General features: G+C 41.6%; 1 pseudogene; it reads left to right on the top strand.

Moving 5' to 3' along the window:
• Positions 1–16,232: 16,232 nt before the first annotated feature.
• On the top strand, positions 16,233–16,586 carry LOC131924974 (large ribosomal subunit protein eL34-like; annotated as a pseudogene).
• The last annotated feature ends 127,593 nt before the right edge of the window (positions 16,587–144,179 follow it).

Below are 144,179 nucleotides of genomic sequence, written 5' to 3'. Positions count from 1 at the left end.
ACATCTGAGACTTTGAACCCTTTGACCAGCAACTCCCTGTCCTTCTTCTTTTTCCTGTTCAGCCTATGGTAACTGCAAGGTAGACAGAAAGAAAAAACTGACAATGAAGCAAGTACTGAGTGGGTGGCAGGCTTTTATTTAGGAGAAAAGCCTATGGATGGAATGCCTTATTATCAGTTTTCTCATGAATTTCTATTCCTTTTCTAAAGTGTCAATCCTAATTTATCTTTACACCGATAAGTGACTACATGTTCCCTTTTCTCTGTATCCACAACAATGGCTACCTTTACCTTGTTGATAGTTGCCATTATGATTGTTCAAGGTTATATCTCACTATGATTCTTTTTAAGAATTTATTTTTATGTATTTGTATATGAACATGTCTGTGTGCCTGTGTGAGTGTATGTCATGTGAACGTGGGTGTGACTAAACACAGAAGTTAGTAGGAGCCTTTGCATCCCCTGGACCTGGAGGCAGAGGCAGTGGTGAGAGGCCCAGCTTGTGTGCTGGGAACTGAACTCCAGTCGTGTGGAAGAGCAGCAAATGCTCTTAACCTCTGAGTCATCTTTCTAGTCCCTCTTTATGATTTTTCTTTGTATTTCTCCAGTATAATTTTTACTTATCTTTTTCTGGTCATTTGGCAGGTTTTCAGTCGATGCATTATCTTCTTGGAGTTGAGCTGAATTTCCCCCATGTCTTGGCTGTCAAATTCTTGTCAGATTCATGGCTTGGGTGGTCTTCTCCCACTCTAACAGCTGCCACAACAGTGCAGAAACTTCTTAGTCATCATGGTCATTTTGATTGTAGTTATATATAAAAAGCCTCAGCCTGAACAATTTTGCAAAAAATTTCCTGATTCTTTCTTAATGGTTTCACGGTCAGGTCTTATATTTCAGTTTTCACCAATTTAACTTGATATATATATACTATCAGATAAAGGTCAAATTTCCCTCTTCTGCTGCTGACACGCAATTCTTTCAACACCACTTTGAGCCTACACCACCCCTTCATGTGTTCTTAGCATCTTCATCTAAAGTCAGCTGAATAAAAATGGGTTATTTTGCATACTCCAGTTTATTCCATTGATCAACAGGATTGTTTTATTATTAATTTCTTCAGAATTTCATACAACATACAATATGTTTTGATTGCATTAAGCCCAAGAATTTTCCCATTTCTGTGAGAAATTATATGTAATAATTATATCCACGTGATCCTGTGAATTTTTGCTGTACTCTTTACTTGGGAAGACGTAGAATATGTACAGAAGTGAAAGACAGAAAGGTTTCTAAGGTAAGGGGCACAGGCAGTAATGATAACGCCCATGTAAACCTGTACATATGGTAGAAACTATGTTCAGTTATTCTAATTAACTCTGTTTTTAAAATAGTTTCAGGATCACAGAAAAGCTAAGCAGACAGTAGGACTCTTCCACACACATACACAATGTGGAGCACCATCCCCTATATCACCAAAACATCCAGGCCAATGCAGATGAGAACTCACAAAGGCCACATCCCTGGAGCTCCCTCCACAAGTTGCAGACAGCTCCACTGAAGAGTCTCCTCTCTCAGTAATTGTTTGCGATTTGTAAAACTTCAGGGAAGGCCTGCAGGTCTGGGAGCTTTGGAGCTTCTGAGCCTGGTAAGCTTTGTTGGTTTCCCAAGTCGTCAGAACCTCCTCCTACCTCCAGGAGAAAACGTTTCTTTTAGGGGGAAACAGCCACACAAGAACAAAACTATGGACTGTTATTGTTAGATTTTTTTTATATTTTGACATTAAATATAGTCATTTCATTTTGATTTCTTCACCTCTAGTAGTGGCTACATGCCCTGAAATGCATGGCTGCATTCAGCATATTACCATTTTCTTAAGCTAATGATTAGCTCATATGTTAAATAAGAGAATTGGATAGGACTCAAGCATAAGTTAATTGTACCTGGAGGAATTTTAATACCTGTATCTCCTTTGTCTGAAATGCATCACAAGGTCATCCATTTCAAAAAGCAATATTCACAAAATTAAGCATAAACAGTTCATCAGAATTAGATAATTAGTTAGAGTATGCTCTGGGTGTAAATACTGTTTGAGCCAAACCTGCAGGCATGACACTTGGTGCCTTCAGAAGCACAGTGGTGACTGGAGGCAGGCTGGGTCCTGCTGACTAACCAGCAGAAGGCCTGAGCCCATTAGCTTGTTGTTTTAATCAGTCTCAGGTGAGCTCTGCCTGTAGGCTGCTCATCTACAATTCCACAATTAGAAATGAGGTTGAAATTGAAGATTCAAACATTTTCTCCTGTTAAAATATAGGAACACTTGGATGAGTGGGGTACATGAAACTTTATCTGCCATTAGAACTGGGTGGATTTCTGTTTATGTATAGTATTTCATTTGAAATACAGGCCGAAACCCGGGAAGATAGTTAAGTGGGAAAGGAATTTGCCACACAAATGTGAAGACCTGAGTTTGAATTCCTGAGAACACAGGTAAATACAGACGCATAAATCCTATAGTGAGATGGTAAGCTGAGGCAGGAGAATGCTTGGAATCTTGTGACTCAATTTGTCTGGCATACACAGTGGCCAACAAGAAGAGACTGAGTCTCAAACATGATAGAAGATGAGGGCCAGCACCTTAGGTTACCTTCTGGCTACCACATGTATGCCATATCAAATGCACACACCCGAACTCACACACACAAATGCAAGAATAGAAAAGGAGAGACAGAATTTGATAGTTTGAAAAGCAAAAGAAAATGTAGGGGAGAGAAAACTTCTACATGAGGGGGTTCCAAAGAGAATCTCTTCAGCTTTGTGATTTTGCTTTTGGAACGTGACATACAAACAAGCATTTGAGGGGGGGACATCTAAACACTTGGCCTTCTTATCCCCAAAGTAAAATTTAGGGCAATATGACTGGTACATTTTGCTTATGCTTTGGGGTAAAAACCATCAGAACCACATATTTCCAACATTCAGAGGAATTTTATATTTTTAAGATTCCAAAGAATGCTTCTCATTAAAGTGATTCACTCTCTGCTAAGTCTTGACTCAATACCCTCTAGAATAACATGAAGGTCAAATAAAAGCTATTTTTAATTAAAGTGAATGACTTGATTTCATAAAATTATAATGTTGTTTAATGACTGTGGGAGATTGTGTTCAAGGCAGAAAACTGACATTTTGCCTTAATCAATGCACATTTTATTAAAATCAATGTGGTCTATTTTGTAAGGTCTATTGAACGTACATTAATAAAGTCTGTTGTATAAAAAGTAAGCAACTCTAATTTAATTGAGATTTAACCTGATGGTAGCTACAGAGTTCTTTCAACACACATTTGCTAAGCACTCACAATGTCCTAGGCACTGGGCAGGAATCAATGGAAATCCCTCTCTCTTCCCTTCCAGTGTTTAGTGTGAAATAACTAGCTTGAGATTGTACCCTGGACTCAGGTGCCCTTGATTGTACAGTATTTCACCAGCTTTTTAAAGAATCGTTTCTACTACATCTTAAATGAGAATTCAGCCTGAGGAAGCATTAGAGGCTGATAGCCTTCCCAATTGACATAAATGAGTACTTAATGAAAAGTAGAACAACTTCAGATTCATGGTCTCAAGTTTTTTGTTTTTTTTTTGTGTGTGTGTGTGTATGTGTGAGTGTGTGGGTGCACATGCCTTCATGCAGAGGCCAGAGGACATGGGGTGTCTCTATCATTGGGTGGGGGTGGGGGGAGTGGTGATCCAAGCTAGGGATCCAGGCACTGCTCCTTGTGCTTACACAGCAGGTGTTCTCAGCCATGGAGCCATGTCCCCAGGCCCCAATTATGGGTATCTATACTTTACAAAGTGGATAGCTTTGATTCTTCTGGAGTTTGTTCTCTTGTTACAAAAGACAGGCTTCTAGACTGTCTTTGCACATTGGCTTCAAAGAAGGCTAAGGTGTTCAACTGGTGGAACCAGATGAGATGCCACAGCTAAGGTCAGTCCTTTGTTCTCTTCTTATTCAATCTTCTATTAAATTAAATTTTCTATTTCTCAGATCCTGAATCTGCATTCTTGTTAACATTGAATTTTATTCTACTATAGCTGTTTTTTAATGGATGATAGTTCAAAGTCTAGGGTTTAGTATTTTAAGGAATGAACTGAACAAGTAAGCTAAAAGTGGATAAAGAAAAAAAAAAGAAAGAGATATTTGAGCTAGGGAGAGGCTGGTATGGTAAAGTGTTTGCATTTTAAGCACTTTGACCTGATTTCAGTCCCCAAAACTGATGTAAAACATTAACAACAAAACAAAGCCGGGCAGTGGTGGCACACACCTTTAATCCCAACACTTGGGATGAAGAGACAGCTGGACCTCTGTGAGTTCGAGGCCAGCCTGGTTTACAGAGCAAGTTCCAGGACAGCAAAGGCTACACAAAGGAACCCTGTCTTGAATAAATAAATAAATAAATAAATAAATAAATAAATAAATAAACCCTGAACATGATGGTACATACTTGTAATACCAGAGCTAGAGAGGTAGAAACAGGGAGGCTGAGAGGCTTGCAGTCCAGCTAGCTTAACTCACTTGGTGAGTTCCAGGACAGTGAAGACCCTGTCTCAAATACTAAGACAGTGCCTGAGGAATAACTCTGAGATTGTCAACTACCCTACATGTGCACATGCAGACACACACACACACACACACACACACACACACACACACACCACAAATTTGAGCATGCACACAGAGAGAGAGGAATAAACAAATTAAAATTTTAAAAATAAGTACATTATACCTTGTAGTGCTGCAGAGGACTTGTGATGGCAAACCAGTGCAGAACTATCTTTATCAGATTGGCTGGTACACATGTCTGTGGGGCGTTTTCTTGATTGCTAATTGTCTTAGCTTGTTCCTCTATTGCTGTGATAAAAATGTCATGACCAAAAGTAAAATGGGGAGGAAAGCACTTATTTTAGCTCACAGTTTATAGTCCATCATGGAGGAAAGTTGAGGTAGGAACTCAAGGCAGGAATCTGGAGGCAGGAACTGAAACAGAGGCTGTGGATGTTAATATACAGCACGTGGGAGGTCTTGGCAGGCTGCAGCATGGAGTGGTGGATAATTACTCAAGCTATGTAGACATATGTCCATGTAAAAAGTTTATTTTGGGAGGAGGGGAGAAGGAATGGAGGGAGGGAGAAAAGAGAGACAGAGAGGGAGAAGGAGAGAGAGAGAGAGAGAGAGAGAGAGAGAGAGAGAGAGAGAGAGAGACTAGAAAGGGGCTTTATATAAGATGAAGATGATCTCAGGACACTGGGCAGGCCAGGAGAAGATCTGCTTATTGGCCAGGATTCCAAGAAGTGAATTTGAAGGCTAATAGTGGGGAAATACTGCTTGCTGGCTTACTCCTCATAGCTTGTTCAGCCTGCATTCTCATGACACCCAGGACCACCTGCCCAGAGGTGACACTGCCTCCAATGTGTTGGGCCCTCACACATCAATTGTTAATCAAGAAAATGCTGTACAGACTTACCTCCAGACAATATAATGGAGGCATTGTCTCAGTTGAAGTTCCTTTTCCAGAGAACTCTAGCTTGTGTCAAGTTGACAAAAACTAACCTGGGACACTAAGTGCTGTGGGATGGTCTGTATGTCAAATTTATTGCTGATTGGTCAATAAATAAAATGCTGATTGGCCAGTAGCCAGACAGGAAGTATAGGTGGGACTAACAGAGAGGAAAACTGAGAGAACAGGAAGGCAGAGGGAGACACTGCCAGCTGCTGCCATGACAAGCAGCATGTGAAGATGCCAGTAAGCCACGAGCCACGTGGCAAGGTATAGATTTATAGAAATGAATTAATTTAAGATATAAGAACAGTTAGCAAGAAGCCTGCCATGGCCATACAGTACAAGTCTCTGTGTTTACTTGGTTGGGTCTGAGCAGCTGTGAGACTGGCAGGTGACAGAGATTTGTGCTGATTGTGGGCCAGGAAGGAAAACTCTAGCTACAATTAAGTGTTAGTTTTATGCAGCACTTTTACCCTTCGAAGAAAAGTAACAAAGCACAACAAAACCCACTATGAGAGTTTTATTAGAAAAAGGGAGGAACAAGAAAGAATGTGATCAGGCCTGTTTGACAGATATGTGCAGAAAAGGGGCGAGTACATGGGATCCACCTTTTATGGACTACCCCCATGCATGCACATATCGGCCCCTGTGGTTATGCCATGTATGCACATAGATTACATGAACATGCTGCGCGTAAATTATGTGACCACATAGCACATGAATTATGTAGGATGTACGCCCCAGAAATGACTAGGTATCTCAACAGGACATGTTCCGTCATTGGAGCATGGTTAGAATTCTGATCACTAAGGAATATATAAAGGAGTAGCTCACTGTGGGTGGTACTATCCCTAGGTGTGAGGGGCTCAGAACAGCTTGAGCACATGGTTAGGGGCCTAGACACAGCTGCCATGACAGGCTTACTGCCAGGTACCACCCAGTCTCCAGAAAAAGCCATAAGCTGACCCCACCTAGGGAGGGCCAGCATCTAAGGGGAAATACCTGACATTCCAAACATATTCCTAGCATACTCATAAAACCCTAGAAAAATGTCAGTCAATCAAGGTCCTGACCCCTGGAAATTCCCTCGTCTTCAACCTCTACTATGATAAAAACAGCAACAAAAAAAACAAGAACAAACAAACAAACAAAAAAAAAAACACCCCGCCCAGGCTTGGGACTCTGTTCTTACCATTATGTTGGATAGTTGGGGAGTCCAAGCTCGAGCTTGAATAAAGGCTCTTTATTTTTACATATGAGATTCTGTCTCCGTGGTGTTCTTTTTGGGAGTCCCCGAGATCTGGATATAACATAGGCAGGTTGGCCTGGGTGTGTAACAAAAGGAGCTGAGAGGGTAAAGAGCTCAGCAGTAAAGAGCATTCACTGCTCTAGCAGAGGACCAGTTTTCCAGTTGGTCTGATGCCTCTGGCCTCCACAGACATTCACAATCACATTCACTTACCAACATGTGAACACAAAAGCATATACATTAATTAAAAATAAAATTTTATTAAACAAGAAAATTAGCTGAACATGTGCCTGGGAGCAAGCCATAGCAGTGTTTGTCCATGATTTTTGCTTCATATTTTTCTGTGAATTCCTGACCTGAGTTTCCTCAATGCTGAACTGTGACCTGGAAGTATAAGGTAAAATGCACTCTGTCCTCCCCAAGTATTTTTTGTTCATGATGTTTATCACAGCAACAGAAGACAAACTATTGCAAAAACTGGGTACCAGGAAAGTGGACTACTATTGTGGGAGACATGACCACACCATTTTGGGAGAGGCTTGTGGAATAATTTGAAATGCTGAGCTGGAAAAGCCGTTGAGTGCTCAAAGCTGGATGGACTTCTGATGTTAGAAGACAGGAATTTGGAAAGAAATGTGGAAGATGAGGGCCTAGCTGATGAAGTTTCAGAAGGAAGTTTGAGAGTACCTAGAAATATCTATTGAAGCCATTTGTGTAATGTATTTAAATTAAGAATCTGTAGAAGTGTAACCATCTGTGCTTCATTGGATCAATGGATGCTGGTTATCTGGAGCTTAAGAATCAATTGTGATTAGTGAGAGAGAAACATCACTGAGGAGAGACTGGGGTGGAGTTCCTCAGGGTCAGTGCATTCAAGAACCACACAAGTGGGATTCTGCAATCATTTTAGATCATGACACAATCATTTTAGATCATGACAGAGTCTTATATATATATGACATTGAGCTGTTTATACTGCTACATTTGAGGTTTGCCCAAAGAGTAACTTTTTGTTAATGCCATAGGTTTTCTCTGTTAGAATTAGAAAATATTGAACATGTTATTTGCTTTAGAGAATCCAGTTAAGAGACTTTGGACTTCTCAAAAGACATAGAACTTTCGAAGTCTTAAACACTTTAAAGACTGTGGGACTCTTAAGTTGGGCTGTATTTTATATTCTAATATTAACATGAGTTTATGGGACAAGGAAAGGTTAAGGTTTAATAGTGATGTGTATGTTTGTCAAATTGACAAGTGGTAGACTTGTGATGGCTAAGCTTCATTGTCAACTTGACACAGATGGGAAGAGGGACCTATGTTGAAGGAATTGCCTCCATCAGATGTAACTGTGGGAATGTCTGTGGTCTGGTTTTGATTTCTAATTGATGTAGAAGAGCCCAGACTACTATGGGCAATGCCATCCCCACAGAGGGAAGACTGGGCTTTGTATAAAAAGGCTGTTAAATATGAGCTTGGGAGTAATCCACTGAGCATGTTCCTCCATGGTTTCTGCTTCGATTCCTGCTTGAGCTCCTGCCCTGACTTTCCCAAGTGATGGACTGTGACCTGGAAGTATAAGGAGAAATAAACCCTTTCCTCAAGTTGCTTTTCTCTTGGTTTTTATCTCCACAACAGAAGTTGGACTATAACAGTACCTAAACAAAAACTGAAGGGTGGTATTTTATGAATCTTGATTTTGCTAGGTTTAGTTCTCTGGTTTCCTATTGCCCTAAGGGTGAAAATACTCTTCTTACAAATGTCTTCAACCCAGTCTGCATGATCATTACTTACCATAAATAAGACATGGAGGTCTTCCATTAAAGCTTTATTCAGGGTACTCCATCAGAGGAAGTCAAGGCAAACCTCACCATTAAGCATTGGAGGACAGAGAAAACCAACAAGAAGGCAGGTTGTGGGACTATAGCTCTCTAGAGGTCTAGCCTTGTGTGGAGGCCCACAGAGGCTATCCAGTGAGACCTTGCACAGGGTCAGAGAGCTTGCTTCACCCATCAGGGCTACATAATAGGATCAATTTGCCACAGGTGTGTTTACCAAGTGTTTGGAAGGGTCTACGCTTGGCTGTATGGTGTGTTTTGATCTTGCAAGGGTAAGTCTTTTGCCTTTCCCCTTAGCATATTATAAAAAGCCTTTTGAATAAATGACTGGGTGACTGGGTATTGACCCAGGGCCCTCCCAAAGCTATTCTGTCTCTGTGTCTTTCTTACTGTCTCTTTTTATCTTTCTATCTAATATTTCCTCATTGCTCTCTCCTCAATCAAAGAACCCTTTGAAAAGTGGGAGCAGGTCAGAGCTGAACTCCTATAGATTCCCACAGCCTTGGACAAGTTGTGAGTCTCATGAAGATTTGTTTGTGTGTCTATCTGTGCATATCTGTGTGTGTAATAGTTGTGTGCATTTGTATATATGTGTGTGTTTGTGGATATAATGTGTGCATATGTGTGTGTGTTTGTGGATGTGATAAGTGTGTGCATGTCTACATGTGATGTATGCATGTGTGTGTTTATATGATGTGTGTGTTTATGTGTGTTTGTGGGTGTGTACATGAGTGTGATGTGTTTGTGTATGTATGTATAATGCATGTATGTGTGTGATGCACATCTGTATATGTGTGATGTGTTAGTGTGTATATATGATGTGTTCATGTGCATGTGTATGATGGATGTATGCGTGTACATGTGGTCTCTTTCTTTGTGTATGTGTTCATGTTTTTGTGAATGTGTCTCTGTGATGTGTCATGTGCATGTGTGCAAGTGTCATGGTGAGTGTGTGGTTGGTTAGAGGACCAACCTGAAAGTCATTCCTCACCACATGTTTCAATTGATAAAAGATCTTTTTGTTCACTGTGGTGTACACCAGATTAGTGAGCTGCTAGTTTCCTGCAATTCTTGTGTCTCAGCCTCCATACCCTGAGAAGAGTTCCAGATTATTGACACTTGCTCCATATGGGTTCTGGGAATCTGAACTTAAGTGGTTAGGTTTACAAGCAAATGCCTTACACACTTGAGCTTTCTCTCCAAATTGTAAGATGATTGTATTCATAAAATTTGAGGATGGACAGTTGAAGTGTCCAATTATTCTGAGTTATCAGAGTGCCTGCAAGCATACACAAAGCCCCAAGTCTGATTACTAACTCTGTAAAAACATGGCATGACGCTGCAGGCTTATAAACCTGGCACATGGGTGGTACAAGTAGAAGGATCAGAAATTCAAAGTTATCTTTGATTATATATCCAGTCGGAGGCCTATCTAGGGTACGTGATTCCTCCTCAAAAATGGGGAGCCAAAGAAAAAACATGTTCCTGAAGATTAGCAGGATAGGAAAGGGGTAGGACAGACTTGGGTATACTGGTGAATCACAAGGTCTGAGACAAGGTAGAAATGTCACCTCACTATACTTGGTAAGGTAATGATGCTAATAAGTGACTCTGCCACCAAAATGTTGTCAACTCACAGCCAAATACATTGAGCAAAGTTCCAAAGGCACATCCTGCTTATTTATGGTAAATTACATAAGAGGCTCAAAATACTTTGCTTCCTCAATTCTAAAATATAAAACTGAGTTTTTATATTAATCTATCTAAAATGTGCATACATTTTGCAATTTAAAAGATTATTCTCCCTCTGTGTATGCCTCTGTCTCTGTCTCTCTTTCTCTCTCTCCAGAGCTGGGGGTGGAGGTGTATACAGGTCACAGCATGCATATGGATATCAGAGGGAGGAGGATATTGGTTCTCTCCTTCCACATGTGAAGTTATTTTTCAATTAATTGAATATTATTTGTTCCCCAAGCTCCTTCATCATAAATGTAATGTGTCAGTTTCCTATCAAAGGCATTTTGGAAAGGGATGAATATAATATTTATCTTGCAAGGCAAAGCAAACCACTCATCATTTATTTTCACAACATTTTAGAATTTAGAATATCTCAAGCTCACATGGTTTCCTCATCTTTCATAGCAGGTGAGCAAAATTAGAATGCTCTTGGGCTAGGAGCTAACTCCTTCATAAACAGCTTGCCATGCAAGCATGAAGGCCTGTGTTCAATCTCCAGAACCCATGTTAAAAAGTCAGGTTCTAACTATAAGCCTAACAACGGGATGCACTAACAGGAGATTCCTTGGTCTAGTTGGAGAGCAGCAGGCCAATGACAAAACATGTCTCAAAACACAAAGTGGATGGTGCCTGAGGAACTACATCTTAAGTTGACCTCTGACCTCCACACATGCAAACATAACACTTAAATGAGTCCCAAATTGATGCTAATTTTTCACTTATGGGCTGTGCAGTCCCATGCCTTTGTTCACATGTTGCTCTTTCCCCGGGCATGCCTCTCCCATTTTGTGTTATGAGGTACCTGTTAACACTTCAAGTCATCACAGCCTCTCTCTCTCTCTCTCTCTCTCTCTCTCTCTCTCTCTCTCTCTCTCTCTCTCACCTTTTCAGATGATGACACAGTCTTTACCCACAAGTGCAATGAAAACTTCCTGTCCTCTTTGCCATATGTTCAAGTTTCCTTTCTATTGTCTTAAAGCACTCTGACCAGAAGCAACTTAGGGTGGAGAACAGAGTTGATTTCAGATCATGCACTTTAGTCTGCCACTGGGGGAAGCTAGGGCAGGAATTTGAAGAAGAAACCATGAAAACAACACTGTGTGCTGCCACTCAAGCTCATGCTTAGCTTGCTTTCTTATATGGCCCAAGAGTACCTGACCAGGGAACAGTGCCACCCACATATACAGTTAACTATTAAGCTAATTCCCCAAAGATGTGTCCATGGGTCAGTCCAATCTGGGCAATCTCTCAGTTGAGACTCTCTTCTCAAAAGACTCTAGGCTATGTCCTATGTCAAGTTGACAGTTAAAGCTAACTAGGACAAAGTGTGGCGGCATACACCATAGTCAGAAGTTTTTCTGGTCCCACCTGGTCAATAGGTCCCCTGTTTCTCCAGTCCCACCCAGCCTGTAGAACCACAGCCAATTATAAAATAATAACTCAGAGGCTTGATATTAATTATGGATTATATGGCCTATGGCTCAGGCTTCTTACTAGCTAGCTCTTACAACTTAACTCCACCCATATGTAGCTAGAGTTTTCCTGCCTGGCCCAAAGTCAGGACAAATCTCTCTCACCCACCAGTCCACAGCTGCTCAGACCCAACCAAGTAAACACACAGAGACTTATTATATCTTACAAACTGTATGGCTGTGATAGGCTTCTTGCTAACTGTTCTTATATCTTAAATTAACCCATTTCTATTAATCTATAAGTTGCCACGTGACTCGTGGCTTACCAGTATCTTAACATCTTCCCATGGCAGCAGCTGGCAGCCTCTCCTCTGCCCCAGCCTTCCTGTTCCCAGAATTCTCCTCTCTGCTAGTCCTGCCTATACTTTCTGCCTGGCTACTGGCCAATCAGTGTTTTATTTATCAATCAATCATCCACAGCACTTCCCCTTTTTCTTTTTTTTTCAAAAAGTTTTTTTTTCAAAAAGTTTTAACTTTAATATAGTAAAATTACATATAACAAAACAATTATCAAGCAAGAATTACAGTTACAATATTAAAGAAGATATCCTATCTATCTTATATTTGTGAGTCTAATGTTTTATATCTAACTTATCTTTTATCATAACTGAGGAAATTATAACTCTAGTCTTCAACTACATCAAAGAGCCCAGAAGGATATACTATTACCTGAGAAATGGGAGAAGGATGCAAGCAACTTTCGGGAGTCTTGCAGGGTAGACAGAGACAGCTGAGCCTGGACAGTCACCTAATATTTTTTTGTAAAGTTGGGGCATCTGTCTTCAGCCCACAGGCCTAGAGTCTCTCAATCATTTCTCTCTGTGTCTTGTAGACTGTCTGGCAGTTTCCTCTGTGAAGCAGGAATCTGAGTGACTATTTCGTCAATCGAAGTTCAGTGGTCAGCTTTCTATGAGTCCTGCATGTCCAGTTAATTAAGCAGTCCAGGCAAGAACAGTTTCTTGCCCAAATGGCTATTTTTGCCAAAGTGAAGATAAACTCCATATGGCGTGTCTTTGATGCCCATCCTCCTCTCTGAAGTAAATCAGTGCTGCCAGGAGCAGACATGTCTCACTGTCCAGAAAGTCTAAATTTTTAAAAACATTTTAAATGCCATATTCTGTAGGTCTTTGAAGTGTTTGAAGATTACCTATCTATCTGAAATACATCTATGTATACCTAGAAAACTTAACTAACATGGCTACAAGTATGATTATCATAGATGACTAATTATTAATCTATTTCTTAATTATCCATTACAATTTTAAATGAGCTGTACAAACATAATACCTCAAACAAGAGTAGAAATATATTTTTCTCAGTTACCATTATATTCCTTCTCAGGTCTTTGATGGGATTGAAGACTAGCAGTTACAGTTGCAACTTAGTATATATATACACATTATCTTAGATAGAACATATTAAGTATTAGATTCAGGTTCTTTAGGATAGGACACCTTTTGGAATGATATTTGTAACATGCCATTTACCTATGCTCTACACTTCTCTGGAACTTAGTATGTGTTTCTTGCTTGATATTGTTTGCATTGGTTGTAATTCCATTTTATCTAGGTCATTATCCCTCATTACTCCTGAACAATATTTGATAACCATTTCTTTGTATATAGTCTTGTATTAGGTTAGAAGCTTCTTATTTAGACAAAAGGGGGAGATGTAGTGGGTAGCCATTCCAGCTTTGATCTGGAAGTTCGAACCTCCATTGAGGCTTCGGTAACTGTCATGCCTACAAGGCGGGGCCAAGGGAGGACCCTGAAGACCCGAGATCCAGATGCGCTGGTTCTCTTGGTTCCTGAACCCTGGACGCTGGAGGTGGACCCAGCAGAGTTCTTTAGAAAACACCGCCAGACTGTACTACACCTTTCTCAGACCCTGTTACTTATCCCTTCACTTGTAAGTTACCCCACAAAATAAACCTCCTTTTTAAGTACGTGGAGTTGCCTTAATTTCACCAATACCCATAACTATTAATCTATGTATTGGCACATGTTTTATGGCTTTACTTGTGTCCCATTATATGTTGCTCCTTGGACGACAGTTTGGTGACTCCCCTCTCTCTCCTTTCTCCTTTCACTATCTCTTTGGATTTTCTGCCTGGCTCCATCCTGCCCTGCCATAGGCAAATGCAGCTTTACTTATTAGCCAATGGGAGCAACACATATTCACAACATACAGAAGGACATCCCGCAGCAACACACCCTTAATCCCAGCACTTGGGAGACAGAAGCAGACAGATGTCTGTGAGTTCCAGGCCAGCTAGGTCTCTATAGTGAGACAATGTCTAAAAACAACATTAAAAACTAAGCTAAGTAGGACACCACCAATCCCATAAACTATTACTTCCAGGGTGTTTCCAGCATTTATCTGCACCCTGGGAACAAATACCGTATACAGATCATTCTTTTCACCCCCACTAGTGTTATGTAGAACAGAGGAGTGGGTGTTATTCAATGTCCTATTGGGTTGGGAAGATAAATCATTTGGTAGAGGACCTGCATTCTATTTTCCAGAGGCCGTGTAAAAAGAGCAGGCATAGCAACACACCTGTGATCCCAGCTGTGAGGGCACAGAAAGATGATCTTTGGACCTCGCTGGCCAGCCAGTCTAGAGAAAACTGTGAGCTCTATGTCCAAAGATACCTTTTCAAAACACAAAGTGGTGCGCAACAGAAGAAAGTCACCTGACACTGAACTTCGGCCTCCACTGTGCATGGGTACACATATGCACACACATCTAAACATGTACATACACCTAAATACATATACACATGCATGTTCACACCCTCAAAGATCTTTTTGACAAATGAATATACACTATGCTAGGCATTGTCTGCATATAAAGTCTAGGAAGACTCATGCTTTCAAATAATTTATAATCTATAACACTCAAGTTCTTTAGTGGTACACATTCAAAGCTGGAGGCTCTCTGAAATGCAGGCCACTATCCGAAGGCCGAAGGCAAGAGTGACATTTCCCTTCCTCCCATCAGCTCTCTGGCTGTGCGGTTTATTTGGATTTCCTTATTAACCTGTATTTTTCTCACTCACCAGGCTGAAGTCCAATCTCCACAGAGTCTTTCCGTTCTTCCCGTATGAATCAAGCCTCGCATTCTCATCTTGTTGTCAAATTCGCCTGACAGATAGATTTGCTACAACAAATGAAAACACTAAATAAGCAGCCCCCATCTATTTTTTATGGCTGACATTCGTTCCTAGCAAACAGCAAATGTTATCCCAAGATGAAAGCATCTATAATTCCTGAAGGTTTCATTTGGCTGTAAATCATGAGGAATATTTCTATTGTAAGTCTTTTTTTAATGTAAAGCCAGACCTAAAATACATATATTCTTTAAATTCCTTAGGAAGGAGTGCAGCAAAGTTTGATTCTAACAAGAACTGTGGGGAAGATGGCTGTGGTCAGTATCATAGAAGGGTTAAAAGCTATCAGCAGAAACATTTAATGGGATTATACTTTATAAATAAATGTGTATATTAACATACATAAACTAAGGCAATCAAGAGTTCACAGATGCTCCTCTTTCCCATCACCTCAAACTTTCACGTTTGCCATGCTCCAAGGTCATCATCACTCAGCTGGCAGAGCTCCTGAACCTGAGACAATCCAGCAGCAGCTGTCAGCAACTAACAATCTTGCTTGCTGTTCAAGAATCCTTCTCTGGGAAAACAACCACAAGAGCCAGAGCAGAGAGAAAGAACTCTGTGGGGAAAGTAAAAATAAATAAATAAAGAAAGAAAGAACATTTTCAGGGAAACAGATGAATCTGGAAAGTATTGTGTTAAGTGACATAACCCAGACACGAGAAGACGGAAATCGAATGTTCTCCCATATGTAGATCCTAACTTCTAATGTTTGTATGTATGTCAGTAAGGGGCTGAGGAGTGGATATAGTCTAGGAAACCAGAGGAAAGCAAAAAGAGGTGAATAAGAGGTGTTATGGAAAGGGAATAGAAAGGAGGCTAGAACGGGGGATGGTGTAAGTCGGGTGGGAGATGGGGCTGAGGTGAGAAGAGGGACAAGAACAAAATTTCCTTAAAATGTCGTGATGAAACCTAATTCCTTGTGTGTTAATGAAAATAAACAGTTTAAAAGAAAGAGATAGAGGAGATGACTCAGTGGGTAAGAGCGCTTGCTGCACAATCATGAGGACACAAGTTCAAATCCCCATTCCCATGCAAAATTCCAGGCATGGTCATGTAACTCTAGCCCTGTTGAGGCAGAGCAGGGGTGGAGACAGGAGGTTCACTGGGACTTGATGATTAAAACCTAGCTCCAGGTTCAGTGAGAGATCCTGACATGAGGGGACAAGAATGAGAGAGTGCTTTTCCAGGGACGGTGCTTAGAAGCACTCAGAATGATCCAGTGTTTCAAAAACCATCATAGGCTTTCCTACAATACAGCCTCTAGCAAAAGTAGGCTGTCTTGGACCCCTGGCAACAGGATTGTTTACCTTTATACCAAGAAGGTTGGGAAAGCACCTAAATCTGCATGCGGTGTGTGCCCAGGCAGGCTGTGAGGGGTTCGTGCTGTGAGACTGAAAGTCCTTATGAGATTGTGTAAGACAAAGAAGCATGTCAGCAGGGTCCACAGTGGGTCCATGTGTGCCAACTATGTCTGTGACAGGATCAAGCGGGCTTTCCTTATTGAGGAGCAGAAATTTGTTATGTAAATGTTGAAGGCACAAGCACAGAGTCAGAAAGCAAAATAAATATGAATATGCAGCTTTTTTAACTAATAAAGATCAAGGCTTTGTCTGTGGGAAAAAAAAAGAATGAGAGAGCAGGACACCTGATATCCATTTCTGGCCTCCACACACATATGCAAAGGTGCACAGACCAGTACACACCAATTGCATATACACCACAGAGAAGGAGAGAGACTGAGACAGAGAGGAACATACTAATAGTGATGGAGTATCCTCATGTATCACCTCCTTCAGTCTTTATGCTTGAATACAGGAGCAGACATTCTGCTTAGTACTACGTAGTACATGAAAGAACATGGGCTTAGAAAGTTTAAGTAGGTTGCTCCAAGTCACACAATTTAAAACAAGAGATCAAAAATGGTTGACTTCCTGCTGAGATGGAGGGCCAGAACAGAAAAGGAAACTGAAAAGCCCTTCGAAGTATTTCCTTCCTCACCATTCCACTGGAATTAAGAGAAAGAGGAAAACAGAGAGGGGGACTTTAATTGGGGAAGGAGAAAGGAAGTTAATATGGAAATACGGAAAGAGGAGGGACAAATAACACTAAGGATCTTTGTAAAATCCCAGGTAATCATATGTGGTGGTATTGTGTTCCCCAAAATATTGTGCACCCTAATAAACTTCTCTGAAGTCAGAGACAGAACAGCCACTAGATACAAAGGCTAGAAAACAGTGACACTCACATCTTTAATCCTAGCATTCCAGAGGTAGAAATCCCTCTGGATCTCTGTGAGTTCAAGGCCACACTGGAAACAGCCAGGCATGGTGATCACACACCTTTAATCCCAAGAAGTGAGGTTTTAATCCCAGGGAGTGATGGCAAAAACAGAAAGACATATAAGGCATGAAGACCAGAAACTAGAAGCTTTTAGCTGGTTAAGCTTTTACGCTTTGAGCAGCACAGTTCAGCTGAGATCCATTTGGATGAAGACACAGAAGCTTCCAGTCTGAGGATCAGCTGAGGAACTGGCAAGGTGAGGTGGCTGTGGCTTGTTATGTTTCTCTGATCATCCAGTATTCACCCCAATACCTGGCTCCAGGTTTGATTTTATTAATAAGAACTTTTAAAACTCATGCTACAATCATATTGTTTTATAATTACATAAATTATGTAATTTATATATATATATATATATATATATATTATACATATATAAACAGCTTAAATGAAGCTATACCACTTGGGCTGACAATGTTCCCCACAAAAGCCGTAAACTACCTAACAAAACCCAAGTACCAGGCATGGGAAACCTCAGAGCTGTTGGTCAGGGTCGTCTGGGTGATTCCCAAAACTACACAAGCTATTGCTTTGCTCTTGACTGCCTGTCAGAGGTTGAATAAGTCCTTGTTGCAGAAGAAACCACATTCTTCAGACAGGATTCTGAATATCTGAGCTGGATCTAACACGAAAATCTCTGTCCCATGGTCTAGTTTTCAGTGTATCAGAAGGTACTGTGCAAGCTGCCAATGTTGGGAAGCAAACAGTAGTCCTATCCAGGTGGGAAGCCTATGAACCACAATGACCAGCATGGCAAGATGTCCCTGAGGGTGCAACAGTGGCACTCAGAACTTGGTGGTAACCAATGGCTGTCTATGAATTAAAGGCAAACTCAGCAGGAGGAAAATTGTGTGTGGTGCTGGAAACATGACCGATTTCCCAGGGCTAGTGAGGTCACAGATCTAAGAGGAGAGCCTGCTACTACCATTTTACCAGACCAACATAACTTCCAGCTGAATTCTAAAGCTTATCCTTAAGCCCACAGGCAAATATAGCTCTCGTCCCACATCAGAGAAGCATCTCTCCACAGCAAACAGAGACCATTACAGAAAACTGGTCTCAAGGCTTAGATCAACAGATTGTGGGAAGCACAGCCCCAAACAGATACATTTACAACAGAATTCCTGAACCTAAGATTGAGGGAACATCTTGAAAGAGGGAGGAGAAAGATTTTAAGAGTCAGAGGACCAGGAAATCTGCTGTGAGATTCTGTCTCTTATAAATGATAGGGAAGCTACACCCATGACACTTCAACAATATGGCTGCCTAAATAAGAGACGAACAATGACAATGTCAACAGACAGGTTAATGTGGAAGGAGGAACCTCATGGGGTCCCAATGCTAGACAAAAAAACAAAATAAAACAAAACAAATATATATATGCAGCTAATGACTGCCGAGAATGGGGGCGTGGAGAATTAATCCTTCCCAAAGATGACACCTAACTGGGTATCTGATACAAAGATGTTCCTGAAATCACGTACACAAAAGCAATGAAACGGGACTCAGCAGGTTGTATTTATACATTTATGCTTGTGTTTGTGTGTATGTGTTTGTGTATGTGTGTGTTTTTGTGTGTATGTGTGTGTGTGTGTGTGTGTGTGTGTGTGTGTGTGTGTGTGTGTATGTGTGTGTTGTGTATACCAACTCTGGCCATTCTATCCTTGATATTTGCTTCAAGCAGCCTCAGTACCCACAAAGCAGTATCAATGTTCACGTGAGCTGCTTTTGTCTTAAAAACTTCTGTAAGTCTGATTTCTCTCTGCCTCTCTTAATTCTAAAAAAAAAGCCTCAAAACTGCTAAAATATCAAAAATTTCAGTTTTTAATTCTCACATCAACTGCATATTACATTCACCAGAGAAAATATTGCACACAGTATGTTACTTGCCAGTTACCTGGACAAGGATAGCTCTGTACACTCTTTTACTTCATCTTTGCAAAGTTAATATTTTCTCATTTTCATATACAAAAAAACCCTACAACTAAAGGTTCAATAAAGCACCTGATGTCACAGAAACATCAAATATAAGTTTCAGCACAGATCCCCGATTAACTATGCAATTCCAGATGGTGTTACTTTCTGCTCTCCAAAGGAGAGTACTGAAAAATATTCAACAAATGATTTGGAATTGTACTTTCAGCACTTTCTGATTTTGTGCTTTATTTGAAAGGAACTCATACAAAAGCATCCCCTCATTTTATTTTTTCCCAGAGAGGAGCTGAATGAACAGTTTTTGTGATGTGTGGCCGCTGTGGCAAACTTGTCAGAATGCAATTATTAATCTGATATTTAGGTATTTATTGCTGTCATAAGACTCTACACAATGTTTTTGAAAAATTGCCCTGACTTGTGGTTCATATCCTAGGCTTTATCAAATGCACATTTTTTTAATATAAGGCAGGTGCCATGAGGTTACAGGCACATTGCGTTCATATCCAATAACACTCTATAATCCTGAAAATAAAATCCAGGGTTACTTTTATGGAAAATTTCTTCCTGCTTATATTTCTTACTCCAAAACTATAAGTCATCTGTGAAAAGAGAGTGGCATTTTCTAAATAGGAGAGGCCATAAAGGAGCTTTGAGAAAATGGAAAAATGGTCAGGATTGGTGGGGCATACCCAGAATCTCAGCACTTGAGAGACCTAGGGAGAAAATGTTAATTTCAAGGTCATCCTCAGCTTTGCAACAAGTTCAAGACATCCTGGGCTACATGAGGCCTTATTCCCTAAAGAAAAAAATAAGACATGGGTCAGTCAAACATCAGAATAGGATTAAGACTGAACCATGTCTCATACAGATACAAAACGTCCTCTGAAGAACCTCCATACTGATGTACAAAGCAGGTGAACTGCTTTACAGTCCCACCAGCAGTTTATAAGGGTTCTCTTTTGACCACATTCTCACCAGCAGTGTTGTTACTTGCTTTTGTAATGATTGCCATGCAGACTAGTGTGAGATGGAATCTCAATTGAGTTTTAACACTGGGTTTCTATGATAACTGGCTATTTTGAACATTTTTTCATGTTCATTGGTCATCTATATCTCTTTTACTTTAATGACTTATTTTTATTATTTTTTATTTGCATGTGTGTATGCTTGTGTATCTGCACACATGCATGTAAGTGCACACAGAGACCAGAAGAGGGCATTGTATCCTTTGATGCTGCAGATACAAGTGTTTGTGAATCGCTGATGTGAGTACTTGGGATGAAATCTGTGTCCTCTAGAAGACCAGCAAGTGCTCTTATCCACCAAGCCACCTCTTCAACCCCTGTGTTTCCTTTTTAAAAGAACTATCTGCTCATTCAATTAAAGAACCATTCATTTAGCAACTCTTTCTGAAAGTTTTTCTGAAAGATCCAAGTCAACATGCCATTTGTGCACCCATGTTTACCGCAATATTCAAAATAGCTAAATCGTGGAACCAACCTAGGTTTCCAACAGTAGAGAAATGGATAAGGTAAAACATGACCTACAATAGAATTGTTTTCAGCCATTAGGAAAATAAAGTTATTCCATTTGCAGAAAAAAAAATGGTTGCAACTGGAGATGATCACAGTCAGCAAATTCAGTCAGTCTCAGCAAGACTAAGATTGTGTTTTCTCTCTTTTGTGGTTCCCTTATTTTCTATAGCCACAAAATCATTCATGAATATTAAACATGAAACTGTCCAGAAACAAAGGAGGCTAGGAGGAGCAAAGTAGGTTTGAGGAGAGGGTAGTGGGGTATGGAGCAATTATATGAAGATATGTTATGCACTTGTTCAAAAATGCCCCTGTGACCTAGCTCTAGGTGCAATGGAAAGGGGGTCTGTGGTTCTGGGTCATTCTCCTGGAGCTGAGAAGACTGGGTAATTCCATAATTTCTTCTATGTATTTCTCTTTTGTGTAGCAACATAAAGTATATAGATTCCAGAAGCTTTAGGGGATACTTATGTGGAGTCAAAACTACTGCCATAATAATTCAGATACATTATTTTTCTTGTAACAACAAAGCAGCTTGCTGCTGTGGCAGCTTTCCCAGGTAGATCTCAGAGTCCCAAGATGATCCTCCATATGTCCCTCATTGCCTTCCTCCCACTCACGAAACCGAGCACCTCCATCTGCTGGGGTCTTGGCTAAGGAGAAAAGAGAGACAAGTAGCACACCTCCTTACCATCAGCCAAAGACTCTGCCCTTTTCAGAATTTTCACTCAACACCCAGCAAGTCATTATTTGCAGGGCCAGTGCCTTAGTGAACTGAGAAGCTTAGAAATAGGCACAGTGGGACCTGAGGAGACAGCCCCATCAATAAAGCACTGACTATGAAAGTGTGAGGAACTAAGTTCCAATTCCATTCCCAGAACCCAGGTGAAAAAAGGCTCAGCATGGTGGCATGAGTTTGTAATCTCAGTGCTGGGGAGGCAGACACAGGAGGGTCCTTGGGGTTCATTGGCCAGCTAGTCTAGACTGTTTAGAGTTCCACTGAGAAATTCTGCCTCAAAAATAAAGTGGATAGTTTTAAGAAACAGCACTCAACATTGACCTCTAATGTGATGATGGAGGAAGACTTCCTGGGGATAGGGAGAAACCCAGTGCTATCGAAGTTCCCAGGAATCTGAAATGATGACCCCAGCTTAGACTACTAGCAATAGTGGAGAGGGTACCTGAGCTGGCCTACCCTTGTAATCAGATTGATGAATACCCTAACTGTCATCGTAAAGCCTTCATCCAGAAACTGATGGAAGCAGATGTAGAGATCCACAGCCAAGCTCCAGAAGTCCAATCAAAGAGAGGGAAGAGGGATTCTATGAGCAAAGGGCATCAAGATCATGATGGGGAAACCTACAGAGACAACCAAACCAAACCAGTAGGAACTCATGAACTTCAGACCAACAGCTGTGTAGCATACACGGGACTGGACTAGGCCCTCTGCATAAATGAGACAGTTGTATAACTTGGTCTGTTTAAGGGGCCCCTGGCAGTGGGAGCAGGATCTATCCCTGGTGCATGAGCTACCTTTTTGGAGCCCAATACCTATGGGGGGACACACCTTGCTCACCCTTGAAGCAGGAGAAGGAGCTTGGACCTGCCTCAACCGAACTATCAGACTTTGCTGACTGTCCATGAGAGGCCTTACCTTTTTGGAGAAGGGGATGAGGAGTGGGTTGGAGGGAAGGCTGAGGGGGTGGGAGGAAGGAAGAGAGGGGGATTCATGGTTGGTATGTAAAATGAATAAAAAAATTTTAATAAAGGAAAAATAAGATAAACAAAAAGCAAATTTTACAGAAAAAATTATATATATGATAAATATATATCATACAGAGAAAAAGAAAGCAAGAAAGAAAGAAAACAAAGACTCAATGGTTCTTCAAAGGTTATTGAAGCGAAATTTTGAATCTCAAATAGGATCTGGCTCTCAGTCACCTCTTTCTGGCATCTCTGGACAGAGCTTTAAAAGAAAACCACTAGAAACACTGTCACTTGAAGGTGTGGTTCACTATTGCAGCATCCCAGAAGCATCCCAGCAGCTGCTATTGAAGGAAACATCAGAGAATGAGAGGGCCTGAAGCAGGGGCCATTGACTAAGTACACACTGAAGAAGAAAGAATCTAGCCCGTGCTATAGACTGAGAGCACAGGCAGAGAAAAGCTCCTTCACACACCCTTTGGGCTGATCTCCAAGCCTAGACCAACCTGACGGTGCTATTCTGGGAACTACGCTGGGACTTCTTCAGCAGTGTCCCAGGGAAGGGCAACCCCATTTCCAGAGCCAGATTCCCAGAGTGCTCAAACAGCACAGGGCAGTCTAGTGTTGTCATGAACATTACACACAGCCGTCTCCCAAAGCAGAGCACAAGTATGTGTTATGAAGTGGAGAATGGTGTCACACTCTCAGGTCTAACTCTGATACACCTACTGCTACTGAGGAAGAAAAGCCTCTTTTACTTGAAAACCACACTATTATATACTCTGGAGGAATCCCAGATCACAGGCAAGAAGGTTTCAGGAAGCTGTGAGCATCCCAGGAAATGCTAGAGAGCACATAATATGGGTTTCTTATCCATATTTAGCCTAAGACTTCCCTTCTCCCTGTAAGAGAAGATGCCAGCTTTGTCTTGTGGGCCTGAACACTCTTTAGAACTGCCCCCACCAGGATGCTGTATGTCTAAGGTATCAATAACTCTTCTAACATACATCTCACCCTAAGGAACAGTCCACATCAATATACCTCTTGAACCCTAAATCAAACCTTACAAAACCCAGGTTCAAATCCTGGCTTCACTGTGTATTATTTCAAGACTTGGAATAACATCTCAGTGTGCCTATGAGGTAACCTAAGACCACATTAATAGTCAGGGGATAGAATTTTGCTACAAAGAGGAAGATGGGGGTTGAGGTTTTAGCTCAATGATAGAGCATTTGCCTAGCAAGCACAAGGCCCTGGGTTCAGGAAGAAAGAGGAGGAGTAAGAGGAAGAGGAGAAGGAGGAGGAGGAGGAGGAGAAGAGGGAGGGGGAAGAGGAAGAGGGATGAGGGTTTAATTGATAGGAGGGCTTGCTAGGGTTCCATCTCACAGTGTCACTCTTCATCAGGAAAGACAGAGCGGAAGATGAGTCCACTGTGCTGGGCTCAGTGCCATCTTCTCTGTGGTCTGAAAGAAGAAAGCCTATTGATTCTGATTTGAAAGATTGAAACCCCATTTCAGGAAAACTAGCCTTCCTTCCTTTTGCTACATAGAAAAATGCTTTCAAAAGAGTAAAAGCAGTGCATGGATTCAAATGGGCTGAGACAGAAAGAGAGCTGTCCCCGGATTCGATTTTCTCCCAGGGGCATCAATATTAATACAGTCACACTTTTCAGGAGGGTGAATCGCTAAATCTGCAGAGCCCCCAGGGACAGCTTAACTGCAAGCCATCATCTCCAGGATTGCACAGTGATGCATAGCCCTCCTGGGCACAATGATGCATAGCCCTCAATGGCACAAATCCTAACACGTGCAGCTCTACATCCCAGTGGAGGGCAGGGGCAGCTGAGGAGGGTCAAGAAGCAGGGACGCATGGAAAGACAGAGGGAAGGCTGCCTGCCCTCACCAACTCTGAGAGTCCATCCATCTTAAATTCCTTCTTCATCTCATTTTCTTTGTCCACCACAAGCACTAACTTTGCTTCATTGAGGGTGAGGAAGTGTCTGGTGGTGATTCTGCAGTTGAGATTCTGCAGATTGTTACAGGCACAGATCTGAGTCACTGCTGACCTATGGCAGATAATTAGACCAGGAACATGTGGTTAGAAATAGAAATAGATACTTGATTACAGGGGAAACGTTCCTGAGAATTAAGACTGAACAAATGAACTGGGAGAAAATTCCTCGAAACACTGGGCCACTAAGTTCAAGACCTTCTTTGGACATCCACATAGCACCCACCTTCTCTGTGCGTGCGTAGCACGGGCTTTTGTCACACACTCTGTTACATGAAGCCCAGGTGAGGAAGGACTTCCAGTCTTTCTCTGCCCACTGGCCTCTTTCATGTGAATCTTGATGCTGCAGTCCCCAGTTCCCACTCTCCTGCTGCAATATGGCAGACATTTAGCTGACTCCTATTCCAACTGTAACTGTCCTTCCAGGAATATAGTATTCTGAAGAAACTTGTGTCCCTCCCTTTGGCTGTCATACAGTTACAATGGACCCCAAGAAGTTGGATTTTCACTAGGAATCTCATGCTTGGAGAAGGAAAAGCCCGAGGCTCCGTGGTCAGCCAGAGAGGGCTTACCTCTATTTAAAACTTGTCAGAAGACCTTGAAGGAGGCACTGGAGATAAGGCAACAATGGATTGGAACACCCCTGGACCAGGACTCTTTAATTGTGGATGCCTCTGGCCCTCTATTTAAACCTACATTTCATGTTAATGCCCCAAAGATAGACTTGATGACCCCAAGGAGACAATGGACTTTTTGTTCATCTTCCCAATGTGGAAGCATATAATAACCCCCTTTCTCCTCTGTTCACTATTACTATGTCTCTTATTGGCTTTTTGAGGATGGGTGGCTGAGCCTGACTTATGAGAGTCACCAGGGCCCAGGCTGTGGCCATAGAACTCCAGTGTGAACAGATTCACCTTCTAACCTCCGTCCTTGTCTGTGCCTACCCTTCCGACTCTCACCACACTTCCAGTAACCTGCTGCTTCTGATTTTCTCCCTGATAGCTCAAAGACCATCTAGCTGCTTGCTCAGATTGTCCCCCTACTCTTCAAGGTCATGCTATGGCTGGGACTGTCACCATGGTGCTCTATCTACCCTGATATTTTAGGAAAACAAAGGATGTGGTCTTTTCAGACCCCCCTCTCCCCATCACTCTGTCCATAGCTGCTATACCTCCTAATGAACCTCCTCTTTGGACCTGGAGGCCTGCACTTCTTCAGGCCCCATCAGAGGGCATGCTCCTGCCAGCCACTTTCCACAGACCTGCCACTCTCTTTTTTAAGTTGTTACAAGCCCCATCTCCTTTCTTCTAGAAATTTTTCACTGTGAAGCAAAAAATAGCCATCTAGTTTGAATTGAGAAATCCAGTCTTTTCCAAGAAGAAAAAGGTAACAGTGAGTAAAATGAACAAGGCTTTAATACTAAACAGAGTAACCTAACAAGCAGCATACTGTAAGATAAGAGTTAGCAGCTAGGGCCTGGAGAGATTGCTCAGAGGTTAAGGGTACTGGTTGCTCTTTCTGAGGACCCAGGTTCAATTCCCAGCACCCACATGGCAACTCATAACTGTCTAACTGTCTGTGGCTCCATTTCAGGGAATCTGATACCCTCACACCAATGCACATAAAAGTAAAATTAAATTAATTAGTTTAAAAAAAGTTAGCAGCTAAATGTTGCTACATTCTGCTGTGGCTTTTTCCTCTTCTCTCATGCTCTGAGTCACATCTAAATTTAATCTCACTGGATTCCTAGACACTGAATTAGCTTTTGTAATCCATTACCTCTTACACGTCCAAAATGCCAAGATATGATCCCAGGTTATCTTCAATACTCCCTGCAGAGATGCCGGCTGTGGGCCTTTCAGGAGTTGTTCCAGCGATGCTCAAGCTGAGAGCTGGACCAAAAGGCTGATGCTCTCTATTCAATCTTCCAGGTGAGGGGAAAAAGAGGAACCAATACCTGCCTAACAACCTAGGAAGACCAGAAATGACTTCCAATCAGAAAAACCTTTTCTACTTTGCAATCTACACCTAAGCGGGGATCTGACTACTTGGGTAGAACCTAGTTCACAATATACCTCTTCACAGAAAGTTTGGACAGAAGCAAACCAGGTTCTTTTGGTATTCAGGTACATTTCAAGCTTCTAGTCAACCAGGACTTAGAAAACTACCTTTTCTTTGTCCTCTTCTTAAAGAACGGGTCTTAAGTGCTACAGGCTGTAATTATTGTTACATAATGCAGAATAACCTGGAACTCCTGATTCTCCTTTCTCTACCTCCCAAGCCTGTGCCACCATACACAGTTTTACGTGGCATTAGGAATCTATTTCTTGGCCTTGGGCAAGTCAGGCAGGCACAAACAACTAAGACACATCCCCTGACCCCTAGAAGCAACTTTAAAAAAGGGTTTGATTGATTTTTCTTTGGCTATGCCAAGACTGAAAATATCACGTTTCCCCTGACTTATCCTTATTCATGGTATAATGGAAAATGGGAACCACCAGTGTGCAAGATGTCACTTTCACCAAGTACAGTGAATTCTCATTTACTGAAATTTGTTGAGGGCCTACTACATGTCAACCTCTGTCTTAGTTAGGGTTTCTATTGCTGCGAAGAGACACAATGACCACGGCAACTCTTATAAAGGAAAACATTTCATTTAGGCTGGTTTACAGTTTTAGAGGTTTAGTCCATTATCTTCATGGCAGTGCACAGGCAGACATGATGCTGGAGAAGGAGCTGAGAGTTCTACATCTTGATCCGAAGGCAGCAGAAGCAACTGCATGCTTGAGCATAGGAGACTCAAAGGCTGCCCACCCTCCACAGTGACACACTTCCTCCAACAAGGCCACACCTATTCCAACAAGGCCACACCTTCTAATAGTGTCACTCCCTTTGTGGGCCATTTTCTTTCAAACCATCACAAGCTCTACGACTGGAGAAGAAAACATCCGTCAACATGACAGGCAGATAGATATCTCCTCTCCTTGTAGAATCAACTGGAACCACAGGCGCATGCCTCCATGTGCAGCTGCTTACAGGTGTGGTAGGGATGATCCACACTCATCTCCTTATGCTTTCATTGCAAGCACTTTGCTGGTTGAGACAGCTCCTTAGCCCTGAGGAGTCCTGAAGCATAAATCTAATTAATCTTATCAATAAAAACCAGGAGTCAGATATTGGGATAAAAACCTGAAATATCAGAGAATCAGGGGAACAGCCACCAGTGACTTCCTACCTCTTCCATTCCTCTAGTCCAAAAGGGCTGAGATCTTGTCTCAGCCCTGCCTTACCCCTTCCTATTCCCCTCTCTACAGTCCTCCAAGCCTCTATGGTTAACTAGTGGCTAGCTCCATCCTCTGACTCCAAACAAGCTTTATTTGTCAGAACACAAACACAATATTACATAACAGAGTCCTCTTGAATAGATATTCAAGGATTTCTCAGCCTTCTCAAGTTAGATCCCACCCTTTTCAGAAAAGAATTTCCCTTGCTTTACAAACTATAGAAGTGTTGGCCATGTGCATCTGAGTAGAGCATTTACCAAAAAGTCTGAGAAGAAACATGTAGGGCTGGAGGAACAAAAAAAAAGATGAAGGATTTCATAGTTTCATTCCCTGTTGTAATAAAACACTATGATTAAAAAAAAAAGCTTAATAGACCAAGGGCTTATTTGGCTCTCGGTTCCAGGTTATGGCCCATCACTGCAGAAAAGTCATGATGGAAGGAACTTGAGGTAGCTAGTAACATCAAATCTGCAGTCAAGAGAAGAGAGCAATGAATTAATATATGCATGTTAGCACTCAGCTCAAGCTCCCCTCTTCCTTTCTCCTTTTCATTCAGTCCAGGGTTCAACTCATGAAACAGTGCTGTTCACACTCAGGATAGTTCTTCCCTCTTCAGCTACCCCACTAAGAAAACCCCTCCATGGCATGCCCTAACCCCAACCTAAGTCAGACAATTCCTCATTGAGACAACATTCTCAGGTGATTCTACCTTGAGTCAAGTTGACAGTCTAAACTAACCATCACATAGGACTATTCCAAGGCACTCTAGTAAAACCCAGGGAGACAGAAGAGGTCACTGAGTTTCCTTCAAGGTACTCATTTTATGGCCTTCGGGTCACTTTGATGGTCAGCCTTTAATCTACCTTCAAAAGCATTCTACCATGATGGGCCTGTTTATCTCCACAACCTTGTTCGCTGTGGGAAACTAAATATGCCTTTAATATTTATCTGTGCTATGAAAACTGCCTCTACATGCATCCCTATGAGAGAACTAGCCAAGATCAATGGAGGACTGACATATAGCAAAGTGAAAGAACAAACAGCAATATTTATTTCTCTGTCTGCAGACACAGAGCCTCCTGAGGGTGACAGCCAAGTGGTAGTCACAATACAGTGCTCAGAATAGGCAGCTTGTCTCTAGAAAGGCTGGGCTGCACAACTCTTCATTATTTTATGTATTAAATAGATACATGCTACAATACAATGTGATGAGTATAATATTTTAAATGTGTAATGTTTGGGGTAAAGATGTCTCCAATCTTACTCTGTTTGAATTTTTAATAAGCAAGTGTTTTACATATTTTAACCCAGTGAATTTCAACTCCTCCAATTTGTCATTACTGTCACTTCACACATTATGAAACAAGCAACAGAGAGGGGCAGGACTTGCCCCAGTGTCCTATGTAGTAGGATTTCCATGTGCATTTTAGTTAAGATCCATCTGGATTCAGCAAACAGCACTCCCCATGAATTTTGATTGTGTTTGGTTATATAAATATGTAATACATAAGCATGAATACTGTATGTTTTAGGTGAGTTTCCCCAAAGCCATTCATGAGACCAGAAAATCAAATGAAGGAGAGAAAGAGACAGGAGAAATGTTGGTGATTTCAATGACCCACTAGGAGCAGCTTCAGCCAGTCGTAATACAGTCCATTAAGGAGCTCAGGTATCTGTGCACAGTGTCACCTAGGCCAGGGATCAAGACACCTAACATCACATGTCAGGCTCCAGGAAGTTATCTTAGAATAAATGAGGACTCTTGGCACTCACTATTTCTGCAATAATCACTCCACTGTTCTGAATAAATCTTTAAATAAGCTAAGAACTTTATGTTTCTGGGAGAATGGGATAGAATGCTAGAGTAGACCCGAGAGGTGGATATATAGAAACAACTAGGGTCTACTAGATTATTTCAAGGCATATTCTTTATAACTCCAAGTAGGAACCCAGGCCCCATCTGCAGCAAGTACATCCACGCTCCCAGGCCTCCCCCATCTTACCTGCAAACATGTTTACATCAACAACTACTCTTGATGCCCTAAGCTCCCATGGCCATTGCATCAATTCTGTACAATGTGATCATTTGTCCTTCAGCTCTGCTGGCAGCTGTTGGATACAAAACAGAGGATGCTTTCTTAAATTGTGTCCTCAAAGTATAGAGTGTACACCCCTGGACACTCCTTTACCATCTACCTGAGTTGTAGTTCACATCATGATTGTCCAGTTTTCTTAATACTTTGACAGTTCTAGAATCTCCATTTGGTCTCTGACCTTCTCTCTCTCAAAGAAATAAAAACCAGACGAAAGAAGGCTTCATAGTTCAAGGTCACCAAGGATGTAGAGCCATTAGTTTGGAACTTGTCTTTGTCACTTACTGTGACTGAGTCCTGCACAAGTCATGCAGCTCTTCAAGACTCCTCACTTGCACTGTAGGTGTGGAACACTGTCCTCCTAGCATGACATAACCACTGCCCTCCTGAGCTATCATTTGCTGTGATGAACCAAGGAAACCTGAACAAGATTATGTCCATTAGCTTTTCATCAAGGAGTAGAGGAAGGGCTCAGACCATATTGCTGCTCAAGGATTTATAGACAGTTGAGAGTTGCTAGGGAGGGAAAGACTCACAGAGCCTTGCATCTTATTGAAGACATGCAGACTGGAGCATGCAAGAGAGAGAGACAGAAAGAGAGAGACAGACAGACAGACAGACACAGACAGAGACACACAGAGAGATACAGAGACAGAGAGACAGAGAGAGGGAAGAATTTTCTTCAGTGATATAATCACTCATGACTTGCCCATGTTCATTAGCTGCCATTGTCCATTACTGTCATTTTGAGGTTTTGTTTTGTTTTGTTCTGTTCTCTGTTGGAACTAGGACTTTCTGGGATGTCACTGGCAGCTAGATCATGAGCCTCTGCAAAGAGGTCCTAGAATTGGACCAACTAGATCACCAGTATCCTTCCTTCTTTTCTTAATCGAGGCTAGAGAGATGATTCAATTTGTAAAACCCTTGCTATACAAGCATGGGTACCTAAGTTTGAATCCACAAAACCAACATGAAAGTCAAACAGTAGTGTGAACCTGCAGTGTAGAACTCCTGAGGAGCAATGGGAGGTGAAGATAGGAGAATCCCCAGAAGATTGAAGGCCAGCTAGTTTTGTGCACACAGTGAACACCAGAGACCCTATCTCAAACAAGGTGCAAGACGAGACCCCGCACCCAACACTGTCGTCTGACCTCGACAAGTACCTCATGGCACAGCTGCACTTACACACACATACACACACACACACACACACACACACACACACACACACACACACACAGCTACTCTAAATTCATGGTTTATTGATAGCTTTGCCAAGTAAGTGTACAGGACATAAATACTTAGACTGATCATCAGTGGATATGGCAAAGATAAAAGCAGGAAAGTCCTTTCCTGAATCAGCCCCAGTGAAATTGTGCAGACCCCTCCTTTGTAAGACATCTTCAAACAGTACCTTTTAGCCTCTCTCCATTTACCCCACCAGAGGAAGAGAGATGGGAGACAGCAAACAGAAAGACAGACACAGACAATACCCTGGAATGAGGTCTGCCACAGACCTATGATACATCACATACAGTAAGGCCATTATGAAGACACAAGACAATCACGTGTTCTAGCTAACAACGAAGCCACTCAGGAAGTACTAACAATCAACTCCTCACTTCATGAGGATAATTGTCTGCTTTAGTGTTTCTATTGCTGTAATAAACATTGTAACAAAAGGCAACTTAGGGAGGAAAGGGTTTATTTCAGCTTACAACTCTCAGATCACATTCCATCACTGAGAGAAGTCAGGGCAGGAACTCAAGGCCAAAACCTGGAGGCAGGAGCTGTGCTTACTGGCTGCACCCCATGATTTGCTCAGTCTGCTTTCTTACAGTATCTTGGACCAACTGCCCAGAAATGGTCCTGCCCACAGTGATCTGGGCCTTCCTAGATCACTCATCTCTCAAGAAAAGATACCACAAGCTTACCCACAGACCAATCTGGTGGGCCTACTTTCTGAATTGAGGTTCCCTCTTCCAAAACAAATCCATTTGTATTAATTTGACATAAAACTAGCCAGCACACTCTTCAAGTAGTTTGGACTAAGAGTGAGCCCAGATTTGAATTCTCCATTTTTCCCTGTTTCTCCTTGCTGTCTATAATTTGTGGTCTGTAGCTGCCTGTTGTCTGTCTGTTATGTGTGTTTGATCTACCTCTAACTCCTGTCTGTGATTCCTGCTCCTAAGGGGGCTTTGCTCTATATTTGTTGAACTGCACAGAAAACATGGCATGGAAAAGCAAAGAGAGATGCATGTCTACAGATGTCTTTAACAGAGTTTTACAAGGGAAGAAGTTATTTACCGATCCAGAAATAGCACTCAAAATCTCACCCAGATGTTATCAACCTATATCCACATGTTGTTTACAAAGTTGATGGAACATTTGTTGTTTAGAGTTGCTCTTTACCTGTTGGCTGCATTCATCAAGTGATCTCCACAACACACACGCATACATATGGACATTATTGCAGGCCAGGGACAAAAAAGTACATAACTTAACATTAAAGTGATGAATTAGCATAGGTTGTAAAAGCTGGTTGCATGGCAGATCCAAGGTAGAAGGTTAGTTACACAGCTCTCTAAAGGCAGGCTAAGCATACAATGGGACAGCAAAGTGAGTAATTGCCTTAAATGATTGCAAGCTACATTATTAACTTGGCTGCAAGGTCTGGCTAAAGTTCAGTCTCTTCCAAGGCTAGAAGGATTTTCTGAAAAATATATAACCCAGAAAAGGATGATAAATTATAGAAAAGAATCTAGACAATAGACTAACAAATAAGAGGGAACTTTCGGCTTTTGTGGGTGGAAAACTGTGCAAAGGTGTCTGCTCTAGCTTCCTTTCTGTAGCTGTGCCAAAGACCATGACCAAAAGCAGCCTATGGAGGAAAGGGCTGATTTTATCTTACAGGTCACAGTCCATCATTGAGGGAAGTCAGGACAGGAACTCAAGCATGCACCTGAAGCCAGGCCTGCTTGCTGTTACCTCTAACCAGGAAACTCAGAGCCAAGGAAGTTCAACTGAATCTGTGGAGGAATGCTGCACACTGACTTACTCTGGAGAATCTCAGCTAACTCAGCTACCTTTACAGTTCAGAACCACCTGCTTGAGGATGGGACTGAGAAAGTGGGTTGAGCCCTCCTACATCAACTAATAATGAAGACAATCCTCCACAGACATGCCCATAAGCCACTCTGATCTGAGCAATCCCTCAATTGAGACTCCATTCTCAGGGGACTCTGGGCTATGTCAGGTTGATAGTAAAGCTAACTAGGATCATTGATATATGAGGAAAAACTAATGTAGATAAAATTTATTCAGTGAAGCTTATTTATGCTATTCCTTTTAGTGCCATCTCTTCCTCTTCAGAAGCTTCATGCTCATCTTCTGTGTATTAGTAGAAGGGGAAATGTCTTAACATGGAGAACTTATGTTCAGGGTTTAGGGAAGGGAAAGACCGGAGCTCCTTTTGTATATGCTTTTACTTAGCTGGCTTCAATTCAAAATATTCAATATGATAAAGTGTCAAAGTTTGATGGGTCACATTCTGGACCACTTCAATCCATCTAATAAAAGCTACTTCTAAGAGTTAAGTATGGTAGATTCTAACGGTTGGTCTAACCCTTGAGACGTACACTGAGAGTGAGTCAATTTATTGATTCTTTTCAGTGTTTTGACCTTGAAAAACACAACAACATACATTTATTAACTATTTGAGCTGTACACATTTCATGTTGACATATCAAAAACAATTATCTTGGTGACTTTTGTATAGCACCCAGGACAATGTAGCATATAGAATATTTGATTGTCTCATCTTGGAAGGTGTTTGAATAATCTACATGGTTTCATATTGAAATAGGACTCAAGCTGGAAGGTTTATATGATAAATAAGTCTTGTGTGTCAATTGATTAAAAACACAATTGTCTGTAAGTTTTACTCAAGTAATTGAATCAATGAAACAGTCACTTGGGTAACTTAAAACCATAAACAAATACTATTATTATACACTAGATTTGCAAAAGAACCAGGAAGTGGATGTCTATGAAACCTCTCAGTTTTTCAATGCTAGGAAGCATGATGTACACCAATGGAAATTTGCCTATGGGTTGGAGTTGGCTAGAGGGTTAGATCTCAATGATCATCTGAGTGAAAAATTCAAAAATTGTATGGCAATTCATAAAATTATAGAAGTGAACAATGTGAGTAAAACTGAAAATTTCTCTGTTCATTAGGGTTTTTTTTTAACCTTTGTTACACCCCCAGGCACTTAGTCAAGGTTTCTGCAAACAATGCATATTTTAGACACAGATTTTACCTGGTGGAAGATTACAGTTTTGAAGGAGGCAAGTTAAAAATAAGCTGGCCACATAGAAAGCACAACAGCCATTGTTATTTTTGTAACCAGATTATACATACTTTTCCAGAACAACCCCAGCAATTCTCAGTTTTATGCTCCTAGCATTTATGAGTTTGCCTTTTGCATTTTCAAAATAAAATTGTCAGAACCTGAAAATCAATGGCATACAGAGAAGTGTCTGTATGCTACAACATAAACTGTAAAATACAAATGTATGGTTAATGTAACTAGTGAGACAACCCTGCCCACATCTCAATGCAAACTTATCTTTGTTTTATACTCTATCAATTATACATGAGCTGTGGCTTTGATATTTGTATCTCTCAAAACTCTCTGTTGAAATTTAATCAGCAATGAAGATATTAAAGGAGGGGCCCTGGGAGATGATGAAGCTTGGAGTGTGGGGCTTTCATAAATGACATAGTACATTCTAGAAGAATTACAACAGGGATGTATACCCCATCTGTCACCTAATAAGTGATCAGGAGGCACCATCTATGAAGTAAGGGGTAACCCTTGCAGACACTAAACCTACTGATACCTTGATTTTGCACCATTCAGCCTGCAAATTGTAAAATTGAAAGTTTTATTATTTCTAAATGACTCACTCTGAAGTATTTCCTAAACAGACTAAGACAATATTTACCATATTCATGAAAATCTAAAAACATTGATTCTTCAAAAATGGAATGAAAGACGGGCACCTTTGCCTCAGACCACAGAGAAATGGGAAAACTGACTTTGGGGTTATAAAGGTAGAAACAGAAGGTGACATCTTCTCTGGAGTCCAACACTCTCCAGTGTGTGTAGCTGGAAGATCAGCTCCTTGAAGCATTTTTTTCTGACGTGTTCCCAGCCCTCTTTCTCTGAACCATGCTCTTGACTTACTGCCCATGTCATCTTGGTCACATTTTCAGATTCATATTCTTCTCTACTTGGACACTCTGGGGTGGCCAGAGCTTAGCCATCCCTCCTCTCCTTGTCTATTCTTACTCCCTAAGTAATCCCAAGACAGCCTACAGCTGCAATGACTACAGCACATGAAGGACTCTCAGATCCTGACCCCTTGCCCCACCCATGTCAAATATTGAACGTTCCCCTGGGCTCTTGTTTCCTATTGTAAAAGTCTAAGCCTACTGCTCATTCCCCTCTAATACTGACTCCTAGCATACCCTGCCCTTTGTCTGCACTTGATGTTTCTCCAGAAAGCTCTGGCTCACTTCATCTCTAGTCAAAGGACACCTTATCAATGAAACTTCCCTGAAAGTAATGCTAGAACTAGAGAGATAGGTCAGTGGATAGGAGAACTTGTTGCCCAAGTTTTAGTACCCAAGTTATAACCCTCAGGTCTCCCATAAAAATCAAGGTGTAAAAAATAAATAAATAAAAATAAATCAAGATGTGGCTGCACAAATATCTATAACCCCAACATTGTGTGGGCAGTGGAGAAAATGACTGAGGATTGCTGTCTGTCAGCCTAGCTCCAGATTCAATGAGAGATCCTGTCTCAAGAGAACAAGGTAAAACATGATAGAGCAGACACTCCATATCCTCCTCTGGCCTCCACACCCATGCACACAGACACAGATACAGATACAGACAGACAGACAGACACACAAATACACACAAATACACACACACACACACACACACACACACACACGCACAAGAAGCTCTAATCCTCACCTCTGCCCAATCTATTCCCTTTACCCACTTCTTCCTTCACTGACTTCTCACTATCTGGCTTAAATGTAAGCTCCATAAGAGTTCCTGGCACTTATCAGATATTCAATTAATATTTATTGAATTAACTGCTTGATTGTTCATAATTGAACAATCTGATATTGGGTTAGAGTCACTTTTCTGTTTGATGTATTATATGCTTTGAAAAGAATAATGGGTTACAAAGTCAGTATCAAAACTCCGGGCGGTGGTGGCACATACCTTTAATCCCAGGAGGCAGAGGCAGGCAGATCTTTGTGAGTTCAAGGCCAGCCTGGTCTACAGAGCGAGATCCAGGAGAGGTGCAAAGCTACATAGAGAAACCCTGTCTCAAAAAAAAACAAACAAACAAACAAACAAACAAATAAAAACTCTAGTATGGCTTTCCTGCTTGTGTGCCTGGACTGGGGACCCCTGTGCATTGTTCCTGTTGTGCCATTCAAACAAGAGTCCAGCTACCATGATTTAATTCACCTTTATGTCCCATATGAAATGTCATTTTGTCCTCCAAAGAAGCAATTTGAGGGCCTGGGAAGATGGCTGAGTCAATAGAGTACCTCCACATAAACATGGGGACATGAGTTTAGAGTCACAACACCTGTGTGAAAAACTGGGACAATCCCCCCCCCTTCAAGAGGCAGGGTGTGGAGGTGGGGGAGGGTAGATTCTTTTTATTCATTGATCAGCCAGTTTAGCTGAAACAGAGAAAGAGAGAGACACACACAGACAGAGACACAGTGGCACAGAGAGAGACAGACAGAGACAGAGATGGGGGCACAGTAGAGAGACATTAGTGATAAGAAGGGGGCATACTCTTCGACTACGTTCATTATTTTTCCAGGACATGATTTCTCTCAAAAGCCAGATGGGCATGCTGTAGTTAGAAAACTCCAATTCTAAACAGCCAGTGAGCTTTCTCTGGAACCCCCGCCCCTCCAGTTTTCACAGCTAGCACAGATGACTGTGTGTATGATGGAAGCTGCATGGCTTGATTTCCATGGAGCAAAACAGAGACTTGTAGGTAAATGGAAATTACCCTCCACTGGACAGGCCTCTCGTGCAGCTATGATTGTTCATTCCCTACAGAATCTGGTACCTTGATTCTCAACAAACTTGCTTTACTCAGGTCCCACTCATACCCCCTGCCCTCCTTCCCTCAGGAGGTTAATTGTGGATCTTAAAATGTTGCCTAGATTGGAATTGTGAGCAGCCAAGAAAAATGGAAAATGTTCAGTTGATATCAATGGGAAGGAAAATGTACTCAGCAGGCATTTGATTTATCCAACACAGTGTTAGCTTTTCTTTAGATACAGGTAAGTAGCCCTTTCTACCATGGTGACTGTTCCTGCTGGGGCACACGCCTCCACAGAGCACAGTCAAGGTACCTATGGTCGTCTCAGGTCCTACTGGTTCCTAAAGCAAAGAGCAGGGGTGCTGGGGAGACATCTAGCAGTAAAGAGTTTGCTTGGGGACCTGAGCTCAGATCTTCTGCACCCGTGAAAAAGCTGGGTGTTGGCCATGTGACTATAACCCAAGCACTGGAAAGAGAGACAGGCAGACACCTGGAGCTCACTGGTTAGCCATCATCAGTTGGTGAGCTGTGTGTTCAGCAAGAGATCTGTCTCAAAACAGAAGGTGAAGATGGCTCTGATGTTAAGAGCACTTTCTGGTCTTCCAAAGTAATGGAGTTCAGTTCCCAGCACCCACTCAGGAAGCTCACAGACACCTGTATCTCCAGATCCAGAAGACTTAATGCCCACTCTGGCCTCTGAGGACACTTTTACACATGTGGCTGACATGAACATGCACACAAATATACACATGAACAAAAGCAAAATAAATAAGGTGAAAAGAAAAAAGGAAAACATCCTAATGTGAACCTGATCTCCGCAAGCATGTGCGTATACACTCACTTGCATGCATACATAAATATGCACACGGACACATACACACACACACTCACACATATGCACAGAGGAAAAACACAAATAAAACATAAACTATAACATTGTATGTAATGTTAGCAAACAAAAACTGTTTCTACAGCAGGGATGTTCATTAGTGCAGAACAGAATTTCTGGAAAAGGACCTGGATTTCAAAGGGCATTGGTCTTTGCAGTCAGCCCAGATCCAGGCATCTACATTCTCTGTGTGGGGCTGGTGGAGTGAGCTTTCTTGAATACGTGGCCTTTCTAATGCTGATTCCAGATGCTGCCTGTCATCTACTCAGCACTTGTAGGGAAAAGCCAGTATCCCCAAAGGGAAATACAAAGCTACTGGGTAAGACCATGGGCCACATTGAAAGTATACATTAGCCACCACTATTGCAGTGGTCCTATCTGGGTCCTTTGTACAGCATGTCTGCCCCAAATTCATGTTGATAAAAGCATAGGAAGGACTAGCAGGTATGTCCTGTGTTCATGCCAATCACAACCACTCCATAGATTGTTGCTGGAGTGGATTTCATAAAAATGGCTTTCCCAAATACTTTACTGTTCCATCTTCAAACATCTATTAAGTTTGATGAGTACAAAGAGGAAAAGTCTTGGCTAGCCCTTTGGCATGTACCTGGATCAAAACAGCAACATTTCCTCACTCTCCATGGAGTCCCTGTTCTTGGACATACCTGGCCTTCTGCCCTGCTCTTTGCATGTTGGGTTCCATTGGCACACCCCTCCTTTCCTCTATAAAATACCTATGAGAAGAAATCATTTTTTCCCTTTACATTTCCTGGTAAAGGTGGGCAAGGGGGTAGTATTATTACAAATATCTATTTATTATTATACATATAGTATTATTACAAATATTAAAAATTATATTACAATTACAAATATCTGGCATCTCTCTTTGGAAAGATGGTCAACCTCGACCTTCTCACATAGGCTTAGTGAAAATATTATTAGTATAGAAGAACTGAAGGTTTGGAAAAGAACTCAACTCTTCCAAAGGCAATGGTGTGTAAGGGTAATCTTGTCCCATGTCCCCAACATCCCTGAGCAACCAATGTGACAAAAGCCAGATCAGGGAGTCTTCTGAAATTGCATCAGCACCTCCTGGAAAATTTTTAAAAATTGTTTTCATTTGAGAAGCCCAGGGAAAAACAAATTATTTTCACGTATTCACATGAACACACAGAAACACGTTTGGTTCCAGCTGCAGTGCCTGGCCAAGCTCCGTGAGAAGCATCAAGTCACATCCAATCTACAATTTTTCACTGATGCTGACAACAGCAACTCTCTTGAGGCTGGAAAGAAAATACTGTATTTACTTACCTAATTCCCTGGTCTTTCCAAGATACTGCTTGCTCCAGAAAGCAGGTTGGAAGGAGATGTCATGGTCTGCAGGCTCACATTCCTCCAGCCCTTGAAGCTGGGAACAAGGGAGAGAAGTGGAGGAATGAATGGTAGTAATTGTGGTGGTTTGAATGAGAATGGCTCTCACATTGGAATGTTTGGTTCCCAGATGGTGGACTGATATAGAAGAGTTAGGGGATGTGGTCTTGTTGGAATATGTGTGATTTTGTTAGAGTATGTGAGGCCTTGGTGGGGGAAGCGTGTCACTAGGAGTGGACTTTGGGGCTTCAAATGCACAGGCCGGGTCTAGTCTCATTCTATTTCTGCTTTCATCTCTTAGAAAAGATGTAAGCTCTCAGCTACTGCTTGAGAGCTATGCCTGCCTGACTGCCACCATGCTTCCCACCACAATGATGATGGACCACCCCTCTGAAACTGTAAGCAAATCCCCAGTTAAATGCTTCCTTCTGTAAGTTGCCTTGGGAATACTATCTCTTCAGCATTAGAAACATAACTAAGACAGCTTTCATCATGCCTAACTGCCAACCACCTGAGTGTTGAGAATCTGTGATGACTATGATGGTTAATCAGATCCCAAAAGAAAACCATTGTGAATTGGTACTGGGTGACCCCTAGTGGTCCCCAACTTTTCTAACAGCAGAAGGAAAGAGGTTGAGAACCTTGTCTTCTTAACCACATAGCTAACAAGAAGACCTAGGACATTTAGACCCCATTTCCATTCCTGCAGCATTTTTAACTCTCTTGTTAAGTAGAAATTTAAAGATGTGGACTTGAGTTAGACAGAGGGCACAGGAAGTAAAGACCCCCAACACCCATGTAAATGCTAAGTGGGTGTGGTGGCCCATGAGCAATCAAAGACTCTTCAGGAAGCATAGCCAGGAACTATCCCAGCGCATGTTCCTAGATAGACTGGCTGAAACAGTGAGCTCTGGACTCAACTGGGAGACCTTGACTAAGTAAATAAAGTGGAGAAAAATGGAGGAAGACATCAGACAGCAATCTGACACCCTCATGCATATACAAATGTGTGCAAATGCATACATACATATATGTGCCTACACATATGCAAACACTACATGCACACACACATATACTCATCACATGAGCACACAAGTTTAGAATCAGGTATGTTCAACCCTTTGACACTGCAATACGATGTTGTCATCTGAAATATTTATACTCAATAACTCCAAATTCAAGTCACAAAATAAAATTGCAAAGAAAGTCTCCGAGTGTTGAAAGTAAATTGACAGTTTTGTGCTAGGTCATATTCATAACAATCTTCAACCATATTCAGCCACATGACGTCCAGAGGACCTCGGGGCAGACATAGTCCTTGGTTCTGTTTAATAATGTGCCAACCCATGATCACAAAACCAAGTAAGTAAAAGGTCAGAATCAGTCGATCTGCCACTGGATATGAACCATATTTCCAGGGCACCAAATAATTGATGTAAGAAAATTTCTTATCATAGAAAAATGGTAACTACCATAGTCCCTTAGAAGCAATGTTTCTGTTTTCCATAGTGTCAGTAGCCTGCAGTAAAACATACTAAAATACATTAAACATGAAGTTCCAGAAATAAGTAATTCAGAGGTTTTAAATCATACTGTTAAGAGTAGCATGGTAAAATTATGCCTCATGCCAATGGCATTGGTGCCTGTTAGTTACCTGGTAGCCATCTCAGTTTCTGGTGGATTATACAGAGTTCAGAACTGCCTAATTGTCTTGAAACATAAACTCATGGAATGGATGGGAGTACCATAGTGTCCATGTCAGGAATGATGGAAATACAGAAATGTACAGTTTGATAGCTAACGAAATAATTGACTGGACAGTGATTACCATTGCCTTAGAAACCACAGCAAATGTCACAGAGACTTTGTCAAGCACAGCTCAGATGTCAACAGCATCTGACCCCAGTAACAAAGCACCACCAATACAGAAGAATACTATCAAAGACTCAGTTGGTGACATGTTTGCCACATCAGCATGAGGACTAGATCCTGAGAACCCATGTGAAATGCTGTGTACAGAAGCACTTGTATTTGGGAGGCAGAGAGAAGCAGGTGCTTGGGACACACTGGCCAGCCCTGGATTCAGTGAGAGATTCCTGTCTCCATAAAACCAGATAGACAGCATTTGAGGAATGACCCCAAGGTTGTTCTCTGGTCTTCAAACATATGCACTCAACTGGATGTGTACATCCATACATATAGACACTTCCTTTTAAAAGTTGTTCATTTTGAAAAATGTTTATTTTTATTGTATGTATATGTAAATATGTATGTGTGTGCCTGGTGCCTGTGACAGGCAAAAGAAGTTGTCAAATCACCTGAACTGAGTTATAGACTGTTGTGAGATTCCAATGAAGTGCTAGGAATTGAACCCGTTCCACTGAAAGAGCAGAAAATGCTCTTAACCACTGAGCTTCCTTTTCACACACACCCTACACTCCTACTGCTTTTCTAAGGGCTGGAGAAAAGGCTTCCAACGCATGAGATCCTGAGTTTGGATCTCCAGTACACATAAAAAAGTGAGAAACGGCCGTGCATGATCCCGAAAACCCACAGAGAGGGAGGCACAGCATGATGGCCAAAGGGGCTTAAGGGCTATCAGGCTAGCTGAAAATCAGTGAGCCCCAGGTTCAATGAGACACCCTGTCTCAAAAGGACAATAACCTTGAGAGCAACAGCAGAAGACACACACACACACACACACACACACACACACACACACAGAGAGAGAGAGAGAGAGAGAGAGAGAGAGAGAGAGAGAGAGAGAGAGAGAGAGAAACATGCACACACGTACACGCAGGCCACATACAAAGACAACATGTTCACCTGAATGCCATTGTATTAAACTTCTGATTGATATAAATTTGGGGGATGAAAGGAACATGTCAAACAATATCAAACAGAAATAATAAACTGACTCCAGAAAGTGGGAGAATGTATACAGGAGACAACCATGTGCACTGGACTACTAACTGGCAGAGAAGAGAGGGAGAAGGAAGACACTGTTAAAGATGAGATGTGCCATTATGGTTACATAAACCACACACAGCCCATGGCCTACTTTTAGATCTTAGTCAAAAAGAAAAGATTCAAATAAAGGAAGCATAAGCCACTTTATCTATGGAAAGCTACTCACTCTGCACATTGTTTTAATACCATTCAGTTTATGCTTCACTTGAGCTCATGTGGATAGAAGACACATACTGAAATGAATCCAGTAAATGGACATAGCATCCTGGATTTGCTTAAAATAGTTCCCTGCCCCCAAAAGGAATGGCAAGTGATGGGTAAAAGAATACCTGGTGTTGATAATTAATGTGAATGAGTGAGAGGTACTGTTTCTGTTTAAAACTACTCATAATAAAAGTTAAAAATACATACTTGATACTTAATAATTAACGGTGTGATGTTAGACAAGTTCTAATTTTTTCTGAATTCTGATTTCTCATCATGAAAACAGTGATAACAATATTTTACCTCCCACGATTACTTTGGAGAATAATGAGTGTTACAGATCTAAGTGATGCCAGGCTTCTAGAAGGTATATAGTAATGCAAAATTCCTTTGTAGGTACCCAGAGACTTGTAACACTGATACAAGTCCTTTAGCAACTTCCATCCCCACAGTTCCAGGGAGTGCTCCCATTGAGCTCAGTTTAAGTGTGTGTGTGTGTGTGTGTGTGTGTATGTGTGTGTGTGTGTGTGGGTGTGTGTGTGTGTGTGTGTATAAGGGAGAAAGAAAGGGGTGCATTTATGCCATGGCACATGCTTGGAGGTCAGAGAACCACCTTGAGTTCCAGTCCCTGTCTTCCACCTTGTTCACGTCACGGTCTCTTGCCTGCTGCTGCTTAGGGCAGGCTAGCTGGCCACAAGCTTCCAGTCGTTCTCCTTACTCTATCTTCCAACTTTTAGGAATTCTGGGATTACAAATCCACTACCTCCAGTTGATATTGATTCATGGGATCTGAACTCAGGTCCTCACACTTGTTGAACAAGTTCTTTACCCATTGAGCAACATCTCCAGTCCCTTGAACATGTCATTTCTTCACAGACATTCCTTGGTGTTCTATCTGTTTCATATCTGAATCCCTAGTAAATAACACAGGGCATGTGCATAGCGAGGACACAGCCCATGTGAGTTGTCTGGCTGCCAATGAATGAAGGTGTGAATGGTGCCTAGCAATCCTCATCCCGTGGGCAGGCTGGCCACACACAGGTATATGAAAATACATAGACTACAGGCTTTCAGAAGTGGGAAGCATTTTTAAGAGATCTGATGGTGAAAACGAACAGTTGAGAGGAATAAACGTAAGGTATAGATCCAGATGCAGTGGAGAGGTACAAGTGTCAGCCTTCCTAGAAACACAGATCAAGAGGGATGGGAGACAAGGCAGAGATGGCCTAAAAGAAACAAGAGAGAAAGCAAGAGCAAGAACAACAGAAGACAGAGTAAGAGCAGAGAGAGTGAGAGTGAAGGAGAGAGAAGGAGAGAGAGATGGAACAAGGTTGGTTCTGCTCCCAGATAAAGAAGCACCTTCTCCCCAGGCCTGAGACCTTGGGACATTCAGTCAGTCAGTCCTGAGGCCATGGAGCATTCATTCATTTGAATATTTACACTTTAAATATTGAAACTTTACACTTTACAGACTCAACAGTTAGAACTTTTGAAAACTGCAAAGTCTTCGTGAAAGTTGACTCCGGGGCTGAGATGACAAGTGAGTCAATAAAATGCTAGTCTTGCTGGCATGTGGACCTAGTTTGATTCCCCAAAGCCCATGTGAAAAATCTAGGGATGGTGACACAGACTTTTAATCTCAACCCTGGGGAAGTAGAGACAGACAGGTCCCTGGAGCTTGATGTCCAGCCATCCTAGCTTACTTGATGAGTTACAGGCCAGTGAGGGACCCTGTCTTAAAACAAGGAGGACAGTGCCTGGGAAATAACACCCAAGATTGTTCTCTGGCTTGTACACTCACACACACAGACTCAAACATGCACACACTGTACATGCACAAACATATGCACACATTCATACAAATTTTTGCAGAAGTTAGTTTTAGGTACTTACATCTCATAAATTGAGAATCACATATTTAAGTAAAGATTGTCATTGACTAGATATATGAGAAGCTTGAAAAGGAGAACAGTGGCAGGGCATGAGGGTTGGGTCTGTGAAGAGGATGTTCAGATCCAATCACAAACAGGAAGAAGGACCAGAGGTCAAAAGGCCCATTAAGAGCTCACTTAGGGTTCTGAAGAGCTCCAGCTAGCACAACAGGGTTCAGGAAAAGAATCTCATTTCACTCTAAGCTAGAAATGAATACTTCAAGTTGAGTTCCATTAAAGGAAAATGGCAATATAACAGGAAATGGGCTCTAGAAATGTATCTCATTAGAGAGAAGGGAAAGTCTTTTATGAAAGCAATATTGGAATCAGAAATGGGGTGATAAGAAATGAATGGAATTGAAAAGTGATCTATTGTAGCTTCCAAGTTCATGAACACTGTAGTTTAAGGTTGCGATTGATAAACAATAAACTGCTAATAAAGTGAAGCTTAAAGCAATCAGTTTATCTTGAATAACAGGGAACCTGTGTGTATGTTGGGAGGGGGAATACATGCACATGTGTGTACAGGCACCCCTGTGCACATGGAGGTCAGATGAGGACATCAGGTGTCCTGCTTCACCACTATCTTATTCCTGTAAGTAGAATCTCTCCCAGAACCTGCCAAAGGCTGGCAGCCAGCAAGCTCCAGATCCTCCTGTCTCTGATCTCTGCAGCCCTGGGTTACAGCCATGCGCAGAACCACAACCTGCTTTGTATGAGTGCAAAGGAGTCAAACTCAGATCCACGTGATTATACAGCAAGCTCCCTACCCACTGAGCCATCTCCCCAGGCCCAGGGAAATAATCCTTAACCTGTTGGATACCCTCTTGCCCCAAGAATAATACTGGACTTAAAGACAGACAAATACAACTGCCCCTCCCTTCACGTATTGTCAAAACTAGTGTTGATATACGTGGATGCAATCCTGAACTGTCTGAGGCTTTCGGAAGTTGGAAGCCTTTTAAGAAACCTGATTAATTTAACATGTCAAACCTAATGGTGAATGAGTTCAATTTCACCACAGAACAATTAATCAAGGGGATGAATGAACACGAGATGTTGTCATATACAAAACACATACTCGTTTTTTAAAGATTAAAAACAACTGTGAGTGCCGCTGCAGAGTTTGCTTCTCTCTTCTTCAAAGGCTTCCCTGACATCATCCCCTCACTGACCCAAATGCCAGAGAGTACACCGCTGTCATTTCTCAGGCGGACAGAGCAAAAGCCTTCTAATTTGGTTTTTAGCCACACTCATCCACATCATGTTTGGCCTTTTTATACTATCTATATAACATTTCAAAGCCACCAAACTCTCTTTTAGGAACAACCTCTTAACGTTCAGCCCTAAATTGGACTTCTGTATCACATACACACCCACATCACCCAAGGCTCGCAGAGCATTTCTGAAAGGCAGGTGCTAAGATTGTAAAAGCCAGCGGTCAAGGAGGACTTCTAAGAAATGCTATCTGCTGGGATGATGTCGTCATTGCACTCATGAACTCACAGCAAGTGTGTTTGTCTGCACAAGGCCTGCACAGGATCAAGCCAGTCAAGGCTAGAGGCAGTGCTTTGGAGACTCTGCTCCTAGTTGAGGAGCATTGGTGGCTTTTAGAGGAGAGAGAGTCAGTTTTCTTCAGGGATGTGGACCATGGTGGGTAGACTATACTTCAGCCAATAGCACTATACCCATGTGCATTTGAGCAGAATATAAAACGGAGATGGAAAATGGGGAAATCCAGAAGAGGTTGGAACAGAAGGATGGGGGAGGTGCATATATGACCTATGATCTAAATATTGTACACATGTATGAAATTTCCAAATAATAAAATTTAAAAATAAAAAAGAAAGCTTTTCAATAGCATCCCTTTGCATCTAAGGTAGAAAATTGTGAGTCTTGTAAACTCAAGCTTCTGGGTGTCCCTCAGCTCTGCCAGCCTGCCTCACACTACTTATCCATCATTCCCTTGTCACTTTTTCTTCGGTTAAACTTCCATTCGCACACCAAATTGTGAGGTTCCCCCCACCATGTTCCTTATTTCTTAAAAACAGCCCCCTCTCCACATTCTTGATTAGCTAACCCACCTTCATCCTTCAGACATCTGGACTGATTTTAGAGCCACGTCCCTGGGAGGATCCTCCTGACTCCTCTGATGACGCTATGTTCCCTGCACAGTGTACTCCCACTACCTGCTGTGGTGGGATCTGGAATCTGCCACAACCTCTGTCCCCGAAGTCATACTTCAGGCCCTTTCTATTACGCTCTTGCATAGTTTTCTCCAAACTGAAACATTCCCCTCCAGAAGGAGCTGGAAGCTCATGAGGCTCAGGAAGTAAACAACCACGGAAGTCTGGGGAAGCTAAACCTTACAAGAGTCTCAAGGGTCTCTTCCCAGGGTTACAGAAATAGTAAACGCCTGCTGGGGAGACTCTGAGCAGCTGATAAACCTTCTGTCCATCTGCCACCTGAGCAGAGAGAAGACTCTAGAACCTGTGTCAAGCTGACAGCTGAAGCAGACTATGACAATATTGCGTTTAAATTTGCTTTCAGATAGGGTCTCACATTGATCAAGAAGTAACCTATTTTTCAACACTAGCTGGCAACAACCTCAGGGACCCTCCTGACCCCTCTCTCCAGCACTAGGATTTACAGCTCACACCACCACACTCAGCTTTATTTTTTCACATTTTATTTTTTTTATTTCTTTTATTTTTGAGATTAAAATATGTTCATACCATTTCCCTCTTTCCCTCAAAACTCTCCCATATACCCCTTCTTGCTCACTTTATAATTCACAATCTTTTTGTTAATTAATTATTGTTACATATATACACATATATCTATGTGGCACGCACACAAACACACACACACACACACACACACACGCATGCACGCACACACAAACACACACATACATATAAATACTCAACTTTTTGAACATCGGTCCTGGAGATTCTACTTAGGTCCTCCTGTTTGTAAAGTTAGCACTTTACCAATTGGATTATCTCCCCAACATCCCAAAATTCATTTTACCTGAGACAATTTAAGAGGACTATTGACATCTAAGAGAAAGTGTGGAATAGATGACTGGACACATTATGAAGGGTCCTAGTGTAGTGGCCTGTGTCTAGATAACACTGATAGGAGCCATTGGCATGGATATGACTGGCTGAGATGATTCAATATGTGACCAGGTAGAGAAGGATGTGGAAAGAAATGTTCAGCTTAGAATCTAAGGGATCTAGCTAATAAAAGAAAATTAAAACCAATATCAGTGGCTAATGAGGTAGAAGGAACACTTCTACATTTAAGGTTGTGACAGCTTTAATCCCAGGACAAACGAATGCTTTTAACAAGAAGGAACTTAAACAATTCTTCACATTGCTGATGGAATGTCAACCAGCAGAGAAGAAACAATTGCATTTGATAGCATGAATTGTGGTATTGTTGTCAGGGTAAGTTTCACAGAATGGTGGCTTACAGAGCATGTGTCGTGCAAGAATTTTCCTGAGGAGACAACACATGCACATTTAGTCTCTCTAGATAGAGAACACATAACTGATCTCCAAAATATATAAAGAGCTCAAGAAACTAGACATCAAAATAACTTACAGTCCAATTAAAAAATGGGCTACAGTGCTAAACAGAGAATTCTCAAAGGAAGAATCTCAAATGGCCAAAAGACATTTAAGGAATTGCTCAACACCCTTAGTCATTAGGGAAATGCAAATCAAAATGACTCTGAGATACCGTCTTACACCTGTCAGAATGGCTAAGATCAAAAACACTACAGACAGCTTATGTTGGAGAGGATGTGGAGCAAGGGGAACACTTCTCCACTGTTGGTGGGAGTGCAAACTTGTACAGCCACTCTGGAAATCAGTATGGTGGTTTCTCAGAAAACTGGGAATCAATCTTCCTCAAAACCCAGCTATACCACTCTTGGGCATATATCCAAAGAATGTTCAATCATACTACCAGGACACATGCTCAACTATGTTCATAGCAGCATTATTCATAATAGTCAGAACCTGGAAACAACCTAGGTGCCTTCAGCTGAAGAATGGATTAAGAAAATGTGGTACATATACACAATGGAGTACTACTCGGAGAAGAAAAAAAATAACATCGTGAGGTTTGCAGGCAAATGGATGGTTCTAGAAAAAATCATTCTGAGTGAAAAATATCACCCAGACTCAGAAGGACAAACATGGTATGTACTCACTCATAAGTGGATACTAGATGTAAAGCAAAGGATAACCAGACTACAACCCACAATTCCAGAGAAGTTAGCTAACAAGAAAGACCCAAAGAGAGATGCATGGATCACCTTGGGAAGGGGAAATAGATGAGATCTCCATGAGTAAACTGAGGATGAGTGGTGGGCAATGGAGGGTAGAAGATGGGGGATGAGAACATAAGGGAACAGGATGGTCGAACTTGAACAAGGATGGAGTGGGAAAGCAATGAAAGAGATACCATGATAGAGGGAGACATCATTGAGATAGAGAGAAACTGGGTGCTAGGGAAGTTTCCAGGAATCCCCAAGGATGACCCCAGCTTGGACTACTAGAAATAGTGGAAAAAGTGCCTGAACTGAACTGGCTTACCCCAGGGATCAGATAGGTGATTACCCTAACTGCCATCACAGAGCTTTTCTCCAGTGACTGATAGAAGCAGACGCAGAAATCCACAGCCAAACACCAGACAGAGCTCCAGGAGTCCAGTCAAAGAGAGAGAAGAAGGTTTCTATGAGCAAGTACATCAAGATCATGATGGAGAAATCTGCAGAGATGACCAAACCAAACTAGTGGGAGCTCATGAAAGTTGAATCAATATCTGTGGAGCCTGCATGTGACTGGGATAGGCCCTCTGCATGGTGAGACAGTTGTGTAGCCTGATCTGCTTGGGGGGCCCTTGGTGGTAGGATCAGAACCCATCCCTGGTGCATGAACAAGCTTTTGCAGCCCACTGCCTATGATGGGACACCTCATGTAGCCTTGAGGGAGGGGGAGGGCCTTGGTACTGTGGATATCCCTCTGTATAAATAAAATACTGATTGGCCAGTAGCCAGGCAGAAAGTATAGGTGGGACAAGCAGAGAAGAGAATTCTGGGAACAGGAAGGCTGAGTCAGAGAGACGCTGCCAGCCACCATGATGAGAAGCAGATGTTAAGATACTGGTAAGCCATGAGCCATGTGGCAACTTATAGATTAATAGAAACGGGTTAATTTAAGATAGAAGAAATAGATAACAAGAAGCCTGCTGCGGCCATACAGTTTGTAATCAATATAAGTCTCTGGGTGTTTATTTGATTGGGTCTAAGCGGCTGCAGGACTGGCGGGTGGGAGAGATTTGTCCTGACTGTGGGCCAGGCAGGACTGGAGAAAACTCCAGCTACACCTTGGACTTGCCTCTACTATATGTGCCTCCCCATGGGATGCCTCACCCTCTTGTGGGAGAGAGTACGAGGGTGGTTGGGAGAGGGAGGCTGGAGGGCAGGAGTAGGGAAGAGGGGGATCTTTGATTGGTGTGTAAAATAAATTGAAAAATTTTCTTAATTTAAAAAAAAAAATCTCCAACCACTCAAAAAAAATTAAAACAAAAAAACAAAAAACCAAACTTATTTGGATTCCTAACAGGGACATGAGTAAAGGGTTTCTTACTGAGCTAGAGATGACTCAAAGGCAGGTGCATCACACATAACCTCCCTCCAATATGAATGACAACTCATGAAATCTCCATCCCTAAAATTCTCTGCATGGTGCACATGTTGGCAAGTCTACTCTTTATCACTTGTGGATCATTGTGTAAATCACCATCTACTGTAAATAGAAACTTTTTGGATGAGAATGAAAAATGTTTCATTCAATGAGTATAACAAGTCAATATGAGTCAGTTAACAGCCACATAACAGCAGTATAGTCTCCCCTGTGGCCTGTGACCTTTCTAGCCATAGGTTCTTAGCCCAATAATGTCATCAGGCATGGGTTTCATTTTGTGAACTAAAACTTAAATCTAATCAGAAAATGGTTGTTTTCTCCCATGATGTTTGTGCCACCATTGCCCCAGTGGACATGTATTACTGGGTCAATTATTATTGCAGCTCACAGGTTTCATATCTGGTGGGTATGACTAATCATTATTTTTCTCTACCAGTAGCATGCATAGCACTTACTAGCACTATGAAAGCTAGCCAGCAGGGATGAAGGTCCATACCAGCTTAACTTCCCCCTGTTCTATGATTCCAGTTATAGTATCTTCAGCAATAGAGTCTTGCTGCAAAGTGTTAGAGGGTAACTAAGAGCAATGGCAATACTCTGTAATGTTTGGGAGTTTTGAGTCATGTGCTAACTGATGTAGGAAGTCCCAGACCACTCTGAGTCCCTAAGCTAGTGACTCTGGGTTATATATAAGAGCTAGCTGAGCAAGATAGAGGGAACGAGTCAGTGGGGAACTTTTCTCCATGGATCCGGACTCTGCTCCTGCTTGAGTTCCTGCCCTGACTTCCTTCAATGATGGTCTGTAATCACAAAATACAAGCCAAAGAAACCTTTTCTTCACCAAGCTGCTTTGGATCATGGTATTTACCACAGCAGCAAGAAGACACTTGACATTAGTCTCTAGCTAAATTGCTGAACTCTAGGTCAATGACAAACCCTACCTTAAAGAAGATCAAGTCTTAAGAATGACACCAAAGTTGTCCTCTGGCCTCATGTATATATATGTGCACATGTATTGGTGAAATTATTAAGGCCACTCCACGTAGTTAAAAGGGAGATTTATTTAATGGCATAACTGACAAATGAAGGGATAGGTAGGTTGAGGGTTCTGTGAAAGACGCAGCGCAGTCCGGCAGTGTTCTCTGGAGAACTCTCCTCAGTCCATCTCTACCATGCGGGCTCCCAGCAAGAAGAGAGAGCAGCGCATTCTGATCTCGGATCTTCAGGGCCCTCCCTTGGCTCCACCTTTTAGGCCTGGTACTTACCGAAGACTCAATGGGGGTTGGAACTTCCAGACCAAAGCTGAAATGGCTACCCACTACACACATGCACCTTCATACATTTGTACTTGTATATACTTGAATATGTGCAAACATACACACACACAAATTTTAAATTAAAAAAAAATTCCATTTGCTGTCTCCTTCTCTGCTCAATAACATATAATCCCATCTCCAGTCTTTATCATTTCTACAAATGGTTCACCATCCACTCGATTGCTGAAGGCAAAACCTGGGAGTTACTTTTGCTTCTTCTTCTCTCCCTTGACCCTCAGCTTCTGCCCCAATATTCCCTTGAAAATAAGTCTCATATCTCAGGATTTCTGAAACTGCACAGCCAACCACACTGGGTAAAGTCATCGTTGTGTCTGCCAAGGACGACTGTAATAGTTTGTCAACGGATTCTTTACAGTTATCGAAGTGTAAAAGCCAGGGCACTGAGGAGATGGTTCAGTCAGTAAGTGCCTGCTGCCTGTGTGAGAATGGGGATCTTAGTTTGGTTTCCCAGAACACATGTTTTAGAAAAAGCCAGGCATGGTAGCATGTGTTTAAAACCCTAACCTGTGGAGATGGAGACAGGGGGATCCCTGGGGCTCACTAGCCAGTCAGTCAGCCAGATAAGTGAACCTTCAATTCAGTAAGAGATTCTGCCTCAAATAAAAGCTTTCTATAGATTAGAAAGTTACAGAGAAAGAAATCTGAAGTAAACCTCTGGCCTCTACATGCACACACACACACACACACACACACACACACACACACACACAAAACGGTAAAATCCTCAAGGCGGGTCATGTCACTCCATAGTAAAACTTCTCCAGTGCCTTCTGGTTGCACTGAGGATAAAACTTAAATACCTCAACAGAGCTTGCAAGGCCCTTGCCACCTGCCCCTGGCCCCTGCTTCTTGTTTGTCTCTTTCTCTAAATTCCCTGATAAACCCCAGACACAGAAGCTAGGGAGCAAAACCCGAGTCTGCTATCATGAAGAGCTGAGGAAAAAACAGCACCAATAGAAGAAAATTGAAACAAACCCATGTCTGCAGAAAATAATTAATCATAACTAAAACAGAAAAACCCAGAAGTAACATTTAATTCTGTTTCTTAAAACTATGAAGTAAAATAGAGAAACAATCAACGAGGAGTATTAAAAGTAGTTGTTCGAGTAAACAAGAATGAGAGATGGCAAGCTGGGCTTGATGGCCAGCTTGGGACACCTGAGACCTTGTCAAAAGAGAGGGGGTGGGGGAAGGAGGAGGAGGAGGAAGAGGGAGGAAGGGAAGTGAGGAAGAAAGAATTAGGGATGACAACAGTGGGTAAGAATTGATACATAGAAACTTCCTACATTTTGTTATAAATCTCTAATATCTCACTTATTCAAAGTACATGTCTGTTACTTTGAAGAAAGAAAATATAGCAGGAAGGTACTGGTGAAAGGCAGTGAGACCTTATAGAAAGATAGAAAGAAAAAGGCAGAAGACTGGAACGTTCTACAGCTCCAAACACAGAAGAAAAAGAGAAGACCGCGGCCAGCAGTGGGCTGAGGAGAGTTAAAGTATGAGGGGGGAGGACGTCGGGGGGGGGGGGTAGGACGTGCGGGGGAGGACGTCGGGGAAGGGGAGGAGGACGTCAGGGGAGGGGACAGGCATGGACCAGCATCCACCACTGTTAGTTGCTTTGGCAACTGGACTTCCTACTAATAATAATGATCTTATAATGTGAAAACACATGAAATTAAATAAATAGTACTCAGAAGCAAAGCAATGGGGCATTGGCACATCACACACATTAGTGCAAGAGCTAAGGAGGGCTTAGGACAAGGTTGTTCCCAGTCAAAGGATGAGATAACGCAGACAAGGAGGCGAACTGAGTCCTGCTCCCCAGCAGCTTCCTGGGTGCTTCACGTGCATCACATGTCTTTCTGAGTTTGGTAAATCCAGCATATGCAATGAAATAACTATTTTACGTTTCCCTGCTGCCTTATAAGATGTGACAGGCCTGTCACACCCCAGTGGCAAACACCTTAGAGAAAGGTGGATGAATTTGAGTTCTTCCCACCTGAAAATCACCGTTGCCAGATTTTGTTATTTGTTAGTTGATTGATGAATATTCTTTGAACAAGTAGGTAAATAGACAAATTAACAAATGTTCATTCAGAAATATGGCAGAAGCTGTGAAGAAGGATTGCTTCTCCCCAGGGTAAACGTCCTCTCTGAGACCTTGAGTCTCATTGCTGTGATGAAGCTGTAACACAAGGAGCCCAGGAGAGGAGAAGTTGATTTGGGTTCAGAGTTTAAGAAGCAACAGTCAGTACTGCAAAGAAGACAAGGTAGCCGGGGCAGGAGGCCAACACGACACCATCAAAGTTAGTCTGTTACTTTGGAATAGTTCATTCGGATTCTCAGAACATGAACAAAATGATGCCAGGGTCACTGCCAAAAGAGAACATGAGTGGTCTCTAACCTGGATCTCAGTAGACTCTTTGGTCCTCTCTGGAATACCATGAGCTGAGCCTGGACTGTCTGAATTTCTCTAAGCTTTCTAGCCTCTCCAGCACTCAGGATCCTGGCTTGTTAAGTTTCATTGCAGCAATCTAGGGCTTCCACAGCCTGTGGTTCCAAACCCTCGCACTCCTCCTGAAATCAGGGGCTTCCACAGCCTGTGGTTCCAAACCCTCGCACTCCTCCTGAAATCAGGGGCTTCCACAGCCTGTGGTTCCAAACCCTCGCACTCCTCCTGAAATCAGGCTCCCCAGGGTTACAAACCACACAGTCAGGTTTTATCGCAGCAACAGCCCCACTCCTCAGCACAAAGTTTCTGTCTTAGCCACTTCACTCGCTGTTGGGGCAAAGCAAACTAAGAAAGGAAAAGTTTGCTTTGGTTTACATTTTGAAGGTACAGTCCACTGTGGCTGGAAAGACATGACAACAGGACCCTGAGACACTGGTCACATGACATCCACAGCAGGAAGCAGAGAAAGGTGGATGCGGAGGCTCAGCTCGCTTTCTCCCATTTATTCAGTCCAGAACCTGAAACAACTGAATGGTGCTTAGGATCTACAGCCATTACTTCATGTCTGGGGCCCTCGGCCTCCAACTGTTGCTTTTAGGTCCTTGCCTCAGATCTCCAGCTGTCATAGTCTGTCAGTGGCTCCTCAATCTACAACTATCACTTCATTTTCCTGTCAGAGTGGGTCTTCTTTGTCTACCCCACAGAACAAACTCAATAGCACCCCTAGAAGACCACACCTCACCCAAAGGCTCAAAAGGGACTGTCAGTTTGAAAACACCTTCCTCCCTAACCAGCCATAAATTTGAAATACCTTCAGCATATTTTTCTAGGAAACCTTTGCTAAAATTCACATATATAAGTAAAAGGGCTACGATAACAATCCACAGGAAATGGAGATAATGCACAGGAGATGGAGAAGGAAATCTCAATCATATGAAATACTTAGGTCCATGACTCATCAACCTGAGGGGCCACATCAAACTTCCTCCATTTATTAAACTTTAAAATACCAGTTAAGATCCTAATTTTATGGTTATCATCGTTAGAATCATAGAATCAATAAACTATAAAGCAACACATGACTACTAGTCATAGCAAATTTAATTTCTACAAAGATCTTAAATTAGTTGCTTTAGAAGATAAACATGGGGTCTTGCAAGCAGAGAACAGGAAAGGGGAACATTTTTGACAGACAGGAAAGGATGCTGAGGGAACAAGGCAGATTGGAGAAACAAGGCCTGTTCTCAACTCTCAGTAACATTAACCAACAAGACCCTGACTCTATTCTAGCGATCCGGTTCCTCTACCACTGTTTTACACACTGTGGGTAATGGCAGCCTAGTGAATTATCATGACCAGCATTTTAGTAAGTGAATCAAATATCATCAGAGACACAGAAAGAAGATGCTGAGGTTGGTAGGTCAAAGGTAAACATTCCTGAAGCTTTCCTCTTCTCTGGCAGTTGTGTTTGAATGTCTATGTAACACTGTATCATTGTCCACAGTGTATTCTTACTATTAGTCAGAAGAAAAAAAGCTTTGTAAGTCTGTGCTTTAGCCATAAACCTGTTAAGATATATTACTTCCTAAATGTGCAATTCTGTTTCAGGTCACTCATTTGTCCAGAAAAGTGTTGCATGTTTTTCTGCCCTGTCTGATCTATACAAGAGTCTTCCCTGACAGCACAGGGTTATTTATTGATGAGGTTTATGGTTCTAAACCCCACTCTGACATCCCTCCTCAGTCTTCCTAAGACAAAGCATATGCTGTCTGTATTCCTAGATCTCATCCTATTTAAATGCAATCAATTGCATCATACTTGATTTACAACTGATGGAAAACTGCCTGTTGATCTTCTAAACCCTTGTCTTCTTAGAGTCAAAAACACTCCCATTTTCCCACTCTAAAATTCAGTTATGCTGCCAGAGTGTTAAAAATGTCTGCTAAACTAATGCATACAAGGTAAGCTGGGAAATAGAAAAGCCATTTTCCTACTGAAAAGTACTTCCTAATCAGCTGTCCAACTCTTGAAAGTGGGATTTGGTGAACACCACAAGCGGATAGAGTGAAGCTTCTTCCTTTCTGAGGCCTTACATGTCTGAATTCATTTGCCACTAAGAAACTCCTGGGTTATTTGTGAACGAGCATCTTCAGAGTGTAGACACCAGATTGATTTAAGAACACCTTCAAATCTCAAATAAGTGTACAGATGAGCAAGAGAAAAACAATCCACCATGACCCATATATCCTTGACTCAAAATGCCAGTGAGAGCTGTCCCTTCAAAAGGTAACAATATGTTTTCTAGAAGACATGAAATGCTTCAAATCAATATATATTATATTAAAACTTTAGTTTTGGAAGGTTTATTTTTTTAATAAAACATCAAAAGAAGAAAGAAAAGTATTGTTTTGGCCCCCTGTGTCCCCTGGGAGACACAAACCTTTAGGTTTTCTTGGTGTAGACATGAGAAAGTGCTCTGGGCAGAGAAATGAAAGCAATATTCTGATTCCATGTCAGACTGGGCATTCGGAGGCTTCTCTAGGACAGTGATGGCCACACAGGCCCCAGCTTCCCTAGTCCAGGGCTCCTTAAACTCTTTCCTCTTATGCCCAAGAAATACTTATTTGCACAGTTATATATAATCGGTATACAAATCAGATATTTATTGATAATAAATTGTACATTTTAAATGATTATCTGATATACATACATTTCACCATTTATTAAAGATTAAAAATTATATATACTAGTGATGTGATGAACTTATTATTTTTATATAAAGAAATTTTGGCAGAACACTAGATACTATAGGATGTATAGTATCTTCAAGGTTTTTCTAAGTTGATAATATTTCAGTTTTATAATTGTCAATGCTAAGAATGCCACTACATGAATGTAATACAAAATGGCAAAATATGATTAGGGCCACTGAAGAAACTGTTGGAAATTCTCTACTACTCTCAAGCCAAAATTCACTGAATGAATTTTCATGACTCAAGTCAGCAACTCAAGTACTAATTTTTTAAATCAAGAAATTTAAGACAATATGATCTAGTGACATAGTAAGTTAATACTCACATGCTGAGGAATGAAGGTAAGAAAATATTTGAAGTATTTGCTTTCTATAGTTAATACGTTGTGTTTCTTTATGAGCAGAAAATTCGATATGTAGAGTAAAAGACTGCAGTTCATAACATACCACAGCATCTGAGCCGTGACGCTTGGAGCAGTGCAGTGCTACGCGCATGTGCTGTGTGTTCAGGATGAAGGCTGTGGTGAGTCCCGCAATGTAGCACAGGCAAGCTCTCCCAGAAATACCTCGGCTTCTTACATAATTGACTTTGGATTCATTTTTGGTTATTGTGCATTCAGAATCCTTTTACTATTCCCAAATATTTTGTGATTCCCATATTCAGTATGCGACTTTTATATGGAGTTGTGACTCAGAGTTTAAAAATCTAAACTCAAGCTAGGTATAGTAGCACAGGCCTTGAATCTCATCAGTCACGTGACAGAATCAGGCAGATCTCTGAAAGTTCCGGGCCAGCCTGTTCTACAGTTCAAGTTCCAGGCCAACCAGGGCTATACACTGAGAGTGAGGAAGGGTGGCTAGAGGGCTGTGGGCCGGAATGCTCTTGGGATAAGAAGTCAAGGGGAGGTGGAGCTTTTAAACCCAGTTCTCATTTCGTCAACTAGTCTATGTTTTCCCTTTCATTATCACAGACACTAAAATACATTTCTTTGAACTATTCAAATCAAAGTTTTGCTCATTTTTCAAATTTGGATGAACATTCAAATCTCCTGGAAAATCATCCTAAAATATAAATTTCTGATTGAAGATATTTCAGGTTGTGCATTTCTCAGTCTCTCTATAGGGCTCTGATGTTTCTGATCCCTGAATGTGATGACAAATGCCCATCCCATATTTCTTTGCTACATCAGGAGCAGCAGATAACCAAAGAGTGAAGCACACCATGATGTGGGCTTATACATTTGCAAGGGATCATCATCCATAATCTCTTTAAAACAGAAATAACTGAGTTGGTGAGATGGCTCAGCAAGTAAAGGTACTTGATTCCAAGCCTGAAGACCTGATTCGATTCCTGGGCACCAGATGCTGAAGAGAACTGACTCCCGTAAGTTATCCCCTACCCTCCACATTCACACCACAACAGTCACATATGCACACAGACATGCACAAAATCAGTAAATAAATGTATCAAGAGCAAACTACCCTCAGCAAATCAAGTGGAAATAATACAAAACTTGCCTTGAAAGGAGGAAAATAAACTCAAATCTGCCTCTTGTTATCAATTAATAAAATGTTTTTATCAATTCAGTTAAATAAATCAAGTATGTATGTGTGCATATGTTATGAATATATAAAGAATGGGGACTGGAGAGAGGGTTCAACAGCTAAGAGCACTTACTCCTTTTGCAGAGATCAGTTCCCAGGACCCATATCATTCAGTTTACAATTGTCTGTAATTCCAGTTCCTCTTCTGGCCTTGGCAGGCACTGCACTCATATGCATAAACCAAACTCAAATACACATATACACAAAAATTTAGAACAAGAGGAAGTCTATTAAATAAACAAATAAATAGAACAAAGATGGGGACATTATTGGATAAGGCAGTTTCAGACATAGTAGTGCAAGTCTGGTACAGTCTCATGGAGAGCTCACTGTAGTACTTAGGGCTGTGATGCACTGGCAAAGGCTGCCTTCACTACATCAAGCATTTCCTGACCCACCCAAACAGAAGCCAAGGCCATGACTGTAGAAAGACAAAGAGTTTTAATGGAAGCTGACCAGCAAACTTAAATGTACCTTATAAATGATCCCAGTAGTGAAGAGCCAAGTATCCTTGAGATAGAGGCCATAGTGGGATGGTTGAGTACATCCAGAAGTCTCAGTGGAAGAGTCCACACTTTGTAGATACATCCTACAACTGTAGACACAACCCCTTGCTTCTAAACTTGAGGTTCTTGAGTACCTGCTTATTCTTTCTCCTCTTCCATCATGTTCTAGAAGAACTTTGACCCCACCAGCCACTCAAGATCACTTTGGGTAAGGGTGTATGGTTCTGCATCTGTGTCCCCAAAAACAGCTGGAATTGTTTTCATTATAAGGAAGTTCCTGGGTATAGTTCTGGTTTGGGTGTTTCTGGATGTTGAACACAAGGCCTTACACTAGTCAGGTAGATCACCACTAAATTGAAAGATGAGAAACAGGGAAAACTAGGAGACATGGGAAAGAGAGAGGGCCTGGTTGAAACCTCCCTCCAGTTGAAAATGAAGAATTCCAGCACAGCCAACATCTGCTGCCAAGGCTGCTGACACAGAGACAATATTTCCTATTACATAGAGACCATTACAATAGTAATGATCCCTGTTTAAAGCCTAAGACTCCATGGTCCTCAGGTATGGCCATATTCCTTTCCAGATATTTTCAGGGACTCTAACAAGCAAGATTAGATCTTTGTTTACAGTAAAAACTAATTTTTCCTGCCATCCTGTGAGCTAGAGTATTATCTCTTCAACTGTAATCCCATCCAGTTACACATGAAGAATCCAATGATGTCATTTATTAACACAGAAAAGAAAAACAAGGTCCAGACTGGAGAGGTGGTTTGGCATTTAAGAGTGTTTGCTGCTCTTCAAGAACACTGGAGTTGGTTTCCCATCATCCACATTAGACAGCTCACAACCACCTATAACTCTAGCTCCAGAGGATCTGATCCCTCTTTGGACCTCCATAGGTATCAGCACTCATGTGGCATATAGGAATGTTTTTTCATTATTTTACTTATTTATATTCTAAGAGATTTCCACATTTAAATGAACTTTTATAAAGCTTTTAAATTTGTATCAGAAGAGAAGCACCAAGTCCATCCTTTGTACCAAGTGTGGCAAAGTCGGTATGTTTTTAGGTAAAGACACATGTCTAGCTGTGAATGAACTAGCCAGACAGCACAGGCATTAAAAGAGCATTGCCAGGCTTGGCTCACCTATGGAGGGTGTCAGTGAAGCTGCCAGATATGGAAAACAGAGCCATGTCAAAGCCACCCTGTTATTAATAGCAGCATTCCTTAATCATCATTTTTTTCTTTTAAGATTAAATTTTTTTTGGTAAGAAAGACCTGGATAGGTGTGTACTGGCCTGCAGTGGGCTTTACAACCTGTGCCCATAGGGATGGTTAGAGTCCTACCAAATGTGGTAATGTGCACATGCACATAAAAATTTAAAGTATCCGTATCACCTGTCTTACTTCCTAGTCTCTATGATAAAATACCCTGACAAACACAACCTGGGGAAAGGGGTTTATTTTAGTTCACAGTTTCAGGCTCTGGTCTATCATGTGGGGATGTCCCAGAAGTAGGAGCTGGAGGCTGCTAGAGACCTTACATCCACAATCAAGAGCAAAGAGAAGAATAAGTCAATGAGTGCATGCTTGTCACTTAGGTCTCCTCCTTCTCTCCTACATTGTTGCCCACGGTGAGCTGCATCATCAATTAATAACCAGAACAGTTCCCCACAGATATGGATGCCCTGTCACAGGCCAACCTAATCTAAACAGTCCCATTGAGTCTCTTCTCACCTGTTTCTACACTGAGTCAGGTTGACAGTTAAAACTAACCGATCAGCAACCTCTAAGCTATATCTTCAAAAACCACCAAAAATAACATATATGACTACCCTAGAGATACTTTGTGGGGCTGAATTATCAATTAAGAGTGCTTGTTTCTTTTATAGATGATCCAAGTTCAGTTCCCAGCAATCACTTGAGGAGTCTATAACCCAACTCTGACCCAGTGCAATATAATTAAAATTCTGCATTTTATATATAAATGTGTGTGTGTGTGTGTGTGTGTGTGTGTGTGTGTATACAGTTGGATGGGAGAAAAATAAAGGAGATATAAAAGAGCAAGATACAATTCTTGCTTCTTTCTGATAAGAATGTATCTTCTAGTTTATCTTATTAATTACTTTAAAATTAATGTGCAGGTAATTACTTAACATATTTCCTAATAGAAATCACCAAGCAAACAGTTATTGTTTTAAATTTATTCTCTAATCTATTCTTTAAACCTATTAGAAGTAACCCAGTGATTGCCTAGCATGTGAGACATCAAATCCTTGGGCTCTGTCCCCAATACTGCATAAACAAGGAGTGATGGCACATGTGTGAGGTCCCAGCACTCTCTGGGGTGGAGGCAAAGGATCAGGAGGTTAGGGTTATTTTTAGCTGCTTAAGGAGTTCCAAGGACAGCCTAGAATATATAAGACCCTGTCCAAAGGCAAAAAAAAGCAACAACAACAAAAAAAAAAAACAACTGATTCAACAAAAGGCAAGAAGAGATAAAAATTAAATAACAAAATATACTAAATAGAAGCGACATAGATAAAAAGACAAAATAACTCCAAACTTACTTTTTCAGTCAACAAAGTGGGGAGTGAAACAAAAAGAAACTCAGACTGGCAACCCAGATGCAGATCTGGGCAGACACAGTGGAAAAGTCCAAATAGGAGTAAGAAAGCAGTCTGTTTCCAACAGCAACTCAGAGAATAGCATGCATAGAATAAAATAAAGACACGAAAGTGGAGCTCCAAAACATCATTGAAAGAACTTAAAACCTAAATTCTCCCCATGCTACCTGAAACATGCAGTGCACTCTTAACTGTCCTGGCAGGAAGAAAGCCAGTCTAAAGAGACCCTTGTGTCCCTCCTTTTGACTATCAGATTATTTAAACAGTTGTCCCCAAGAAATTTCCCGGGAGTCTCATGCTTCGAGAAGGAAAAGGCTGAAGCCTGTACATAACAGAAAAGGAGCTTGTCTCCGAGGAAGATTCCACACAGTGCTGAGAGCTCCTCCCAGGAAACACTGAAGGAAACGGGCAGGGCCACACCTTGACCAAGACTGAGCAGCTAATGGTAGCATCATACTTCTTGACTTCTGTTTAAGCCTAAGCCTCATGACAGTACCCCAAAGACGAACTTGAAGAAGATCACTGGACCTTTTTGTTTCTCTTCCTGGTGTGACCACACTGAATAACTCTCCTTTCTCTATTTTTTGCTATTCTTTCTTTCTTTAATTGGCTGGTTGACAAATGGCCTAGCCTAGCTTGTTAATTCCAGAGACCAGGCTCTGACGCTTGTTACCCACTGACAAAGCTACTGTTTTCTGTGGTCACCCTACTGTGAAATAAAGAATCAGAATGTCTCATATTACTTATTATTATTATTTTGTTGTTAATAATAAATAATATTCAATAAAAAATAAAAATCACTTCCCTAGTTATTGTAAGACTACTCTCATCTCACCTAACCTACTGATCAACCTCTTCTCATCTTTCCCTTGCCTCCCCAGCCTTTGATGACAACTATTTTCCTCTCTGCTCTGTGAGATGAACTTTTGAAAAATCCCACAAGATTACGTAGCTGTATAGTATTTATCTTTCTGTACCTGACTTATTTTACTTAATACAGCATCCTCCAGACCCATCCATTTTGTCACAATGGGAAGATTCCTTTCTCTTTTTGTGGCTGAGCAGATTTTATGGTATATTAAATGTCACATTTCCTGTATCCACTGGTGAGCATTTATGTTGATGACATACATATGGTATGATGAATAGTACTAAATAAATGAAAAGATGGGGCTAGGGAGATAGCTCAGTGTGTAAGCGTGAGCATATGTGTTCAATCCCCAGAACCCATGTAACAATCCAGGTGTGGACACACATACACTTATAATACCAGAATTTCTGGGGGCAGTGGGAGTGGGTGCGAGAGGATTGCTGGTCCTTGTGGTGCAGCAATCTATCTCCAGGCTCAGCTAGGGACCTATTCTCAAGGGAATAAGATGGAGAGTGATAGGGCAGCACACCCAATATCTTCCCTTGGTCTATACACATACATAAATCTTTACACACATGCACATGTAACATCATATACAGACATAAAATGAAAATATATCCATATTTATAGAAAGGAATACTCAGTATTGGTAAGAAATTAATGTTAGATAAAACAATCTGCATATTTAACATAGCTTTTACAGTGGTGGTTAGTTCTGACTGCTGCAGGTCACAGGAAAATGTAATGGAATCCATCTACTATGACAAAAGCTACTACTTGGAAAGATTAAGGACCTTTCCAAAGGTCAAGCCATGGCTTAAGATGTCTTGGTGATATTTTAGCTTTTGTATATATTAGCTAATTCCTACGATGATTTTCTTGTTTGCTTCCAAGAACTCCTAATAGTGTATTTATCTAAAATACCTGTCAAGCATCCAAGGCCAAATTTTACTTTAATTTACTGAATTAAAGTAAAACCCTATGGAAACAATGCTTGTCTCCTAGGTCAGGAGGACAGCTTTATTTCTTGTGCATTTTAAGCTGAGACCCTTCTTTCTTATGCAGCCTTACTAACATTATAGACTCCTAACTTCTTACCTAACCACTTCTAGGAATGTAGATTGAGCGCATAAATTCCCTTTTTGATATACTAACAGATTATTGGCTCTCAGTTTACCTCTTCCTTTAACCACTCCCTTTTTGGGTTGTAAAAGAAAGCCTGACATCACTGCCTGAGGAAAACTCTTACCAGCCTTTATGACCCTGTAGGAATTCAAGCCTGGTGACCTGGCTGGAGGGGGAAGATTGCTATTGTTTGGGTTTATAACTAAATACCTCAGAGACTTGGAGAGAACTAAGAGGTATAAGGAGACTTGGAGGAGGGTTTGAGGGAAAAGACTTGAGGGCAGAACAGGAAAAGAAAAGAGAATAGAAGAACTAGATGGGTAAGAACTGGAGAGTAACAAAATAGATGGGGATGAACTAGATTGAAAGGCTAGACAAGAGTACCATAGAAACAAGATGGAAGAATGGAAGAGCCAGATGGGAAAGAACAAGATGAGGAAGAACAAGATGAGAGAGAAGAAGATGGGAGAGGAGCTGATATGGGAAGGAACTAGATGGATGACAACCTAGATGGGGCAGAACTAATACGAGAGAATTAAGAAAGAACTTAGAGGGGACAGGAGATAAATGCAGAGAGAAATCAGGCAAGAAAGAGGCTAAGCATTAGAGCAGAATAGAAGCTTGTAGAGAAAAAACTGACAAAATAATAAAATGTATGGACTAAGGAGTTTCGTGTATATAGATTCATTTCCTATCATCAAAGATTAAATTATCAGCTGGTTGTAGATTCTTCCTGGACCCTGGGAAGGGACTATCGAGGGGCTGGACCCCCATAGTACCCAATATCTGACTATCAACTTGACATACTGTAGAATCACTGGTAAGTGAGTCTCAGTGGTCTACTTTAGACTCTTCTGTGGGCATGTTTGTAGGGGAATAATATTTATTATTATTATAACAATTATTAATATTGTTAAGATCCACCCACTGTGCATAGCACCATTCCCCAGAAAGGGGAATCTAGACTGTGTAAGAGTGAAAAAAGCAAGCTGATCACTAACATTAAGGCATTGATTCATTGTTCCCTGCTCTTGACAATGGAAGGAATGTGACCACCTGCCTCAAGTTCCTCCTATCTTGACTTCCCACAATGATGGGAATTTTTTTCTCCTTTCAGTTGTTTTTGCAAGGTATTTTATTCCAACAGGCATGAAGCTATGACATTTATGAAAATGTTGTGTGACTTTTCCTGGGAAGACATGAACTGTATGGATTTATCCCTGTTAAGGGACTGATGAGAGGCCAAGTTAATCTTTCCATCCAAGTCCAACCTGATAAACCAATGAGCTTATTTGGATTGCTTGTAGGAACATAAATGGGTATTGCTTACAGAAATGGACCAAAGACAGCTGTGTCACTGAAAAGCTAATACCACTTCAGGTTCTGACTAATGAAAGCTGAGATCCTGGAGCTCCATGCACTTATGCAGACAGCTTGTCAAGTAAGAGACTGCAGCAGGCCACAAGAACATATTGTAGAGATGCAGCTGTATGTAATGTGCTATACCTTGACCAACCGAGGAGTCCTTTAAGAGGAAGTCATTTATCAAGGAATATTTGGTGTTATTTAGCTTATTAATATATATCAGCTGTCTTCTGCTATGAAATTCTTGGGCACCCATATACTTCTAGGTCATATGGCCAACAATTTAGCTTCTCAGACCTACTGCTGAACCAGTTGGTAACACCCCTCAGGGCCTAGGAGACAGGCAGGCTGTAGATGCATAGCTTTGTTTCTTGTGCAAATGAAGCTCAGACCTCCCTTCCCCAGACAAGAAAATGGCATTCCAAAGCAAATGACACAGAACAAAGGAAGTTTTTGCATATCCAGGTGGAGTGAAGGATAGAGCAGGATTCCTGATCAAGGCAGAGTTGGTTGGCCAGGAAAGAAAGTCCAAGGCAGTTTCTGTAGATGGTAGACAGAACTGCATGGCCAGAGAGAAGAGAACAGGGCAGAGTTTCTCAAGGCCAGTGTAAGAAGTAAGAAAGGAAAGATGGAGGACGAAGGAACAGAGGATGAAAATAACATTGAAAGCACAGGAGCTTACTAAAACTATGAGGACAGGAAAAGTGGGTACAGAGAGGAGCTGAATGTGAGGATGGAGCTGAAGCTGTATACATAGAATTTTGTCATAGAGAAATAAAGTAAATGGACAAAAGAGCATAGTGTATATAGAATCTTTTCCCTCAGAAAACCCCATGCTGGACACAACATCTTCCCCGGGACTCTGGGAGGAATCTTCTCGGTGAAGGCCCCTGGGAAAATTCCATGAAGAGACCCTCCTTTTCTCAGAAATCCTTACCTGGACAGGGAGGGAACCTCCTGAATCTTGTAAGTTTCAGAGAGTTCTTGAGACTTGTGAGTTGTTTACCACCTGTGTCTTATCCTTTCTCTAAGATAAATTGTTTTAATTTAGAAATTCCTGAGCATTAACGAGACTAAAGGGCAACATTTCAACTCAGAGGAAACACCTTCATAAAAAAAAAAAATCAACTTTCAAATTCATAAGATAACATGGCAAAAAGTTAAATATGTTTTGAAGGCTATATTTCTTTGCGTATACTACTGAAGCGAACAAATTTTATTCTTTAAAAATGAATTTATCTGTCCAAATAGTGTTAGAAGTGTGTTTAAAATAATCATAATTTTCTAATATCTGAAAATTCCAGGGAATACAGGTTTATTGTTTCCAAATTTCAAAGAGTAACATACTAGGAATTTGAAAATATGAACTTGAATTCATTTGTTCTATTTTATAATACTAAAATGTATCCCTGGTACTGAATAAAAATACTTAAGTTTTTAATTAATTATTTTAAATACATAACTTGACAGACCTTAGCCTTCTCAGATTTGAACTCACTACAAAGCCACAATTATTAGGAGAGATAAATATAGCTGATGGGGCAGAACTGCGAGTGTAGAAATAAAGGCACACATCCATAGTCACTGAATTTTAGACAAGTGACCTTAATCCAGAGAATGAGAAGAAAATGGTCTCCTCTGAAAATTACTTTGGAACACCTGAATAATCACATAAAAAATATAAAAATGGGTCCCTCTTATCATGTCACAAATATAAGACTTAACCTACGGGTTGAGAAAACTTGTTATACAAGTGTGAGGATCTGAGTTCAAATCCCAAAAGTCCCATAAATCTGGGCATGGCTGCACACATCTGTAATCCCAGTGCTTTTATTCAAAGATGGACACAAAGACAGAAGAATACCAGGAAGCTCACAGGCCAGCTAGCCAATGATACACTGTATCAAAACAAAGACACTGTCTTAAATGAGGTAAAAGGCAAGGACCAATGATGAGGCTGTTCTCTGACCTACATACATGCTTACCATGTGTATGCCCACAGAGAGAGGGAGGGAGGAAGAGAGAGAGAGAGAGAGATGCTGTGGGATGGTCTGTATGTCAAATGTGTTGTTGATTGGTCAATAAATAAATCACTGATTGGTCAGTGGCCAGGCAGGAAGTATAGGCGGGACTAACAGAGAGGAGAATTGAGAGAACAGGAAGCTGGGTGGGAGAGACACTGCCAGCCACCATGATGACAAACAGCATGAGAAGATGTCGGTAAGCCACGAGCCATGTGGCAAGGTATAGATTTATAGAAATGGATTAATTTAAGCTGTAAGAACAGTTAGTAAGAAGCCTGCCACGGCCATACAGTTTGTAACCAATATAAGTCTCTGTGTTTACTTGGTCGGGTTTGAGTGGCTGTGGGACTGGTGGGTGAGAGAGATTTGCCCTGACTGTGGGCCAGGCAGGAAAACTCAAGCTACAAATGGCATCCAACGTGGTGGCAAGAGTTTCCACCTAAAACCTGAGTAAAAAGATTCTAAAACGGAGCTAAAAACAGCTCCTAGTTGTCTCTTTTAAGCTAGCGGCAGCCTGCATGTTTGAGCTACTATGGCGGGTTCCTAGCATGCACGCTCGACCTGCAGTTTGGTGGGAATGAGGCCTCTGCAAGTGGCACATTAAGCTGTGTGGTGGATTTAGCCTTTGCTAGTACAAAACAAAACAAAACAAAAAAAAAGGTTTCTGGGCTACACACTGCTTTGATAGAAGCATAGACCCACTATTTCTGAGAGTTGATGGCTCCCAGAGCTGGTGGAAAACATACCGCCGCCATGTTGAGAAGCTGAAGTGGGCGGAGCCAGCAGCCATAGCGCCAGCGCCATTTCAGGCTTAGAAAGCTGCAGTTTAAAGCAATAGGCTCAAGCTAATATCAAAAGATAAGCCACATAAAGATGGCTACCACACAGAAAATCTGGATTATGTTCTCTTTGATATTCATAACTGAAGAAAAACATTTGATTACAAAAGCTGTTGAGTTATGCCAAAATGTATATTTTAAAGGTATCTTGACTTCAAAATTTGGATGTAAGGATATGTTGCTTTGGAAAGGAGGCTCTGCTTTTGTTTCCACAGAAAGCCAGAGGCTATGGATTTGTTCCAGATTAAGATACATCAGGTTTGACCAGCCAAGACCCCCTGAAAGGTCTCCGATGACACCATGGCCCAGATGATCTAACATCCAGAACCATTTCAAGGCAACTGGCTCAGACGATACACCCTCATTGACTACTCCATAATCCTAAAATATTCTTTGTGTCCCCATAAGATACAGCGCCCCCCTCCAGCAGGAAGTAGTAAGAGAAGCTACGCCCAAATTCCCAAATATACCAAGCTGACTTTGGAGATGTGTAAAAGTTAAAAACTTCCTTTTTAAGAAAAGAAAAGGGGAAGTGCTGTGGGATGGTCTGTATGTCAAATGTGTTGTTGATTGGTCAATAAATAAATCACTGATTGGTCAGTGGCCAGGCAGGAAGTATAGGCGGGACTAACAGAGAGGAGAATTGAGAGAACAGGAAGCTGGGTGGGAGAGACACTACTAGCCGCCATGATGACAAACAGCATGAGAAGATGTCGGTAAGCCACGAGCCATGTGGCAAGGTATAGATTTATAGAAATGGATTAATTTAAGCTGTAAGAACAGTTAGCAAGAAGCCTGCCACGGCCATACAGTTTGTAACCAATATAAGTCTCTGTGTTTACTTGGTCGGGTTTGAGCAGCTGTGGGACTGGTGGGTGAGAGAGATTTGCCCTGACTGTGGGCCAGGCAGGAAAACTCAAGCTACAGAGAGAGAGAGAGAATTAACATAATATAAAAGACACTCTCATGAAACTCTTACAAGCAAATAATATTTCAATCTCCTTGGCCTTAAATTTGGCTGCATTTGTAGACATGACACCAAAATCAGAAGCAATAGAAGCAAAAACGGATATAACTAGATTACATCGAAATTAAAATTTCGGGGGAATAAAGAGAAATATCAAGAAAGTGAAAGACGCTGGGCAGTGGTGGTGCATGCCTTTAATCCCAGCACTTGGGAGGCAGAGCCAGGTGGATCTCTGTGAGTTCGAGGTCAGCCTGGGCTGCAGAGAAAGATCCAGGACAGGCACTAAAACAACACAGAGAAATCTCGTGATGAAAAAACAAACAGAAAGAAAGAAAGGATGGAAGGAAGGAAGAAAGAAAGAAAGAAAGAAAGAAAGAAAGAAAGAAAGAAAGAAAGAAAGAAAGAAAGAGAAACACAACCTATTAAATTAAAAATATTTTTACGTCAAACATCTGATAAGTATTTAATATGTAGAATAATATACAATGAGCTCCTACCAAAAGCAAAAGATAATGAGCTCAAGTTTTAAATACATGAGGATCTTGACTAGGTTTTTCTACAAAGAAGATAGAAATAGCCAAGACGCTACAATCAACCCACCTAACCACAGTGAGACCGCTTGGCATCTACTGGGATAACACACTGTGATGCCACAATCAACCCAAATGACCACAGTGAGACCACTTGGCATCTACTGGGATAACACACTGTGGTGTTCAGACTGAGAAATGTCCCCATAGGTTCATGTCTTTGAGCATTTGGCCTCCAGTTTATGGTGCTGTTTGGAGAGTTTATGGAACCTTTAGGAAGTACAGGCCTGTTGGAGGAAGTGTGTCTCGGGCAACAGGCTTTGAGGTTTCATGACCCAGCCCCACTTGCTTCCCATGTGTGCACGAACACGTGATCAGTTGGCTTCTGCTCCTGTGGCATGCTTTCACTACCTGTTGTCATGCCTTCCTCACCATGACAGACTCTATCACTCTTAAACAATGAGCAAAAACTAACCTTTTCTTCTCTGTGTTGAATTTGGTCAAGGTATTTCATCATGGCAACAGAAAGTTAATAATACAGATGACTACAGACAAAAATTAACAAGTGTTAACAAAGACTTAGGAAAGGCTGGAATTCTTGCACACTGCTTGTGGCAATATAAACATAGTTTAACCACTAAGGGCAACTTTTAGTCGTTCGAAAGTTAATTGTAGGTGGGACTAGGGAAACTGACTCAGTCAAGTCCTGAGTTCAGGCCCCAGAATCCATGTTGAATAAGCCAAGAGAGGTAGAGTACACTTGTAGTCACAGCTGTAAGGAGGTAGAAACAAGTGGATCCCCGGGGCCCATTGACCCTACTTGAACCTACTTGCCTAGCTAATTTGGTGGATGGCATCTGAGGAATGACAACATTGGTTATCTTCTGACCACCACATACTTATGCATACACATGTATGCATACGCACACACACTTGTACACTTGTATACACACATACACATATGAGAAAAAGTAACAGTTCAATCTAAGTATATGGTATAGTATCACACGTAAATAAAAATTTGATGAAAATACAGGAGAAATTGGCACCCAAAGCATGAAAGTAGGTTCAAAATATACCTTATCAAAGACTGGTTAGCAGAACTAGAGAAAAGTAGATGATGGTTAAAAAACAAAACTTAAAAAGCTCGATATAGCATCTATTCATGCATGGAAATTTCTCTAAGAGAAAGGCACTTTCTGTTCAAACACACATGAAGCTTTGACAGAACCAATCATGTTAATCCACCAAGGAATTCTTAGCAAATTCCAAAAGCAAAAATCAAAGAGGTTACATTTACTGCACAAATTCAATCAAAGGAGACAAGAACAACAGAATGCTACCCCAAAGAAAATCCATATGTCCAGATGTTAAGATCATGTGTTTAATTAATTACTGGGTTAAAGAGGAAATCAAAATTAGAACTTCAATAGGAAGCATTCATAACAAAACAAGACAGAATGTTGCTTCCATAGCGCCAACAGAGCAACCTCAAATACTGACTTGACACAGACACACAGATTTTCAAAACGTGAAATTCATGAAAATCCTAACGCAGCAAATAAACTCAGCAGCACTGTGCAGGACTTCTAGGATAGACCTCAAAGCCAACAGCCTCTGAGTCACTCAGATGGGACAAGTCTTGAGTTTCATTAGCCAAATCCTCTTTCTTTCTCTTTTATTTTCTTGGGTTTTGTGCGTATTTGTGTGTAGTGTGTACACGTTTGAATGTGAGTACACATGTGTATGGGTGCACTTTTGTATTTGTGCTGGGATAGGTGCTTATGTGTGCACATGAATGGGTAGGCGAGAGACTGACAGAGTGTCCTCTTGGATTGCTCTCCACTTTATTTACCAAGTCAGGGTCTCTTGTTAAATCAAAGGTTCAGCAATTCAGCTAGTCTAGTTTACCAGGTGAGGCCCTGTCTCCACAACTATGTACTAGGGTTACAGGTGGCTTTCATGCCTATCTGGCTTTTATGTGGGGAGCTCTGGATCCAAACACCAGTCCTCATGCTTGCATGGTAAGTGCTCTCTATTGAGCGTTCTCCAAAGCTGTCCAGCAACCTTCTTAAGAAATAATCATGGGGTTTGACTTACAGATTTCCAACTTGGAGTTGGAGATAGCACAGTAGTTAAGAATACTTACTGCTCTCACAGGGGAGATCAGTATCCAGCAACCATGTGGTAGCTCACAACCATTCTGTTCTCCAGTTCCAGGGGATCTGATGCATTCTGCTGATCTCCGCTGGTACCAGGTGCACACTGGATATACACAAACTCATACAGGCACACACACATATACACACAAAAGTAAAAATTTTAAAGATTTTTCAGTTTTATCATGATGAGAAATGGACTCATATATCCATTCTGACTCCCATTTTCAGTACAGCATTCCATAAATCTCATGAGACTTGCAAGACGTTATGATAAAATAAGCTGTGTATCAGATGATTTGGCTCAGCTGTAGGCTAAAACAAGTGTTCTGACAACACTTAAGGTGAGCAAGGCTGAGCTGTGCTGTTCAACACATTAGTGGCGTAAATGTACTTCGGAGTTAAACTGTGTTTACATTAGTGTCGTAAACGTACTGTGGTCGGAAAATGTGCTTCGTTTACAATGGTCTTATCAGGATATAGCCCCACTGTGGGTTGAGAATCTTCTGTACTTTATTACAGGCAGTCATATCAATGATTAACAACCAGAGACAGTGCATAGACAGCTGAGTTTCACACCTGTACACTGCTCTTATACCACAGAAGCAAGATAGGACTCATCAGGGTGGTGTGCACACAGGTCAGAGGACTTTCAAAGACACCCACCATTGGATCCTCTTCTCACCTAGTGTCCTATGTGTGTAGTTTTTGTCCATATGTGTCCTGTAGATTTTTTTCTTCTGTGTTATGGAGACAGACTAGAGGATTTTCTCTGCTTTACCCTTCCCAACCTCCTTCTCATCCTCAGTTGCAGGAAGAGCAACCACTGGAAGACGCTGTATTCCAGGACCAGGAGGCAGCTCCACTGGCCTGTGACTCTCCTCTCAGCAGCTCTGCTGCTCAGTCTCAGCCCCCAGCAGGTGTTGACTGCTTCTGTAGCCTTGGGGGGCAGGGAGGTGGTGGAAGGGGGAATTGGGGAGCCTTTGAAGGGGGAAGTCCTGGTGAATCCTCTTAAGTTTCAGCTTCCCCAGTGAGGGAAGGATGTTTACAAACTGAGACTCATGGGCCTCCCCTTCTTTCCTGAGCAAAATTCTCCAACTCCCAGGAAGCTGCTGGGCAACAGCTTTGAAGTAGTGGTTTTACACACATTTTTCATTCATAATCATGACAGCTACAAAGAGATGAGTTTCTAATTTCTACACATTATTTTATATCATGCAGAATGCCTGGGAACAGATGCCTGAATCAACGAGTGTTATCTGTAGCTTCACATTAAAAACCTGGTTCCCAGCACAGAGGTGCAGCCACAGACCTAACCTATAAAAAATGAAGAGGAAGTTTAGCTGATTCCTGATGATAAGTAACAATAGACGAAGGAATCACAAAAGGTGTTTTACACTGCTGCCATGTCCAATTCCTTCAGTTTTAACCACGCACATTTAAACTCAGAGATAACATGCTTTCTGTTCAGTTTTCTCTCTAATCTCTAGGTGGTTATTAAGAACCTTATCAGCAGTACCGTGTATTCAATCATTCCATTACAGGAAAATATTTTACAGAAAGATCAGAAATTGCATTTTTACCTCTTTCTAGCAAACCACATGAAGCTGATCACTTACAGAGCTCAACATAAGAGAGGTACTTGGATAAATGAGCTGTCAGAAACGGACGAAGGGGTTAGAAGACATGTACATCATCTCCTCTCCTGCTTCCATGCCAGACTGCAACTCAGGGCCAGTTTCTAAAAACCTCTGAGACCATTTCCTCTTTCTATAGTTATCATTTTACCATTCTCTAGGCATATCAGCTTTAAAAGGGGAACTTAGCTCTAAAGAGTACCTTTATCTCTCTGCTTTAAAAGTTGAAATAAGTTTCTTTCACTTTAACATGCTTTCCAAAAAGTGTGTGTGTGTGTGTGTGTGTGATGTGTGTATATCATCTGTGTACTTATGTAAACATAGTCATGCATTCCTCAGTGTGTCTGTGTGCATATGTGAATGTATATAGTGTGTATGATGTGTGTATGATCTGCATACTTGTATATGCACAGTCGGGTATTCCTCTCCTCCTCTCTTCTCTCTCTCTCTCTCTCTCTCTCTCTCTCTCTCTCTCTCTCTCTCTCTCTGTATATGTGTGTGTGTGTGTGTGTGTGTGCATGCCTCTGTGTGTATATGTGTGTGCCTGTGTGTGCCTGTGTGTGTGTACATGCCTGTGTGTGCCTGTGTGTGTGTGTGTGTGTGTGTGTGTGTGTATGTGTGTGTGCCTGTGTGTGTGTGCATAAGCCTGTGGCGATCAGAGGACAGCCTCTGTTGGTCCTCACTTTCCCCTTTGCTTGAGACAAGTCCCCATGCTGCTTGGCACAGTGTGTAGCAGGCTAGCCCTATGAGCATCTCGGATTTCTCCTATTTCTGTCCCCACATACCTAAATGAACACTAGAATCACAGGTGCACAGACCTTGGGAATCTTAACTCAAATCCTCACACTTGCATGGCAAACACTTTAGCTACTGAGCAATCTACCCAACCCCTGAAACCATCTCAAGTGTGAACTCTGTTTCTCCCACAACATAGGACAGTTTCCCTCTTGCTCTTCAGAGTTTCTCATTGACAATCTTCCAGCTCATTGAAGACCCCATGATGCTTAATATCAATTGTCAACTTGACATAGATCTAGAATCACCTAATACATAAGAATACATAAGAATTTTCTAGATTGGGTTAACTGAGATGGGAAATCTGACCCTAAATACAGTGTCATTCTATGTCTGGGATCTCAGAATGAATAAAAAGGGGAAAGAGAGCCAAGCCTTAGCATTCACCTCTTTCTGATTCCTGACCGAGAATGCAATGTGACTATCTGCCTCCAGATAATGTCACAATGACCTCCCTGACATTTTGGACAGCACCCTCAGACTGGGAACCAAAGTAAACCCTCCATCCCCAAAGTACTTTTGTGATAGCAATAAGAAAAGCAGCTAATGCTGACTTCTAACTCCTCTGAAACACAGCCTATCAGCTGTAGAACTCACCCTCTCTCCTAGCACTGTTTCCTGCTCTCTTCCTGGTCATCTTCCTCATATCCTCAAGATTCTGACTCCAGATCACTGTCTTTCTCTTCTTCATTGCCTCTATCACAATTTTTTTGGTGATTTTAAAACCCTCAGTCAATGTTCCTAATACTCCTCAGTTCCTTTACCATCTCATTGTCCATGAGTTTACTTTTTCTCTCTTGTCAAGTTGTCAGCCACTTATCCTCACTCTTTTGTTATGTTGTATTTTTCTGTAGTGTCAAAGTGTTGGTGAATCAGATTTTAAATTATGTAAGATAGAATAAAGTAAAAAAGGACATTGCAGGGTCTGATGCTGAAGTATGGAAGCCTAAGACTTGTTTCACCATGAATTGCTTAGGTTATCTGCATGTGTACTGAGTCAGATGTGAAAAAGATCTTGCTTGCATTGTACCATGGCCAAAAATGACTGCAAACATGTACTGCAGAGGTGTGCATCACCCATGACCACCTGCAGGGTACATCACCCATGTCCACCTGCAGGGTACATCACCCATGACCACCTGCAAGGTACATCACCCATGTCCACCTGCAAGGTACATCACCCATGTCCACCTGCAGGGTACATCACCCTTGTCCACCTGCAGTGTACATCACCCATGTCCACCTGCAGGGCACATCACCCATGACCACCTGCAGGGTACATCACCCATGTCCACCTGCAGGGTACATTACCCATGTCCACCTGCAGGGTACATCACCCATGACCACCTGCAGGGTACATCACCCAAGACTACCTGAAGGGTACATCACCAATGACCACTTACCATCAGTACTTTCTGTTGAAGACTTCTCAGTCTCTACCACTCCTTAGATGAATTTCTGCCTCCTTCTCTCTCTCTCTCTCTCTCTCTCTCTCTCTCTCTCTCTCTCTCTCTCTCTCTTTCTCTAGTATCTCTGTATTTGTTATATAAATGTTTTTTAGTACAAAATAAGTGATAGGGACAGCACTAGGTGACATTATACAAAGGAGAGTGGAGCACAGCATTTTTTACTGTTATCAGCTTACATGATATGGTAGAGAAAACAAGTGTGTAGTGGTTCCTCTATAAATCTGTACTATTTTTATGATGACCATTTAGGTATAGGGTTTGGGTTACGTATGTTGGGATAAGGTTGGGTAAGCTATCTAGCTCCCTTTGTAACCCAAATTGCCCTCAAATCTGTGATCCTCCTGCCACAGTTGTCTGAGTGATGACATTACAGGTGTGAACTACCACATTCAACTTCAAAATTATTACAATTTGTTATTGTTGTTACTGTTTTGATACAGGATCTCATGTATCCCAAGCTGGCTTTGAATTCTCCATCCTCATACCTCTGCCTTTGGAGTGCTAAGATTTAGAGTATGTACCACATGCCCAGCCTATTACAGACTTTTTTATTGTGAATTTCACACACGCACATAATGTTTTTGAAAAATTCTACCTCCATTCTTCCCTTGATGATTCTACCCCTACCCCCTGATGTCCACATTGCCCTCCCAACTTCATGTGCACTTTTAAAAAATCTCACTGAGTTCACTCAGTGATGCTAGTGTGTGCATAGGTGTAGGACCACCTGCCAAAGCATGGGTAGCCTCTCATGGGGTGCATCCCTAAACTGACTCTCCTAGCAGCCACCGTTTGCTGATTTTCTTACTCATTCTTATATCTCAGCCACAACAGTTCTCCACCACGCCGAGCCTCCTGGTCCAGCAGGCCTGGTGCTCACTTTTCTCCTTGTCGAGCCAGAAATCTATGGTTAGTTCTCCCAGATACGCCCTTCACGCTGAGATCTTCCAAGACAGAAGCATATCCCAAATGCCCTTCATTCCTGGCATCAACACCATGCCTGGCACGAAGCTGGCGTTCATAATATATTTTTCAAATTATCAAGGCTGTTGAATTACTAAGACTGCAAACAATGAGCAGCAGATAAGAACCTCTTCTGTTTCTGTTGAATTCTGTTCATCACCGAACCCACATAGCACTTAATCTCCTCCATCATTGCTCCTCATATTTCTGCTGTGCAAAGTCTTATTCCCATAGTTGAATTCAATAAATTCAGGATGACAGAGAGAGCTATCCTCAGTATTCTGCTATGCCATAAGGAAAACTCTAATGAGAAACTTCAGCTATAACTCTCTAATCACACACCCAGACCGAGTGACAAAAACCCTCAACATCTGTCAAAAGATTAATATGCTTTTACGTACAGTTCAAAGCTGCCGGGTGTAGCTCATTAGAATAATAAATCTATTAAATCTTGGAAAGATTAACATCTCATTATCTCACTCTTGTTATGAGAATGAAGGGTTTATTATCTCAACGACTTTAAATAACTCTCACCATGGGATACAAATCCCCCCACCCCCAACCCCTACAGTTTGGGCATTGATATATAGTTTTCTAAGTTGGGCGTTATCATTTAAGGAGGGCATCAGAACATCTATTCTGGCCCTAAGAGAGTGATGGAGGGATTCACTTTAAGTAGTCTTCATGTTTGATCCACTGGTGACTTTCGATCTTCTTTTCTCCAGACACTTTGCTTTCACTCTTGACAATCATCTAAGGCTCAGATACACAATGAAGCAGTGAAAAAGAGCACCAGACAGGGAGTCCGCATGGCTGCAGACTGGGTTTCATTACACTGATTTCTGACAAAGCCCCTCAGTTCTTTGTTTCCAATGACCCTTGTCTCATTCAGAGCTGAGTGTCAACAGCTTGGCTGCACGAGCCTTCCTCAGTCCTTCCACACAGCAGACTCTTTTCCTAAACCTTTACCATTTTTTGAAATGAGGTTTCTTGCTACCTACACCCCAGACTGACCTCAAATTGCAGTTGCTTTGTCTCGGCCTCCCAAGTGCTAGGATCTTTAAAGAGTGAAATAGGCCTGGGGAGATGGCTTTGAAGATTTTAATGCTCTTTATGACCTGAGTTTGTTCCCAGAATCTATGGAAGAAGGAAACAACTGACTCCCAGGAGTTGTCCTCTGGCCACCACATGTGTGCTGTGGCATACAAACATGCATGCTTACACACACACAAACACACACACACAGCTGCTGAACTAGCTTCTGCATTTCTGAGGGCAGGTGAGCTGGCTATCAAGTGTCAATCCTTCCTGTAAGCATCTAAAAATGTCCTACACATGCTCAAAGGACAACTCACCTACAAAATGGTCATGGTTTAGATAATGAGCCAATAGAGGGGAAAAAAAAAAAACATGATCTCTGAGACACAATGACTGTCACCACAAGCATTGTGAAGAGAAGTGTTAAGGGCATTTCTAGAGATTTCTCTGGATTCAAGAGATGGGCTGTTCAATCAATGTTGCTGAAACCACCGTGGCCATCACAGGTTTATTAAAAATAGCATCATTTCATTTTTATCTTACCAAGTAATTTTCTATCTAACACAAAAGTGGGTATCTACACAAGAACAAAAAACAGCAGAAGAGGAAGAAAAAGAGTTGTGTCACTACACTGTGTAACACCCTAGTGACAAAGGCAATCTCCAAAACAGATGGGAAATTTGGCTTGAAAACCTGCTGTTTTATCAAGTGGAGTGGTAATCTGGCTTTTAGTTTGTTCAGCTTAGTGATGAAGGCCTCCTTCATTCAGCTACACACAAACTCCATTCTTATGAGCTGCCATGATTGCCCAGCCCTGGCCATAGGTATACACCTTGTCTTCATAAAAAAAAAAAAAAAATGTAACTTCTAGGCTGGCTTCTTTGAAGTCAGTGTTTGTTCATCTTGAGTTGTCTAGTTTCACAATTCTGTGTGTCTTAAAGTTTTATGCTTAAAAAAGTTGTGTGTGTGTGTGTGTGTGTGTGTGTGTGTGTGTGTGTATGTGTGTGTGTACAGGTGTGTACATATCCCGGGTCTCTTTCCACCTACTATTATGTGATTTCTGATACTTTGTGGACTCCAGACCAACTGGTCCATAAGCTTCCCCATGATTCTCCTGTCTCACCTCCCATTTTTCTGTGGGAGTGCTAAAATTATAGATGCATACTACCACATCTGTATATTTTTATGGGTATCTTGGTATCACACTCAGATCGCCAGAGTTGTATAAGTGCTTTTATCCTCTGAGCTATCTTAGTAGCCCCAGTCGGTTGAATTTTAAGTAAGCCTTTTAGAGAGTTTTACTAATTCTACAAAGACCAACCTAGTCTGACAGAATCCTCCAGCCATAGCCTCTAGACAACTTTAACCAACCAAACACAAGGTAATGGGACAAGAGGTCTTTCTGAGTTTCAATCTTGTTATTTGTTCATCTATAAATGACATATGATTGAGAGGACTTAGCAGATGCCATAACAGACTGCTCAGTCTTCTCTCAGAGAGCAGGCCTCAATTTCAGTTTCCTGAGACTGAATAAGCAGCTTCTGAAAGATCCATAAACAAAAGACCATCAATCTCCAACACCCTCAACAGCAAGGACAAGGAGGCCTGAAATGTGCAATATCAGGCCAGGCCTGAGCCACAGTCAGCAAGCTCAAGGTAATAACCAAATAAGGACAAAGCCTGGTACTTATTCAGGCCTGCCAAAAAATGGAAAAACTGTAGCCTTAGCCAACCCCTTCTAGCCTTGGCCAAATATAACATACTAATATGATTGCCACTTTTTTTAAGCCAATCGTATCAAAAGTGACCTAACTGCTCTAGGACCTTTCCTTGGCTATATTTAAAAGGAGCTCCTCTCAGGGCTGTCACCATTTTGCTTTTGTGTAGAACGGTCTGCCCCAGCATGCTAGAATCTTTCTTGAGATAATAAACACTCTTGCTGATGTGGATGGTGATCTTTTGTGAGACTTCTCCAGGACCCTAACAGTGATGACTGTTTGCAGAGTTAATTGAAAATTCCCAAATAAAATTGTCTGTTGGAAAAGTGGAGAAAAATCAGGTAATACATTTTGGATAAGTCAAGATCATGGACTTAGCAATTATACTTTTCCTTTATGTTTTTAAAAAAGTCAATATCAAATTCAAAATTTAGTTTTGTTTCTTAGTTTTATTTTTCACCTTTTATTTTCAAAAGCTAGCACATATTAAAAACTAAATGAAATGAAGGGTCATTGAAAGGAACTTGTATGAATTTACTCTCCAGATGAGCTTCATTGGTGGGGAGTCCTGCAGTCATAGGCAACCATGATTAGTCCTTAAAATGGGAGAGCAATATGGGAGAGAACATCAAGGCCATAAGCAGTTAGAATGGAGTTTTGACAGGGAAAAGTGATTTCAGATGTCTTTCAGTTTCAGAGAGCAAGGGGAGTTTCTGGCTCTCACAGATTTTTCAGAAGTAGGTAGGCAAACTTCAGACCACCTGGCCTAGCCTGGCTTGGTCCATGTGCACAGTGATAGGCACTAGGTGGTACCATAAACTAATTCTGCAGCTGCCACCAGTAGGAAGGTATGGTTAAAGGTTACACCACAGCTTCTTTTCAACTCTGTCCCACAGAGACTTGCAGAAGGTATAGTCTGATTTATGAGGGAGAGATGAGAAGCAGCTAGAGGACTGTGATCTAACAGTATGAAGCCACTAATTAAAGATGAAAGACAACATCATTTCTATTCCAACCTCTCCTCTGGACACAATTGAAAACAACAAAAGAACAAAAGTGAAAATTAAAGGACTTTATCCCTGCTGACACATGTCTAAAGAGTTTAACTCTAAGTATAGAAACCGTGCTGTTAAAAATAAATTAGCATTCTCCTTATTTTTTTTTTCTAACAGAACCCTGCCCAATGAATGGAGAGAACTTGGGGGACAGGCTCAGACCCGTGTTACCAAAAGTGCACAGGTACCACATGTGGGGCTCCTCTGTGAGGAGCTAAGAAACAGGATAAAGGCCAGGAGTCGGGTCAAAGAAGAAAACAACAGCAAAAAGAAACACAGAATGGTAATTAGTTCATCTTTCATAGGAGAACACTAATTAGTGTGCCAGAAGTTCATAATCAAAGAATATGTGCTTAACTATGTGAATAAAATAATAATAACTAAACAATATTAATGAAAAATCCTGACAGCAGAGCAAAAGCTTTCCAGGCTTTCAAGCAGAGTGTAAGCACATCCTTAGGTAAGAAAACTGAAAACAGAACAGGACTTGAGATGGTCCAGCAGTTCAGACCACCTGATGCTCCTGCAGAGGACTGGGCTCACTTCCCAGCACTCCTATAGTGGCTTAAAACCATCTGTAACTCCAGTTCCATGGAATCTGATGCCCTCTTCTGGCCTCTGAAGGTCCAGACGTGGTGCACATCTATACCCGTAGGCAAAATACTCATGTACATGAGGTAAAATAAATCTTTTCTTTAAAAAAAAATCACAAAATGTTATAAAATATTGAAATTATTTGCTAAAAAGGAATGTGTGATGAGGCCAGTGAGATTCCCAGTGGATAAAGGCTCTTGTTTTCAAGCCTGACAACCTGAGTCCAAACACCAAACCCACAAGGTGAAATGAGAGAGCTGACTCCCGCCAACTGTCCTCTACTGTTTATATACCACTGTACCATGTGCACTCTCCCCATAAACAAACACACAAACAAAGAGATGTGAAGTCAGAAGAGTGGATGCATCACATATGTCAGTGTCAATAAAGTAAACTTGCCTTTTAAAAGAAAATATTATTAGTCAGATTTCATAAAACGTAAACTCATCCATCCCCATGTTTATTATAAAGAAGAGACACCAACAGAAGACTCATCTGAAAAGAAAGGTGACAGGTAACAACACACAGTAGAAACAGATGGAAAGAAAAGAAGTGTGGACAGAAGGCACCATTGCAGTGGAGGCCTGCGGTCCTTACTTGAGACAGCACAAGCATTCATTACAAGAGCAGCAAGAGCGAGAAAGGGAAAGACCCTGTGTTTTTCTCTGAGGTCTCTGGTCACAGAAAATGAAGCAGATTCAAATTGCTTGACTAGTGTTAGCTGTAGTTGAATCAGAAAACTCTGAACCTTACAACTATGACACACAGCTGCTTTTCACGTACCAAATGAGCATTTAAGTGAGTGTGTGGGTAAGTAGCAGGGATCTCTGTGCCATCACACATGCATGGAGGTCAGAGGATAACTCCACCTGTCAATCCCCACCTGCCACCTTGTTTGAGAAAAGTCCTTACTGCTACTGCGCACACCAAGCTAGTTGACCTGTGAGCCTCTAAGGAGGCTTCTGTCGCTGTCTTCAGTCTGTCCTTAGGAGCACTGGGATTACAGCCATGCGCATACACATCTGGCTTTTATGTAGGCTCTGGGGATCTGAACTCATATCCCCACACTTTCTCAGCAGGTATCTTTTTCCCCGAGACAGAATTTCTCTATTTAGCCTTGGTTGTCCTGGAACTCACTCTGTAGACCAGGCTGGCCTTGAACTCACAGAAATCTGCCTACCTCTGCCTCCCAAGTACTAGGATTAAAGGCATGCACCACCATGCCTGGCTCTCATCTGATATCTTATCCAATGAAATATAACCCTACCCCTAAACTTTATTTTTGGTTGGCATGTACCATGCAACAAAGATCTCTGGTTCTGTCACAAAAATTTTAGAATTTAATAATACAAATGGACGACAAAATATTAAACCACTGGTATTTTCTATATCTCTCTTTTAGATAACCAATGGTTCTAAATGAAAACCTAAAGTCAAATTATAGGATATCTAAAATGTTTTAATGTTGATAGTACTATCTGAACTTTAACACTGAAGGGAGAAGTAACTACATGAACACTTGTAAAGAGAGGGTAATGAGGAAAATATAATTGAAATATATTATACACATATATGAAGCTATTGTTATGAAACCTGTTGCTTTGGTTTCTTTCTGGTTCTGTGACAAATACCATGACCAAAGCATCTCAGGAGAGAAAAAGATTCATTCAACTTATACCAGCAGGTCACAGTCCACCATGGAAGAGGTCAAGCAGGATCTTGAAGAAGATGTTGTCTGCTGGCTCATCACAGGCTCATGGTCAGCCAGCTTTCTTACACAACCTAGTGCCACCCAATCAGGTAAAAGTGCTGCCCACAATGGGCTGGGCCCTTGTACGTCAGTTAGAAATCAAGACAAGACCTCACAGCCAGTTTGATAGAGCAATTCTTCAACTGAGATTACCTTCTCAGATGATTCTAGGCTGTGTTAAAAGTTGACTAGGACATCCATTATTATGTATATTAATAAATTCTAATAAAACACTTAAATAGTAATAATAATTAGGATAATTTGATTAATCACTTAAATTATACAAAGGAAGAAACAAATAGCAAAACAATCTAAAAGAGAAATTAATTTGAAAAATATAACAATAAATTACTATAGCATAAAAAACTACTGAGTGAATAAGTAAATATTTTAATGTTTGGAGATGAGAAGCCTAGGAACATAAAGAATTAAAAAGAAAAGAAACAGCATTAGAAATTAAAATTAAGAAATGGCCACAAATATTGGGAAACAGTAAAAGAATTATAATAAAAAGTCTTGCTTATCCTTTGTAAAGATATTTATATATTGAAAGGAATAACACTAAGAAAGTATAAGTAATCAATTCTCCATAACACAAAATTATCCACACAAAAGAAAATTCAAGAAAAATTTTAAAGAAGTCATAAGCCTATTCTAAAATAAATGTAACTATATGTAGCAAATGAAAATAATTCATTTCATTCTAACTTCAGTTATAAAAATTCAAATTTAAGCATTATTAAACCTGTATTTAAATAGAATGCAATTCCCAAGTACCATAATATGAAGCTTAAATTATATGCTAATTTATTATGGAAGATATTCAGCTACCCTGGTGTAGAGAACCAAAATGAGACAGATTTCAATATTATAACATAATAATCCTAACTTGAAATATCCATGCTGACTACATGGAAGGGACACAGTGTGAGAAGAGGGACAAGAGAGTAAAACTGAAATACATTATATACATCTATGAAAATGTCACAGTGAAATACATTGTTTTATACCATCAACATCTGCTAATTAGTGGGTGGAGAGATGTCACAGAAGTTAATAGCAGAGTGTCTGAGTTCACGTCCCAGCACTCACGTCCGGCAGCTCACAACCACTGTAACTCCAAGGGATCAGATCATCTTATGGACTCCAAGAACATCTGCACATAAACATATCATTAAAAAATAAATCTACCCGGGCGGTGGTGGCACACGCCTTTAATCCCAGCACTCGGGAGGCAGAGGCAGGCAGATCTTTGTGAGTTTGAGGCCAGCCTGGCGCAAAGCTACACAGAGAAACCCTGTCTCGAAAAAAAAAAAAGCAAAAAAAATAAATAAATAAATCTTAAAATATTTTTTACAGGAGCTAATGAATAAAATAAAATTTGCATCTCCTTTGATGCCAAAATTTGGGTTTTGGCAAATTTTCATAGATATATAACCCACAATGTTCAAGAAAAGAAATCTTAATGTGTTAAATGTATCATTTGTAGTAAGAAATTGTCTCTAAGTACCTATGAGTAAGGAAATGGTTTAACAAATTTCAGTCCATCTAAACACTTCAATATTATAAGGCAGTTAAGAATAATGTTGTCAGTATGACCTACCAACACTAAACCAAGATGAGATAAGCAACTTAAATAAATCTATAATAAACAAGATTGAAGCAATATTTTTTAATCTCCTAGCTAAAACACGTCAGTGTTTATATGGATTTACTTGCTGGATTCTACCCGGCCTTTAAAGAACAGCTGACATCAATGTTTCTCAAATAAGTCCATAAATTAGGAAGGAAAGGAACACAAAAAAATAAAAATAAACAGATGAACATAGGACAAAAAAGAAACCTGTAGGTCAGTTTGCTCCCTGGTAAACACAGGTATAAAAATTCTCAATAAATAATTTATAAGAAGAGTTCTGTAACACATCAAGAAAGATTTCATCATGGTCAAGTTGTCTTCATTGTAGCGATACAGAGATGGTTTAATAGACATAGATCAATAAATGTAATATATCATATAAACAGACTCAATGATGGGAATCACATGACAATCTCAACAGATTCAGAAAAGACTAGAGAAAATTAACCATAATTTTACTATAAAAGACCCAAGAAACTAAGAATAGAAAGAATGTCTCAACAAACACAAAACTATAGCCAAACCTGTATTAAGTGGGGAAAGACTCAAAGCATTGACACTAAAATCAGAAGTCCCTACAAACTTCAGAGGATTGGCAGAGAGAATCTTCTAAACCTGTAGAAAGTTTGCTCCTAGGCTCAGAAGTTGTACCTATCACTAGAAATACTGAGACAACTTCTGACACCCCATTCACTAACACAGAGTAGCCCCAACACAGAATATCCAGCACCATTCAGCTGGACCACAACCTCACAGGTTGTGGGAATAGCAAACAAAGATGCACATATACATTCAACAAGGGTGAGACCAGATATTCACATTAATAAACACTATCAGTGACCAAATTCCAGATGCCTAGGTCCCACTAACACACACACACATAGACAACAGACACACACACACACACACACACAATGAATAAACAAGACAAAATGTCTCCTCTAGAAACTAGTATCAACATTGTAATGTTCCTTGAGAAAACCAACTTAACTAATGCATAAAACAATGATTTTAAACCATGCATTATAACTGTAAATATGTTTAAGAAATTCAGAGAAGATGTGGACAAATGCCTTGAAAGAGGGCTGCAAAAATACAAAGAGTTGAATAAAATAACGAAAACAATCCACGATATGAAGATGGAATGTAATAAAGAGATGAAATCTCTAAAGAAAAGCCAAAATGAGATAAAACTCAAATGAAAACTCAGGAAGTTAAATGAAAAGCTCAAAGGAAAGTGTCACCAACTTTGAGATCAAGTTGAAGAGAGAATATCAGATTTCAAAGACAAGGCAGAAGAAATGGATCACTCATTCAAAAAATATTAAATATACTTAAAAAGAGGAATAGAACACACAGGAAATTCTGAGACACTGCAATAAGACCAAATCTATGAATAATAGATTTAGAGGAAGAAGAAGCCAAGGTCAAAGGCACAGAAAAGATTTCCAACAAAATCTTAGAGGAAAATTTCCCAAATCTAAGAAAAGAGATGCCTATCAAGGTCTAAGAGGCATAGACAACACCAAAGAGACAGGACAAGAAAAGAAACTCCCTATATAACAGAATAATTAAAACTCCCTATAAAACAGAATAAAGAAAGAATATTGAAAAAGGCAGGAGAATGACACCCAATCACATACAAAAGCAGGTTCATCAGAATAACATGTGGCTTCTCAATGGAGGCTCTGAAAGCCAGAAGGGCCAAGAATGATGTTCTATAACTTCTAAAAACCCACAAATTCCAGCCCAAACTGCTATACCCAAGCAAAGCTATGAGTCATAATTGAAGGAGAAAAATATCTATGATAAAATCAGATTTAAGGAATTTTTGCCCATAAAACCAGCTCTACAGTAGATATTAAAAGGATTACTTCAATTTGAAGAGAAGGTTAAACGCACCCAAAAAATATGTAATCCCAGAACAGATATCCAAGAGCTCTAAGAAAACAGCACCATCACAACAAAATAACAGGAATTAATAAATGTTGTTCAGTAACTCTCAATATTAATAGTTTCACTTCTCCAGTAAAGTCACAGACTAAGAGACTGTTAGAAAATAAGATTCATCTTTTCACATGCCCTGAGAATCACATCTCACCATCAAAAATAGACACCACCTTAGGGGAAACGTGAGGGGGAAGATCTTCTAAGTGACTGGAGCAAAGCCATGCATGGGTATCCTGACTCCTGACAAAATAAACATCTAGCCAAAGTCATCAAAAGGAACAGGGAAGGACATTCCATACTCCAAAAGGAAACCATCACCAAGGAGACTGTCTGAGTTGAGTTTCTTTTACCACAATAACACAATGACCAAAAGCAATGGGGAGCCACGGATTCATTTGGTTTACATTTCCACATCACAGGCCATCACTGAAGGAAGTCAAGACAGGAATCTAAGGCAGGAACCTGAAGCCAGGAGCTGAAGCAGAGACCATGGAAGAGCACTCCTTACTGGCTTGCTCCCCTTTGCTTGCTCACATACACTCAGGACCACTTGCCAGGGGCAGCGCTGCTACAGTGGGGTGGGCCTTCACATACCAATCATTAATATAATACTCCTCAGACTTTTCTACAGGCCAATCTCAGGTGCATTTTCTCAATTAAGATTCCTTCTTCCCAGATATAGCTAGGTTTATGTCAAGTTGGCAAAAACCAGCCAGTACAAGGATATTACAAATCCAAACATTTATACATTAAACACAGGGGCTGTTAACTTCATTTTTCAAAAGTCTTAACTCTAAAACACTGAAGAAAGAAACTGAAGACGTCAAATGGCCGAAAACATTATATCTTCACCAGATGTATAAACAACATAATGTAACAATTTTTGCACAGCATTTACATTGTATTGAGTATTACAAATAATCTAGACAATTTAAAGCATATGGGACAATATATGCAGGTTACACCCAAATACAACGTCATGTTATATAAGGCAACTCAAGGGTCCTGGGTTTGGGTATTGCATGGGGACCTGAAATTGCTCCCCAATGTAAACAGAGGGACAATTGTATGATGATACTCTGTAACCACATAATTACTTTTTTTAAAACGAGGTATATTTGTTCACAAGTTTCAGAAAATATATTACATCATCTTATTTCTTCATACTTTTATTTCAGTCCTCAAAAAGGATGTAAAATACGTTCGTGTAGGATTTAAAAACTATTTCACTTACTATTTATGTGTGGGTGGGCACACACATGTGTGCACATGCCACAGTGCATGTCTGGAGGTCAGCTTTCTTGAAGAGCTGATTCTTTCCTTTCTCTGTAGGTCTAAGAATGGAACTCAGGCTGTCAGGCATGTGCAGTTCACACTGTTACCTGCTGAGCCACTTCACTGGCCCACACGTATAATTTTATATGCATGCACTGGGACCCATGTTCAGTGACCACTCCTCATAGGTATTAGGCAGTGACCATGGAGAGGGACTAAATTGTCACAGGAATTATGCAGGACTCATTTTTAAGCACAATTATCTTGAGTCTTCAGATGAGACTGTATCATTGATTTATATGTTATCAGTTTGATTATATGTGGATCCACTCAACATCTAATTTTCTGAACCTAATCTCTTTTATTCCCATACAAAATTGCAATAGAACAACAATTTAGGAATATAATATCTTTTTCTATGTGTGTGCAAGCTCATCTATCATCTAATGTAGCACAAAACCAAAAACAGGTTGCTAGCAGCGCTTTGTCTAATCAACTTCTTTCGTGTGTATTTATTTAATATCTATGATGTGCTTCTGTTAGGCCAGTCCAAAACTTAAAATCCTCCTGCCTCAGACTCAGGAGGAGCTGGGATACCAAGTATGCTCTGATATACATAGCTTTCTCTATTATAGAAAGATAAAATTCAAAATCTCTAAGAAAAACAATGCCAACTAGTATATGGCATTTTATGAAGAACCGTGAGAACAAAGTAAGAAAGAAGATGATAAATAAATGGAAAGGGGGTACATTGTCCATTGGCAGTTACGTTTGGCTGTGATCTCCAATTTCAAAGTTATTCTCATAAATCCTAATAAAGAAAATATTAAAACATTTTTCCATCTCTAGCAGATACCATACTTCAATTATGCTCTACAGTAGCCATCACATACTAGGACATTTTTCACATTCTACATCAGCCCTTCAGTATCAGAAGGACAGGAAGCTTCACTACGGAAAAGGTCTGGGCAAAGGGCAGATGCAAAAGGGAGACATTCAGGTGTATTTGGCTAACGTGGACCTATATGGGGACAGGATGTTTCTCTAGTGAATGGTTAGTACAAAACTCATGGAAGATATAAACAAATAGAATTCCCCTAAGGTGTGGATCAGAACATCAGCCACAACAGTGATGCAGGGAACATGGTCTTGGGTGACAAAACTATTGGAGCTACAGAGTCATAGCAACAAACACGGCCATATGTTCATCATGACAAGTATGAAATGTCTTGTAAGTATTTTTTTCTCTCAGCACATTCTTCAGCTTTCTCTGGGATTAACTGCGAATTCTAGATGGGAATAGAGCCAATCTGAAAAACTTTAAAATGTGAGTGAAGTTGATGTCTGTTCTTATACACTTTCCCCATTTTTCAGTTTATTTCACAGGCTCCTTGTGTTGTAGAATGTTTGTGGCACTCTGGGGTGTCATTCTTTACTCGGTTCTAGGAAGAGAAATTAAATACATTCTTATGAGCCACTGAGATTTAATTGAAGACTTCCACAAAACCTTCCCTCCACTGAGTGCCCTTCCTTCAGCTTTAATGAGAAAGCATCCTGCTGGAAGCCCCAAGGGAGGAAACTGTCACTTGCCTGAGCTCTTAATGACTCTGGAAGAACTAGAGAAGCTGGTGGTCTTTGTCTTTGTTCCACCGATTGCTCCCTGCAGTGAGACCCCACCTTGAACGTCAGCCCGGGCTCGCTGAACTGCTCCCCTTCCACCACATCCATTGGACTTTTTAAGCTAAATATGTTATATACATCCAATCAATTAATACACCTGCTGACCCTTGCCAAGCTAGTTTTTATATTTATGACCTGACAAAACATTATTTCCTCTTTTGTAAAGCTAAAGATATCTGGATATAGAAGGGGATTTTCAAGCACCTGTGATGTGTTTCAATTTGTGTGGATAGCAAGAAGTTAAAGTGAGAAGTGGTCTCTCTCCTTCACTGATTGACCAGGTATCTCCTAAAGATGCATCTAAGACAAAATTATCCCATTATCAAGGGAAACTCTTCTAGTGTTCTATTATGGCCCAAGTCACTTTAATTTACTCCAAGACTACTAACAAGCATTCAGTCTCTCTTCTCTCTTCTACATGCTTGCATGCATTGCATTGAATTCCAACTGTAGTCTTATGAAATATGTATTGTGATTAGCTAATTTCTGGAATAAAGCCTGCATGGAGTCAAAGATGAGCCAAATGCACACAGGCAGTCAGCAGCAGAGAAAGATGGGTGCTGCCTTCAGGACTTTATTTCCTCTCTTCTACCCAGGACAAAGAATGCTCAAAACTCTAGGTCTATATGCATGTGGTCAGAATCTAGTTCCACCATGCCCTGCTATAAGGTATGGGAAATGGCTATAGTTACTAACAAGTGTTACTTAGTGAATCAATCACACACAAATGGTATGAGATAAGCATCTCATGCACCTTCAAGTTTGTCTTAAATTAGTTAGCATTCTCCATTTCACAGGTGAACACTCTCAGTTAAAGGTATTGCAATTTATTTTGATAAATATGTCATATTCATTTAGAAAGACCCTCAGGCCTAAGACCTCCAAAGCCACAGGCTTTTGAAAAGGTTTATAGTAGAAAACACGAATTACCTCCTGTGTGGAATAGCCCTCAAAGTCAAGACGCAGTAAGCTGTTGGTTATCCTTATAACAACCATACCACCATTGTCCGGTCATGCCACTACTGCCAACATGCCCGGCTTTTATCACATGAGTTCTGGGGATCAAAATCAGGTCCTTGTTCTATGCAGCAATCACTTTATTGATGCATCTCCTCAGCCCTGCTGTGTTGTTTTTTTAAAAATTCAGTCATCCCTTTGTCAAATAAGAAGTGCATAAAACTCAGAGAAAGGGACAAAAGGGTGATTTAACAGTGGCAGAGAGAAAATAAATAAAACCAAATAATGAAGAGGAATTAAGAAGATGGGACTGGTGAGAAGAGGAAGCCACTACATTGACATAAATGAAATAACATATTCATTTTAGACTCACTATAAGAATCGTTTAGGATTTCTTTGTTGTTTTTGTTTTTGTTTTTGTTTTGTGTTTATATCCCAGTCAAAGTGTCCTCTCCTTCTCCTCTTCCCAGTCTCTCCCCCCATTTAAGGTTCCTTATCTACCCCTTTTCAGTGTGTGCATGCTTATTTTCTATGAGTAGCTAAGCAATAAATTTGGCTAATGACCCAGTTTAAACAAAACAAGATAAAACTTAACAGGGAAATAAATAGTGATTTTTGCAGTTTGCATAGCCATTTTCCACCTTATGTTTTGTTTGGCTTGTTAATTTGAAAGTCTCAGTCTAGATGGGTGCATACACATGCTATCATACATGAGCTTGACAACGTCTTAAAAACTGAATTCAAGCAAAGATTATTTATAGATTGTCATCTATCCTGAAAAAAAGGACCCCAGAGTCCTTCTGCTGTACTTTTGATAATTCCCTTAGAGAAGACAGAATCAGATCACTGGGGTTGGGTACTCAGCTCATGTAGGGCAGGTATGAGAAACTGACTTCAGAATCCAACACAGTGGAAAAGCCGGGTGCAGCAATGTCCATCTGTAACCCCGACACTAAGAAGACCTCTGGAGGTTGGATGGCCAGCCTAGCCTCATCAAAGTTCCAGGTTTAGTGAGAGATCCTGTTTCAAAACAAGGAAACGGACAATCAAGGGAGACACTGCATATTGGCCTTTAGCTTCCACATGTATATTCATTCACACATGTGCATACACCTTTATGAACATGTATATACAATACACACACACATAAACACACACACACAAAAAAAAAAAACCACAAACAGAACCAAAGCACTTATGTACCCTAGAAGATCCCACTCTTTCAGACACGGTTAAACATGATTGTGTAAAGAGTGTATAACCTCTCTGCCATTAGCAAGCCTCTGGAGACTGTGTAACATCTAAAAAGGTCGATGGTACTACATAATAGATGACACACCATTATGGCTTTCTAGGTGTTTATTGTAATGGAATAAACTATGATGAATCCTTAACGTTCTTCTGTGCAATTCCACAGCATTTCCATTGTGGCTTACCAGGAAATAATGCACCACACTTTTACAGCTCTGCTGCCTTGAGAGAGGAGTCAGAGAAGAAGCATTTTAAGGGGTAATAGTTTTTCAGTCAATCTTGAGAGCACAACTCTGGGGGCATTTCACCCTGCTCCTGAGGTCACCCGTCTTCAGTAATGGCATTTGCATTTTATTGGCTTATTCCTCATCTAACCTAACTCCCTGACCCAAAGAAAGCATTCTTCAATTCTGTTTTGCTTCTCAGCATTGAGCAGTTATTCACTCCAACCATGAGCCTCTATTAAGTTCCCACTCTGAAAACCGCTGTTTATGTGAAGTATGGTTATTTCCAGAGGAGAAAAGGAGTCATTTACTTCCCAAAGCTTAGGGAGTGCTGTGGAAGGTGAGGGCCTTGCATTGATTAAGCACCTACTGTGATGGTTAATACTGTCAACTTGACGGGATTTAGCATCACCATGGAAACATAGCTGTGGGGGGGAGGGGGACAGATTAGGTGAACTGAAATGGAAAGACCTACACCTACAGTGGACAACATCATGGTCTGGGTCCTAAACAGCATGGGAAGAAGGAAGTCGGCTGACTACCAGCATGCATCTCTCTGTGCATCTTGACTGTAGATATGATGTAACCAGCTGCCTCACCCCCCTGCCACTGTGCCATCCCACCATGATAAGACTGTGTCCTTGAACGGTGGTGAGCCCAAACAGACCTTCCTGCATTGCCTTTGTCCGATGCTTAGTTGCAGTACTGAAAAAAGAAACTAATGTACCCACTGTGTGCAACAGTACCAGGAGGGGAACCAGGTCTCCATCATGCCCTCCTCTGCTCTGATTAATGTTTATAATTTTTATGAAAATATAACGATATAACGCAGATACCACCATCATCTCTTCTTAGAGGAAAAAGGCAGATTGACAGCCAGAGTAACAAATTCTCAAAGAAGGCAGTCAGTAAGTCCAAGAGCTGAGCCTCTCACTAAACCGAGACTAGCTGTCCAGGGAGCACCAGAGATCCTCATGTCTCTGTCTCCCCAGCACTAAGATTACAAGCATGTGCCACCATGCCAGCTTTATACATGCATGCTGGGGACCCAAACTCAGACATCATGCTTGTGCAGCAAGCACTGTATCAATTAAGTCATTTATAGCCTACTATGTATAGAATTTTGTCGTGTTTCAGCTTGATTTGCCTTATTTCAGTTAAACCACATTCTGTGCTCTCAATAATCTTTTTGAGGTGTATTTAGAATAATGAATAAAAACCTGCAAGAATGAGTAAGATCAATAATAAAAAAAGTCAAATGTTGCATCCTGTCTCATTTAAAATGGCACAGTGAATGTTAAGGTTAGAAATTTTAGAAAGCTTTTATGCTAAAATCTTCATTCTAAATGAAATACTGAAATCTAGAAAGCAAACCCGGGAAGGCAAGATCAACATGGGATAGAATGTATTCTCCAGCTCCCTACCCTATTTTTGGAGAGTCTCATTGAACCTAGAGCTCACTGATTCGGCTGGACTGGCTGTCTGGGGAACCCCAGCGATTGCCTGTCTCCTCAACACTAGGCATATGCCACTATGCCCAACTTTGTACATGGGTGTGGGGATTCACACTCAGACCCGCACGTTCTGCATAACAAGCACTTTGCACTGGGAGCCACTTCCCCAGCCCCCTTTCTACTCCATCCTAATGAACATTCTCCAGTTCCTTAGCTAACCAACTAGTCAACAATCTTAGATGACCATAAGTACACGCCACTGCCCACAGAATTAGAATATTACTCGGCCACACATTTTCTCCAAGAAATGGAGCCACACTTTCTTTGTAATTCCTCACTAGTCCACTGATGTAATTCCTGCATCAGGTCCACTGACGCTTTGTCAGTTCACACTCCCTACTGGGACACTACAGTGACTCCAAACAGACACAGCCTGTTCATTTCAACAGTGGGCATTTATTAAGTGTCCAGTGTGTGTCAGGCTCAACCCTAGCTTTTGAGGAATCAGTATCGACTAATGAGGAAAGAGATGTGAAAATAACTAAGTAATTCTATGATTGCAATACTTTCATTCCATTAATTCAGTAATGATTTATTGAACCACCACTTGCCGCTGAGCATAGATCTAAATCACGAACAAAAGCAGATGTAACTCTCGACCCACCGATGGAGGCAAAGGTTAATCAGATCCCAGGAAATAGGAACAAAATCATCATCTGGACAAGCTATGGGAGAGAGTTAGGTTGAGAGTGTCCTGAGAGTAAACCACAGACAATGGACCAAAGCCAGAAGAGCTAGGCTGGGGAGATGGCTTAGTCAGTAGGTCATTGTATGCAAGCATGAGAACATGGATCCCTTTACCCAGCACCCCCATGAAAAGCCTGGTTCCATGCCAAGCCTGTAGCCCGACTGCTGGGGAGGCAGAGACAGTGGGAGCCTTGGGGCTTGTTGTGTGGCCAGTGTAGCAAAACCTGTAAGCTCCGGGTTCAGTTAGAGACCCTGTCTCAAAAACTGAGGTGGAAAACAATAAGAAACACATCTGAGCTGGACAGTGGTGGAGCACTCCTTTAATCCCAGCTCTCAGGAGGCAGAGCCAGGCTGATCTCTGTGAGTTCGAGGCCAGCCTGGTCTACAAAACAAGATCCAAGACAGGTACCAAAACTACGCTGAGAAACCCTGTCTCGAGAAAAAAAAAAGAAAGAAAGAAAAAGAAACACATCTGATACCGAGCTTTGGTCTCCACACATAACACACACACAACAGAAAAGTTAAAGAAGGCATCTAAAGGAAGAATTTCAGTTTAGAAGTATGTGACATTCTGGAGTGCTATCATACAGGCTAGTGATGTTAAGCTAGTATGAAAACTGTCACAAAATGACTGATTTTAGTGAAAGCCAGAAGACAAGAGGAAAGAAATCACTGAGAAAATTCCACTGTGAAAATTTACATATCACACATGCCCAGTACCCATGACTTAGAGGAGAGGCCAGTAGACGTATTTATCCAACCACATAGCTTGCACCACAAGGATTTTAAAGTAAAGTCATAACTCGCACCTACTTTTTTTTGCCTTCTAAGTCATTAAAATACACATTAGGGTCTTTTAAACATTTACTACAGAAATACACTGTGTATCTTGTAAATCTCAGTATGAGAACTTCTACAATTTGGAAATATTACTGGCACAATTTCTTAGAAACAAAATAATATCTATCATTTTACCCCTTGTAAATACATAGGGCCATTCTCTTGAATACAAGGAATCTAACAGAAATCAGTAACTTTTTCATCTTTGTGTGTGTGTGTGTGTGTGTGTGTGTGTGTGTGTGTGTGTTCGTGTTCATGTGTAGGAATGTGGGCATGGGTCTGCCCCAGTGTGTGAATGGAGGTCACAGAACAATTCGGGTCTAAATTCTTACCTTCCACCTTTTTCTAGTTCACTGTTGTGCATACTAGACTAAATGACATATTAACTTCTGGGATTCTCCTGTCTCCTGCTTCCTACTCTCCATCATGAGCCCCAGGATTACAGGTTCATGCTACTACCCCCATCTTTTGTGTAGATTCTGAAGATTCAAACTCGGGTCCTCACAGCTGCCCACCAAATATTTCTCCCAGTAATCGATCTCCTGGCTGAAAGTAGTAACTTTTATAAAAAATATTTATAATTAATTTTAATTATGTGTATGTATGAATATCTGTGCAGGGCTTTGTGCTCATGAGCTCAGTGCCTGTAGACACCATAATAAGAAGTCAAGAGCCCTAGATCTGGAGTCAGAAAGAGTTGTAAGGCCCTGATTTTTTTTTTTTTTTGGTGTGTGTGTGTGTGTGTGTGTGTGTGTGTGTGTGTGTGTTGAGAACCAAACATGGGTCCTCTGGAAGAGCAGTATGCCCTTTTAGCCACTAAATGATCTCTCCAGCCCCACTGTAGTAACAGTTAAACATTTTTAAGTTTTTAGAATTCCATACCTAAGAAATGTATTTACATGAATAGTAGCTTTTAAAGACAAAAGCTCCTGTAACAGTCAAAGCCCACCTCGGCACCCAAAGAGAACTGGAAAGAACAAACATTAACCACAAGGTTACTAATCATAGCTCTGCCACAAGAACATGTGACCAACTGGGTGAAAGCATCAAATGACAGGCACTCTAAGGATCGTTGTGACCAATTAGAGGCAGGAAGAGCAATTCCCAGTGTCCCCATTCATTCAACAAAAATGTATTAGTTGTCTGTCAAGTACGAGACAATGCACCTGAAGAAAAGTAACTTGGTGTTTCAAACAATTACAACTAAAATTTTTCTTTTATTTAACCTTTGTACTAAATCAGGCTAACCTTTTCTTCTTTACTCTTCTCAGAACTTCCTCCTCCTTCACACCCATATGCTCATTATTCTTAATTAGTGAGATTGCCATTTATTCTTTATTGCTAAGAACTTTGGAAATAAGTAAAGACGATGTAACTAAGAACAAACAATCTGTTTAGTGATAAATCTCTGTAGCAAGGGAGTTGGCCACCAGCTCTTGAGCTTGGCAGAGACTCAAAGGAAGGCTGGGGCAGGAGAAAGCATTGAGATAAAAAAGTAGAGACCGGATAAAGCACAGAGACAAATAGCCAAACAAACGGAAACACATGAAATATGAACCAATGGCTGAGGGGTCACCAACTGGATCAGGCCCTCTGAGTGGGTGACACAGTTGATTGGCCTGATCTGTTTGGGAGGCATCCAGGCAGTGGCACTGGGTCCTGTGCTCATTGCATGAGTCAGCTGTTTGAAACCTGGGGCCTATGCAGGGTCGCTTGGCTCGGCCTGGGAGGAGGGGACTGGACCTACCTGGACTGAGTCCACCAGGTTGATCTCAGTCTGTGGGGAAGGCTTTGCCCTGGAGGAGATTGGAATGGGGGGCGGACTGGGAGGAAGGTGAGGGGGGCGGGAGGGGGGAGAACAAGGGAATCTGTGCCTGTATGTAGAACTTAATTGTATTGCAAAATAAAAATTAAAAAAAAAAAAAGTAGAGACCAAGGGAAGGCTTCAAGTCACACTGACAGGTGGTTGGCATGAGGACAGGGAAGTGAGCTAGGCAGAAGTGAAGCATCTCATATGATCCAATTAGGGACCACATATGACTTTCTGGGATTATTCCTGAATTGGAGAAGATGGTGGATGGAGGAAAAACAAGAGACACTGTTGAACTTTGATCATACCCTGGCCACAGGTGTGGAGATCATGAGGATTTGATTACACTTGCACCATGATAGAACAGTGAGGCAGAAGTGTGACTTGGCTTCCTGGAATGACTGAATTGATGTACACCTTGTAGTATAGGTGATTTGAACATCGGTCACTTGTGTATTATTCAGTCTCTTGATCCCTCCGGTTGTTCAATATCTTCTACATGAAAGCTTAACCAATTCAGAGAAGGATAGAAATTCAAGTTGGCCCTCGGAGACTGGTGAAATAGTTTTTGCCATGTCCACTCTAGGATGAGGTCATCTCAGACTTTTGGGGTGGTATCATAATGACAATTATCCAACAAGAGAATGCTGCACAGGAGTAAGTAGACTCCGTGTAGAATGCAACAGATCAGCAGAATAATAATGCAACAGAAAAAAATAAGTTACAATTAATAGGGCTATAGAGATGGTTCAGTGTTTAAGATGGCCCTTGCTGTTTTGTAGAGGAACTAATTTTATCTTCCAGCACCCTAATGGTATCTTATAACCATACATAATTCCAGTTCCAGGGAATCCAACATTCTAAGTGAGCACCAGGCAGGCACATGGTGCACATACATACATGCAGGCAAAACACCTCCTCACATAAAATAAATAAATCTTATTTTTAAAAAGAACAATGAATAGTCCCTATAAGATGCTTCAAACCAACGGCTCGACTTAGACCAGGAATGAATCGATATAGAACACACACCGATCAACACTGGCTCATTGATTGTGGGCATGATGGGACCACCTGCTGCTTTGATGGACTATGCCCTTGAAATATAAGTCAAAACACACCCTTTTTTCCTTAAGTTGATTTCATCAGGGCACTTAATCACTGCAACAGATAAAGAAACTAAGACAGAAAATGGTATGGAGAGGTGAGACTGCTTCCGTGATCAACCTTATCACATGGTTCTTAGGTCTTTGGAACTCTTCCGTGACTGGACTATTAAAAGAATTTGGAAAAGGAGACTATGAAAGCCCCTAGTGTTCTGTAAGCAGAGCTTAATGGGTCCTTCCAGTGAGAGCTTGGAAGACAAGAATGCTGAGAGAAAGGCAGACAGTGGGAGCCAGATTGTGAGGATTTGGAAGAAAGCAAAGACTGAGAAAAGGGTAGGTGCCATTTGTGTGAGATGGTCAGGGTTCTTGCTTCATTCTGCACATATCCTGAAAACTTGATTGAAGATGAGTTTAAATATACTGGACTAAGTCTTTAGCATCTCAAGGCAGAAGAGCATCCAGACTGAGATGCTAGGCTGAGAAAGCAACTGTACATTTTGGATGATATTTGGGATGAGAAAGAAACCTTAATAAGTTAAAGAAATCAGCATCACTGAAGAGACACCTGTGCTACACTGGAACAATAGAAAAAATTTCCTGAGGGCAGAAGGCCACCCTCAAAACTCTATTTTGTGAGGACACGTTTTCATTTGAAGAAATAAAGCATCAAGTAAAAGGGCTCCCTGCTTCCCAAAGGCAACTGCCTCAAAAGGTTTTACCAGGGCCAATGCACAGAAGCAAAAACAGTTGTGAAACAAATGAAGCAGGCTATGTCTTAACCCAGCAACAGAATTCACCAGCAGCATCCACATGGTACTGATTTTGCAGGCACAGAAGATTCAAGAGTGACAGGTTTTGGAGTCTTGCTTCATGGTTTCAGAAAATAGATACTTTGTTAGATACTTTTCTTTGCTATGATAAAACAGCATGACCAGATGCAACTTATGGAAGAAAGAGTTTATTTTGGTTTGTGATTCCAGAGGGAGAGTCTATAACAGTGAAGAAGGCTGGCAGCAGAGGACAGAGCCAGCAGCTGAGAGATCACACTTCCAATGACACATGGAAAGCACAGAAGAAACTGAAAATTGGGAGTGGCTTATAAATACTGAAAACCTGCACACAGTTGTATATTTCCTCCAGCAAGAGATCACATGACCTCCACAAATGGATCCTTAACTGGAAAACATCTGTAAGTGTTCAAATACATGAACCCATAGGAGAAATTTTCACTCAAGTTACCACATTCCACTTCCTGGTCCCATAGGCTCAAGGACATTCCTCAAAAAAACCAGTATGGTCAGGTTCTTCAGCATAAGGAACCTGTATCTCCTGGTATCAACTTCTGTGTTAGTTACTTTTCTATAGCTGTGCAAAACCTGATGACCAAGGCGACTTATAAAACAAAAGTGTTTAATTGGGCCTAAAGTCTCAGGGGATTAGCACCAGTGATGGTGGAGCAAAAGCATATTGGCAAGAGCAGCTAAGAGTTCACATCTTGATCCACAAGTAGGAGGCAGAGAGAGAATACGCTATTAATGGTGGGAGTCTTTTGAAACCGCAAAGTCTGCTCAGAGTGACACACCTTCTCCAACAAGGCCACACCTCCTAATCCTTTCCCAACAGTTTCACTAACTGGAGACCAAGTACTCAAACATATGAGCCTACAAGGGTCATTCTCTTTCAAATTAACAGAGTTACTATTTTTTCACTGTGATATAATAGACATACTTCATCTAGCAAGACTCTGTGTCTTCAAAATTCCATAACCTCCCCAAACAAATGTTCAAATAAGCCTAAAGGGGACATTTTTCATTCAAACCAACATAGCAGCTGAGACAAGGAAATCTGTGGCTGTATTGGAGTCCCTGCAAAGAGACCCTGAGAAGCCGTTATGGGAAGACCCAAAGATGAAGCCTAAATTGCAATAGAGACTCCAGGATACCAGAAATGGCAGGAGATGCCTGATTTTGGTTTTTGAGACAGGGTCCCTCACTGAGCTGGAGCTCACTAAAAGGCTGGAAGTCTTAGAGTTCTGCGTATCCCCTTTGCTACAGCACTGGGATTCCAAGCACATGCCACTATACCCAGGCCTTTTTTACATTAGTTCTGGAGAGCAACCTAAGGTCTTTGTGTATCTCATAGGGTCTCCATGTATCTCATAGACCTGTGGTCAACACATTTGATCTATTTTAATCTGCATTCTAGTACATGCAATAGCTTTTGGTAAGTGGCTGACTTTGCCTCTGCTTATAATATGGATGGATATCCTGATCAATAAGTAGTTGATTGATAAAGAGGCCATCTACCTATTTAATCTGCAGAGCGTGCATTTATAAGTTCTGTCTTATTCTAAAATTTGAGGGAAAAAAATGTTCTTCCAGGAGTAGTTCAAGAAACATAGGCTATCTGCCATTGTTATTTTCATTTTTGAATTAGGTCTCCAATTTCAGATTTAAATCCAACAACAAAACTGAAAATGAAATAGTAACTTGTGACAGAGTTCTTAGGAATATGGTCAGAAAGTATGCCCTAGTCTGTCTTGAAAATCTCTTACAGGCATCTCTTCTGTTTACACGAGTAAATTAAAATTCCACCAGCAGAATGATTTTGACATGCATTTGTGATTTTTTTTTCTTGACCCTTCTCAAGGGGACATTCTGCAGGTTCCTCTCCAGCCCACTCTGATCATTTAACACTTAGCTTCTGAAGTCTGCACACAATCTGTCATTAGATACACTGGGTCACATGACTTCAAAACAATTCTGAATGCGGTTATGTTACTTGCTGGCCCCAGCTTCTTGTAGAAAAATGTTCTCATCAGTTTAGTTTCTCGGTTTCCCCTCTTCAGCTGCCTGCATACTCCATTCATGGTGGCAAAGAAACTGACGTTAAGAACATTAGGGTGGCGGCTGACAGATGAGAGAAAGTGGGAGTGTGAGCTGGTGGAGTTGAGGAAGGAAGAGGACAGAGGATGAGGAGTGAGAGGGAAAGACCGATAACGGGACACCACTAGCAGACAACATGGCAGATTTATCAGAAGATGAACCTGGCATTTTGTTTAAGTTAGTCTTGTTTCTCATTAACTTTGGCCAAAGTCTCTCAGAGAAGAAATTATCCAATCAGAATTTTGTTTGAAAGGTATTTGCTTCCATTCCAATCAAACCTGCCCCTGGAAGAACCTCACAAATCATATTTACTTTTTTCTAAGGTACGTTCCAAGTGAACAATTTTTTTTTCAGCCAAGCCTTCTCCAGAGCAGCCACAGGATGCCTAAGGCATGACTAGTGGAAGGAAGTCATTTGGAGAGAAAAGAAGAATTCAGTGTATGAGGGAGCAGGTCAGGACAACCTGGAGTACAACCTGGAGGAGGCAAGATTTAGACACAGACAACCCAAGGAGACTCATCTCAGAAGGAAGGTGATGTTCCCATACTTCATGTTCCAGCTGTGCAATGTGATGACTATCCCTCTTGAAATGCAGCCCAGATGTGATCCACCCCTAGCAGACAAGCCAAAAACGAGCAGCAACAAAGCGAGATCACTTTCTTCAGTTCAGAGCTAAGTAAGCACTTAAACAGAAACAGTAAGATGGTCCGAAAACCTCTTCTAATTCTATTAATTCTTTACAATGACATATGTCCAGGCAGAGAGCAGTCTAGTGAGAATTGTAAACCCATTGTCTGTGAAGGTGGCTTCAATAGTAAGCTTTGGAGTGTCTATCTCTACGTTCTACCCTGACTCCACTTCTTATGATGAGCTACATTTTTAAACAGCACAATCTAAACCAGAAACATAAAAGGGAATAAAGAGAAGATGAGCAGACATGGGCTGACTCCATCAAGGATATCAGTCAGAAGGGAACTATTGGGGACTATGGGGGTCCAGCCCCTCAATAGTCCCCTCCTAGGGTCCGGGAAGAATCTACAAACAGCTGATAATTAATCTTTGATGGAAAGAAATGAAGCTATGTACACGAAACTCCTTAGTCCATATACTTTATTATTCTGTGTCAGTTACAAGCTTATATTCTGCTCTCATAATTAGCTCATTTCTTGCCTGATTTCTCTCTATACTTATCTGCGGTCCCCTCTAGATTCTATCTTAATTTCATCTAGTTCTGCCCCTTCTAGGTTCTCATCCATCTTCTTCTTTCCCGTATCATCTCCTCTCCCATCTCCTTCTCTCTCCTCATCTCGTTCTTCCTCATCTTGTTCTTCCCCATCTGGCTCTTCCTTATCTTCCATCTCGTTCCTCTAGTACTCTCTTCTAGCTAGCCCTTTCAATTTAGTTCTTCCCCATCTCAGTTTGTTCCTCTCAAATTCTTACCCATCTAGTTCTTCCATTCTCTTTTCTCTTGTCTGTCCTGTGCCCTGGAAGTCCCGGTATATAAAGGGAGGGTCCGAGCCAAATTGTGTAAAGCTATTACTTAACGTCCACCTGACCTAGGCAGTGTCTCCTTGTGGAATTTACCTTAAGTCAGAAGACTCGCATGTGGGCTATTATCATTGTTATCCTCGGAAGTTGGGTGCCTATTTGGGCAGCGTTTCCTGTAGTCCTTGAAAGTGGCTAAGGAAGATATCTGATTCCAGAGAAAGCCTTTCCTGAGGCTGTTCTCCAAATACCTGGAATGTGTATATCCAGAGAGTGATCAGTCCACACTATTAACCCTTGTTAGGGAAAAGTCAACTGGGAAAACTATGAAGGCACACATAATTTTCATAACAGAATGCAGCTGATATATAACAAGCCAAATAATACCAAACATTCCTTGGAATTTGGCTTCCTCTGGAGGAATTCCCTGATCCCCCCAGGTAGTGACTTTGCCATAACCAGCTGAGTTCTTATGATATATTCCTGCTGCCCACAGCAGGGAACCATGATAAAATGTATTTAGCAAACTGAACAATGACTAGAAGCCCAATGCAAACACAAAGGAATTCAACTAATGCTGACTTAGCAAGCTGAAGCCACAAGACAAAGGGTCCTCATGCACACCATGTGAGATGTAGGATGAGGGGTTATGATTCCTGTTGAACTGTTATATTTTTCCCACATTTGTTGCCCCCACCATGGCTGACCAAGTACCTGCCAGTCCTCCTTTTCCCATAGGGCCATCCACAAAGTGAGGACTCTATATACAGCTCCACTATCAGTATAGATCATCATGAGCCAAGGCTCATGCATTATTACTCTCCGTAACACTCTTAACTCAGCCCATTGTCTATTTTTTCCTTCTTTCTTTTCTAGTCACATGGTATTTGTATTGCTGTAGCTACCCATTCTCATTTTGTGTGCCTATTAGTACCATCTGGGTATCTAACATCTACAGGGATGGCAGGTATCCCTTGCAGTAAATTATCTGGCTTAGCTGTTGTTTCAATTACTGGAGGATCCTCAGTGGTTTAATAGACACTGGTCCTAGAAAAGCCTTCATAGCGTTTGTGATGAGGCCTTTAGAAATCACACCTCGCTGCTGTATGTGTTCATCCCACCTTTGTAGAATTTGATTCTGTGCCACAGCAGAAGGAGGTTGACCAGAAGGCCTTCAATCTAGGTAATCTGTTTTTATAGTCAGGGGTTTGACCTGTTATGAATTCCACCTCCTGGACAGCTTTATATGCTTCTCATAGTTGCTCTTCTAGCACTGTGCTCCTTTCTAAGATGGAGACCAAGACTCCATTGTGACCATTTGTTCAGATTGCCTTTGCCATAGGCCCCAGCTATAGCCTCTGAACTCCTGGTGACTTCTAACAGGAAGGGACACTGAGGTAGTGGGGCACACATCTGTTTAGCCTGTCCTACAAGGATCTTGGACTACTCAAAAGGCCTTTGGGCATCTTTGTTCCAATCCTAAATATTACTCTTCTTTATCAAGTTATACAGAGGACAGGTAGCTTGGGATATGGGCTTTGAAAATCTTCCAATATCCCCAAAGCCCCCCAAATGCCTGTATCTTCTTTATATTTACAGGCACAGAGTGTTGGAAGATTTTATCAATGTCTTAGGAGACAATAACACTTGCAAGAATTTCACAGGTATGTCTAGCCCTTGTACCTATACAGACTGATCATACATTCCCATTCCTTTAGATTATTGATTCTCAAGCTGTGGGTCATGACCCCTCTTGGGGGTCAAATAACCCTTTCACAGAGGTCACCTAAGACAATCTGCATATCAGATATTTACATTATGATTCATAACTGTAGCAAAATTACAATTATGAAGTAGCAACAAAAATAATTTTATGGTTGAGGGGTCACCACATCATTAGAAACTGTATCAAGGGGTTTTTGCAGCATTAGGAAGGTTGAGAACTACACGTTAGATGCACCTGTATGTTCTTTAAATACTTTTCTAATCTGTAAGACACTCAGAAGTTAACAGCATGTCATCATATAACAAAACCCTTTCCAGAGGATGGGCAGGACAAGGCACCATCCTAAACCACAGCCATCACACAACAAAAGGGGGTTACAAAAATAACCTTGGTGAATGTCTTAGTCATTGTTCTATACCTGTTAAGAGACACCATGACTATGGCAACTCTTATAAAGGACAACCTTTAATTGGAGCTGACTTACAGTTCAGAAGTTTAGTCCACTGTCATCATGGCAGGAAGTATAGTCATACACAGGCAGACATAATGCTGGAGAAGTAGCTGAGAATTCTACATCTGGATCCTCTGACAATAGGAAAAGAGAGACACTGGGACTGGCTTGGGCTTTTAAAATGGCAAAACCCACCCCCATTGACACACTTCCTCCAACAAGGTCATGCCTGCTCCAACAAGTCCACACCTTCTAATCCCTCTCAAGTAGTGCCATTCCCTGATGACCAAACATTCAAATATGTGAGCCTATAGGAGCTCTTATTCAAACCACCACAGTGAAGCACTCTGAAAGTCTGTTGTTGTATGTTCTGAGCAAAGGTAAAATGATCTCAAAAGTTCACAACTAAGAACATACTGCAGTTGAACATAAATGAGGTCTAATATAACATGGAAAGGCCCCATCCAGTTATATCAATTGCTTCCTCCACCAGTCAAGGTTTGGTACAAAAGTATGGATGGGAGGTGCTAACTTAATTAGCTCTCTGTAATTCAAAGTCATTCTCTCTGAGCCATTATGTTTCCGTATCCTGGAGCTCTTCCATGAAGCCTCCCCACATTTCTCCATGCCAGATGAATTCGGTGGGTCAGACTTAACTGATCGACCTATCACACAGGATCAAGGGAGAACATGTCCCTGCTTGCTCCTGCTGCAACTTCTGGCTCACTGGGTCCAAGAGACCCTGGTTTGTAGCTGTAGCTGCCTCATTCACCATTCCCAGCTGTTGGGAGAGTTCCTGGCTGGGGAAACCATCTACACCCCTAGCACAACCTTCTGCTAGAGTTCCCTCCTTAGACTGTGGATATAATTACCCACCCCTGGAACAGGCTTGATCTTCTTCCCTTGTGTTGTTCTGTTTTCTGTGAACTGCTCTTCTGGCTCCAAAGCCTCCAAAGCTCCTTAGCACAGAATTCAGCTTTCTATAGTTTTGTCCTTGGGAACTCCAGCTCAACACAAATCTTGCCACATTTATCAAGTAATCTAGCCAGAACTTTCCCCCTGTTTTCCCTGTCTTTTCTTATCTCCTTTAGACTGCTTTTTACTTTTTGCACACTCTTTACATGCTGTTCTAAGCCACTGGGATCAGGAAGGCCTTTCCTACTTTATAAAGACTTTGACCTACCAAAGCCACCAAAGCCCCATACCATCTCCAGGTCCCCACTTAACCAACCTTTTCTTTAATATCTCAGTGAACACAGTTCTATGTGGCCTAGAGAACTGAGACTCCAAACCAGCTTTTCTACTAGTTCCTTCCCTCAGTAATGTCCATCCCTTCTCTGTGGTCCTCCAGCCCCTATTATTTGTGGGAACCTCAGAGAGAGATAATCAGTGCTCCTAATGGCTCTGATAAGCCAGTCCATCAGGAGCTGAGTTCCCTCCCACTGTCTCAGGTTACACAGCCTTTGATTTAAGGAGGGATAGGTAGTTAAATTACTCAGTTTCTCTTCCTCTACAGATATTGATTCCATCCATTCCCATGTCCCATGGCCTCACAGACCAGGCTGGGACAGCTCTTTCATGGTTTGTTTAAAACTCTTCCCTAATTCAACAGCTCAAGGGTTGAGTGTTTCCTGATGACCTTGGTCTTCTGCACTGGACCGTTGTGAAGACCGCAATCAGCAAGTTAGAGCACAGATTTTCCCTCTTTTTCTAGCAAAGGTTGGGCCTGTGGGGTATCTTCTATCACTTTTACCACTTCTCTCCCATCCTCTCATTTATCTAATTTACTTGTTAGAACAGAGATTAACACAGAGGATGCTGGCTTCATTGGCCTCTATGTTGCAATTCCTCGTTTACACAAACAAGTTTTTGCTTGGCCACCATCTTAGCCTCAGATGCATGTCTAACTATAGATAACAGTAGCCAGGCAACCTCCCTTCCTAACTGCCAACTATTTCAGCCCCTGTGCACTAATCTCAGAGACTGAAAATGACCTCTAAACCAGTGGTTCTCAAACTGTAGGTCATGACCCCTTTCGAGGTCAAATGACCCTTTCAAAGTGGTCACATATCCGATACCCTGTACATTAGATATTTTAATTGCGACTAATAAGAGTAGCAAAATTACAGTTATGAAGTAGCAATGAAAATAATTTTGTGGTCGGGATCATCACAACATGAGGAACTGTATTAAAGGGTCACAGCATTAGGAATACTGGGAACCATTGCTCTTAACCCTTAAGTGTTTTCAGGGCATCTCCGTAGTCACATGGTGAATGCCACTTATCAAGCAGGCATACCACTTCATACCATACAGATGAAGATTTCCATCCTGACATTTCTCCCTCAGACAGTCCTAACCCTGATGGCTCAGCCTTATTGGGACATCTCACTACCCACATCAAGAACCACACAAATGCCACCACAGCCACCAGGAAGGGACTTTGTATAGAAATGTCCTTAGCATACACTCCCCTTGAGGCTGCTTAGCCTCAGTTGCATGCCTGACTAGCCACAGCCAGGACCATGCCCTCATTCCTCCACAACTCATCTTTAGTTCTGTCCAGTCCCTGTTTAGCACCAATTATGTTGTGTGACAACTGTTCTGGGGAGATGCAACACACATATATCTACTCACACCAGATAGGAAGCCCACAACAAACCAAAGTACAAATGCCACCAAAATCCAACTTCGTGAAGCAATGAGTCTTATTGGGATATAGTAACATGGGTGAAGGATTACCTCATAGGAGTATAAATGACTCAAAGACAGCAGTATCACCAAGCCCCATCCCAGCATGAGTGACAGCTCATATAAGCTGGAAACCTGTAGTTTACTGCACAGCCTTCAGGGGCTAACAGGTTGGAGAATATCCTTTCCAGGTGCTTCAGTAGCTTGGTAACCTCTTCTCTGAGGCAGCTGGTTAGGTCTCAGTCTACTTTGCAGCTTGGTTCGTCTGAGAATGACTCTCAGCAGGCTTTATTATTTACTTTTGGGAGGGAGGAGCCTAGTGAATCTAGTTAGCTTCGGGGACTTCCTGGAGCTAATTTGAGTTGTTTACTTTCTGTCTTAGGGAGCTTCTCTACAGAATAGAATGTTTCAGTCATGGCAGAAACTGCTACACAACAGCAGGGCTCACAGTTGGACAATATTAACAATTACTTTTCTCCTTCCAGCACCTTCCAGCACTTTGAAAACTAGCCAGCAGAGATGAAGCTTCTAGATGGGTACCATCTTGGTTATTCAAATTCTATCACTCAAGTATGTGGTGTCTTCATCAATAAGGTCTTACTATCTAGTTCTGGAGGATAACCAAGAGCATCGACAATAGCCTGTAATGTTTGGAAGACTATGGGACCTCACTAGGCAACAACTCCAAAAATGGTAACCCATTTCTGACATTGGGCTATCTTTTTGTTTGGTTTGGGTTTGCTTTTTGATAGCTCATGGTGTCTAGTAGAGGTAATGTCACCCCATTATGGGTTAACTCCATTTAAACTCTTTTTATATGTATGCATTTTAGGAAGCATCTATAATAGTAGATTTCTTTATGACCTTTACACAATGTCATTAGCATTTCTTCTCCCTTATATCCTCTACTGATATAACTTTTCCTGTTCTGTTATTTCTCTTCACCCCTTTACACCACTGCATTCTACTTCTCCTGTCTTGAACATATTCATGGCAACTTACTGAATTCATGACTCTATAGGTATTCCAAATGGAATCTACATATTTGAAGACTCAAAGGTAACATTCATAAATGATACAAAACATGAGACATTTGTATTTCTGAGTCTGGATTACCTCACTCAAAATTGTGTCCTATGGCTGGATCATGTGGTAGATCTGTTTCTAGCTTTTTGAGGAATCTCCACACTGATTTCCATAGTGTCTGCACCATTCTGCAATCCTAGGAACAATGAATTAATACTCTACTTTCACCACATTCACATCAGCATTAGTAGTCATTTATTTGTTTTCTTTTCTTTTTTCTTTTTTTCTTTTTTTTTGGGGGGGGGCGTTTGGTTTTGTTTGAGACAAGGTCTCACTATGTACCTCTGGATGGCCTGGAACTTGCTATGTAGCCCAGGTTTAACCTGAATTCACAGAGATCCAGCTGCTGCTGCCACCTGAGTATTGAAAGATGTGTCCCACCATGCCTGATTTTTTTTTTTTTTTTGTAATCTTGACCTTTCTGACTGGGGAAAGATGAAATCTCAAAGTAGTTTTAGTTTACATTTCCCTGATATCTGGGAATGTTGACCATTTTTGAATGTTTTTCAACTCTTTGTATTTTATCTTTTGAGAATTCTCTGTTTAGGAATTCCATGCCCTTTTTGTTAGGTTGTAGGTCCTTTTTGTTAGGTCCGCTTGGTATTTATTTAGTTGTTTTAGTTTTTTGTATATTCTAGACACTAACCATATGTCAGATGTATAGCCAGTAAAGATTTTTTCCCCATTCTGCAGGCTGGTCCTTCCCTCTAAACATGATGTCCTTTGCTATACAATAGCTTTTTAGTTCCACAAGACCCTATTTATTAATTTTTGGTTTTAATACCTATGCTAACAAGATCCTGTCCAGATAGGCCATTGCTGTACCTAAGTCCAAGCAGATTCCCTACTTCTTCTTCAAACAGATTTAAGGTACAAGGTCTTAAATTGAAGTCCTTTATCCGTTTGGAGTTGGGTCTTGTGTGGGGTGAAAGAAGAGGAAGAAGAATCATTCTTCTACATGTAGCTTGCCAGTCTGACAAACACCATTTGTTGAAGATATCGTCTTTCTCCAGTGTATATTTTTGGACTCTTTACCAATATTCAGGTGGCTGTAGGAGAATGGGGTTAGATGTGTGTCTTTAATTCGTTATCTGTTTTTTTATGACAGTACTGTGTTGCTCTTATTACTATAGCTTTGTAGAATAACTTGAAATCTGGGACAATGATACATCCATAGGTTTTTGTTGTTCCAGTTTGTTCTGGATATCTTGGGTCTTTGTGGTTCCATATGAATTTAAGATCATTTTCTCCAATTTATGTGAAGAATTGCACTGTGATTTTGGTGTGGATTGCATTGGATCTGTAGAATGCTTTTGGTAGGATAGACTTTTTCCCGATATTAATCCTACCAATCCATGTGCATGGGAGGTCATTCCACCTTCTGCTGTCTTTGTCAACTTCCTTCTTTACTGTCTTTAGATTCTCATTGTAAAAGTCATTCACTTCCACAGTTAGATTTCTTACAATATTTTTAGGCTATTATCAATGGGATTATTTCTCCAAATACTTCTTGGTACAATTGCTGTTTGTAAAAAGGAAAGCTACTTTTGGTATGTTAATTTTGTATCCTGCTACATTGCTGAATATGTTTATCAGTTGTGGGAAGTTTTTTTGGTAGGATGTAGAATCATATCATCTGCAAATAAGGATACTTTGACTTTTTCCTTCTCTATTTGTCCTCCTTTCCTCTTCCTCTTGTTTTACTGTTCTAGCTATGACTTCAAGCACTATATTGAACAAAAGGGAGAAGTAGATGTCTTGCTCCTGATTTTGGTGGAAATTGTTAGGGTTCTGTGATGGAAGAGGACTTTGGCAGATCAGGGTCAAGGAAGTTTGCAGAAATCACACCACACAACAGATCTTATGCAAGTGATTTATGCAGGGGGTGGAGAGCAAAAGGTTGCCTCTGAGTGAGGATGAGAGAGAGAGAGAGAGAGAGTCAGAGAGAGAGTGAGACAGAGACAGAGATAGTGGGAGAGAGACAGAACAAGAGAGTGGGCCATGATGGTGGGGACTTTTTACAGAGTACACATGTTGCATTTGGTGGCTAGTGATACATGTGGCTCTTGGTGCTGAGCCTCTGAAGGTGGGCTGAGAGTGGACATGTTTCTGTAATATAGGTGGTTTGTAACAGAAATATTTTGAGTTTTTCTTCATTTAGTTCATGTTGGCTATGAGTTTTTTTTGTATAATGCCTTTATTATATTGAAATATGTTCCCTGTATCCCTAGATTCTCTAGAAGTCCTATCATGAAAAGATATTAGATGTTTGTAAAGGGCCTTTTCTGTGTCTAATTAGATAAACTTGTAGTTTCTATGCTTAAGTCAATTTATGTGGTATATTGTATTTGTTTTATGACTTCCTTCCTGTTTCTCTGGGATGAAGCTGACTTGTTCATGTGGATAATCTGTATATGTGTTATTGAAGTTTGTTTGCAAGTATTATAGTGATAATTTTACATATATTTTTGGGAATACTGGACTATAATTCCTAATTTTTGTTGGGTCTGTTTTTCTCTTGAACTTTTTCTCTGAAAATTCTTTTAGGTTATTTTCATTAAGGACCATTACAATGAGATTTGTAGGTTTTTGGAGGATACCCATTTGTGTGTGTGTGTGTGTGTGTGTGTGTGTGTGTGTGTGTGTGTGTGTGTGGTTTTTTATTTATTTGAGGGTTCTCACCTCTGGATCTAGTTTGTTAGTTTTTTCTTTCCTTTTTTTTTTCTTTCCTCCTCCTCCTTTTCTCCTTTTCTCCTCCTCCTCCTCCTCCTCCTTCTCCTCCTCCTTCCTTTTCTTCTGTAACAGAGATACTTAAAATGTTCACCAGGGAGCTAATCCATAGCATGATTAGATGTCAATTTCTGTTTGTCTGGTGTTTAAAACTACAGTATCTATCCTGGGTCTTCTATTTGTCATTTACAGTCCCAAAATTGGGAGGGGCCCAAAAGAGGAGATGGTGATCCTTGCTAAGAGCCACAGGGTTTGGGGGAGGTCTGAATGGAGGGATAATAGATATCCTTCATTTCTTAAAAAATTAATCTTTTCTTAGGCTCTCAACAACATCTTATTTTAATAAATATTATTTTCTAATTGAAGGCTAGTATGAGATTGGTATACAGATAAAAATACAGAAATGCAGTAGTTCTGAGGCAGAACTACAGGGTCTCTATGATTCCCAAAAAGTTCTGGAAATCAACATGGCTAGATAAAATGGTTATGTGTGCAGTTTTGTTTAACTTTTTTATTACTTCTTTTTTAAAAAATTAATTCATTTATTTATGTGTGTTTGTATAAGTCTTCATTCACTCATGCCATGGCACACATATGGAGGTCAGAGGACAATTTGTGGGACTAGTTCACTTTGTCCACTATGTGAGGCATAGGGATCAAACTGATGTTGTCAGGCTTGATGGCAAACATCTTTACTCTTGAAGCCATCTTGATGACCCTATGAGTGCAGTTGTCTATAAGTGTAATCACAAAGTACTAGTATTGGAGTCTAGTGATCCTCAGAACAGAAGTGGCTAGGTATCTGAACAATTAGGACAGAGAGCATCTTTCAGCATAAATCCACAAGAAGGTAGAAATTCAGGGTCAAAGAGAAACAGCCTTGGATTTAGTGGAGATAGTTCAGGGGGCCCAAAGGCTACCATGGGTCTTCTAATTTTAAATCAACTGTTCTTTCTTACATGCAATACGTTTTTTTGTTCTTTTCTGTTTGAGTTTACTTAAAGTTTTACTATCTCACCAACACATAGTAGAGAAGTCTATGAATTAGCTCTTGGTCTTCTCACCTACTCATGCAGGTAGTCTTTGAGAAGTTAAGGTGTGTCTGGGGAGAAAGGGCAGTCTGGATCATACAGAGTTCTGAACAGAGTTTTCCCATCCTATGGGTGACCCATACATCTCAACTTTTTCTCATTCATAAAGCCTACTATTACCAATTTCAGTTGAAATTAAGCTTCCTAAAAATGTGAATTAGAACAATTACTGGACTTTATCTCTCTTAAAAAATGTATAGTTGTAATAAGATATTTACATTAATAGTGGTGTATATGTGCATGTTCATGTACCTGAAAATGTGGGTGTTTGACTAATGCATGCATGCAGAGATCAGAGTGGTCAGGAGACTTTTCTTTATCACTGAATATTATTGCCTTAACACAGGGACTTTCATTGAGGTAAAAGCTCAGCGTTTCAGCCAGTCTTGGTGGTCAGCAAGCTCTCAAGATCCCTGTCATCAAACCCTAGTACTGGAGCTACCAGCACATAGGCATGCCCAGCATTTACATGAGTCATGGGTACTTGAACTCAGGTTTTCATATTCATTTGCATAATGTTTTATCATGTGCTATAAACATGCATCTACAGTTATATTTACATTTCAAATATTTTATAAATGTGTAAAGCTCCATAAAAATTTATTCTATCTGTTTGATGGCTGAAAGATTGTGATAGAGAGGGAAATTCAACAAGTGAAACTCCTTATGGTATAATCTGGACTAATAAGTAACAGAGGTAAGAATATTGACTGATATGGAATTAGCTGAAGACCAGTTCCTTTAGAGAGTCAGCTGGCTCATGTCAAGAAAATGTAGTTGTTTTAATATTACATGTACACACTCATGAGCACACACACACACACACACACACACACACACACACGTGCACACACGCATGCACACTCCTCTGTATACCACTTCCTAAGCTACATGTTGCCTCTTGGTTAGCATCTCTCTATGAGAAATAAATTGCATGTTGTCAAACAAAGCATGCACATCGGAGATCTTGTCACCTACATCTTCAAAAGCAGCAGCTGCTCTTTTAGAATTGCTATTTTCCTTCCTTTACTTAATTCACGATGGCCAGCTGGTCTCCACACAAAGCCACTTCATTTTACTCTACCTGAAAAATCACAAAATAGAGAATTTCTGGAGGATGCTTCATAGTAAACCCAAGAATGAAAAGAACTGGAGGGCTACAGACACACAGGGACCCTTGGGAACCAAATGGCACGTTCCAGTATAGACAGTTGTGAAAATAAGTGTCAGAGTGAGAAGAGAATAAGAAGAAGCATTTATTGAAGGCTTAGTATGCATCGGGCCCTGACACAAAGGCTTTTCATGTAATGACACCTCAGTCCTGTGAGAATGGACAGTTATTAACAACCTGCTGCAGATGGGGACCCGAGGAGTAATGAGTATTTATGGGAAGTCATAGAAGTAGAGCCGTGCGGACAAGAAGTCTTATCCAGGCAGTGCTTTTAAAGCCTCATCTAAAGGCAGTGTGGTAGGCAAGGGCACATAGGGCTGTCCTGGGAAAAGGACAGATTGAATACTGAAGATACAGATATGTCACTGTGGTGGCTAACTTTAATTGCCAGCTTGGTTAGATTAAGAAGTCTCACAGCATGAGTGAGGCACACCTTTGGATCTGTCTATGAGAGTGGTTCCAGAAAGGATGAACTGAGGAGAAAAGACCTTGCCTGAATGTAGGCAATATTACTCCATAGACTGGAGACCCAGACTGGATAAAATGGGGAAAATGTGGGCCTGCAGTAGCTCAGTGGTTAAGAGCATGTGCTACTTTTCCAGAGGACCCAGTTCAGTATCCAGCATCTAGGCTGAGTGGCTCACAACATCCTACAACTAACTACAGAGAATCTGACTCCTCTGACCTCTGAAGGCTCCTGCACTCACTTGCACATATCGACATAAAGGCATGCACACACATACACATAATTAAAATCACAAAAATAAATACTTTTAAGAAGGAAAAGGAGAAAGTCTGCTGACACCTGAACCCCTCTTTCACTATCTTCTGAGCCACCCAGATGTGAATAAGCAGGTTCATATCACTGCTACCACAGACAGAAACCATTCCTCTGCCACATCTTTCTCACCATGATGAACTACATTCTCAAACCCCAACTCAAAATAAATCTTTCCTCCATCAAATTGCTTACTGCCAATTATTTGGCTACAGCCACAAGAAACATAACTAATAAAGTCAATTAGAATCACATTTATGGGCTGAGAAAGAAGTTGATAGAGCACTTACCTAGCATGCCCAAGGCCCCTGGTTTGTTTACCAGCATCACATAAACTGAGTGTGATGCGCATACCTATAATACCAATACTGAGAAGTGGAAATGAGAGGGGAGAAACCAGTCCGCCTCCATCTTGTAATCAGGCACCATTTTGATCTTCTAGTTAGTTTCTGTTTACCATAAAACTTAAGTTTCTGTTTCTCATAACCTAGGCTGTGCCTTCCCACAGTAACCATAGAATGTACTGTAAACCAACCTCCCCCTCAGAGCCATCTGTCTGCAGACATGTCCTGTACCCATTGTTCCATGAGACACTTTCCTTAACTGCCTGCTCTCACTTCTGCAAACATGCTTACATGTAAAATCCCTCATTTTATGGTTTTGTCCTGTAAAAGGGATATAGGAAATTGGCTCAAGGCTGGTCTCATGAACCCCACCTTAAAGGAAGACAGCCACTGGTTTGGCTGTGACGTGTACATGAATGAGATTTGGGTCGATGGTCTTTCTCCTTGCATTTGTGGGATTAACAGAGGATCACAAGTTCAAGGTTATTATTGTCATAGCAAGTTGGAGGCTAGTCTGGACTACAATGAGACCCTGTCCATAAAACAAACAAACCATAATAGCAACAACAACAATAAAATAATGCACTGGAATGTGTGTAGGATAAGGGAACAAAAATAAAGAGATAAATTTCATGAGCATCTGATACTTGCAGAATATATACTTAAATAAAGATGAAGATGTCAGTGGTCACTAAATGAGAGTAGAGTACCACTTAAAACTCTGAAGGGAATGAAGTTTTAATCCTAAAACTATGGAGAGGCTGTTCTTTGCCTCGGACAAGAACACATTGCAGATATTTAAACCTAAGTCTCATGAAAAGCCTTGAGGAGGTAAAGTTGGTGGTATTATTCTAAGTAGTTAAATGTTTGAAATGTTTTAGCAGAAATTCCTATTACGAGTCATGCTTAGATTTCTGAAAGGCTGAATATTTCAGAAAAGCACTGCCTAGGAAGCAATCTGACTCCCAAAATAGGAAATGTGAGTTAAATGCATTTATTCCTCAACATGAAAGCCAGAATTGCAGTCATGGTGATTTAACAAATAACTGGAAATTGGAACTAAGCAAATTCCCAAAAGCAAGTTTGTGAGGATGTTTGCTTGATACATATTATAAATCTTGCTTGCAGTAGTAATACAGTAAGTGCATAATAATATGAATTGCAATTACTTTAATAAAAAAAGACAGCTGAGGAATGGAGAGGGGGAGACTAGCATATGGAGCTGGAGAAATGGCTCAGAAGTTAAGAGCACTTTCTGTTCATGCCTAGGCCCCAAGTTTGGTTTCCAGAGCCCATGTCAGCAGATTGTTCCAAACAACCTATAATTCCAGCTTCAAGAGATCTGTCACCCTCTTCTGGCCTCTGGGGTACCTATACTACACATGTACATATTCACACACATACCCACACACATAAAAAACATAAATAAATAAAACTTAAAATACTTTTCAGAAAAGCTAGCGTGGGTTTTTTAAAAACATATGTGAATAGGGAATTAGTAGTTTAACTCGTTTTCACACTTCTCTGATACTACATTGTACCTCTTAAGCCAAATACCATTGGGTAATCACCACCACCCTCCTTATGCTTTGATTTTATTAATAAGACCTTTTTAGACTCATGCTACAAGTCTGCAATAATATTTGTGATCCAGCAAGGCCCAACTTAAAGCTTTTAACCAAAGAAAGGAGGGGAAATTTTCTGTATCATAATTGTGGGAGGAAAAATAAAATTAAATGGTCTATAGTGGCTCTTTCCTAACTAACATAGAAACAAAGCAAATAAGAAAAAAAACAAACAGCTCAAAATGGCAAGCCATGAGCTGGATTTTAGCAGACTTTTTAAGGAAAACTGTGAACAGGCAGAAATTTGTATAGGTCAGTGAAGGAACTCAGTCTGGCTCCAGTGAGACTTACGTATGGAATTGCAGAAGTTATACAGGGAGTTCTGGGCTCACACAGCCTATGAAACAGAATCCTTGGACTATGTTTATGTGAATGTTTAGGGTCCACTTAATGTTATCCAGACACCAATGATGAAGGAATGATCTTCCCTATTCTTGAGTAGGATTAAATAAATAAAACAGAAATATAGAGTGGTTCATTGTGGGGATGACAAGGTAAATACATTGTCATCCAACAGGATTAATAGCCTACATTAATTACTGTCTCATTAATGTGAAAAAAAAAAACACCTGATAAATGCACCCAAAGGGAGGGAGGGTTTATTGTAGCTCACAGTTCAGGATAACAGCCCACAGTGACAGGGAGTCACCGTAAAAGGAGTGTGAGGTCTCATGGCATCCACAGTGAAGAAGCAGAAATCAACGAACGCTGGTGCTCAGTTCACCTTCTCCTCTGTATCCAGTCCAGGACCCAACCCATGAAACAGTGCCACTCACATTTAGGGTGGGTCCCCCTGTCGGTTAACCCAATCTAAAAGTTTTCCAACAGACGTCTCCTGTACCTGGAGAATTTTTCTCCAGCTCCTACCGCCAAGTCCCACCAGTCCCAGAGCCCACTTATAAAATAAACACACAGACTCTTACATTATTTAAACTACTTGGCCATTAGCTCAGGCCTATCATTATCTAGCTCTCACTCTTATATTCAGCCCATTTCTATTAATCTTTACTTTGCCATGTGGCTCGTGGCTTACTGGTACTTTACATCTTCCTTGTCTTGGCGGTGGCTCCAGCCAGTCCCTCTTTCCTTCCTCCTTCCTCAATTCTCCTCTCTCCTTGTCCCGCCTATACTTCCTGCCTGGTCACTGGCCAATCAGTGCTTTATTTATATAGAGCGATATCCACAGCAATCTCCAAGTCCCAAGTTTACAGTATTAACAACCACACAGGCCATGGACACAAATGGCACAAACAGCTGTAGTACACAGCCATCTCCAAATGAGAACTTATATCAGAGAAGACACTGGGCTGGGAGCCCCCACAGCACCAGTCTAGAGTGCCCACCTCACACCCAGAAGAGGAAAGACTCCCACACAGGGCTCAGGGAAACAGCAGCAGCAAGGACACTGAAGTAGAGAGATGGGCCTCAGCTGGGGAAGTGGAAGTGCTAGGGGTTGTCAAAAAGAAAAGTCCGTGAGAGATCGACACTAAAGGACAGTGAAACCAGAACCCCAGTTTCCCTGCTCTGAGTACATTTTCTGCCGCTACAATAGAAAACATAGGCTGGATACTCTATGGAGAAGAGAAACTTATCTTCTAGAGGCTAGATCAAGGAACCAGCAGATGGTGAGGGCCTTCTTGCTCTACCACTTACCAGCAAAGTTGAAAAGCAAGAGATAGCAAGTCCCTCCACTGTTCTTTAAAGATCATTGGTGGAGCACAAGGATGGGGCCTCCAAGACCACCTCCAAATACTGGAGTTTTAGATTTGCTTTCATTTGTGTGTGTGTGTGTGTGTGTGTGTGTGTGTGTGTGTATGTGTGTGTGTGTGCCTTCACTCATATGGAGACCAGAGATCAACAAGTGTCTTCCTCAATTGCTCTTCACCTTATTTTTTAAGTTTTAAAACTTATTTTTATTTTGTGTGTATGAATGGTTTGCTTACGTGTATGTATGTGGACCACATGTGTGCCTGGTATCTGCAGAGGGCATTAGATATACTAGGGCTGGAGTTACAGATAGTTGTGAGCTATTATTGGGATCAAATCCCGTCCTCTGCAAGAACAACCCTACCCTTAAATGCTGAGCCATCACCCCAGCAGGACTTTGTCTTTGGAGACAGGGTCTCTGAGTAAGTCTGGAGTTCACTGGTTCAGCAGAGTGACTAGTCAGTGAGCCTTAGAGATCCTCCTGTGACCATCTCTTTAGTGCTGGGATTACAGACATAAACCAGCATGCCCAGCTTTGAAACTCACTTTATGGACTGAGTCCCTCTTTGCCCACTGTATCACAAAAACAGCCTTTCTCCAATACCTCTTCTGCTGTCTGGCTGAGATCTTGTCCGAATGGTCATTACTGTCTATAGCTCTGTTATCTGATGCCTGCTACCTATGTAATCTTTAGCCAGATTCAAACTTTCCCTGTAGCCTTTTCTGTGACCTTATCAAAACCTGAAGTGTGATCCTAATTAGTCTTAACAATAAAAACCTGGAATCACGTGATAGGGTGAAAGCTGATAGATCAGAGAAACAGAGCGGCAGTCACTTAGAGTCTTCTTACCTCTACGAAATCTCAGCTCGAATGGGGGACATCCTGTCTCTACAAATCCTCAGACTAAATGGGCCAAGATCCTGTCTCCACCCACCTTATATTCTTGTCTCCATCTCCCTAGAGATGGAATTAAAGACATGCACCACCATTGCCTGACTCTGTTTCTCTTTTAGACTGGTTCAATCTCATGTATCCCAGGGTGGCCTTGAACTTCTGATCTTCTTACTTCCTCCTCCCAAGAGCTGGGGTTAAAGGTGTGTGCCAGCACGGCCTGGCCTCTATGGTTAGCTAGTGGCTAGCTTCACCCTCTGACCTCCAGGCAAGCTTTATTTGTTAGAACACAACAAAATATCATATAAGAAGAACCATCCTTAATGATCAATTCATAACAAGAGGAACTTCTCCTGCACTGCAGGTTATCTGGCCTCTATGTATTGCCTATTCTAAAGTCAGTTGTATATGTGTAGGTATTACAGCAACATCCTGGTCTATCTTTGTCCATTTTGTCCTGCTAGAAAATGTGACATTGGTCAATTTATTTAAAAAGAAATTTATTTCCCAATGGTTCCTATGGTTGGAAAGTCCAAAATCAGAGTACTGAGAACTGGAAAATGTGATTTTTGTGTGTATGTGTGTGTGTATAGGTGTGTGTAGGTATATACGTATTTCTGTGAACTTATGTGTGAGGTCAGAGGAGACAACCTTGAGTGTTCTTCAATATTCCATCCACCCTATTTCTTTTGAAGCAGGGTCCCTCACTGACCCTGAGTTCTCCAGTGAGCCCCAGAGATCTCTCTCCCTTCCTAGTGCTGGGATTACCATCACCAACACCTGGGCTTATTTGTTTGCTTCTTTCTATATGTGGATTCTGGAGATCAAGCTCTGGCCCTCATGCCTGCATACCAAGAACTTTACTGACATCCATTTCCCCAGCCCAGACAAAGGGCCTTCTTGTTACACCCTTACATGATAAACGGTGGAAAGGCAGAGAGAACAATCCCTCTACGAAGTTCTCTCTAAGAGCATTGGTCTATTCATGGGGTAGGGCCTTCTTGACCTAAGTATCTCCTAGCGTGGTTCCACTGAGGATTAAGTTTCACAATGAGTTTGGGAATACACAAAAAAGTCAAGCCACAACTTATTCCATATACAAGAAAGCAGCAAAAAAAAATGTAACCTGTGACTCTGGATAATGGATGAGCTACAACACACATGAGGACATTACTATAATGATCCAAGACAGAGGTACTGAAGAGGACGATGAGTTCCACATTGAAAAGAGACAATCCTAAAATGGATTGTGAGGAAAAATCAATGGGAATTGGCACCCTGGTAGACAGGGTTCTGCGTAGACAATGAATGTGGATTCAAGCCTCAGGGCAAGGCAAGCATAGATAGGAAGACATTGCTCGGTGGGAGGGTGGAGTCAGGGCATAATTACAGCTCAACAGATACCATTCTTGATGAATCAAATTGTATGGCAACACCTGCCAGGCATCCTGGAAGGCTCTTGGGCCACCATGGAGAGGACAGGACAGAGTCAGAGGGTGACTGTCCAGTCACTTGAGGTGGAGGAGATTGCTGAGGAAGAAAGAGAAGATGAGAGAAGATGGCCAAGGATGAGATTCTGAAGGCTTGTTCAGCTATCATGGAGCAAAAATCAAGAATTCAGCCACAAGTTACTATCTGGATTTTTTCCCTTGTTTTTTTTTTTTTCTGAGAAATAAATGGGGCAGGAGGACACTTCAGAAGAAGAAAAAGTCTTCCTTAAACCATACAGGAAGACAGTGTATTATTCTTTCTCCAAGTCAGACATGGCCAAGAGCATTTTATTTCTGGACAATTCCTTATTGAAATCAAATCACCCAGAACTGCCTTCAGGGAAATGCTGTAGCAGACGCTTATTAAACATGTACAATGCAGTTTGTTTTGCGTTTCTCTTAAGGGTAACAATTAACCTTTGAGGAGGCTGACCTTTCCTTCAAAGCAGGCCTGTTGACGGGCGCTCTCCAAGGTGCTGGGTAAATGCTGCAGAGAAGCGTTGGCTTCCCAGGGTACAGACACTGTACCGCTGTTAACTGCCTTACCTCTTTCATGTTTTCAGTCGGTGAAATGAAAGCATCATCTGGGATCTCAGCAACCAGCTTGTTTCAAAGCAAGGCACCACCTCCCAGGGGTCCACTTCTCACACATTCACGACGGGACACATAAGCCATGCCTGGGCCAGCCTGAGATTATAAAGCTTTTTTGTCATTCTCTCAGACTCTACTTTGACCCAGTCAGTCCAGTCTAGTGACATCAGGCATAGAAGCTCATTGTTTTTTTTGTTTGTTTGGTTTGGGGGTTTTCGATTTTGGAGGTTTGGGGGGGTTATTATTTGGTTTTGGTTTTGGTTTTTTGCAGGATCTTTTGTAGCTCAAAATGGCCTCCAACTGACCTGATGATGATTTCTGAATTCTTGATCCTCAAACTTCTACCTTCCAAGTGATAATATTAGGGGGATGTACCATCTTGCCCTGCTGGAAGTGGTTTTTCTACTTATAAGCAGTGCTACATGCATCCCATGATTAAAATCTCTAATTTCCATAGATTTTCCCAGGAAACCCACCTGTTGTGAAATGTTATTTTAAGATATGTTACATTTGTTTATGCTCTGGAACATTTGTTTAATGATGCAAAAATGTTTTGCATTCTTTTATGTTGCATTTGTTTAACTCTGTGAAGCTGTGTTACTGTGCCTGTCTAAAACACCTGATAGTCTAATAAAGAGCTGAATGGCCAATAGCGAGGCAGGAGAAAGGATAGGTGGGGCTGGCAGGCAGAGAGAATAAATAGGAGGAGAAATCTGGCAGGAAAAGAAGAAGTAGCCAGAGAAAGAGGAGGACATCAGAGGACATCCACATAGCCACACAGCCAGCCATGGAGTAAGAATGAAAGTAAGATTTACAGAAGAAAAGGAAAAGGCCCAGAGGCAAAAGGTAGAAGAGATAAATTAAAGCTAAGAAAAGCTGGCAAGAAATAAGCTAAGCTAAGACTGGGCATTTATAATCAAGAATAAGCCTCCGTGTGTGATTTATTTGGGAGCTGGGTGGTGGGCCCCCAAAAGACACAAAGAGTATAAAGAGTGAAAACAAACAATAACATCAATATCTTATGATCTGGCCTTTGTTTATTTCCTCAAGAATTATCTGTCATTCCACACACTACTTCATTACCTCTGGTACCACAAGCACACTGTCCTTAAGCCACACCAAGGCTTCTGTCCTCCCTGCATGCATCCACACATGCTCTGCTACTGGAGAGCCTTCTGAGTCCTCATCCATGATGCTTTTTTTTCCCCCTACATCATCTGAGAAGTTGTACATGCATGTGTGTGCATGCACATGTGAGTGTGTGTATGTATGTGTGTGTGGTATAGTATGTGAGTGTGCATGGTGTGCATGGTGAGAGTACATTTCTGTGGTATGTGTGCAGATGTACATGGAGTCCAGAGGTCAACCTATGATGTGGTTCTGCAGGTTTTGCACTCATTAATTTTTGAGGAAGAGTCTCTCACTTAGCTGGAAACAGACATATTTGGCTAGCCGCCGGGATCTGCTTGTCTCTGCGTCCACATCACTGGGAATACAAACATCCACCACCACACTTGGCTTTTTTTTTTTAAACATGGGTTCTGGACATCCAACTCAGGTTTTCAAGTTTACAGGGAAAGTGCTTTACTGACTGAGCTATTTCTCTGGCTACATGGGTGACATTCAATCAGTACATGGCTAAATGAATGAAGAAATCTCCTCCTTGAGGGGATGGCCATGAAAATCATATGGGCATACACATTCCTGGATACTTCCAGAATGTGATGATTTGTAGTATTCATAAGATTCCAAAAAACAAAGGTTCTGCTGAGAAGAGCCTGGATAAGGACACCAGCTGATGGTTTGGGCAGCATTATGGGAAGTAACAAGGATGATCTATTACCCAGAGCTCTCTAGAGGAACAGAACCTGTAGCTAGAGTTTTCCTGCCTGGCCCATGGTCAGGACAAATCTCTCTCATCCACCAGTCCCGCAGCTGCTCAGACCCAACCAAGTAAACACACAGAGACGTATATTACTTATAAACTGTATGGCTATGGCAGCCTTCTAGCTAGCTGTTCTATATCTTAAATTAACCCATTTCTATTAATCTATAAGTTGCCATGTAGCTTGTGGCTTACCGGTATCTTAACATCTTCTCACGGCGGCGGCTGACAGCATCTCTCTGTCTCAGCCTTCCCAGAATTCTCTTCTCTCCTTGTCCCACCTATACTTCTTCCCTGGCTTCTGGCCAATCAGAGTTTTATTTATTAACCAATCAGAGCAACACATTTAACATACAGAACATCTCACAGCAAGAACCAACAAAACAAACACGTATTACACAGATAGATTTATTATGTTGGCTAACATGATACAAAGTGGTCCACGAATGGCCATTTCCTGGCAGGAGAGACTGAGACTGGCATCTCAGTAGTCACAATCAGATTACTAAAGCCTGGAAAATTTCTGGATAGCAGCTGGTCTTCAGTCCATGTTGGAAGGCTGAAGAAACCGGTTTCTGATGGCAATGAAGGAAGAATACACACAAAAATTCAAAATTGGAAATACAATTCGTACTGAATACATACCACTTTTGCACTGTCACATGGCTGGAATCTTGTAAGTTGAACCCTATTAAGTTGGAAACTGTCTGAATGCAAATCATTTCCTTCATTTTGTCTCTAGAGCCACAAGGTATGAAATGTTCACCATACAGAGACTTGGTAGAGTTCTCAGAGCCCTGTTCTGAGGAGCACAAACAGGAAGCCCTCTTCCCTGTCTCCCTCATCTCAGGACCTTACACAAGGTACGCTCAGGTGAGGGGGTAAAGAAGGAGTACACTGAACTCTGCTCCTGAGACCAGAGGAGGGCAGAGGGACACAGAATCTTCACAGGAAGAACAGAGACTGCCAGCCACAGTACATGCCCAGGACAGCTTCACACTGAGCAGAGCTCACCATGTTCTTTTACAGCAGTGAGATAGAAACATGAAATCCTGCACCAGGGACTCTCAGCATGTAGGAGCAGAAGCAAAGAGTAGAGAAAAGATCATAAACCAAGGTCATAAAGAACAGAAGCTTCAAAGAACAAGAGACTTGGCTTCTGTTCTTCTCACATCTATGTAAAAGCTGAGCCACTATAGATAATCTATTAACCTCTCTGTTCCCTAAGTGACTCATCTGTGAAAGAGTGGCAATGTGCCTTCATTGCAGAAGTGAAGCCAGGCATATGAAGTTGCTGTATAGTTATTTCCTCATAATTAAAACATTAAGACCAATAAAGTGTATTAATGTATTTTCTGTTGCTGCAATAAACTGCTCTGATAGAAACAACTAAACAATGATGTGATTATTTTGGCTTATGGTTCCAGAGGGATATGGTCTACCATGGTGGGAAAGCATGGCAACAGGAGCAAGAAGCTGGCTGATCATATTCATCCACACACAAGTAGCAGAGAGAAGGAGCAGGGAGTACACCAGGCTATAAAACCTCAAAGCCAGACCCTAAAGTTACATAATTCCTCCAGTAAAACCCCACCTCTTAAAGTCTCCATAACCTGCCCCAACAGTAGCACCAACTGGGTACCAACTGTTCAAATATATGAGCCTATTGGGGACAGTTCTCATTCAAATAACTGCAGGACATACATGAAACTTACAAGTCTCAGAAACTCCTGAAACTTACAAGATCCACAAAGGCTCCACCCCCAGGTTATAGGCACAGTAATAATTGGCAGGGAGATGAGACTTTCTCACCAACCAGACTACATATGGACTGCACAGAAACCCCCAGTGGTGCAGCTCTTCTAGGTGGTGCTGAGGTGGGCTTTCAGTGAAGCAGCTGACTTTTGAGTCACCCATACTTCTTTAAATAACAACAACAAACTCACTAATTCACTCAGCTAGACTTAAGTAGAATCCATTTTTTGTTTGTTTGTTTGTTTTGATCTGTCATTGATATCCTATTAAGATAACATTTGTTCATATATCCCACAAAAAGTCACACAACAAAAGGGAATTTCCAGAGGAGATATGAAAAGACAGCATTTGGTGAGCCATAGTTTATCATGTCTACACAGCAGGCCACATGCTGGATGACAGCAAGTGGGGCAGGTAACCCAAAGCTCCACTGAGGTTCTCAGAGTCTAGTTAGGAAAAAAGAAAGGCAGACAACACAGATCTGGAAGGCAGAAAGTGGTAACACCCTAGGAAGCAGAGAATGATCTCCAGCACTCAGCCTTGAAGGGATCCAGGCTGGCAGGGAGGAAACTGCTGAGGAGCAGCACACAATGAAATCTCTGAGAGGTGTTTTCAGGGTGTTCAAGGCAGCTCAGCAGGACAAAACCTCTAAGTTCCTAGCATAGAAGCCAGGAAGTAAGGCCAAGGAGACAAGAACCAGACAGATCATAGGGGGCTACAAAAATCATGCTAAAGAGTTGAGATCATACACTCCTAGAGGAGTAGTGAACTTTGAGGGATGGGTAAGATGGCTCAGTCAATAAAGCATTTGCTGTGAAGGTTAATCTGTGGTCTCCACATGAATATGCACATGCATATACCACCCCCTGCACACACAAGTTTATACACGCACATGCATACACACATATGCAAAAAAATAGATAATTAAATAATGAAAAAAACACTTTAAAAAACTAAATGAAGGGCAAGAGGGAGAAGGAGAGGTCCTGCCAGCAGAAATAGCAGCTATTCACCCATGATTCAGAAGATACTCTCCACACTCTACCCACAGGGCTGAGACACAACAAGACAGATGTTCAGAAAACATCCTGACAAGCAAATGGAGGGAACCTCCAACCTGATCCAGGGGGAAGCAAGCCACAGAGATCTATGGTCATCAGTACACGGCCATCAAAGGATGTTTCAGTGACTAGTATATTCATCCAAGCACACACTGGGTAAACCTCTCCTCCCCCACAGAAAAAAATATGCAAGAATACCCTGAAAAGAATCAATTACCTATGAAAAAAGCTACAAAACAAATCTTCTTTTATCAGATAAGGAAGGTGTTATTCATGAGCTGAGCAGGATAAACTATCACAAACACTGATTCTAGATGAGATGAAGAATGCAGGATCATCACAAAGTATGTGTTCTTCACAATAGACAAACCCCACACCCCATACACATACACACACACACACACACACACACACACACACACACGCACCCCTCCATAAATTCCAGACACAACTAAGATGCACAGGTAAAAAAACCATGGAGAGAGGGAGAGGGAAAACATTGGTTTGAGACAGATGGTTAACAGTGAGGAAATACTAACATTGATTTCTCCTTCGACAGCAGCAAAAGTTATCAAGCGAAGCAGACAACTCAATTAGCAAGCCGTGCTTCAAGCAGGGCACCAAAGGAAAAGTTAGCTGTGTTGAACATGTGCAAACTCTGCTCAGATCAACTGAAAATCATTTCCCCTCCTCTGCACTTACAATGGATTTTAAACAGATTGGAATAAAAGGATTGCTGTGTCCTCTCACAGCCCACTTGAACATGCAGTGGCTGTAAGCCGCAGAATCCCAGGGATCCCAAGGGAGGAATGAGCCATGGGGGGCTAGAGAGATGACCTTCCGAGTAAAGCATTTGCTGTGCAAACATGAGGACCCGAGTTTGTGTTACCAGAACCCGTGTAATGCCAAACATGGCAGTGTGTGTTTATAAGCCAGATGTGGGAGGTAGAGGAAGGAAAATTCCTGGATGCTTACAGACCAACTAGCCTTGTGCATGCAGCAGTGAACAACTCTCTGTCAGACAAGGTGGATGATAAGGACCAATAGCTGGTGCTCCCTGACCACCACTTGCATATCAGGTCATAGGGATGCCCACATCCACTCATCCCCCACAAAACCCCCCACACACATTTATATATGCTAATAAGGCATAGAGGGGTCACAGCCAAGGAGACAAAGACAAGAATACAGGCCCTGGGCACCCAGTGTCTTTACCACAGCACGGAGAACATCCCAGTCCCAGCAGGGAAAAGCAATGCTGATCTTCATTTGGTCTGGATGAGCAACCCACTGAGGCAAGAACCAGACTGAATTGTGTAGCAGCCCATGCGTCATTGTATATAAAGGTAGAGCAATCCAAGTCAGCTCAAAACAGCCACTTATTTGAGTTTCCAGGAGTGGGAGGAGAAGAGGAAACAAGAGACACTAGTTAGAAAGAAATTAGCAGTGATGGAGGGTTAAAAGGTCTGGATGTCTCAGGGGGTCACAGGAGTGTCATGGAGGAGAGAAGGGCACATGAAATCCCATCCCTCTATGAGATCTACAAGGAGCTAAACGTTATAGAGAGTGGAGACGTTTTCTTCAGTGGAGCATCCACTGGTAAGTTGCCCATGTTTCTATGAACAACACTATTTAAAATCACTGGGTCAATAAGAACCACAACAAGACATGAAAGTAGGAAAGAGCTGGCTGGGAAGAGGAAGGAGACAATCAGGGCTGGGGGAGAAGAAAAGAAGAAACAGGGTGGGAATGATCAAAGTATCCCCTACAAATGTATGAAACTGTCATAATGAAACAGTGTGATGTGTCATTGATATATATGCTAAATATATAAATAAGCAGTATAAAATTAACAGAAAACTTACCATGGGAGTAAATTTTCCATGACACCACCACAAAAAGGTGACACCCTAGCCAGCTTTCCACCACTGTGGCAAAACACCCGAGTTCATCAAAGGAGGGAAGATTTAGTCTTACTCAGTTGCAGTTGATTTGGTCCAAGGCTGGCTAGCTCCATTTCTTTGGGCAATAGTGGCAGGAATGTGGGACACAGCTCAGTTTGTGCCCATCAGGAAACACCCGAGCCTGGCAGAGGAAGAGCATCCTTCACTGCACTCTCAGTGATACTGGGGAAAGCAGCCCTCTTCCCACCACCATCGCTGTGGCCCCTTGTTATCAAGATCTATGACAAACAAACCTAAGACAGCAGTGTCTTTGCTAAAGAGCCAACTTTCCCAGCCAGTCTGTCCAGGTCCTAGAAAGCCCGACTCTCCTGTGGAGTGTTTCCGTCACCTCAGCAGCAAACAGAAATGTTGATATTCTGAGCTATATTTCCTTTCTAAGCCAGAAACACCTATTCACTCATATTCCAACTATTTACTTTCGTTATTACTTTTGAATACTCAATTGTGCCCTGCTTTTATGAGACCCCCTAATCTTCAGCTCAGAAGGCCTAAAATTGTCATTGGGTCTAAATTAATAGCAGTTTTATTGGCTCATTATATCTGACATCTGGATGGAAGTACAAAGCAATAACTATTAGGTGATAATCACAGTCATCTCTGATTAGAAACTAATAACATTAGTAATAAACTCTCAATGTGACTGCCATGAAGCCTGATCAAAGGCAAAGGATACAGGGCTACTGTGTGATGGAATGAGGGCCTGGCATGTGCTGGAGCCCGTTTCCTAGGGCTGGCTGAAAGGGACCACTAGCAAACTGTCACTTACAGAACCGAGGAGCAAGTCTGGTTTTGTAACAGGAGAGAAAAATAACAACATGTAAAAGTGGTGTTACTTGAATGGAAACACACCAAAAAGTATATGACCCCACACTTTCCATGTGCTTCCCACATTTACAAACAATTCTCCAAGATTCAATTTTCCTTTCAACATTAACCTTCTTGGAATGCATGCATAGTACAGCAAAACTGTTCAAATCCTGGGAAGTCATTGGTCCCTATAGTGGAACCTTCCATTGTGCCGTCTAAATATTTGTGTTTATGTTTATATCCATAGACCTGGACTGCTCTCAGCCTTGGCCAGAGAAACTTCTTTTTGCAGTGAGGAGCCGTCAATACAGAGACTCGTAAGTGGTCACAGTGCTGAGCATAAGTGACTGGGAGTTCTCAGCTCTCAATACAACATCTTTATCATGAACCTATCCAAGGCTCATGGAACTCCTGGAAGGGAGTAAGACTACACGCTGAGGACTGGAAGGAGGCCTGTGAGGTGATGTCTTCTGGACATGACATGGCTGTTGCTCTCACTCATGAACTCACCGCAGCTGAGGTACCCCCACAAGCTCGAGCCAGCCAAAATATCAGCATAGATGGGGGAGGAGCTCATGAGGCCCCACCCCCATCTGAGGAGCTATTGGCAGTGGATGGCTGATGGGAGAGAGACAGTCAATTTTCTTTGAGGATGTGGCTTCTGGTAGGTTTCCCATTCTCCAATGGATGCCCCCACCCATGCACATATGGGCAGCACTAATTGGATTTAATGGGTTGTTAAAAAGAAAAGGAGGGAGTGGGTAAAGGGGAAGGTGTTAAGAAGATGAGGAGGAGAACATGAAGCTGGGAGAGAGTGTTTGGGGGGATCCTGAGGCAGGTGGAAGGAGAAAATGGAAGGGTGGATATTATCAAATTTCATTGTACACATGTGTAGAATTATGGTGATGTATTGTGCTCCCCAATATACTGTGTCTCCCAATAAAATTTACCTGAGGGTCAGAGAAAAAAGCCAGCTATTATAATAACATAGAAGTCAAGCAATGCTGGCACACACCTTTAATCTTGTCACTTGGGACGGGAATCTGTCTGCATCTCTGTGAGTTCAAGGCCACACTGGGGAACACAGCAAGGCATGGTGACACATGCCTTTAATACCAGCACCGACCATAGAGGTCTGGAGGTCTGTACAGACAGACAGGAAGTGACAGAGCTGGGCAGGAAGAAGAAGTGATATAGCTGGGCTAAGAGAGCAAATAAGAGAATAGAACAGAAAGGCATATAGGTGTGGTTAGACAGGAAGTAGCTCTCTTGGAAAGCTGTGGAGTTGGTGAAGTGAGGTTAGCTGGTGGCTTTTTCTATTTCTATTGATCTCAGGTTTTCACCTCTATATCTGGTTTCGTGTTTTTTATTTAATAAGACTTTTTAGCAATTTGTTTATATAGAATTCTCAATAAGTTGTTTAAATGCAAAAAGTGTGCTCCTGTCTTGCTCTCAAAGTAGTAATTTCTGATGTTTAATGAGCATTCATCATGGGTCAGTCTCTCCTCCAGCATCTTGCATATGTTGTGGCAAACCATTTTCTCTACAAGTACACTGAGTCCCTTCATACATCCTGGTATACACTGTTTTCTCTGCAAGTATGCTGAATTGTTTCTGTTTATAATCCCACTCACAAGCAGTGAATCTAGACAGAGACATGGCTAGCTCAACAGTGAGTAGCCAAGATTTGAATCCCAAATTCCCACACTCGGGCCTCTATGCTGCCTGCATTTTGTGTGTGTGTGTGTGTGTGTGTGTGTGTGTGTGTGTGTGTGTGTTCACATGTGTGTTAATGCATTTGCACACATGTGTGAAGGCTAGAGGACAAACTTGGATATTGTTCTTCAGGAGCCATCTACCTTGTGTTTTGAGATAAGGACTATCCCTGGCCTGGAACTCATCAGGTAGGCAGGCTGGCTAGCCAGAAGCCCCAGAGATCTTCCTGTGTCATTTCCCCCGCACTAGGATTACAGGCATGTACCACCATCTCCCTCTTTTTTATATGGTTCAAGGGACCAGACCCAGGTGTCCCTACTTTCATGGCAAGTACTGTTGAGGGTCATTCTATCTGGACACCCCTTGTGGGAGGAGGTGAGAAGGTGCAGCATCAACAACACATACACTGGGAGTCAGATAAGAAGCAAACAGTGGATTCGCTTATTGCAAATATGAGGAGAACCTATGTAACCCCTCCTGATTTCCCATGACAGCTGGAAATTCTTAGCTGTGTTGTCTCTTTCTCATTGGCTCCCAGCATTCTGATGGTTATGTGTCACCAATCACCAGGTGCAGTAGCAGACTTCAAGTTGGCTCAGCAGGAAGTAGCTAGCACACATGCCTATGTGCAGTACTGGGAACAGAGCAGCTACAGTTTTATCAAGCTAGCTGGCTGCACTCCTCCTATAAAGCACTTTTGTGGGAGGTGAAAAATGTCTCCATGCACACAGATAAGCACTGGAGAAGTCAGGAAAGTTAAACACGCAGGCATCCTTCAAAGGAAGGGAATGTTTAACCTATTCCTCCTGGAATGCTGGGAATGGATATAGTTTACCACCTGGTGATCCTTTGCTGTCTGGTGAACCAGGCCCAACCTGTGTCTTCCAGAATGTATGTTTTACTTATTCCAGACCCTTTCCCCCAAAATTATGAGCATTGCTTTTAGACTATAAAACCCACTTTTATGACTGATGCCACTTGTGCTTTCAACAGCCTATGTGACTTCTATGTTATCTTAGAGCCAGGCTAGTCCTGACATCCACAGGTATTACATTTATCAATCTTCCTAGACCCTAAATCTTGGACACTATCTCTGAGACAATAGTACGTGTCTTTGTGAAAAGCCATATGTACTTTGTAAAAAGTCTCAGTGTAATCAGGTCTTAAAATTGTTGTGTACTTGGGACTGGTAAATTGTTACCAGAAAATTTTATTTTCCAAAATTGTGCTATGCTTAATTATGGCTAATATAAATGATATGATGTCATACTCTAGAAGTCCTGGCCCAGCACCCGTACCAAAATTGGGCTGAATCAAGTTTCATTCTTGTGTTTTTGCGGATCATTTCCCTGCCTGCTGTAAAGCCTACAGAGATCCTCTATCATCAACTGTGTTATCTCCCCCTCCTCTGACATCTTGTGTCCATTTAGCAGCCAGAATTTTTTATCAAGTACATGTAATTTACTAAGAAATTTCCCATAAGCTTCACCAGCTGTGGAATGGAGTGCAGAGGAATAGGGGCACTGAAACTAGGCAGTGCCAATTGATTAGCTCATTTTATAATAGTTTCCTGAGTTCTGGCCCCCTTCTTCCAAAGCAGCCCAAGGGATCTTGTCAGAGTGCGGTTCAGGTCCTGCCATCCCTGAGCTCTTAACCACTGATCTACCTACCGTTCACAATGCAGGACAAATTCAGCAGACTCGCAGTTGCCCAGGGCTGCCTTCCTCTGTTTCCCTCTATCATGCTGCAGCCTCACCTGTGATACCTGCCCCATTCCAGCCAAGCTGAACTCACAGGCCTCCTCTCTACTCAGTAAACAAAACTGCAATTCATACCTCAGGACCTTTGTACTTGCTCTTAGGTCATCTAGAATGTTATATTCGGATTGCCCTCTGTTTCTTCTTCTCATTTAAATGCTTTGATTAATAAATGGTAAGTGATGTATAATTATGGTACATAACATGATGTTTTATACATGTATGCATGGGGTGATTAAACCATACCAATTAACCATTCCCCACACAATGACTGCTTTGTGTTGAGAACATTTAAAAACATATTCTTGAAAGGTGGTCATCTAGGACCATGAGAAGGGACAAGTGTAGGAATCCCCTGGTGACATTACTGAGAGTCCTTGGTCTCACGTCCTCATTTTCTGACTCAGTGCATCAAAGGAGACAGGCACCAGTGGCTTTGGTGCAGGCTTTCTGCAAGCTGCTTTAGAAGTTTGTAAGCAGTCCTATGACTTCCTCAAACTGAAGGTAATTTGCTTTGATTTTTTTCAGAGGCCTGCTCTGAGATGACATGCTCTGAAGATCAAGCTCATTTGACATTCCTCTGGACTAATAGGAGTAATCACTTCTCCTCAGCTTCCTGGACACGTTAAGGAAGCAGATGAGCTGAGTATTTAGAAGACAAGATGCATTTGCAATATCGGCAATGAATTTGCTTGCTCCTGTCTCTGTGTGTGTACACACTCACACGCACATGCATGCACACACATGTACTCACATGCATTCACTTAACACATACACATACCTGCACAAGAACATCTCTGTCACATGCATCTGGGAAGTTCTTCTCTTATAATCACAAATGTCCTCATTTAACCTATCCCACCATCTGTGGTAAGAATGACCCATTTCACAGTAAAACAAAGTCTATACGTCTAGTAAGGAGAGAGGAAGGCCATGGAAAAGGAAAAATAGCACCTCTTTATTACTATAGTTATCTGAAAACATAAGGACATCTGGGAACCCCCCTCCTTTCTGTGTGTGCGTGTGTGTGTGTGTGTGTGTGTGTGTGTGTGTGTGTGTATGTGTGTGTGTCTAGATGTCTGTGTGTGCATGTGTGTGTGTGTGTGTGTGTGTGTGTGTGTGTGTGTGTGTGTGTATGCAGGTGTGTATATATATGTCTGTAAATGTGTGGAGGCCAGAAAGCCCCTCAGGAAATCTGTTCACACACATTTTAAAATAGACTTGCTGTCCTACAGATCACCCACTAGGCTAGGCTTGCTGGCCAGTGAGCCCTAAGAATTCTCCTGTCTCCACCCTTTCTTCAGCACTGAGATTATGGGCATGTGCCACCAAGCCTGGCATTTTAATGTGGGTTCTTGGGATCAAATCCCCTCCTTCTGCCTGTAAGTCATCTCTACCAGATTTCTATATGCTTCTTAATTTAGTTCTGTGGGTGATTCTCCATCATGATTTCTTTTATTTTGAACATTGCCCAAGAATCTCACTCTTGGGGCAACACTGTACATATGCAGGTCTGTGCTGGAGGAAGCCATGGATCATGACAGTCTCCTCACAGAAAGTGCACACCATACAACAGAAAGATGACATTGAATTAACTTAAGCTTCTCCTTGTAGCCATGACCTGTGAAGAACCACACAACATGAGAAGACACAGCTTTCCCCAGGGTCAGTAGAGCCACACACCTCATCCTCCACCACACTTGGGCTTTGGGTGTCCTCAGAGAGAATAACACCTTCATGCCCCAGCCCAAAGCAATTGAAGGTCAGTTGAATACCCTGGGTCCACTTGTTTCTACTGATGTTCTCTTTGTCTGCATGACTTTCCCAGTCTATAAATGTTCTCCAGAAGTAACCATCCCTCCAAAATATCACAGTGAATAAGAACTAAAGACTTTCTTCTCTCAAAGTAAATGATTTTTTGGTTATCATGTAAACCACTCATTTATTTACTTACTTGTCTGTCTGTCTGTCTGGGGGCTTAGTGGGCTTGGAGACAACTTGTACCTGGCAGTTCATTCCTCCTACCAAGTAAGTGTAGGGGCCTGAACTCATCAGACTTGGCCCAAGTGCCTTTACCCACTGAGCCACTTCACTGGTCACACACACTTCTTGTATCATGACTGGAGTCTCGGGTTCATCCCAGCACTTTGCTAAATAACCAGGAGACAGAGTTGGCAAAATGAAATTAGTTTATTTACACTTGGGCCAGAACTGGGAAGAGAAAGAAATCTTATTTTCTCTCTGCCTTGCCTTTGGCACTGTTACAATTTATAAGAAAGATAAAAGCTGAGAAAATATGCATATGGAGACTTTGCTGTCAGATAAGGAGTTGTCTTGGCGGAAATGATAAGTCTTTTCTTATGGAACAGCCCTTCCTCTGACTCCACAGGTTCAGCCTGTTCTCGTCTTCAGCATGGGGTTTCCTGGGAAAGAAACTAAGTCCCCTGTCACAATTACATGGTGGCAGCTACTTCATGGTATGGATGAAACTAAATTGCTTTATCTGCTGAAGAAAGAGGGTCACCGAAATGCTGCTGGTCTCTTTTACCAGATAACATCTCCAACATAAGAAGCTCCTGAAAATGAAAGAGGGGACATGCCTAGCCGCTAAAGAAAAGCCCTCTCTATAAGAGTCCTGTCATTCACTCCTTCAGGAATTTGCACTCTCCACAAAACACAGTGCAGAAAACTTGCAGATTTGAATGTTGGTTTGGGGCCAGAAGATGGGGAAGACTCCTGAGACCCAGACAACAAAAGACGGGAATGTGGGAGCCAAATGTGGCAGTTAGTACTGCCAACAATTCTATTCTTTGAATAGAATCAGGAAAGTGAGACCTGTGTGAAATATCCCAGTTTATAAACTTCAAATCTTTTGTCTTAAGGTATACTGTGTGAGCCAAATGAAACCCATTTTCTAGTCAGATATGTAGTAGGATTTCAGGTACATATCTACTAAACTGAAACATCCTGACCAGCAAGCAGGTGGCTCAACGACCATGGAATAGGTTAAAATGAGGCGTGTGATGCTTGGATGCTCCTATGTATGTGTGTGCCGGTCAGGGGAGGAGGACTGCACAAACGCATGTGTGTGCTTGTTGAAACCAGAGATCAACCTTGGCTGTCCTTCCTCAGATACTGTCCACTCCAAGTTTTTTAATTAATTTATTTACTTTTATATGTATGTGTGTCTTGCCTACATGTATGTCTGTGACCGTGTATGTGTGCCTGATGTTCATGAAAGCCAAAAGATGGTGTAGGATCCCCTAGAACTGGGGTTACAGATGATTGAGAGCCACCATGTGGGTGCAGGGAATCAAACCAGAGTGTTCTGAAAGAGTGCTCTTAATCACTGAGCCCCCCACCTTGGTATTTGTTTGTTTGTTTGCTTGTTTGTTCAGACAGGGTCTCTCACTGGCCTGAAATTTACCAATTCCACTAAACCCCAGCTACCAAGAATCTTCCTGTCTCCACATCCTCACTGTCAGGGTTACACACACACACACACACACACACACACCATCACAGCCAGATTTTTCACTTAAGTTCTAGAGATCAACCCAGGTTAAGTTCCAAGGACAAACCATTTACTGACTAAGCCATCTTTTCCTGTCCCTTCATACTACTGATATTAAAAACCCCAAGCTTAGTGAATACCTGGGAGGGTCATTCTGTATGCAGTTACTAGGAAAGAATATTCTTCTCTGAGGACTGGGAAGAAATTGGTTGCTCTGTTCTACAAGGCTCAGTTATTAAAGAATAACCAACTACAAAATAATGAGAGAAAATAGTATTTATTGCTTTGTTGTACAGATTAAGATATATTCAGAGAAAAGAAAGTCAAAACAAAACAAAACAGTTGAAAGATGCCCCATAAATCTAAGTTCCCAGCTGGGGAGACAGCTCGGTCATTAAAATGCTTGTCTCAAAGTGCAAGGACCTGAGTTCAAACCCCAGAACTTATGTTTAAAAAAAGCTGGGCATGGTAGAATGTGCTTATAACCCCATAACTGTAGAGGCAGAGACAGAGCTCACTGGGGTTCACCCATATCCAGCCTAGCCTCCTATAGGATGAGCTCCAGGCCAATAACAGATGCTATCTCAAAGAAATGATGGACTGAGCCTAAGGAAGAACACTTCCACATACACATGAACATGTTCTCCTATGTATCCACACACACATGCACACACACACACACACACACACACACACATGCACACACACACACACACATACACACACACACAAGCACATGTGCATTCATACTTCGGTTCCCACCCCAACCCAAATGCTTTGTGACCTTGAGGCATGTCCCCTTACATTTTTAGATTATAAAGGTGCACCACATCACACCCATGGCTCAGGATTTCACCTTTCTGGGAGTCCCTGACAACAATGTTCCGTGCTGCTCTACTGATATTTTGCTCTCCCTGTAATTACCAGGATAGCTTTCTGAACACAGGCAGCTCAGAACTGAGATTCCACAAAAGGAGTCATTAGCGGTTTAACCACGTTAAAAAAGAAAGCATTAAAAAAAAGCTCTAGATCTCTCACGATGCTATCTAAAGGACAAACGGTTGTCATTTAAGTTTTGACATAATTATAATACTTAACGTTAAAATGTGCAGCACTCAGTAATCCCTCCTGAATAATTGTGGCGTTACCAGCCCATCCAGAGGCCCATAATTGATTTGCCTGGAGGTTGCTAGGGAGGCACTTACAGAGTGGAATGAGGAAGGGGAATTAAACAATGGGACCTGGAAGAGATGGGCTTGTCTCACTGAGTTAACTACAGCAGGGAGAGATGGAGCAGGAAGGCCTGGAGCAGAATCCTGCTCCCCACCTAGGAGAGTCTTGCCCCACAGGGACCACCACAGCCTCAGCTGTGCTGGAGGCAGACATCATGCATCACAGCCTTCTCCTCCTCTCATACATTAAGCCATGGTTATACTCCATCACCATCCTGTCTCTGTAGGTACCCGTGAGCTTTTGCCGCAGAACAACACAAAAATCCCAGCTGTACAACAATAAGTGTTATTTTTCAAGCACATGTCTAGGAGGATGTTGGAAAAGCCCATCCCAGGCAGCTCCAGGTGTGTCTTGTCCCCCAGGGACACATTCCTTCAGAATGACAGCAGGGATCCTGAGAACAAGCAGAAACACTCAGGGCCTTTTTGGGTCTCAGCTCACAACAGGAACAGGGAGACTTCCAGCCTATTCTACTGCCCAAAGCAAGTCACATTGTAACCATCCTGATAGGAAGAAAGATGGTCTCAGCACACACCTGTGCCCCTCCGCTTGGCTATCAGACCATGGAAGCAATGGGGCCCAAGGAATTGGAATTTCTCCAGGAATCTTCTGCTGGGAGAAGGGAAGGGCTGAAGCTTATTGCCAGCTGGTGGGGGGTGAGGGGGGCTTATCTTTTACTTAACAGGGTTCTAACAGCCTGTCAGATCACCTTGTAGGAGAGACTGTAGCTCTCCATGTGGCCCAATGGAGGGGACCCCACCTTGACCAGGACTTATTAGGTATGTGAAAGGACCAAGCAGATGCCATAACAGGCTGCTCAGTTTTCTCTCAGAGATCAGGCCTCAATTTCAGTTTCCTGAGACTTGAGCAAGCAGTTTCTGGGAGGGCTATGAAGAAAAGACATAGTCCTTGAAGTAGCTCCATTTCTGCACGTACTCTGACTGCTCAAAGTTCAGCCAGATGTTTACTCTCTGGGGCCCCTCACCAACTTAGAGTTATGTGCAGTACGTGCTTGGCCAGCCAGCCCCCATGGTGGCTCAAGGACAAAGCCTGGGACTTGTGCTGGACTGCCCCCAAAGTAATAAATTATAACCACCAACCAGTAAATTCAAAGGTTACATACCCTCACCCAATTAAGAGAGAACAGAGATAAAAATAAACCAATCCGAGTTGCACCCGTACAAAACTCCCCCAACCCCCCTAAACGGCTTATGGTTTTTGCCTTTAAAAAGCTAGCCACACAAAGAAAAAGCAAGTTCCTCCTGGCCTCACGACTAAGAGTGAGTGCTTTGGATCGAGCTTCCCTGCCCGCGGCTTGTAAACAAACAGAAATAAAACATGCTATTGCATTCTGTACCTAAGGTCTGTGGTGGTTATCTTTGGGGTCCCAATCTAGGCATAACAGTATGCACACCTCCTATCTTTTATTTAAACTTACACTTCATGTCAAGACCCAAAAGATGGACTTGGGGTGGGGATGGGGGGGTCACTGGACCTTTGGTCCTTTGTTCTTCATGGTGTGGCCACAGTGAATACACCTCCTTGCTGTGTGTCACCATTATTTGTCTGTTAAATTGGCCTATTGAAAACAGTTGGCCGAAAGAATCCATCTTATAAGAGCTGCCAGAGCCCAGGCTATGATTCTAACAACTCCATGGGCAACACGGCCAGTCCAACACTGTAGAGTGGAAATAAGCTCCTCTCGAGGTGGGTGTGGAAGAATAGTACTCTCTGAAGACCCATCGAGCCACTATCCCTCTGGAAAAACAAGAAAAGATGTTTTTCCCTGCCCCAACATACTGTCCATCACCAATCTAAGAAAGTCTCCCCTGGCTCAGTCACTGAGAGTCAATCCACCGTTACCCAGTGGTGGGCACTCAGGACAAAGACAGACATAAAAAGAACTCATGGCATGCTGGAATGGCATTAGAGAAGTGGCTGAAATGAATGGAGCTGTAACCTCCTGAGGATAGCAGTCTAAGTAGGGCTTTGCCAGGTCTACAGGCTCTGAAGCAACACTCCAGCAATGAATGTTCCGTGCATGTGTGCATGCTCAAGTGTGTATATGTGTGTGCCTGCATGCATGTGTACACCCGTGTGTGTGAGTGCACATGTGTGTACATGCTCATGTGTCTGGGTGTGAGTGTGAATAAATGTGTGCCACAGCACATGTGTGGCAGTCAGAGGACAACTTGGTGTTAGTCTTTATCTCCTACCTTGTCTGAGGCGGGCTCTCTTGTTGCTCACTGCCACATGTGCTCGGCTAATTGGCCTGTGAGAGTTCAGAGATTCTCCTACCACCACCTCCCATCTCCAAAGCATTCTGGAATTACAGACACACTGTGTCACTGATTTTAACATGCGTTTGGGGATTTACACTAAAGTTGTCAGGCTTCCATGAAAGCTTTATGCTGAACTAACTCCCAGGCTTCACGTGTCTGTGTTGACTGGATGGTGCTCACCCAGTGAGCCCAAGACCTTCTAAAGCACCAGATTTTTTGAAGCATCCAGAAAATATAAGCTGTTTGGGGACAGAAGCAGAAGGGGGAGTAAAACAATCATGATACAAGGGCCTGCATGTGCAGACACTGAGGAAGGGGATTCAAAATGTATGGCTTACAAAAAAAACTCCAACCACTGGGGACTTTGTAGCCCTTAAGTCGCACACTGAGGACAAGCGCCAATTTGATTAAAGTGTCATTTCTGTATAAGGGGAAAAAAGTTTCTCCATGACCTAAAATGAGGTCTTTATCACAGCATTAACTTGCAACTTGAATGGAATTATACAGCATTTGGTCAAGTTGAAAAACCACTGCTGGAAGTGAAGGTGGCTTCCCACAGAAGCAGCAGTTCTCTCTCTCTCTCTCTCTCTCTCTCTCTCTCTCTCTCTCTCTCTCTCTCTCTCTCTCTCCCCCCCCCCGTGTGTGTGTAGGAGTGCTTGCATGCATGCACACTTCTCATCTGAGCATGTAAGGTGCTGGGATTACAGACGCACACACTGCTGCATCCAGCTTTTGATGTGGGTTCTAGGGATCTGAACTCAGGTCAACAGGTCTATGTGACAAGTGCTTCACCACTAAGTCACCTCTCAGTCCCTGACGTGTCTTTCTTCTAAGATACATGATCATGTTGTCAGCTTGGAGTGACTACAGAGGAGTGACCACCCTCCTTTTGAAGGGTGTGCTAATTTGAGACATTGGTGCTCACCACACACTCAGCACAAGGATGGATTACAGAGCACACAGACGATCTATTTCAAGGAAGGCTCTGGAAAAGCAGATGTCACCAATTGGTCTGAACTTTTTTTCTTTCTTCTTTTTTTGTCTTTCTTTTCTTTTTTCTATGTGACAGATCTGTTCACAGGCTAGAGGATGACTGAACCATTGAAGGTCCCCACTGTCAGACATCACTGACTAAAGGAACAGAGGTGACATCGGGAAAGCAGCCATTGAAAAGCTTTGTTTGAAATGCTTCCCCTCGTGAGGCAGGAAGCTGTTCCCTGACTGCAGGTTGTTGGAATGTTTTAAGTATTTATTTTATATGTAGGTTTCATTTACACATAAATAGACACATAGACAAGGTCAAGGAACTTCCTCAGATGTTCTTCTATAAGCCTGTAGTACACGCCAGTCAGTCACAGTTATCTTTTCAAGGCAGCAATCAAACTAGATAACTGAGCATTCATGGGCCCTGTCAGTACCTTGCACCACTTACAACTGTCCAGGGGCCTCTTCATAGCCGCTACATACAACAGACCCTCCTTTTGAAGATGGAGATGCTGACATCTCCACTTAACCTAACTGGTCCTTTTTCTCCTGTGTTTACCTTTTTTGAAAGACTCTCTGCCTCACTGGAACCAAGCAGAGCGTCACACAATTCATCACATTGAAGAGACAGATCAATGCAGGTCTGAGCTCAGGTTTAAAATCTCAAGCAACTTCTCCATAACTTAGACCACAGGATCTTGGCTGAAAAGCTTATGATCCAGACTATTCAGAGGAAATAAAAGAATCTAGAATTTATTACATACCTGGGTTAAACCAGGCACTTTCCATAGATTTTTAAATGTGTGTGTGTGTGTGTGTGTGTGTGTGTGTGTGTGTGTGTGTGTGATGCCTCTATGTGCATGTCCTTGTACATTAGCAGACATGTGTATGCTACAGCACATATGTAGACATCAGGGGACATCCTCAAATGTCTGTTCTTGCCTTCTACCATGTTTGAGACAGGGTCTTATATTGTCCACCACAGCATATACCAGGCTGACTGGCCCATGAGAGTCAAGACGTTCTCTTCTCCCTATCTCATAACTTACCATGGATGCACTGTAGTTATAGACATGTGCTTTCATGTTTAGCATTACTTGGCTTCTGAGAATCCAAATTCAAGCCTTCACCATTGACAGCAAATGCTTTACCCGCCAAGCCATCTCCCTACTCCTGGAAGGTATTTTTGTGGGCAATTTTGAGTTTACATCCAAGAGCAGAAAAGAAAGCACTCCAAATAATAAACAACACACAGAACTCTAGGACTAGCTATTGGACACTTTCCATGGGTTAGCTCTCCAACTGTATATAAACCCACACACTAACTACTAATTTTCACTGCCTTCTGACAAAGAGGACTTTGAAGCCCAGAGACTTGCCCAGATTGGTGGGAAGAGTTGGATGTTGACACAGATGTCTGGTGTCAAGACTACAGGTTCACTTTTTGTCTCTATATATGTGTCTAAGGGAAAGAGTCTTATACTCAGGCAAGCGTGTCTGACACATGCAGATACATCTACCCCATCATGTCAGGGTACATCTCACAAAATAAGCAAAACAACTATAGGAGACAGAGGGCTACTGTGAGAAACAGTGTCTCCTGAATATGACATGGCTGCTGACCTCATGAACTCATAGGAGATGGGCTTGCCTATCAAGTCTTGCACAAGTCAGTCAGCATTCCAGTACAGGTGGGGGAGGGGCTCACTGGGCCCACCCCTCCATGAGGAGCTGTCTGTTGTCAACCGATGCTGGGGGAGGGAAAGTCAGTTTTCATTAGGGGTGTGGCCTCTTACAAGATGCACATGTTCTAATCAATAGCTCTGCACCTATGTGCACATGGGCAGCACTCATTAGACTCAGTTACATAAAAACTAAAAAGAGCATATGAAGTTGGGATGGTGACTGGGAGGTCTAGGAAAAGTTGGGGTGTGTAAGCAGGGAGAGTGGGTATGATCAAAATAAATTGTACACATTCATGAAATTTTCAAAGAATTAAAAGATGAAAATACAATTGTCTGGGAAATTGGGATATACTGAGTATTTGCCATGCAAATATTTATAAGTAAAGTAAAGCTCTTGGATGCTTACATATACTCATGTTCCATTCCAATGCTTCTGTTAACATATCACTGACAGCCTTGTTTCCCAGCCAGAAAGAGTTAGAAGGTATCAGGAAAGAGAAAGACTCATCTGCATACATTTGTCAGGCAGTAGACAAACATCTGCTTTTGCCTTCACCTTGGTCCAGAGAAGTCATTTACTGACTAGTTTTACACCAACTTGACACAGCAAGAGTAATTGGAGACCAAGAAAAATGCCTCCATAAGATCAGACTACAGGCAAGCCCCAGGGGCATTTTCTTAGTGATTGATGTGGGAAGACCCAGCCCATGGTGAGTGGTGCCAACCCTGGCCTGGTGGTCCTGGGTTCTATAAGAAAGCAGGCTAAGGAAGCCACGGGTAGCTGCACTCCTCCACGGCCTCTGCATCAGCTCCTACCTCCAGGATCCTGCCCTGCCTGACTTCCTGCCCTCACTGCCTTTGATGATGAATTGTAATGTGGATATAGTAAGTAAAATAAACCCTTCCTCACCACATTGATTTGTTCATGGTGTTTTATCATGCAGTGGAAGCCCTAACTAAGACAGCCATGTTTCTGAGTTGGTCTAAATTAGCAACATTGCTTATGTAACACATAGAACCACCCTCAAGCTTCATGCAGAACCTCTAATTAAAACCTCCAAGGTGAGCCATGGGCACCTGTAATGTTTCTTAATATACACAAGGCTTTGGGTGATATTTTTCCAAATAGGTTTTGTAATATTTAACCTTTTACAATAAAAATGAAATCAAACATCCCTTTCTACAGTAAAATTAATGAATACCAATGTGGTGTGTGTGAGAGCCTGCTCTCCACACTTTCTGAGTTCTTCTGCTGTGTGATCATCTACTCCAGGATGACACTGCCCACAGGTCTAACTTGGTCCTTATTAAGGCATCTAGTGGAGACCAAAGTAGTATCAGCATTGACAGAGGATGGGCAAAAAGAACCTGTGCAAGAAAACTGAATTACCTTGTAGGAAGGGCTGGGGAGACGGCTCAGCTAGTAAAATGCTTGTCTTACATGCATAAGAAGCTAAATTTAATCCCAGAATCCACTTTTTTTTTTTTTGGTTTTTTTTTGGTTTTTTTTTGGTTTTCGAGACAGGGTTTCTCTGTGTAGCTTTGCGCCTTTCCTGGAACTCACTTTGTAGACCAGGCTGGCCTCAAACTCACAGAGATCTGCCTGGCTCTGCCTCCCGAGTGCTGGGATTAAAGGCGTGTGCCACCACCGCCTGGCCAGAACCCACTTTTTAAGGAAATCATTGTGGTGTGTATTTGTTTTGTTGGTTTTTTCTTTTATTAAAAATGATTTTTTTCTTTTCTTTTCTTTTTTTTTTTTTTGGTTTTTCGAGACAGGATTTCTCTGTGTAGCTTTGCACCTCTCCTGGAACTCACTTGGTAGCCCAGGCTAGCCTCGAACTCACAGAGATCCGCCTGGCTCTGCCTCCCGAGTACTGGGATTAAAGGCGTGCGCCACCACCGCCTGGCGATTTTTTTTTCATACAGTATATTCTGATTTATGCTTTCTCCTCCCCACCATCGCTCCCATCTGGACCCAGACCTTTCTGTCTCTCTTTAGAAAACAAACAGGCATCTAAGGAATAACAATACAATGAAATAAAAACAAACATATCAGAATAAGATAAAGTTACTGAACAAAAAAAAAAATAAAGAGACAAAGAAAAAGCACACGACACATATATAAGTGCAGAAACACACAGGAATCCCCCATCAAAACACAAACCCAGAAGCCATAATATACATGAAAAGGTCCTGTAAGATAGGAAAAAATGCTCTGACTTAACATTATGACACAAAGAACCTCCAAAGATGCCCTTTAGTTCATTGTGTGTGGGCCATCTACTGCTGGGCATTGGAGCCTACCCGTAAGAGTGGTTTGTTTCCCCAGTAAGACTCCCTTGGAGAACACTAATTTTTCACTTGCAAATGGTTATCAATTGGAGATAACTTCAGGGTTAGAAATGGGGGCATGCATCCACTTCTCCTTTCAGCTCTAGGACCCCACCTGGTACAGAGCCCTACAGGCCCTGTGCATGCTGCCAGAGTCTCTGTGAGTTCATATGTATACCAGCCCCGTTGTGTCTAGTAGGCCTTGACTCATTGGTGTCCTCCCTCCCCTCTGACTCTTACACTCCATCTACCTCCTCTTCTGCAGGGTTCCGTGAGCTCTGAGGAGAGAGATTTGGCGGAGAGATCCCTTTCATGGCTGAATGTTCCAAGATCTCTCATTGTCTACATATCATCTGGTTATAGGTCTCTGTATTTGCTGCCATTTGCTTCAAAAGGGAGCTTCTCTGAAGATGGCTGAGCAAAACATTAATCAATGGGTATAGCAGAATGTCATTAGGAGTCATTTCATGACTATGGTCCTTTAGCAGAACAATAGTATTTGGTTTTCCCCTAGGTGTCTGACATATCTAGTCTCAGGTTCTTGGCCACCCGAGTAGTGCCAGGGATGAGTTCTGTCTCATGGAGTAAGCCTTCAGTCAGATCAATTATTGGTTGGTTACTCCCACAAGTTTTGTAACACTATTTCACCAGCATGTCTTGCAGACAGGTCAAAGGGTGTGCAGCTGTGTTGATGTTCACCTTTCTCCTTTGATATCATGTAGAGTACCAGCACCATGAATACTAATCCATAGGAGAGAGGGCTGTAGGTAGGTACCAGCTTAACTTCTCCTTGTTCAATGAGTTGGGGAGGTGTTGTCTTCAAGCCTTTCCATCAATTTGTGGGGAGGCACTAATAGCCTTGGCAATTGGCTGAGCTGTTTTGGGGTTCTCATGGGACTCTTTTGGCCAACAACTTGGTTAAATGGAACCCATTCCCAGTACTGAAAGTTTCATTTGGTGACGATTGATGCCCAGCTGGGGCTCTGTCACCCCTATTATTTAGCAATTTCATTTAGATCATGGTGGATGTTTATAATCCCAGCACTAGGAAGATAGAAAGGGGCAGATCCCTGAGGCTAGCCAGCCAGCCTGGCCTGCTTTGTGAGTTTCAGGCCAAGTGACACTTTGCCTCAGGGAAAAAGTGGGTGGTGCCTGATGAGTGACATTTGAAGTTGTCACAC

This window comes from Peromyscus eremicus, chromosome 15 (assembly GCF_949786415.1).
Source record: "Peromyscus eremicus chromosome 15, PerEre_H2_v1, whole genome shotgun sequence".
NCBI lineage: Eukaryota > Metazoa > Chordata > Mammalia > Rodentia > Cricetidae > Peromyscus > Peromyscus eremicus.
This window is presented reverse-complemented; position numbering and strand designations above follow the sequence as displayed.